Source organism: Nesoenas mayeri, assembly GCF_963082525.1.
Source record: "Nesoenas mayeri genome assembly, chromosome: 1".
Taxonomy (NCBI): Eukaryota; Metazoa; Chordata; class Aves; order Columbiformes; family Columbidae; genus Nesoenas; species Nesoenas mayeri.
The window spans coordinates 115,541,807-115,684,159 of NC_137541.1; the positions used below are offsets into that span (position 1 = coordinate 115,541,807).

Genomic DNA, 142,353 nt, shown 5'->3' on the forward strand with positions numbered 1-142,353 from the left:
GGCTGTGTAGGCTGAATTTTCTAGGATTTAGAGCTTGGAGGAGGAATGCATCAAGCAGACAAGCCACGGGCAGGGCCTGGGAGAGGTATTGCCAGGCTTGAGTGTAAAGGCTGATATGTTGGAAAGAAAAATCGCAAACATTTCCCAGCAACTGGAATCATGGTCCATCTCCAAGAAGGGCTTCACATCTGGGAAGAAACTGCCTGCGGGTAATTGGGTTTGCTAGAGTTGCCTCTCTAATTAATAAGTGATTTGACTTGGAGATTGGAAATAATAGTTGAAATGATGGCATAAGCACAAGGGCATTGGGGCTGCTGCTGCTGTACTATTAAGAAAGGACTTTCCTGCATAGTCTAATGACAGTATATGGCGGTTTGAGGAATGTGAAGTTGTTTGCCCAGGAGACCAACAATGTGATAATATTGGCATATAACCTTCTAGTATTTGAGTAATTAGTTGCTTAGCTACTTTGGATAGGTCATTATTTTGCAAACTGGAAACATTTGCAAGTGGTGATATTTTCCTCAGTATGGTGAAAGAGCTAAACCTATTCTGGCAGTGTTCAACTCCTAGAAATATATATGCATAAATTGTTTCTAATGAGACCATCTGCCTTTTATAGCCCCTTTGGAACTAAATAGTACCCAAAGACCACTCTGTCTTTTAGATATCCATGGTCAGAAAGATTGCTCCTGGCAATAAAAGTATATAGGTTTTTGCAGGTTGAGAAGCTTTTTGATTCCTACATCTGAAGACGTGTGTTTCTGTGTATGGGTGTGAGTGCACCCATGATACTGCTTTTATTTGTTAAAATTATTAGGAATCACTGGCCCAAATGTCTTAAGAGATAGCATCTCAAAACTCCTCTGCTAAATTAGTATTTTGAAGATAACAGAAAGCCTGATCTTTTGCTTACAGTGCTGGGAGGAAGGTTGCAAAGCTTCTTCACCCTGTGAGTATCTTCCTGTGTTTGCAAATTAATAGCATTATTCTAAAGGAATACCCTCAATTTAAAATCACAGCTGAGTTGCTCAGACTCAGCGTCTCACGCTGAAGCGCTCACATTTTGACTCTGGTATGAAAACGGTGCGACGTGCAGGGCACTGTGTAGTCGCAGCTCCTGCTGGGCCCAGCCCATTGCCCGGCCAGTGGGGGACACAGGAGGGCTCAGCATCTCTCAGTCTCCAAGCAGCTGTCGTCCCGGCGCCCACATCAGGCCTAGGGAACAAGTTTCTTCTTTTACTTCTGTTTACAACCATACACCAACTACTACAAAAATAATACAGTAACCTGTAATTCAGCACTTGCTTCCTCTTTGCCTTCTTTTGGCTGGAGACAACTGAGTGAGAATAGAGGAGTCAGGTGCCTCTCTTCACAGCTAGCTTTTAGTCAAATTCCCTTTCAAGTCCTTCTGCGGCAACACAGACCTTTAAAAAGCCTCCCCTGAATGTTTATTTGTTGTTTTGCTCTGTGACCACATGCATGTGTTGGCATTAGTCTGAGGCTTCGTAAAGCCATACTCTGTGTGGTTTCTCTTTAAATACTCCCTGCGGTTTCTGCCTGAGGAGATGGCTGTAGGTATGTGCTGGCTCTGCCTGCACAGGGGAGAGCAAACCCGCCCCAACGCGTTACAGCAGTGCCGAGGGCCACAAACCTCCGTGCGACAGGGCCATGCACAGCTCTGTCACCTGAGTACATTAAAATACACATTTTTGTCTGCAGCATTAGCTCTGCTTTCCCTGTCTGGTCCCCAGCTGACTGCGGCTAGGCACACTGGGAGTGCTGGGTATACCAGGCACGCTGGTGAGCAAGAGATTTTTGCTCATAGAATCACAGAATGTCCTGAGTTGGAAGGGACCCACAAGGATCATCGAGTCCAACTCCTGTCCTTGCACAGATCAACCCCATAGTTCACACCATGTGTCTGAGGGTGTTGTCCAGTCTCTTCTCGAACACTGTCAGGCTTGGGGCCGTGACACCTCCCTGGGGAGCCTGTAAAGGTCAGTAAAAGGTCTGGTGAAGAAGGAGGTGCACTGGGCCTTCGTGAGTGAAAAGGGAGAGGAGGAGGTTGGGCACATGGGCTGTGTAGCGGGGGGCACAGTGTTCTGCTGCTGAGGACCCTGGCTGCTGAGCCATTAGGTCACCTGGGGACTGGCAGTCTTGAGGTAACTCCACAAACCTCACCTTCAGAGCAAACATGCAGCCTGGGCAAGCCCACGGCTGGGCACACTTGGCTTGGAGGGAGCAGCCACAGGCAAAGCTGGCCAGGAAACCCACACCCTGCCCCAGGGAGGGCAGCAGCGAGGGCAAAAGGAGCCAGAAAACCTAGTGTAGGCACAGCCTTGATCCTGTTTCTGGATTAGCTCAACTAAAGGACAGCGCACAGGAGGGGTTTTTTTCAGGGTGTACCAGGTAGGTGACCAGCCCTGAGGCAGTCAGATGTTTCCATGATACTCTGCCTTGAATTAAATATTATCTGCCAGGTCATGTTAATTAACATTCCATCTGTCATAACACAGCAGGGTAGTGAGCTGAGGGGGGGAGGATAAACACTTTCTTATTCACTACCTGCTGCTAATTAGTGGAGAAATTAAATAATAAAAAATAAAAAAAAAGGTTGCGCTCCTGCACTCTTTTTAAGGGTTGGTGAACCAGTGCTTTGTGGCAACACAGCTTCTTCAGGTGAATCTAGGGTCTCAACTATAGCCAAGATAAATCCCGAACTTTAGTCAGCAAACCTAGTGCATATTCTCTTCTTGATGACAGTGTGACAGTAGCCATGCTGTGTACAGGTTGGGACAAATGCACACCGAGGAGGCTTAGGGTTGGAGTTTTTTCAGCCATCATCTCTGCACCCCAGGAAAAAAAAATCTCTCCCTTTGAAATCTCACTTGCCCTATTTCCTCTTAGAGGAAAGTTTTTTTCTGGGAAGTTTGATAAAACTCCTTTGGTGTTTTTAGAGCTTTGAAATGTATCTGAACTTTCCTTTAGAGAACTTCTTCTTTTTTTTTTTTCCTTTTCTTCTTCCTCGGCTCAAACACACTGCAAAATTGCTTGGCCTTGTTGTATACCTGTCTGAGGTAGGTTAACTAGCATAATAAAAATATCGACCAGTTAGTGGTTTGTCCTATTTTTTTTAAATGTGATGAAATCCATTTTCTCAGGTCAAGCATCCAGTAAACACCGCAGTATTTGTTATTTTAACTTACTCTAAATATTTGTATGCACATTGTAAGAGATAACATAACATGTAGGAGTTCTTGGAAGGTGGACAGCTGTGCACCTAGGGCATCCACCGCCACTGCCATTCCCGTTGTAATAGAGCATTAGTGTGATCCTGCCTCACACAGGCACATTCACACCAAACTAACCTGTCATGGATAGCTTGATGGCTGCTGAAGCTACTTGCTTTGCTCTTTGCCAGGGCTGTTTCTGTAGTTTTATCTAGCCAGCTTTACTGCTACATCTGCATTCACCAGTACAGAACAGCAGTACTCCCCTACCTACAAAGTACCCCGATGCAGATTCTGTGTGACTTAGCACTAAGAGGACAGCTCAGCCTCTGCTAGTCTTTGTTCCTGAGATAATGGGATTTTCAAGATATGGGGAGTGAGGGGAGAGTTTACTTGTTTTTTTGAATAAAATGGCCTAACTTGTTTTTGGTATTGTTTCCAGTGAAACCCACTTTAAAGTGGAACTTTGTGTTTTTTTCTTGATGAGCTTGTTTGTTTGCAAATACAGAGTCTCTATCAGCAGGTCAGGTCTTCTTCAAGTATGTGTCTTAGCGGGGTTAAAGGCCATCCATATACAAAAGTTACCATCTGGTATGTAACACACAGCCCTGGAGATCAGAGGGGGACTTTCCTTGCAGCTTTTATCAGAGCTCCAAGGTGCCTTCCTCTGGACTGGGCCACAGCTCTGAACTGTAGTAACGTCATTACACGTCATTGTGCATTTCAGTAAAAACAAGCAAAATTTCACATCTTGGTCAAGAAAAGACAGCAGCCGTTACAGTAAACCAACACGAGCAAATTGCTTCTATTGCTTTGAGAGTGGTGTGGCCAGCGTCACTGTTACGCACATGAATGAAATGTTACGTGCAGGCAAGGATGTTCAACCACAGGCAGGAAAAATAAAAGTTCAAAAGAAAATGCAGGACGTAGGCAGAGCAGGGTCCTGTCTCTCCCTTCCTGTACAGAACCGGAAAATGGAAGATGGACAGAAGGTGAGGAACAGGGGTGAACCTATGGGAAGTCCAAAAGTGTGCCAGGTTTAGCCCCTTTCATTGTAATAGTAATCTGCTGCTGTCACAGATCCCCTGCAGAGAGAGGGGGAGGCGACAAGACAAATGGCTACATTCATTTACATAGGTTTGGGCGCTGAAGGGCAGAATCCAAATTTGCAGAGTATTTGCTGTCTTGTGGTATTTCGCAGAGTAGAAGCACCAGTATGATTTTTTTCTCCTTAACATCTCCAACATGAGGTGGGCTCAACAGAACATACTTGCCAGAGTCTGACTCACATCAGAGGTGGATGAAGTGGTCACATTTTAGGGAATATTTCTTTTTTGTCATACTGTGTACCTTGTCTGTAATTAGTCTGAAAGTCTAAGACATGTACACAAATGCTCTTAAGTAGCTGGTTGGTTCTGGACATATGCTTCTGGATGTGGTTGTGACACAGGCCCAGCATTCCACCTGTGAGCAAGCTCTGTGTGTGTCCTTGCCGAGTCAGTCTCACAACACGCAACAGAACACTGACAGGTTCTGTGGCCAGCAGGACCAGGGCAGTGATTATCCCCCTGTACATGGTGCTGGTGAGGCCGCACCTCGATTCCTGTGTTCAGTTTTGGGCCCCTCACTACAAGAAAGACACTGAGGTGCTGAAGAGAGTTCAGAGGAGGGTGACAAGGCTGGTGAGGAGCCTGGAGCACAAGTCTGATGAGGAGCAGCTGAGGGAACTGGGGCTGTTCAGCCTAGAGAAAAGGAGACTGAGGGGAGACCTGTCTACACTGTCTACAACTACCTGAAAGGAGGTTGTAGCATGGAGGGTGTTGGTCTCTTCTCCCAAGTAACAAGTGATAGGACAAGAGGAAATGACCTCAAGTTACACCAGGGGAGGTACAAATTGGATATTAGGAAACATTTCTTCACAGAAAGGGTTGTCAGGCATTGGAACAGGCTGCCCAGGGAAATGGGTGAGTCACCATTCCTGGAGGTGTTTAAAAGATGTGTAGATGACATGCTTAGGGACATGGTTTAGTGGTAAACTTCACAGTGTTAGGTTTGCAGTTGGACTCAATGTTCTTGAAGGTCTTTTCCAATCTAAATGATCCTCTGCTTCTATGAATTTTGGCTCTCAGATGCGTCAAGATACTAACCCACTGGGCTGTGTTCAACACCTCTCTTACCAAGACCTATATTTCAGGCAGCAAGCGAAGCAAAATGTTTTGACACAGAATGCACGTAGAGTTCAACTTTGCTTGTCAGCCGATCATGGCTACCTTAAACAATACAGTCACAGTCCCACTAGCAGCATTAACGGGAAAACATTCTTGCAATCACCTTTCTGAAGGTTACACTGATAATCTTCCATCTTCTACCCAGCCGTAGGTAAACTGTGAGAGGGTGGGGGGTCTATGTGTGCTATGTGTATCTGCACATGGGGACAGGGCTTCCCTTTAGTTTTTCTTCCTCAAGTATCCTCTTTCTGACATGAAGGACGTGATCAGCAGCTTTTCCAGAGAAAAGCTGTACGTATTTCTGGTGTTATAATGCAGTCAGGTGGGAAAGTGTCCTCACCCCCACCTGCCAATGCAGACAGCACTCACAGATTGCTAGAGACAGCAATCGCTCCAATAAACCCTGGTGTTAAAATGTTACATAAAACACAGCAATTGGTGGGATCCTCTCTTTGTGTTCTCCTTCTGCCTTTTCTTCCTGGTCTTTCAGCTCTATCTCCCTAGTGCTGCTCCAGCCCTTTCTGGTTTTATTTTATTCTCTTTGCACAAAGTTTGTTGTATTTTAGGACTTATCCCTGTTCTCCAAACTATTTTTGCCAGTTCCACCTCAGTCTCTTCCCTGTCTGACTCACTGCTGGGAATCCTCTCTTGGATCATTCCTCCTTCTCTCGTCCTCACAGCATCACTCCTCCCCTGCTAGAGGTCGGAGCACTCTTCTTGATTCCTGGCTATAAAAAAAAAGGAACATCTTGGAAATCCAGTGCCTGGGGGCAGCTTGGTGGTTGCTCCTTCGAGAAGCAGAGCAAACAGGCTTCCCTGGCTTTTGCAGGGCTGAGCTGAAGTTCCCATCACCTGAGAGGTTCCTACACTGGAAGAAGTGTCTTTAGCGCATCCGCTTGGTCCCTTTACGTTGTCCTTTGGAAGCTGGGCATCTGCCAAAAGGGACTGCTCACTGAGTGGGAGCTGGCGTGCTATCGACCCCTGCATGCTTGGGTGCAGCTTCCCCCCAGAGCCGACCACCTTCAGAGGCAAAACTCTGTTTCTTGCCCCTGCCTCCTGACGTTGCTCACACAGAAAGTTGTTCTCCTCGTCTTGTTAATTCCACTTCTTTTAATAATTCGTTTTCATCTGACCAGATCCCAGGCTCTCGCTTTCTCCTGGGACTTTGCGAGCAGCAAGGAGCCTGTAAACCCCACCGCTTGAAAATACCCGTGCTTGCACATCTGCCCTCAGCTCCCGTCGCTGCTCGGGAACCGCGGGTTCGGCTGGCGGGCTCGGGCTGCCTGTCAGCAGAGGCACCGGGTGAAGCTGTGTCTTTAAGAGCTGCATCCTTTCCCAATGCCATGCCTTTGGGGTTGTGCTCTCCCTCCCCCAGACCTTCGATTCCCTCTCTGCAGGATGTCAGCTGTCCTCCTTGTCTCCTCCCTTCAGTGGGATGGCTTCCTCTGCTCTTACTGTGATAAGAGTTTGTTTTCTTCTCCAGCATACCCTGGGCTACTGCCGCTCTCTGCATTTTTCTGCTTTGATACCTGCATTTATGTTCTGATTTCTCTCTCTCTCCCGGGGCCATACCACTTTTCTTTTCTCACTCAAAGCAGCTCTGCTGTAAAGACAGGTATAACTAATAGCACTGGGCTTCGTCAATGAAGTAGAGTTCAATTTACCCTTTGCCGAGATCGTACGGAATCAGGCACAGGCAAGAAATGTCGCGCTAAGATTTATGTGGGACTGTTTGTCTAAATGGGTTCCCTACTTCCTTATTTCCACGGAGCGAGGAAGCTGCCGACATCTGCTCTGTGCCTGATACTGCGTCCGATTCCACCAGTAGAAACTTTTCCCAAGAGACAGGAGCAGGTAATTTCCCAGGCTGGTGGGGGTTTTTGTATCAAGGGCTCCATTTCCACCAGGGAGATGGATAGTTGCCGAGTGGGGGTTTGCTCTGTAGCTCCGGGCTGCTCGCAGCCCACATGAGCCGTGGAAATCCTTTGCTCCAGGCAGCTTGTCACCACCTGTTCTCCGAAAGAGAGACATGCAGCTTCAGCTCAGCCCTCTCAGAGGCTGCCCGCGGTGCGCACAAGGCAGGGGAGCTCTGGCTTTGTTCAGGCTCCATGCATTTCAGCACACCCCGTCCTCTCCAGAGGGAAACCCCACTGTTGCTTCCATTGCTGCTGTTATGCAGGTCTGATATGAGATGTGATGCTTCTCTTGCCCGAGCTGTGGCAGCTCTGTCTCCTGCAGGCTGGCATGCAGCTACGGGAGAACAAGGAGCAGGTCCAGGGAAAGCTGCCTGGGTTTGAAGCTGAAGAAAGACTCCAGCAAGCCGCAGATCCACAGGGACTCTTCTATACTCAGGCTTCAACTAGAGAGAAATTCAGTTTTATGCCTAAAAGTTATGTGTTTTATGGCTTTTGAAATGTGCGCTAAAGCTCTTATGTGTCACATGCAGCTCCCTGCATGGCTGTGCAAGTGTCCCGGGATTTTACTGTGCAGAGATGGAAGGGGACGCTGAAACTAATGGAAAATAGGCCGACTTTATACTAGCCCTGTAACAAAATAAATTGAGGGGAATGTGTTAACTTTTGTTTTATTTAACTTTGCCAACTTTCAAGTCAGCTCTCGAGCACCCAGAAGGTTTTAGAAAATGTTTAATCTAGCTCAGACAATTTCCTGAACTCCCTAACTGGACCACCCCACTTTCTGAAACGCTGCCAAAAGACTTTAGCTACTTGCGGGCTCCAGTGTGCTGCTCTTTCACAACTTCTTGCCGTCCTCTCACCCCCACCCTCAAGCCGTTGTGTGCGCCTTAATATAGTCCAGAAAGAGGAACCTCCTAGACCTCACTGTCAATGCCTGATGAAGCAAGCCCTGCCAATAGCCACCGATGTGCGTGGCAAACGACTCACCCTGGTGCACCTTGAGGTTGCACATGGTGTGAGCATAAGCAGGCAGGTGCCTGTGCTATCCTGCCTGCTCCAGGTGTGCCTTGCCCACCCTCCCAGCTCCTCTTGCTCGTGGCATGAGCCCCTGAGCTCTGCGTCTGTCCTTAGAGATCCCAGGCACACTCCCTGTCATGGGCATACAGGACTGTGGTGTAGTCATTCTTCACCCTGGCTCATACACCTCATTTTTTGCCTCGATGCCCCATCCAGCAACCACTGCTGGTGTTCAGCAAAAATGAGCAGGGGCTTTAACTCAGGGTCACAGGACAAGTACAATGGTGAGCGTCACCTCTCCCCACTCACCTCCCTCACCACTGCACACTATCTATGCAGCTGTCACAGGGCAGGGAGCAAGGAAGAGCATGCAAGGCACGGAAAGATGCTATGCTGATACCAGACCCCTCAAAGATGCAGCCTTCAGACCTTAAAGATTATATCCTTTTTCAGCAGCACCCGAGTATAGCACAGTTTTAACAGAGCTGCAGCTCACTGGGGTTTTAGTCACTCTCTCACTGAGCGATGCTTGCTGTTTGGGGGCTTATCATCGTGTGATAAAAGTTTCCTCCTGAAATAGTTTCCTGCTTTTCTCCTTTGCTTCCCTCTGTTGTTCACCCACACCATTGGCTTAGAATAGGGCAGAGAGCTCCCTGGAGATCTCCACCACCTACTCATCACCCTGATGTCCTTCCTCCCCTGCCCGCTTGCCCTGTCCCCTCTTGGTCACAGAGGAGGTAGGAGGACAGGAAGAACTGGCTGTGCTTTTCCAGGGATTTCTTGAGGGATTTCTCTCCCCAGATCTGACTAGCCCATCTTTAGGACTTTTACTGGAAGAGATGTCATTCAGCCACCAACCCAAATCAAATAAGTTGAGGGGAAGAGGATAAAGACAGCAGTAAGAAAAGTGATAAATTAAACTGCTAGGGTCACAAATCTGTCTGCAACTTCTTCCTGGCTAAAACTGACAAGAGTTCATCAGAAGCCATCCAAAGCTCATGGGGTCAGAGCTAGCCTTGCAGCACAGACCTGCTGTGGAATGCTCAGTCCCAGCATGTGCAAGAAGGGGGGTGGCATCCTCAACTCCCCAGGCAAGGCTGGGCAGTGCTGAATCCTGCAGAGCACAGGGCTTTCCTCTCCTATCCCCTGGGAAGCAGCTCTGCTGCCGGGGAGACAAGGAGGGAAGTAGGGAACAGCGATTTTCTCAAGGCAAACTTTTGGCAGGGGCAAGGGCTTTCCTGGGGCAGAGCCATCCAGAACTGGCAGAGCTGGGTTTCACATACTCAAGATGGCTGTTTTTTCTTGGGTCTTGTAGGTGTCATGCAGGTCTTAAGGAGGTTAAACCTCCTGCTTTCCACTTGCTGGAAGTCTCTGCTCCAAGCGTGATGGCATGCAGGGTCTTCCACAGCTTCAAAGCCAAAGAGTTTTTGCTCAGATATAATTTCCCTCTCCTTTCCAGAATTATTGCAGGAGGGAGAGAATTAGCAGGTATGCAAATCACAGTGGGTGGGGGAGGGAGAGCTATGCTAAAAAATTAATAAATGCCATGGTGGTTTTGCTGTTCAAGCTCTCCCGTGCCTTTTTAGGAAAACTAATGTGTTTGCAGGGCGAATGCAAGCCTGATAAAAAGAGGGAACCAACCTTCCTCCTCCTGGCTCCTGCGCTGGGTCCAGGAGGAGCTCCTGCAGCCAGCACACACATGCATGTGCACACACTGCGCAGAACTGCAGCGTCTCCCCACATCAGATGCTTGGGGCTGCTGCATGCTGTGGAGAGGAGACAGCAGGTGATGGCAGGGGCACAGCAAAGGCTCTCTGTTAAGCCAGCGTCTGAGTGAGTGATGGAAGGGAGTCCCCAGTGTGTCCATCCCTACAGGGACTGACTGTGGTCCCTGACACGCTGAGTTGCATCGGGACATCATGCCATGCTGCAGCTGCACCACGCACCTGCTCCTCTCATCTCATTGTCATCTGTCAGTGGCCAGCGCCAGGCACCAGCCTGGGGTGAGCAGGCAGCTGAATCCTTCCTTCACCCTGGTGTCTCCCCAGACACCCTATCCCAGCTCACAGCCCCCTGCCCAGCCCTGATTTAAACAGGAAGCAGCACATCTGCAGCCCCACCTCACCTAGCCCAAAAGAGCACATGCTGTTGGGGGGGCGGGGGGTGGCTAAATGCAAGTTAGCCTGATTTAGGTAAGCCCCTTAGTGCCCATCTCAATTTCTAAATGAATCTGCTTTAAATTACATTGATTTGTGATTCACATATCTTTATTCGATCAGTCAGCAGTGCTGCAAAACCTTCAGGCGCTTAAGGTGTTTCTAATCTCCCCATCCTGTTGGAGGGAGGCACCCCTTGCAAAATGCTTGGGTTTAACCCCTGAATCCACTGGCCACTCAGCCAGGACCTGCCAGAAGCATCTCCTGTCCTCTTAATGGGGCCATCTCTTTTCCTGGCTCCTGTACATCATGGTGGCCCAGTGTGATCATTGCTTAGATGATCTGGCATCTCTGGGGTTCCCTGCTCTCATGCCAGGACACTTAACGTGAAACTGGGGTGAGGATATTTTGGACACTGGTTGTGACAGTACATATCTCTGAGAGTTTACATTTTAACATTTGTACCAGGAAATCAGCTCACTCAGTGTCACAGGGTTAGACAAATACCTGATAAAGAAATAAACCTGTCAAATAAATTTACTTTACAAAAAGACTGAGCCCTACAGAAGTCTCTGTTGTGTATTTAAAAAATGCCTTACGCCTTCACAAACAGACTGCCTGGATACCGCATTCCTCTGAACTTTGGAGCCGCCGGCAGCAGAAGAGGGACCGTCCTTGGGGCTTCTTTGCTGTGATGGCACCAGCTGCTGAGCAGACCCGCTCTTTCCTCCTCCTCCTCCTCCTCCTCCTCCTCCTCCTCCTCCTCCTCCTCCAGTGCTGGCTGGGTGAGGGATGGGGCTGTCTCACCTTGTTCTGCCTCCAATGCAACGCCGAGGGCTCCACCAAGCACCCAGAGTTACCACAGGTGAAATTAAGGCAAACACTGTGTGGGAAAGACTATAACATTGTTAGAAACTTAGCCAGATGTTTGAAGCCCTGGCAAGTCAAACATGGGCTGAGCACAAGTCTGTCATTTCCAGCTGAAGTTTAGCTGTAGAAATAAGCCCGGGAAGGGGTTTTCTGCATTTCTCCAGCCTGCGCTTCCCCTGACACGGCTTCTGCTGCGCTCACAAAAAAGCCCAAGCCTGCTTGGGCAGCAGCGGGTTGCTTTCCTCCTGAAAGCACTTGTTTACTATTAAATAACCTTGAAAACAGAGACGCTGCGTTGTGTCCACAGAGACACGAGCTGGTCTGAGCCACTGGTTTCTCCAGAATAACACACCCTCCTTCTCTAATGTTTCCAACAGCAAGAGCTGTTGCTTGCGGCTACTCAGGACCTTGATTCCCAAACTAACAAGGCACCTTTTTGCTGCAGCATATTTGCATCTCTTTGTTGACTTTGCTAATCAAGCTCACTCCTGAGCCTTTGAAAACAGTGGTAATCAAAGACACGCTGGCTCTTTGGGCATGGCAGCCATTTCAGGCAAGGTAACCCCTTGGGGACCAGGCACTTTTGGTCACTAGTCTGTTAACAGCTGCTTGGAAAGCTGGTGGGTGGGCTAAGCATCCAGGCTCCGGAGGGAGGCACAGGTTCACCCATCTTTCTGAACCAAGGTAAAGCCACACTGCCACCAAAAGGGCAACACTTCGTTGCCCATCCCTGACCCCTTGTCCTGCTCCTACGGCCAGGCAGCACTGCCTCCTCCCCTTGCAGGGGGCTGGGATGCTCACCCATCCTGCACTCCCCCACCCCGAGAGTCTCCTGTGTCTGGCATCTGCTGGGTGACTACAACCAGCTCATGGGGGTGCAGGGGACATTCCCAAAGGGATCCACCCCATCCAGCAGCAGTGACCCCTGAGACAGGCCCTGCTCTATCACGTAGCTATCACAATCACTGCCCTGCTGAGCTGACCCTGCGGTCAGAAGCCCCAAGTCCCCAAGTGCTCGCAGCAGCCAGCAGGTATCACAGGCAGGCTGCCTGCACTGGCGAAGCCCAGTCAGCTAGGGCAGCTGAGCAGCTAAAAAGCCACCCTCATGACATGGACCTAGGGGCCAGGAGGATGAACTCCGCTCTGCACTCAACTCCCATCCCATGCTTAACCTTGCCCAGGGGCTGGGCCAACTCAGAAAAGGAGATTTATTTTGTGTAGACTGGCGTATTACAAAGATACTTAAAACTGGTATTTCCCCATAGGTGTCACGAAGCAAGGGAGGTAAGATATCCAGCTTCAAACTATTTGTTTCAGTTGCTTCAGTGCTTATGCCAGCAGTTTCTGATTCTCAGCAAGGGAGCCCAAGCCTGGTCTCACCGAGCGTTCAGACACCAAACACACATTAGACTCTTCTGATGGTGAAGGAACTTCTCCTAAAAAAGCACCCACAGACCACTGACTTAACACATGGCGGTCACAGCCCAGGTTTCCTTCGCTCCCAGCACTGGGCTCTGTGATTAACAGCGGGGATTTGAGAGCAGCCAGGCCAGGCTGTTAGAGAAGAGTCCCTTCGGCGCATATTGGCTCCAGTGCTAGATTTGCATACAGTATTTGCCAAGGGTTATTAGTGTTGATCAGCTGTTAAATAATCTGCCCTTTTCATTTCAGAAGGCCTGTCAGGACTTGCCTTCGTGTAGGCTTTACTTAAACAGGAGTTTTATGGCATATTGGAAAAGGGTTTTCATTAGGGAGCCTTTTCCTTGAAATTTCGACAGCTACAAATACTAAACACCGTCTCTGACATCAGGAGCATCTGCCACATGTGTTGCCTAACCCTCTACATCCTAAGAGCGTGGAAATGGCTGCAGGCTCTCAGCAGTGGAAATCATGATACAGTGCCACTGGCACCTCTCAGTGTGCCAGGAAAGGACCCGAGAGAGGAGATGGACAGATCCCACATCAGGAAACGAAATTATTCCCTGTTGGAGAAGGGCACTGGGAGGTTGCTGTACACAGGTTTTATAAACAGCCTCACGCTGCTCTGCACCTGCAGGGGTGTACTCTTTGGGGTGACTTGTGCCTGCCTTTCACTAGCCTCAGTTTTAGCTGTGTCCCTGCAGGGCCATACACCCTTTGCAGTTAGCGACAGGACCTCCTGAGGCTGGGGGCACGGACCTGCATTCAAAAGGGGTGGCTTGTGACTCATAGGGAAACAGCAGGATGGGGAAGAACCGCATTTGGCCTCATGGTTAGGCAATGCTGTCAAGGGCCTCTGAAAAGTCAAGCCAGGAAAAAAAACCTGGACTGAGGGGAACTTCACAACAACCAGCTGGTTCCCACACATGTAATTATGCTCACTACCCTATAAATTGTTAAAAGAGCCAAAAACAAATGAAAAATATGGATGCAGCAAGGATCTGAAGAGGGTTTTGATATGCTTATCAGCAGTCTTCAGTAGCCTGACAGAAAGAAGTCATACTACTTCGTGGGGCAGGACTGTCTCCATGACCAGCAAGCAAACCAAAACACCCACCTACAGGTCAGACCCACACCCTGCATCTCCCCTTCCTCCTGCCTGCAGATTTTGAGCAGCTATTGATCTCTGGGTGGCTTTTCCCCTCAGTTGCTTCAGCACAGGGGTGCACCATCCCCACTGCACCGGTGGAGAAGGACGCTGCCGACCACCTGCCACCAGCCCCAGTGTCCCTGCCGTGGGGCCACTGTGACACCAGCGAGTGCTGGAGCTTTGGCCTCCTTCTCCCCAGGGCTGAGCCAGGGAAAGAAACACGAGCAACTATGAAAACCAAACCATTTGACCGTAACGCACCATAAAACACGGGATCAGCTGTCTGCCCCTCGCCCACCTCGCTGGTACAGTGACTTGGTTGTGCCTTGCTGGTACTGCCTGCGTTATGGTCATTAGGCAGCAAAGCCAGCAGTTAGAATTGATTAATTGATTTGAACATTAAATAGGTATTCCTTCTCAATTATTGGCAGGTTTGTTAATGGATTGCTGTTTAAACGATTCTGATATTTTAAATTAAGTGTTATTTTATAGATGCACATTTACTTAAAAAAAAAAAAAAAAAGAGCACCCCTTGCATCTATTAACATATTAAAGAGAAAATAAAACATCCAGGCTGATATAATGCACAATGTGGCATTACTCTGGGTGCTTCCTCAGCTAGGGAAATCTTATTTGTTTAATAATAAGTTGGTCATGAATATGCAAATCTGCATCAGTGCGGTACCTCACTGCTGTCACTATTAATGAGTTGCAAATTAATGTGACAACAAAAGGAAAATCTATTTAGTGACAGATTTGTGGTTCATACCTGGCTCAAGAGAGCAACCATCTACAGTCACATCGGTCTGCTGGAGCAAAATGTGCACATGGTGTGGACAAGGTTTGCTTCAGGGCTGGCAAACCAGGAACAGGCAGCACGCTGCCTTCACCCCCAAGGGAAGAAGGCAGCATTGCTCCTAATGATCCATCACACTTAACTTGCAGGAAAATACGATCTTTTCACTCTGCAATCACAGTGAACCCATGCAAAGCACACTAACGGGGGAAATGCAGAACTAACAAGACTGATGTAGGTGGGAAGACAGCGTGGACATCTAGACACGGTACTTAAAGACAACTTCATCTTCTTCAGATCTACTTGGGGATTTTTTTTTCTCCTGACAACATTACAAGCTCACAAAGTGAAAGTTGCTGGATTCTCGTCACTTTCTTCTCCTGCCCCTCCTTCCAGCAGAAATGCAATAGTGAATAAGCACTTTGAGAAAAGACCTAATACATGTCTTCACAACTGTGGCATTCAACTCTTCTGGCTTGTGTAGTGGTACCAAGCCCTCTCCTACCAACACAGGACCCATACTGAAATGAAAATACGACGTTCTGCAAACAATTTTAAACAGATATCATGCTATTTTTTCAGTTAGCTTGTATCTGTACAAGTTTAAAGTAGCAATGTGTGCCTTTTTCCTGTACGAACTGAAGAAATGATGCTGAATGTTTACCAGCAGCCCTGCAGAGCCTGGGAATGGCAGATGCCTGCATTTACCACTCCCTAACACCTTGTTCATATTAATGCACAAATGATGGGTCTCATCTATAGTTTTGTTACTTAGCACAGAAATGAAGGGAGGAGTCAGCTCCAAACTCTTTGATTCATGGCGTGAGCACTGCCCCTGGGAGCAGTTTTTAAGACAATTTCCATTCTGCTCCTGTGATCCTAAAAACTAGAAGCTGGGTTGGGCTTCCAGTGGGTATCTAGGCTCTCCCTTTAGAAGATTGCTCCCCAAAGAGCACAAACAAGGACCAAATGCCTCTGTGCCTTGCTTGCCACCCACTGTATCAGTGTCTTTGGCACAAGTGTCCAGCCAGACCACCAGAGCAAAAGGGGGAGAAAACAGCAAAGCAGAAGAAACGAGAAGAATGTCCACAGGGAGAAATAACTTAGATGGGAAACTCTCAGTGCTGATCCCACTATGCAGACTCCAGTCTTCTTGGGTAAGGCAAGAAGGCAAAGGAGAAGTTCAATATTTTGCTGTCCTCAGCAGCATCACTTATCTTGGGGGAAACCTCCCAACACTGCCTATGCTGTGGCTTCCCCTCCCACTCCATCGCCCTGTCAGGCAGCCAGCCCCGAGCCCGGTATTTCCTGGGATTTCCCAGCCAGCACCAAGTAAAATTTGACAAAGGAAACTCCCTTCAGTGAGGCTCACCTGCCAGCTCCAGCTGAAGATGGGGTTTTCCCCTATTGCACCAGTGGCTCTCCAATACCTCCACGAGGCAGCAGAATCTCCCAGCCAAGCAAATCCAAGTGATAAGCAGGGGAAATTCGAGGAAACACCTTGGCTTGGGCCCCAACAGCATCAACACCACATTTTCACCTTGCAGAAAGCAGGACACGGGATTGGCAGGGTTTTACCATCCCCAAAGGCTGCGTTTCTGTTTCCTCGTTTTTTATTAACCTGGAGCAATGCCAGCGGTATGAAGCAAGTGTCTTTGGTCCAAGGAGGATGCACAGGAAAGTGTTTTAAAAGAGAGCAGCAAGAGTCCAGAAGCTGAAATGCTGAACATCGGCCCCCTCCCAGCCCTGCCCTGCCATGCTGGTTGGAGCCAGCTCAGTCCCCGGCTCTATGCCATGCAAAATTTGGCCCTTCCCCGTGCTGTCAAGGCAGCCGGTGTTTCCACTCCCCTGCCTACATTTACTGTCACAGAGTTCACTCCCTGCAGGCATGCTGCCATTGCTCCTCTCCCCAAGGTAACTGTTCCCTTGGCTCACCTACTGCACAACCACACGCACTTGCAGCCCAGAAAGGTGATCGTCTCTTGGGCTGCACCAAAAGCAGCGTGGCCAGCAGGTTGAGGGAGGTGATTCTGTCCCTCTGCTCTGCTCTGGTGAGATCCCACCTGGAATCCTGTGTCCAGCTCTGGAGCCTCAGTACGGGAAAGACATGAACCTGTTGGAGAGGAGGCCACAAAAATGATCAGAGGCTGGAACAGCTCTGCTGTGAGGACAGGCTGAGAGTGTTGTGGTTGTTCAGCCTGGAGAAGAGAAGGCTCCAGAGAGACCTTATTGTGGCCTTTCAGAACTTAAAAGGGTCCTATAAGAAAGATGAGGACAGACTTTTTAGAAGGGTCTGTTGTGATAGGACGAGGGGTAATGGCTTTAAATTAGAAGAGAGGAGATTCAGGATAGACATGAGGAAGACATTTTTTTACAATGAGGGTGGTGAAACACTGGCACAGGTTGCCCAGAGAGGTGGTAGATGCCCCATCCCTGGAGACATTCCAGGCCAGGCTGGACGGGGCTCTGGAGCAACTTGATCTAGTTGAAGATGTCCCTGCTCATGGCAGGGGGTTGGACTAGATGAGCTTTGAAGGTTCTTTCCAACCCAAACTATTCTATGATAAAACTACACGTGCAGCCAGCCCATCCCATAACAGCCTAGCCAGGCTCATGCACCCAGCAGCACAGGATGCTGCCCTCCTCCTTCACTGAAACCTCCGTGCTCTCTCAAGGACCCTCACACAGCAAAGTCTCTTTAAAAATTACATCCTAGAAGATAAAATTATTGCATTATGTTAAGGGACAGGACTGTGATCAGGTGTTCCCCGCCACAGCCCTATTTTTAGAGCGCAGACGACGGGCCCTGGGGCAGGCACATGCTTGCATTACAACAGCATGAGGCTGTTACTGTATTTCAGCACGGATGCCAGCGCCAGCATGGAGAAGGCCCAACTGTACTCAGTGGAGATAGTGGAAAGCTGACTAAGCGCAGACATTTGGGGAGCACATGCTCAGGATCATTGAGGAGCTGGCCAAAAGTGGAAGCTGCATCAATCTGCTGTTTGCCTGCAGGGCACTGCAAAAAGTGAGGTCTCTGCCATGCACCCCTAGACATGGTATGAAGCTGATTTATGCTCAGCTCAAACCATCCAAGCATTACGCAGCTGATCAGATAAACGCGTCTGTAACAATTGCTTTTAACGTCCTCCCTTACCTTCATTTTTCTGGCCCTCCTCTGCTTCCCCAGAAAATCAGGATGTAAAAGCAGCCAGCACTGGAGAGTAGGGATGTCTGTGTCTCAGTTCCTTGCAGAGCTGAAGGTTGGCTTAAAGGAAACCCAGGGTGTGGTTGTAAGCTGTACAGGAGACACCATCATCATCCTTATCCAAAGTCTGGGCAGAGATGTCGGTGGTTGTATTAGGACTAAAAATTCCCTGTCCTGTGTGGAAATAGGACTTTCAGCTGCCAGCAGCAGCCATCGGACCCCTCTTTCATCTCTTGGCTCAACTACAAAACCACCTTGACTCCCTGCAGCACTCCCACAGTAAACCACACAGTACAAGCGTTTGGCAACACACCGCAAGAGGCATCACCTCTGCATCTTTCCCTCTGGGGCACCTTCATGAACAAGGCATCCTTCTCCCTTACCTTCAGGACCAGGGTAATTCACACCGTCTCTTCAGCTCCCCCAAGAGCAAAGACTTAGCCTGCAGTACACTGACCATTAATCAAAACCTCTGAGTTTTGCTGCTCCACAGAGAAACTTTTTCCAGGTGTTTTCCTCAGATGTACGAAGTGCTCTGCTCAAGACCCTTTTGGTGGGTGTCCTGGCCCTCATAAGAGCAGCACGATTTAAATGTCTCAGCTGAAGCGTTTGGCTATCACAGGCCACACTACTGTTAAAAACAGCCCCAAAGCAAAACTCAGAGCACAGCAAGAACTTCTTTCCACAAAGGGCAGACCCAAACCCGTAAGAGAGGGCTTGCCCAAGCCCAGGGAGCTCAGCCTCCTAAGGTGCAAGTTCTCAAGCTGTGTAAAAGTCACATTCTGTTCGATCTCCCTTTAGATCCGTCCAAAAGGTGCTCACAGCTTTAAGGCTATACATTAGAACTAAAGCATTTAGCTTAGTAGTATTTTCTTCCCCTCTGCAGATAGAAGAATTGAGTCAATTCAACTTAAAATGATGACAAAGAAGGGAAAATAATTGAACCTATTCACAATTCTCTAACCAAAAGGCGATGCAGAAAGTATTGTGAATACCGCTTCTAAACCTCTGTCCCACAAAAGGTGCCTGCCTGATGTTTTCTTGTAACCTTGAATTTAGAAAGCTGAGGCAGATTGTACCTCAGATTTCATCAGCTGCTCGCCAGCACCTGTGCCAGCGCTGCTCCGCTTCAGGAACCGCTTGCGGAGCCTCCTTTCAATAAACATTAACGAGTCGGAGCTCATTTTGCAACCAGGCACGGAATCATTGGGAGTCACTTTAGCCTCTTCATTTCTCAACAGTTTTATTGCCTTTAAGAAAATTTTTGTAAAATATAAATACAAAGGCAGGAGATTTACTTACAAAGTTAAAACACAGATCTCAAACATAAACACACAATTCAGAAAATTTAGTTTATGTACAGTTTCAAGCAACTTCAACATATGTTAGTTTTTCAATATTTTACAAGGTACAGAAAAAATAGTTCAAAGTCTTCTTTAAATAAAGAGCATAAAATGTTTAAACATATATAAACAATCCGGTTTGATGTGTGAAAACTAAATTTCACAGCTTTTAAATTAGGATATAAAAGTTCTTACAATTAGTTGATGCGTATGGATATGGTTTAATTTATATTACAAACTACTGAATTATATTCAATAGTGCTTACCTGGCCAAAGCAGGTAATTCTGTAAACAAAAAACCAAAAATAATATCACCAAGTGCCTTACCGAATTCTATCTCCCAAACAAGCCACATGACTTTGATCACATCACCTAGAAAAAGTATGTTCTGTGTAATCAGTGCTTTGTATGAAACAAAGTCAATGTGTGGGTGTGTTCTTTAAAAAAAAAAACGTGTTCCGAGTAATAACAAACTTATCCCAAAGCCTGTGTGCATTTAAAGAAACGTTATATAACAATTTTGTAAAAACTGATTGAAGTTAAAAAAAAATTCTTCCAAAATCCGTCCAACTGGAATTCAGATCTCTTATATAAAGGAAAGATATTTTTATATTTAATAGTGTCCTTTCTTTACAGAAACAATTGCATTTGAACACATATACATAAAGAAGTAACTGTATAGAGCACTGTACATTAAACGGCCTGATGGTTCACCAGAGGATGTCAAAGGGAGGGTCCTCGTGCGGATGCAACCAGTGAAGCGAGGAGCCGAGCAAAGTCTTGAGTTCGCTTGTAAACTCTACCAAGTCCAACAGCTCTTTGCTCTCCGGGTTAAAAGCTTCAAGGTCCGTAGCACAAGAGAACAACTGGCTGAGGGAAGTCTGTTTGTAGAACTCTGCCTCCGTGATGGTGACAACTTCCAGATTGGGGAAGTTGCAGCGGAAGATGCGAGATGACATTTTTAGCCTCTTCACCACGTCTGAGAGCAGAAGCCAGTTTCGCGGTCTGTGGAAGCGAAAGACAAAGAAGCTCCAATAACCAACATTAAGCCACAGGCTTCTCGATTCTTCACCGTATCGCTATGTGACAAACCCTCCCCAACCGTACCCACACAAACAATCCCCCTGAACTCGAGGCCATAGCCTCGGGGGGAAATGTAACAGGTATTTATTCATCAAAGGGCTGCCCACAGCTTTGGGGAAGGAGGGGGACCAGGCGTGCAGGGGCACTGGTGCCTCTAAACCCCAGGCTCCTGAGCACACACATGGGTCAGCAGCCATCCCGAAAGCTGCCCACACAGGTCAAGGTTCACCTGGCTGAGCCCAACTCCCATTTAGCAAGTTAGGAGATGGTTTAGAGTTATAATCAGAAATTTCAGCACCTCTGACTTCCAGAGATGCCAATATTAAGTACAAGTCAACAGAGGGGGTTTTGTCAGATTAAGAATACAGTTTTTAATTCAACCTTTGTACTCGTCCACTTCGAACAACTTAAGTTATATACATAACTCAAATTAAAAAAATGCTAAAACCCACGCTCCTGCGTGATGAATATTTAAAACAATTTTTCCCATGGCTGTCATCAAAACTGGTTCAAATGACAAACAGCAGCTGTTTATGAAGCTAATTTATATCTTCAGTATAACGGATGATAAAATTTTCCAGGTCTTTGTTTATTATTAAGTATCATAGTATCTTCTGCAATATGTTTCTTCGTTCAATATGATTCAGGGCTTTATCCAGTTTTGCTGCAAAGTCTAGAACAGCCGTAACAGTGTCATTCTTGAATCCACAGAAGTGTGTCCGCTCAGCAAAACAGAAAAGCCCATTAAATAAAATTAGGAACACCTTACAAACGTCATAACCAAATTCAAGTGCTAGAAGCACTTGTATTTTTGTATGTTATACCAAGATGCCTGGCCTGGGGTGAAGGGAAAGAATCTGTGTTCAGAGATTGTTTGTTCAGCTCAGCAGTATGGCACTCAAAACACAGCCCTGACAAGTCAGCCTTTCCCCGCCTCATCTCCTATTAGCTCATTTCTAAAAAGCCCAGCAGTTATGGAATTGCTCTCTCATTTACGTTAAATAAATGCAAACACATTTCCCCACAGACACAAACTGCTGCCATCTCAAGCAGATCATCTCAGCTATTTTTACCCCAAACCCTGTGTTTTTCTTACCCCTGAGAGAGACACACTTGAATGTTGTAACATGGCAAGGGAGGCTCATCCGAAAATTCAAATTCAAAGACATCGCTAAAGCCATCTTCATCTTCATCACCTGGGCCAGGAGGATTTGCCAAGATATCAAATCCAGATTCATCTTTTGGATCTAAATAAAAACGAATAAAGGTGCCAAGTCAGCATTGAAGAGACTGTTGCAGGTCTTGCTTTTTCTTCCAATAACGTGATCTGTAAATAAAATCAGTTTGCTTCCTTCCTAGCTTCCTCTACCATAAAAACAAAACAGCCCCCACCCGCACGTGCTGCGTGTTTTGAAAGTCTCCGCATACAAAGAAATAAAGGGTAACATTTGCTCACCGCACACAGAGCTGCCATAGAAATCCCAGTACAAACCAGGGTCATCAACACTTCGACCTTGCAGGTCAGTTAAATACTCTGGAGAGGAAAAAACAACAACAAAAACATACTGATGAGAACAAAAAGCTGGCAAGTTTAGCAGACCATGTGTCATACAGTCTAACTGTGTATCCTCCATACCTTCCGTCAAAAAACCCCCACACCTGATGCTCATGCTACTAACAACAGCATATACACACCATTCTCACTAATATCCCCGGAATTTGCTTTTCTCCTGCATCCTTTCTCCCATCACATCAGTTTATGACCCATCACATCAAATAATCACCCAAGGTCTAACAGGGACAGACCCAACCTTAAGCTTGATAAACCAAGAGCAGTATTTTATTTTTGTGAAAGACAGCATGTACCACACTTTTTAGCCTGCACAGTTATTGTGGACACCAACTTGGGTGCAAAACAGGGTCCCCAAAGAAACTGATGGAAAAGGTTTTTCCATAGAGATACGTTCAGAAGATGTTAATTCTTTTCTACTGAGACTCAAGATGTTAAGAAGTCCAAGATACTGGACTTGACTGGAGTCCTGATACACCTATGCACTTTCTACACTGCACCATTTAAACAGGTAAGTGGATAAGCACTTAAACTCATTGACTATGAACATTGCAAACATTTTCAGAGATCAGTTATTAGGTAATGCAAGTGTCTTTATCCAAAAGTAACAGGAAAAAAAACCCACAACATAAAACCATGTTAGAACATGGAGACATTTAAAGACAAGAGCCTTTAATATAGGTTGGTTTACAGCATTTCGGATACAAAATGAGGTGGAAGTTGCAAAAAGACGAGTACTAGAAGGATAAAAAGCAAGACGACGGGAAAACATGTTTATATTTAACAAACAGCTATTCAATCTAGCAAGTTTATTATTTTCATTTCAAAAGAAAAGTGAAGGCACTGACACAGCCTGCTAACCCCCTACCTATCAAATCTGATAGAGGCATAACCCTTATGACTTAATAAGAGTTTCAACTAGGACCCCCTACGTATGGCTACGCTTCCCACCTGCAGCCGCTGGGTTTTTGCAGGCAGAGAGGGAGCTGCTGCACCCTCACTCTCCTCAGCATGGAGCCATCCCCGCTGGGCAGCAGGGACTTTGGGGGGCCAGGGAACGTGTACCCCCTCCATTCCCGGCAGTACATCCAGCAGAGCCCCAAGCAACACAGCCACGCACCTGTGAGGAAGGTCTCCATGAGCTCACTGTGGGTCATCTTCACGATGGTCCTCCCCGAGTAGGTCGCAAGCGTTGGATCAGCACCATAAGACAGTAACAGGCGGACGATTTCCAAGTGATCGTTTTCGACCGCATCATGGATTGGTCTAGGGAAATAAAAAAGATCACGGCGTTACACTTTGACTCGATAGTATTATGCAAATGTATCTGACAAGAAACTTCTGACTTCAGATCAAAGTTATTTATAGAAAATAACACTGTTAATACAGCTGCCAATCATCTCATCGTTGGTTTTACTTGCACACCATCCCCCTCCCCTCTTGTCTTTGAATTCACAGTCAGACTGCTCACAGCAGATATTTCTGTTACGTCTATTCACTGCTGTACATATTTTGAGGGCCAGTAAAATAATTACGCCGCTGTAACAGAAGGCAGGAGTTTGCATGGAGCCTCACAAACATCATTTTCCTACAAGTCACTCTACCGTTCCAAATCTCTGCCAATTTAACAGCGTGTTGTGGAGTAAAGGCTCATTCAGCCCGTCTCTGAGCTAGTGCGGAAATCAGTTACCCAAAGCTCCTAAATTATGTACACAGAAATAAGTTACGAAAATTCACTGGGAATTAAACTTCTGCACTATATCCTCTTTAAATAGCACTTGTGAATATATTTAGAGCACAATTCAACCCTTCTACTCACAGGACAGAAACACATGTTATTTTAAGTTTAGTCCACCCAGAAGTTAACGCATTCTACGTGGCATGAGCAATCTATACAAGCTCAGATATACATTTTGTGAGCCTACAGAAGGATTATTCATTAATACGCATGCCTGTAATTCCAGGTTTAGAATTCCTTATCACTAATTATAAATTGCATTAACTTTTGCCTTTAAAATTGATTATATGAAATGAAGAGTAGACTGGAAGTAGAACATATTACCCTTCAGACTAATGAAGATGTGTTAAAGTCCCATCTCTTCCCTAGACAGCAATGAAGAGGAAACTGAAAGGGGAGTCCAATATATGACCAGTGGCCATGGCAGTTCAACTCAGCTCTGCACTCCTCCTCCTTTACACTGTCAACATCGCTACCCCCCAACAAGGCTTTCAAACTCTCAAACAGATGTATTAAAAGGCAAGAGATGTAAAGAAGGACTTTTACTAGGATCACATACTGCTTTCTTGGAAGGCTTTCAAAACGATGTGACAAGGAGAAGTCACCTGGAAGCACAGACAAGCAAAACCCTCAGCTCCCTCTACCAGTCGGCCAAACAATTCTTGGTTAATGACTAGGGATTAAATTCCCTCCGGCAAGGAGGCCACCACATCCCACCACTCCTCATGCCACACACAGCAATGTCCCCTCTATGTCACCACTGCTTTGGTATGGGCTGCCATCCATGTGAGCTCTGGGCGGGAGAGGCAGATCAGACCAGCCCCATCTATCACACAGCACTGCCAGTAGGAGGGGGACTGATCTACCTCAAAAAGAAGTATGTCCCAAGCGTGTTTACTCCAAGTACTTTCCAGTAGGCTGTGACATAGAGCGAAGAGCGCGTCACACGTGAAGCACTCTCGCCCACATCTAGCTGGAAAGCCGTATGCAGTTTTGGTTTTGACATCTGCACGCTATATCAACATGAGGAGGTGCGCTTGGAAGTTTTGTGGCTCGTTCCCTATGGAGAGAGGGCTCATCCCACAATGCCTGCCTCCTGCACACCCCAGGCCACCCACACAGCGAACAAGCAGGTGACCCCCGAGCTGCCGAGCACAGTCCCCAACGCAGCTCGTGCCACCCCCCAGACCCACAGCACCAGAGAGCGAAATGCGTTGCGCTGGTTTGACTGAAAGCGAGGTAATTTTCCTCATGCGGTTAGAAACATTTGGGTTTTGTCATCGAAACGTTTCTTTTTCGGTCATTGTTTGGATTTAGTGAGAGAAAAATAAGGTAACACCCTGGAACAGGCCTAATGTTTTTAATTGCTGTTGTGTGGGAGCCAAGGCCTTTTAGAGCTTTCTGCCCACATGTGTGAGGCATCAAGGAAAGGGGGCTTAGGTGGGGCTTGACTGACATCCAGACTGATCAATAAGAGTATTCCATCCCATTTTTAAGGAGAGTTGCGATCATCCAGTGAGGGACAGAGACCTGTTCAGGTTCTGCTCTGTTTTGGCTGAGTTCTGTTCAGGAGTTTCTTTGGTTCAGCCTTTTGTCAGCCTGTGGTTTTTGCAGAGGCCTCTGGGCCTTTCTGCCTTTATATCTTTTCTCTCTCCAGGATCAGCTGTTTGGGACCAGGTGCTGCTTCCTGGTGGCTTGGTGTGAACAGAGTTCATGAGGAATTGCATTTAGTATCTTTTATTTTATATTCTATTTCCATTCTATATATTGTAGTAGTAGTATACTATTTCGTTATTTTATTAAACTGTGTTTATCTCAATCCACAAGTTTCCCCCTTCACTTTCAATTCTCTCCCCCGTTTGGGGGCTGGAGGAGGGAGAGTGAGCGAGCGACTATCGTGGTTATATAGTTAGCTCGGGTTAAACCACCACACACATGCACGCCTTCAAAGCTTGATATGCCACTTTGCAAAGCCACTTTTGAATGTAAAGAACAGATAGGTTCATGAGGATCACTTGCAAAGGGTCAGGATATCCCTTCTCAGTTTCTCAAGGAAGTCTTTAACATAACACTGAAACTATATGACACCCTTGAGATAGAGGGTGCTGGAGAATCCAGCGTTCCTGTGGTTCCCTGCAAGCCTCAGCCTCCCACCTCCACCTACTGACTCTGCTTCTGCAGAGGGACGGCCACAGCATCGTGTCCCTGCACAGCACATCCCGGATCCAGCCAGCGCTAAACATGTGAGGCGATACACCGCGAGAGGTAACAAATAACAGGGGTGCTGACACAGAGGCTGAAAAAGTATCGGGTGTTTCTGGCTGTCAGCAAGCATCTGAGGCCCAAGCTGTCGGGTCAAGACACTCTGAGCATCTACAGTGGAAAGGTCAGCCTTGCTGCAAACCCTCCTGTCCCCCACTGGGCACGAAGCATCCCTGGCTGAAAAGTCTGGCAACAGGCACCGGGAATAGATGAGAGTTACAGCTGCCGCCAAATGCTGGGGACACTTTTTCTCCCCCCGCTCTCTCACTTTAATGTAGTCTTACTTTTAAACTGGTTTGCATTTTATTTTAGAATTAGGATTTTCTGGTTGGGGAGGGAGGAGGGTGCAGAGTGTTGTGAGTTCGTGAGGGTTTTTGTTTGGTTTCTTGTGCGTGTTTTTGTTTTGTTTTGGGATTTGGGTTGGTTTTGTGTTGTGTTTTTTGTTTGGTTTTGTTTGCTTGTTTGTTTTAACTGATTTACCTGAGTGGCTTTTGAAGCCGTAACGAATTCAATATGATCCCTTAATTTACGAAAAACAGCACCTAAATCACCTCCCAGTGTTTCAGTCAATTTAATGACACCCTGATGAGATTATTAAAGGGTGCCTGGGCATTTCCCAAAAGGAAAAATTGTAGCGCATGGGCTGTAACCCCGGAATTGGACCCCCTCTCCCTCTCTATGGGTCACCCAGCTCGGTGTGGTGGTGCAGGCAGACCCATCTTTGTCGCCTGTTGCCTGAGCTCCGGGACCGAGAGAGGACTTCAGAGAGGGAAGGGGAAGGAAAGGCGCAGTAAAGCTCCGCAGAAGGAGGAAGAACAATAAATAGAAGGAAGCAAAGGAAGGAAGGAAAGAAAACACTGGGCAGTGTGTGTGTGTGGGGAATGGAGATTCCCCATAGATAAGGCAGGGGAAAAAAACGCAATAACAGAACACTGACAGATTCTTTTACTGGCTAGCACAGCTTCTTGGCAAGCTCACAAGCAGGACTATGAAAAGGCACAGCTACTCCTTTGCTTCTCCCACCAGGGCCGGCAGAGGAAAGAGTGTTTTTCAGTGTTGGCAGAGCTGAACCATCCTCTTTGTAGGATGCAAAAGTAACTACTGGATTCAGCAACATTTTCAGATGTGAAAAAAAGATCCCTGGGAGTCCTCTCCTGGGCTGCTTTGCCCATATAATCTTTTCCGCCCTGAGCATTGTGGAAATAAACACTCTCTATCCCTAATGGTACAGTTAACAGTAGCAGAGCTCGTTTCTAAAACAAACCCTTCGAAAGGCCCCAGAAGGATCTGGGGACATTCGAGATCTGCAATATCCTACCGGAGACACACATCTCAACCCTCTCTCGTGTACTGTCGAATTCTTCCTACTATTTTTACCGCTACTAGAGTTAGGAAAACATTTCACTGGGGGCTTATCATTCCACCACCAAAATTATAAACTATTTAGACCAGCCAGGGTTTGCTCTCAGCCTTTCAGGCACCATCAGAATCTTCCTCACTGCAATAAGAGGTCTCGTAACTCACCGAGCAATACCGTATCTTGGCGTTTTATTTTTATTTCCATCTACTCTATTACGCAACGCTGCCCCACGGAAGAGGCAAGACACAAGTTGCGGGAGGGCAGCTACACCGGCTGCCTCTCCTTTAATGCAATTAGCTGCTGGAGGGTATCACTGTGCCAAGACCAGCTGAAAGGAGGCAGGGAGAGAGCCATCTTGGCATGGTCCTCCCAGGGAAAAAATAAAAAAGGCTGAGCTCATCAGCAGCCAGCGAGAAGGATAAAGCAAAACTGGCTGCGGAGAGCGAATCTAGCGAGCGGGCTCTGAAGCAACGAAGAGGCCTCGCTAACAGGCAGGAGATGCCTGTATTTTTGGCATGCGGCTTTGTTCTTAAAGCAGCGCTGGTTCAACTAGGGCATGATGTGGAGGCAAGAGGAGAACAAGGATGAGGACAAATACAGCAGCAGCCATCCTTGCAAACAGCAGGCACTGGTCATCAAACCCTCTCTTGTTGAGCTACTGCACTTACTGGGGTCCTGTCAGGGAAGGAAAGCACTCACCTCTTAAGCACAGTCTATTATTATTTATAGGTAAGACGATTAAGAGCCTTTAGTGACTGTGGCACCTCTGAGACGGGTCTTAAAGATCTCACCCATTTCTACGATAATCTTTGATTAGCCACTAATTCAAGCAGCAGAGTACTTGTGTATTCACAGTCTGCAGGCGCTGCATTTGGAGAGCCACCACCATCAGCATAGTTTCAGGGGAAAAACATATCAGACCCCCGCACTTAGCCCGGCCAGATGTGCTGCAAATAGGACAGCCAGAGGGACACTGTGCACCGCAGGCATGCAGGCAGAGCCCCAGCACTGAGCTGAGGGTAAAGGGAAGAACTCCACCATACCTACACCCTTCAAATACCATCCTCTGCTTGTCCTGCCACCACAGTCTGGTGCTCAGTTTGGTTTTGGCCTCGCGAAGATTTCTGATAGTAATCAGGAACCAGAGGCTGAAAGCCGATCTTATTGACTGAACTCAGATGACAGATGGGCTGCAGGTACATAAAAGCCACCATCAAACCAAGAGGCTCAGGTCTTTGCCTCACTTTCAAAACTTACACATGGATGCAAAACCACCACATCGATGGGAGCACCTGCAGCACTTCAGACAGGACTTACGAGACACACCGACTTCGCAGAACTTCCTATAGCCTTCATGTTCATATGGACATTTCGTGCACACTGAAGCCATACCTTCACTTGTCACAACTTTTCAAAGACCGCCCTTCAAAAAGCTGACCACAGAGGTGGCAGGCAGCAAGTAATGCAAACTGAAGCTTCAGGCAGCTGGCATCCAAGTGTCACCCCAGGCTGCCACATGAACAAACGCAGCGAATGCAGGTACATCGCAGCCCATGCAGTTACATCACTCCGCGATGTGGATTTACTATAACTGGCTAAACAGAACTAAACACATCCACTGCTACTGTCCAGAGACTTCAGAGCTTTCAGCACAACCAAAAATCTCTTTGGCTAGTGGGTTTCTGGGGTGGTGGAGGGGGCAATAAGGCATATTCAACTAATTAAAAAAGCAGGGGAGGGGGAGAAGCTTCTGATGGTGGGTTTGTTTGGTTTTTTTTGCTTTTAAGACTTTTAATATTTTTTCAAAGGGGTGAAGGTGTCCAGGAATTTGTATGTAAAAAGCAACACAGTTGAGGAAGACTGACACTTCTTTCCTCCTAAAACTTAAAGGAGAAAAATTTACTGAGGCTTTAAGAGAGAAAAGGGATTTATCTTATGCATGTAATGATTTGCTCTACAGAAACAGAGAAGTCTGGCCCTATCAAAAAGCTCTCAGTCCTGACCAAATCAGGGCAGCTAGACCGTCTCCCATTTCTACACTAGATGCACCTTGGATTCACGCTGTCTGTTGAGCAGATTTTCAAACATAAAATAAGTCTGCCATCACAAAAGAAAGGGAACCAATAGCAGAGTTCTAAAATTACCATTTAGGATCAGATCATTATTATGTTAATTTCTGAAATGCATTTTCCCAAAAACAACTTTTCAGGGTACGGAAGCCAAGTTTCTTTCTTGAAAAATCAGCTTCATCTGTGAATAGAAATCAAAGGTGGACTCGGAACTGGCATGTGATTAAGACTGGTCAGAAACTTCCTGGGGTTAATTTTCTATAAAGGTTATTCCAGCAAGTAAGACAAAAAAAATTTAAGATTCTTTCAATGGCAACTTGCCACTGCCGCATGGTTCACATATTAAGGCTGGAGGCAGCAGAAAACACGAGGCTGTTTTGCAGCCTAGAGAGCTGAGAATTCTTACAAAGTGGGGAGGGAGACGGAATCTGACAATCCAGCCAGAGTTTCAGTGTTTCTCCAGAGATGTTCCCTTTGGGCCACGATGGGCCGGTAACGACTGACCATCACGAACTTCTAATGGACCATCCCAACCAGCCTTCTTGGGACTTTTGTTTTCCTGACTCCCCCCTTCCCAAGTTAATAAATAAAGAGCTTAGAAACAAAAGAGGCAGACTCTTAGTTATGCTAATTTTACCTCCTCGGCTATTTGGATGGTGATAATGAGTGTGATACACCATTTAAGATAACAAGCCGCAGGAGCTTCACAGAATACGAAGTGACCTGTCCCCAAAATGCATAGACTGGATAATGTTCTGCATATGCTGAGGACAAGTTACCCCAAGGTCAGCCCCGCAGAGGCGGTCAAAGAGGTACTTTAGGAGATGCACAAGCAGCTTAAAAAACGGGAAGAGCAGCATTTCTGTCTCCACAAAGCAAAAAAGAAAAGCTCACCATCTATTCTGCAAGCACAGAAACTAAACACCCCTACTACACCGTGAAACTAAAAAAGGCTAATTCGGGATTGAAAAAAAAAATCCAAAATATAAAATGAGGAGATAGTTAAACAGTTCAGCAAAACAACATTCTTATATAGCATATATAGCACTCGCACACCCAACTGCCACAAACACCTGAAGTGCTCTTAAAAGTAACCCTGCCAACAAGGCAAAGGCCACTCTTTCAGCACAACTCAAAGGACATGGAGCGCACAATGAGCAGGGCTGCACCTCAAGTTTCTATCACTCCTTCCTGTCCTGCAGCTTGAAATTTCACAAACTCTTAAAACAAAAACCAAACCAAACCAACCAAACAAAAAAACCCCGAAAAACTTATTAAAACTCCCAGAAGAAAAAAAAATAGTGTTGGTGACCCCTTCCAGTGCTGGGGTGGGGGTGCTGCTAACCTGGTTCCATCCTGAGCGCTGCAGTTGACGTCAGCCCCGTACTCGAGGAGATGCCGCACGATGCTCAGCCAGCCCCTGGCGCAGGCTTCGTGCAGGGCACAGTAACCCGCGTTGTCACGATGATTCACATCACACACCTTGCTTTCCAAGCAATACAGAACCACTTCCTGGAAAAAGGAGGAAAAAAAGAAACGTCTGAGTTATTTCTTGCTGCGGAGATTTCTTTTCTTGAAGGAAAAGGGAGGAAAAAAGGCAAAAGCACGAAATCTCTACAATATGCCTTAGTTACCCTCTTTGAGATAAGTCAGTCAGGGGGGCCACTGAAAGTCGTGTTTCTACAGGAGACACAGCGGAGACCACAGCTTCCCACAAGCAGAGTAGCTTGTGCGAAGCAGCACGGAGAGCCCCGCATTCTGCAGAGAGCTCCCTGCAGTCCCCAAAGTCAGGAATCATCGCAGAGGGGGAATGTGCAAATTCCACCGACAAAACTCAGAGCTTTACGCTTCTCAAAACTTACACACATAAAGCTAGCAGGAAGGTTTTTACTCTTACATCTGCATTTTTTAGCAGAAAATTCCACAAGCACAACAGCAGCACAGCCGATGTCAGTTTGATTTTGAAAAGAAAAAGCGCATGACCCGAAACAAAACACATTTAAGACACACAAAGGACAGTTTGCTATCAGCAAACAAACAAAAAAAAAAGCCCAACTCTATCAGGATTGGGGAAATCCCATTTTCACCCACCCTGGTTTTCTGCATGCAGAAGTAAAGCCAGGCGCCAGGTTCCAATAATGAGCCCAGCACCGTGGGAAGCCATGTGAATTTAACACAATTCATCTTGCAGTCAAATATACCACGGTCGAGAGGCTAGGCCAGACTCAGCTCTACGCTGTCGGGTGGCCTTGAAACAATGACTGCTCCATCACTCAACCAAAAATTTAGGATGCTGTGAGTCTTCCTCGATTTGTCCCAGAAGCAAAAGAGAAAAAAAACCAACAACAACGACAACAACAAAAAAAAAAAAACCAAAACACATTTCTAAGTGATGCTGCATGTATAAAATAGCCTCTGCATTCCCAGATTAGCGGCAAGCCATTAAATTTGCATTCGCTCCTCTCGAAAGCGGAGCAACATCCTTGCAAAGTGGGATGCAGCATGAAGGGGGCGAGTGTTTGCTTTGCCAAAAGAAGAGAATAAAACAACTGCCGAGTGCGACGCATTTATTCTTCCCGTTTCAAAATCTACCGGAAAGCCCATAATAATCTGTGTTCTGGGTACACCTGACCTGAGAGCTGGTATCCAGGATACAGCACGAAGCTGCTCTTTTAGCAGGCCCTCACTAAGCAGGCTAAAGCAGGGAGGTAATGAGGTGCCTGTCCCAGGTACCAGAGCATCCCCCTCACCAGCCGCTGGGACAGAGCGGTCCACCCCCTACTCCCAATGCACCCACCAGTTTAACCTGGGATCCCCACACTCCCGCCTCTCACCAAACAGGGGCTCTTAAAGGATAAAAGTCCGTCTAGAAACGATGCTCTTTACCCCACACTCGCTCAAGCACATGAGAAAGGGCTGTACAAAATTATACCCCAGAGGTACGAATTTTCCTTCAAAACCAGACCACCATGCCAGCAAATTAGCAGATGGATATAGGTAGCAGAAGCGGCTGCCGTGTTCAGCTCCACTTTTAGCATGCAGTTACCGTTTAAAATAGATTCTGCAACTCAAAATAAAAGACCTTTCATCTATTTTTGTCAGAAGGAAAGGCTCATCCTAGGGTGGAATACCTACTACTGGACAAAAAGGCTCATTTTGTTGGGCAATTCTGTGTTAAGAGGCTATAAGAAGAATGTCATTAACCACAAAATGTAACCATAAAGACCATAAAACCCTACATCGTTAATTAATTAAATGCCTCATTAACTTTTTTTTAACATGATTTATTCAATTTACAAAAAAATTAGCCATCACTGCCTAATACAGGAACATGTGGTGCCACAAACACACTTTTGGTTTCACAAGCATCCTTTGCTAACATTAGAAAACGGCTGTGAAAGTGCCATGGGGCAATTTAATGTCTGTTCAGGCGCTCTATTTAAACCAGCAGTCTGAAAATCACTCGCAGTAGTTAATCCAAAGAGTCCAAGCGAGCACGTCAACAGCCAAGATCTGTGCCGCTGCCGCGCAGCCGGCAGGTTGTTAGCCACGTTGCAAACAGCCATGTTAAAAGGTGCATCCTCATCTCCAAAGCGGTGCCCTTCGCTTTAGTCTCTGCAGCCCACGCTCTGAGGTGGCTCCTGCTCCTTTCCCAAGGGAAGGGGGCAGCATCCCCCCACGCATCTCCCATGCCCTGGGCATGCACGCTGCCAACAAGAAGCACTACTCCCCTCCATCCAACCCCAAAACATGGCCCTTAGTCAAGGCGCTATAACCTGAACCCAAAGGCTTCCCTGCAGCGCCGTGCCAAACCCCAGAAGTGATGCCAGTTCCCAGGCAGAGTGCGGGAGCCCCACGGGAGCTATGCAAGAGCAGGAGGATGCTCAGGAGCTCTTGCAGCAGTGCCACCCAGGGCCAGACCCTCATGTGAGGTATCCTCAGGGCAAACTCTCTCCCCCTGCCTGGATAATCCATGTCTTCATGCATCCCTACTACATACCACTCGTACCTCTAATTTCAGTGCCTTTCCAGGCAGGATTGAATCCCAAATTCACCAAAGAACTTTCCAAGTCCAGACGCACACCAAAAAGCAACAAGAGGCACAAAGACAGCCAGTGTTTCCTCTCCCATCAAATTCATTACGCAAGCCTTTTGTAATTTTTTTCCCAAAAAGACTTTACGCTCCCTATAATTCCCCTTTCACAAAAAGTAAATTACAGTTTTAAGGCTACTATTATCTCAAGTCATTTGTTTCAAATGGGGAAAACAGAATGGATTCAAGAGCGGCTGTACACTGTGATGGGTTGCTAACATCCTGATGAAGCACGGCCTGGCCAGCAAAGAAAAAAGGCAAAGCTTCCCACCAGCTTCAGCAGGGTTTTGCTCAGACCGTATGGATTTCCAAAACCAAACCCCATTTGCCACACTATCTTTAAGTAGCCTTGTTGACTGCAGCCCTGCAATTTATCTGACTATTCACAAGGCGCGTTTGTCCTTCCATATCTCACTCTCACGTCAGCTTTTACACGAAAAATCATAACTGCTTGTGTCCTTCTTCCCGCAACTGTCTGGGGCACATCCATACTGTGCAACTGAGAGTGAGGCAGAGGCACCTGAGCATGTGGGCTCTCCACAGGTCCAGGAACAATATGTACAGCTCACCAGCACCTTTGCAAGCCAAAGGTGCCGGTGCTACCTCTGGGTTTGGGGTGGGATCTCTGCATGGGCGCCAGGCATCCTTGCTGAAAGGCAGGCAGGCTGCCAAGGGCAGGCACAAGCTCACTCAGTCTCAGAGCAGAGCTGCTGGTGCTGCTCTGCCCCAAAACAGCATCCCTGCTGCCATCAGGCCTCGGTGGTGCCTTGTGGTGCCAGCTACTTCCAGCTCCGAGTCCTGCACCAGCACTTGGCATCCCTCTGCAAACCACAGCCCTAGCGGCACAGACTCATTTGCCTCCTCTGCCGCTGGGCTGGCGAGGGGCCACAAGGCTGCCCACTGCCACCACAGCAGCTGTGAGAAGCCCCCACATGCCTGTGAGCATCCAGCACTCCCACTTCAGCATCGGCCCCCGACCATCACATTGCAGCCACCAAAGGTTGCTGACCCGCTAACGGGGACGGCGGAAAACAGATGTGTGCAGCTGTCACAGGTCACAAACCAGCAAATTAGCCTGAGCCACTGAGCTTTTCTTTCTTTTCTTTTTTAAATAGAGGAATTTGTAACTTCTTGACCACTCTAGTTTTTCTGGAGACAAAGGAAATTCAGCTTTCTTATAACTGCAGTACTCTGGTCGCTAGCAAGAAAAACACCACAGCTACAGAACTTCCACAGCTAACGAAACTACCACAGCTCACCCCAGGCCAAATGAAGCCCCAAATGGGTGGTGCAGCCACCCACTGCTCTGGTCTTTGAAAGACACAGCTGATGCCAGATGCTGACAGTGGCTCAGGCACACAGACCAGGCTCTCCCCCCTGTCCCACACTCTGCCAACAACAGGACCTGCTGCTGCACTGTCAATGCCGGCAAAACAATCAAGTCAAACGAATGGAATATACAAGCCTATTAAAAACATGGTGTTCACTTGAACTTTTGGGTGAATTCAAGTCAGAAAATCAAAATCCCAGATTAGTTGATGATGGGAAGGCATGGTGAACACACAAGGTTAACCCATGGCCCCAGGACCCCCACCTTGGTGAGCACAGGCATCCCCGGGTTTCTGCAACTAGCCTGCTAGTGGCCAACACTGCAGATAGCTCCTGCTATCAGCAAAGCAAACAGAGAGCCCCCGGCCCCTGCCTGAGCAAGACCTCAGTCCATCACTAAGTTTTGGAGCTCCTCCCATTGAGCTGTGCTCAGTGGAGCGTTCCAGGTGCACAAGGCAAAGTGCACAAGCATCCCACGGCAGCCTGCTATGTGTGAGCGGTACTCGCCCTAACAGATGCTGCTGTGCAGGAAGAAAATACACTCCGATAGCTTGGAGCACATGCTACAACACATTTTGATTTTGGATCCATGGGAAATTTTAGGTCCATAGGAAATTAAATAATTTAAATGATGGAGATTACCATAGCAACACTGCAACAAACACTTCTCCTGACTAGAGCTGAAGTGCCCTGGGTTAGAAGAAGCCTCTGTCTAGGGTAAACAAAACCCTTCCAACAAACCCTGTCTTTCAGAGCTGGAGAAGGCCTCAGTCCATACAAAGGTGTCCAGCTATGCAAACAGCATTTCGAAGTTTCCACAAATCCCTGAGGCTGGGTAGGTCCCACCAGGACCTGGGCTGATGCCACCTTCCAGGGAGGGCTTCAAGCCCAGCTCTGAGGTGCAAGGTCCTCTCTCCACCAAGGCAAACCCCGCAGCTGTGTCAAAAGCAACAATCACTCCCTGCGATGAAACACTTCTTTGTGAGACGTGAAGTTGAGCAACAATGATTCTCACACCTACATGCCCCTATTTCTCCAATAAAAGCATGCTTCAAAACAGCAGAGCTAGAGGACTCATTGGTTTCTGATTTTTGTAGCAACAGGGGTGCTGTTTCATTAGACAATATTGTTCCAGCTACACTGAGCATCTCCAGTCTCCAAGCATAAAGCATGCAGAGTGCTCCTACGATGCATCTGATCATGCATGAGGACACTCCAAGCGCTACATCCTGTGTCACATCCTAGATAATCCTTGGAGAGAAGAACAAAAAATAAAACCCTTCTCCTAAACTACATACTCTTCACAAATAACAAAAGCAAAAATTGCACAGCTCATTAAAGATCACTATAAAGACTACTTTAAAAAAACAAACAAACAAAAAAAACCACCCGGTCTGTTTGCAGATGGCTTATATTTAAACAGAAGCAAGGGTTCCCAATAAAACTTCACCCTTTGCTCATTCACACAGGATGCCGCGCACGCTACATCCCTGCCAACCATGGGGACCCATTCCCGCAGGGACCTGCCTCCAGACCCACGCACCGGGAAAGGGAATGCAGCAGGGAAAGGGGGCTCACAAATTTCAACCACCAACGTCAAAGCTGCCACTTGGCAAATTCTCCAACTCTCAAACTGGAAAGAGGGTTTTAACCTCACCCAGGGCAGTGAGAGACCCTTACCTCATAGCCCAGGCGCGCCGCTCGCTGTAGCAGTGTTTCCCCCGCGTTCTTATTGACAATAAGCCTCCGGGCTTCGGGTGGCATGGGCCGGCTCGGGGTGGTGTCCTGAGGGGGGCTTGCAATCGGCAGCTGCGAGGGCTGCGAGGCGGGAAGCAACGCGGGAGTCTGCTGCAGGCGATCGTACACCTTCTGCTCGTACGCCTTGGCTGGTGAGGAGTCGCAGTCTGAAGCAGGCTCTGGTCGCTTCCTGACTTTTCTTGCTACCGTGACCTGTCAAAACCATTATTGTGAGGGGGTTTTTATCCTCATTTTTACAATACAGCCACAGGATTATATTTTGCCGACAAAGAATTATACTTTCCTCCTGATATTACATTTTTTAAGAAAGACCTGTTACAGCTTTTAAATGCAAGATGTCTAACCCCCTGCGATAGTGCCTTTAAGTCGGGTTAAGAGAAGCAAATACAAAATGTGCAAAGCATCCACAGATGAATTTGAATGCAATCCCCGCTACCCTGCATGCATGACAGCGCATCAGTTTTAAGCAGGCTGGTGCTGCCTTCTGAGAAGCTGGTGGACAATTAAGTCTAAATAAAGATACCTTATCTTCAGCATTTTCGATATCTGTGGTGTCATCCCCTGTCAGAGATGACCTCCTTCTCCTCTCCTGCAGTGCCAAGTGTTTTGTTTTACACTGACGTTTCCCTGATGGCTTCTCACACTCGCTGTATTTCTGCAGCAGAGATGCATGTTGGAAATCCTCCTCTTCGTCTGTGTACAGCCCATCTGTCTTCCGGCTTTCTTTAATTTTCTGCTGTTTGGCAGCCAACCTCGAGGCTGGAGTACAGCTTGGCTGAGCCTGCCTTTTGCTGTTTGCATTGGTGGATGAAAGGCTCTTCATGTGCGGAGACACTGGGAATACGGGCAAGCCTAAATGGGAAGGAAAGGCATTACACGTTGCATGGTGTGTTAAAAGGAAAACACATTGCTAGCACTTAACACAAGCTCCTCGACTGCTTAAGAGATCTACCAATTACATTCTCAAATCATTAATATTTTAAGCGTTCCGCGTTCGAATCGTAAACAGCATCTTGCCAGTTATAACGTTACGTTAACAGTTGTAACGCTGATCAAAAAAAAGTCTCTAAATGAGATGCCCGGTGCCAGGTGCCAGGGCAGGGCGAAGGCCGTGGGGTGCTGAGCCGCGCCGTGCCAGTGCAGGGCTGCTGCAGGCGGAGCGGAAAGCCGCTGCCGCACCACCTCGCCAGGTCAAAAAAACCTCGCCTCCTTACCTGGAACTGCTTTATCTGACAGGGAACCAACTCCTCCAGCAGCCTGGGCCCGGCCGGGCTCGCCCGCCTTTGGCTCTGTGTAGTGGCAGGGCAGATACAGGGAGGGTCAGGGAGGAGGGGAAGGCAAGAGAGGCCAGGGCATGGATGAGGACTTTGTGGGACACCACAGTCCCACAGGTGAGTTTAGCCCTAAGATGGCAATAAGATGGGGAACAACGCCTTAGCGGTGTTTCTGCTTGAAAAGCAAACCAAGAGAGGAAAGGCTATTCAAGCAGCCGTCCCTACAGAAGCCCTGTGCAAACCCTCTATCAAAAAGTGCAAGGGTTTTGCAGGAAAAGCTATCAGCTGTGTTTTTGCCGAGGACTGTGACCCAAAGTGACTCTTTCTGTGAGATGAGAAAGCCCTAGGACATCGGGCAACTAAGACCAGTGCTCTGCCCCCCACTGCAGCATAGTGGCAAGGCCGGGTTTTCTCCCCGGGTTAGCTGTAACAAGCTGGATCCCACGATCTGGGCCACTTGCAAAAAGCACGGCTATTTTTTTTTCCAAGAGCGCGAGCAGGTTTACAACAAAACAAGGACAGGAAAGTTGACTTTTTATAGTCTGAATTTCCCTTGGGAAGAGAGTTGAGGTGACATCAGAACCAACTCCTCTGCAGAAAAATGAATTAAAGGTTGCTGGAAAGGAAGGGACACTTTAGCGAAACAATGCCACGCCACTGAGGGAAGGTACGGAAAAATCCCCACGCACTTGAAAGAGGCTCCTTTGCTCCGAGAAGTCTCTGAAGTGATGCTACTTTCAGAACAGAAGCTATGACGGGAGCAATAAGGCTGAATGCTGCTCAGAGAGATCATTATTTAAAGAAACTCGATCCAGAGACAGTCGGTAAAAAAGAAAATAAAATCTAGAATCCTCTTGGTGGGCAGCTTCACACTTTTGTCTTCCTTTAAATAGATCTGTGAAAGTAAGTTGCAGAAGGCTTTCTAGATTAAAGATGAAAACAGAAATCCCTCAGTTCTTTCGAGCTGCTTCCTAGAAAAAAGATGCATACCATGGCTTGCCAAGCAGATGTCAGGGAATTTACGGGACACACGATGTGCAGATTGTTCAGCAAAAATCCAGTAAGTTTTTTTAGGCATTGCAATCCTGAAGAAAGCTGCCTAGTCGTAGGCTGAGCCTACGGATGCAAGGCTGTCTTTCCAACTCTGCAGACAGTATGAAGCAAAGAGCGTTTAATTCTCGTGTTCCCAACTAACCTAATTGGAGTAGCACATGAAAGCCTTATTCCAATACGTAAGTCTTATCATTATCTCCTTAAACAATTACTAAAAAAATTGCGAAGATGGAAAGCAGCAGCGATGAGGTTACGAAGGAAGTAAGAAACTGCTGCACGTAGAAAAACAAGAATAGAAAGAAAAAAAGCCCCACAAGTCTGGTGAAGGACAGAAATACCTAAAGGATGGAGGAAAAAAACACAGGAAGAGGAGCCTGTCTCAAAGAACTGCAGGCTTTCCCATGCAGGGATGCTGAAGCAATAAAAGCAGCTCAATCACCACAAAAAATGGGTACTCCAGCCTGCAAGCTCCACGTGAACTCTGTGCTCCACTTCGACCCTCCACAGCAGTGACAGCAGGCACCAGGCTAAACGGGTGCTGCAGCTAAGACATGGAGAGTAGCAACGCTATGCCCAGGAGTTTCAGGATCAATAACATCGCAAGAGGTCAGTGCTATCCAGAAAAAGCCGAGCATCAGCCTGCAAAACACAAGACACACTGGCAGAAAAAAGGCAAGCGGTTAATCCTGGAATCCCACCCCATCTTTCTGACAACTACGTATGTGAAGGGAGAAGCCATAAGAGTGGGCAGGAATATCCCCAAATATCCATGAAAAAAACCTACTTAACCAAAAACCAAAAACAAAACCCCAGGCCTCCAACTGATGTGGGTTGTGGCACGTCTGACTCAGAGCAGGACCTGCCTCCCTTCCCGCAGGAGCGGGCTGCAGAAACGTTCCGCACAGAAAAGCAGCTGCCGCCGCGTCACCTGAACGCAGGCTTGTTCGGCTCCCGCCCCGGCAGCTGCCTCCTCCTGCCTGCCAAGCCAGCGGCCGACGCGCTGCCTGCAACCCGCGGTGGCTCCGAGGGGCAGGCAGCGGCTTTCCCACTGGGAGAGATCCTCCCGGCTCCTCTCTTCGTCAGCTTTTGTTTCCGTGCTGATTAAGAGGACCGCCAGGTTTTCTCCTTGTGCCGCCTGAGCGACTGCAAGTCCCTGGGGGACCATCGGAAGAGCCGGCTACCACGCCGCCGGCAGTGCCGGGAGGTGATTGCTGAGCCGGGACCCCAGCAGAGACCGCGGCTCCTGCCTCAGCCATGGGCCTGGGCGAGTGGCACGGTGCCCTGAGGTTGCAGGCATCTCCACATTCACGGACTTGCTGCACCCCAGAGAGCTGGCATGAGCAACGTCACCTTGTGAGAGGGATGAGGCAGGGCCCTGAAATTGTTTTGGGCAAGCCACATCCTGGCTTTCGTGGTTCTGACCTGCAAGTGAGGCTGCAAGGAGGCAGCAGCTGGAAGAGTCACTGGGGTGACACTTCCAGCAGCCACTGCTTGGTCACCAGAGGACAGAGGGGTGACAGGCCAGTGGTGGCTTGCAGTGCAACACATGACTCCTCCTATGCTAAAATCCCAGCTTGAACACAACTGGAGAAACCAGCCCAGAAGTCAGCACCCATCATCTTCCCAGAGATTTGCAGGCACAGGTGGCAAACCATCCTGCTGTTAGACTACGGCTTCAAGGGTCCAGGGGCAGACCTCGACCTTCTTGGGATACAACCAGCTTTCCAGCAGCAGACTGACACATTCACAGGCAGTGCTTGGGTACCGAGAACAGCTGTTCCCAGGCCCAGAGAAAAAAAAAAGCTGCCAGCAACAGGGTATGTTCTCATATTCACATCTGCTTGTTTAGGAAAAGTTTGAAGACTAGTCCTGGGCAAGAAAGACAAGCTGCAAGTTTCCATCCCCCTGTGACTGCCATACCGAGGATGCTCTGTCACACCAAACAGGAAAAATGTCTTTGTCCTAGTGCGAGATTTACAGGTTTACACTTCAACGGGGCTGGAGGAGCAGGAGCAAAGTGATCTGAACAATCTCCAGTGCCTTTGCACAATGAACAGCAAGGCACATTTTAGTCAGGTTTACGGTATTATAGCGGTTTCAAAACCCAAGAGGTTTTTCATAGCCATGGGGCGACTGAATCTGAATGCCTTTGGGAGCGGTGCATAAATCAGTAGCCACTTCTTTTTCTTTTCCAAGGTCATGTGCTAGAGAAGCCTGTCGCTGCCATGGGAGGCATTGCAGGGGAAAGCCAGAGCATCCTTACACAATGTGGTTTCTTGTTAGCGACCCTCTTTTAATCTCTACAAGGTTTCTCTTTCTGAAAGTATAAAGGGGAGCAGGTGATGGGCAGGGATGTTTGAGCTGATACCATGCACACCAAGCAGCACATGAAGCAAGGGAGGAAGAGTCAAAGCTCCTTTTAAACTAAGTTTTGATCTCCTACTCCACAGATCCTTTTGGAGAATCTTCCCCAACAATAAGCATCAAAGTTTGGGGTTTTCTGCCCTCAGATAAAGGGGGAAAGACTGGTGAGGAGCTTTAGGACAGAAGGAAAGCTGATACTTTTGCCTGTGACCATTTTGGAAATGCTACCCAGGAAAACTCTCACCGGTACAGGACAACCTGGACTGAGTCCTTTCCATGTCATGGGACAAGAAGATCCACTCCCCTCATTCTTCTTCTCTCCTTTGAGGGGTTCTCAGCTAAACTACAGGTTAGGCCAGCTGGAGGGTGAATGTCTATCAGTCCGATGAAGCTTCCAGGTCTGTGAAGGAGGAAGGAGCCCAAATGTCCAACTCAGAGCTCCCTCTCCCAGAAACAGCCAGTCCAGGCAGAGGACTTGGAAGAGTAAGAGGAGGAGAGGAAGGAAGGAAACAGAAGTATTTGCAACCTTTTACCTGAAAAGCTGAACGAGGAGATCAGGGCTGCCTACTGTGCCCAGAGGAGATGGGACGCATGACGAGATGCAGGGGATGTACAAGGGGGATCAGCCATGCGGGCTGCGTGCTGCTGTTCCCCAACTGTCCTCCAACCAAGCTACGTCAGAAAATGTCACAGGGAAGGGGAAAAGCAGCAGAGCAGACAACACGCCTGGGGGCTGAGGACAGTGGGGACAGAAGAATGCCCCGTCCATCTGAAGGAAAATTTGGCAGATTTACTCCATGGGTTCTTCCCCAGGATAGGGACTGAGTAGAAAAGAGGGAGAGGGAGGGAAAAGGAGGAAGCAGAGTGAGGGGGAAAGAAGCAGCCAGAAACAAGTCAAGGAAAGCTGATGTGCTTTGAGGAAGTGATCCCTTAGAAAACAGACACTGGGAAGAGCTCTGCCAATGGGGTGGGGAGCAGAGCACAAGGGTTTATAGGACATGCCCGTGGCGAAGCAGCAAGGCATGATCTTTGAGAGGAGGATGAGCCTTGCTCTTGCGCATATGCCCTGGGAAAGACAGGGAAACCCAGAAGTGCTGAGGGTGCTGGAGGCGTTGGGTTCCCAAGATCAAGAGCTGCTAGCTGCACTGATGCCGTTTCAGAGGGTCACAGCCCCTCAAATGCTATGTGTGGTTAAACACTCTTATGCCAACTAGCAGTCTCTTTGCTCCCTCCCTCGCCCAGAAGCATGCCTGCGTTGTATGCCCCCCCAGCTCTCCTCTAGAGACATTAACTTCATCTTCACGTTATCCATGAAAGAGTATTTAAAGCCAAAACACACACACACACATGCACAAACACAAAGTTACACACACATACACGAACACGTTTTCTTGTCTGCCAAATACAAGCTACAGTGCAATTCTTAAAGAGGTGTCAGTCCTTATACAAATGGACATCTACAGAAATATAATTAAAAAAAAAAAATTAAAAAAAAGCTCTAGACAATTCCTTAACATCGGTGGCAGCATGCGTCACTGTAAATGCTAAAGCCGGCTGTTTTCCCTAGTAGTCTCTGCATACCTTGTTCATTGTCACTTGTTTTGAGGGACTCTTCAGACCAACTTCTATTGCTTTTGGCCTCTGACCTTTTCTTGGTGTGCCTTTCTTCTGTGAAGTCTTTGACCTTTGCAGTGGCCTCTGGCTGAACAGCCTCAGCTAAATCTTTCCTGCTTTGCCGGCCCAACTTGCCGGACGGGGATCTCTCTGGTGACACCTGCTGCTCCCATAGTTCCCTAAGATGCTGCAGGTGACGCTGCTTTTTGGGATGGAGCCCTGTTAATTCAATGCACACCTTCAGGTTGGTCACCTCATTACAATTGGGCTCTTCTAAGTGGTTAGAGGAATTGTTTGTCATTTCCCTCTCAGGCCAGTCATCTAATGGAAAAATAACTAAAAATTAATCAAAAAGCCCCCTCAACTTAAAACAAAAGCTACATTTCACTTTCGGGGCATATAGTCTCAGCTTTACCACCACATTTTAAAGGTTTGCTCATTAAGGGTTACATGCACTACAGTAACTTGCACTGCTGTGGCTACAGTGTCCAACGACTAGTGCTTTACCCTTATATGCCAAGATTTTTATATATACATATATATATACACATATATATACATACATATATATACATATATATAATTTTAAGTGAAATGACAGTGCTCACATTAGTAACTATCAAGTTCAAAAATGGAAACACATTAAGGCAAAGGGACGTTCCTTTCACAAGACATTCCTTGAGAGAGACCAAAGCAAAATGCTGTCTTACCTTTGGAGTTCTTCTTCTTTTTTGCTTTTGATACAAGTTCATCCTGCAGTTCATCCACAAAGTTTTCATTTTGGCTGCCATCATTTTGCACTCTCTCACCAGAGTGTTTACGCTTCCTGTCCAGACGTGGACATGGATGTTGGCCAATATCGTCTGTTGGCTGGTCTTCTGCTTTTTCATATATAGAATGTCTCTCTAAATAACATTGCTCATTTGAGAGATTTTTTTCCTCAGGAGATTCAAGAAAGTGACCTTGGTTGTTTTCTGTACTAGTAAAGTTACCTAAAAATAAAAAACAAACAAACACCACAAGGCCTAATAAATACAAAACAATTCATTGTGAGAAAGTTATGCTCTCTGGTCTCTTCAATGTCATCTTCACCATGACTTATGGTTTATGAGGCATGCAAATAAACAGAAAATCTTACTTCAGAACAAGTCTCTGGCCAGCCTAAGGCAGCAGTTTTCTCCTAGCACAGCACCCCCCAAAAGCACAGTATTTTGTGGGTTTTTTACACCAATTTAAGAAGAACATTCACAATACTTACAGCCATAGAAACATCACAATATGCTTTTTTTTAAATAAAGAAACATCTTTTGATATCAAAAGCACAGACCCTTTTTAGAGAGCAACCTCACTCCCCAAAATCATGGTAGGTAGTAATCCAGGCTTCACTTTGCAATGACTTTCTTTGCAGAAATACCTTATGATGATAATAAAATATTAGTCTTTCACTAATTCCTATCCTTCCCTAACTTCTCACATCGAATTGCAGAGTCTGACTTAGAAGCGTTTGTCCCTCCTTCTGTAGATATAAATGGGATACGGAGCACGCACACACATACACGGTAATACCACTAAGAATAGCTGTGATATTTTGCAAAAGGCACTACTTGAATCCAAGGTTATAAAAAGGCTTCCTCACTTTAAGTAACCAGCCAGTCACTCTACCTCACATGATCTCTGTCACCCCCTTTCAAAAGAGGCCTCGCTTTTTTCAGGGAGTATTTCCAGGAGCAGTGACTGGTTGAGCTTTGAAAAGCTTACTAGAAACTAGTCCGACAAACTACCCACAAACACACCCATGTTGTTATGCTTGCCCTAACTTCAGGTCCCTCTCTCTAATAATGTTCTCTCTAAATTTAGAGACAGCTTAAGTAATTTTAAAGGGATGCTTGACTTAAAATGGCACTTTATCATCGTATTGAACAGGGTTTTTTTTTCTGGGGTTTAACTAAACTAGCTGAGACATCAGCTTCTTATTTACAATTCTCACAAATAAGTTGTTTTCCCAGGCGTTTTAGCCCTCCTGACTGACCAATATACTCTTTCTGCACATCTGCCGCTTGTTTGGCAAACTGGCTCTATGCTCCCTCTTACTTCCCCACGGCTTCCTCTTTCTCCTCCTTGCCCTTCCTCCTTCTCCCACTTCCCTTCCTGCAAACACATCTGCTGGTTTCCTACCTGGACTCCATTCCCCTTTCCTCCCCATCCTTACTCAAGTCTCCTCCCACCTACAGCCCGGCCATCAACTTCTGCTCTTCCTCCTCACCAGGGCAGACATTGCTCCCTTGCAGGCCCCTCTCCCCTCACGTCCCCTCCAAGACCCACCACACCAGCATCCAGACACTGGCAGCCCCCAGGGGCAGCCCAGGTGCACCCCACCTTATCCTGGGAGCACCTTCCTACCTCTGCCAACACCTCTGGTTTCATTACCATTCTTGACACACCTCTTGTCAGCAATGGAAGGCTGAAGGCAGGGGGGAAAACCTCTCTGATGAGATTTTTCTTCACCGCAACTTAGATATGGCCCCAAGAAGTACCTAGGGCTCTGGACATACATGCAAGCACCAGAAGACACCACATCATCATTTTTACGCTGCTTGGGAAGCTGCCTGCAGGGCTGCTTTATAAAACAGCAGAAGATGTTTGGCCAAGAAAATCAAATCAAAAGCTGACTTCTTCCAGGCAAGCGGGATGCTCGGGCCATTCTGTTATTTGGCAGTGCTCCTCTCCACGAGGCCGGCTGGCCAACACCTGCTCCCTTCAAGACTTTAAAACACAGTTTGTCACACGCCTTTTGGCCAGCAATGATCACATATTCCAGAAAACAGGTATCTCAGCTTACAACAACTGTGTCTCTAATTGCCAGTGTCCCCCAAACCAGAACAAATCTGGCAACACTCCGAGCTTGCACATCTGGCATGAAGATGCTGCCCAACAGCTGTACCCTATAACCGTAATGACAGCACTGGCAGTCCTGTTTCACACAGAACAAAAGATACTGGACCAGCCACGTTTTAAATATCACTTCAGAAATGCTTCTATCGGATTTCATTTTACATTTTTAATGCAATCTGCTATTTTTCCCCCTTACATAAGGAAACATTATACTTATACGCTCGTTTTCCCCAAAGAGATCAGGTAAGGGCTCTCTCCACCACACTCCCACTGTTTACAGCCTTCATGTCTCCAGCCATCCCAGCAACTACACACCATGGAGTGACTGAAGAGTTGCTAGATTGGGACAAGCTTTCCTGCTCCTTAGACTGTCTGGCCTGAGAAAAGGCAGGCACATCCTGACCAATTCCCGGAGAAGCTTTCGCGGGGTCAGAGGAAGTAGCAGGCTGTAGAGAGGGGGGATGATGGTCTTAATTCTTTGGGGCTTGCAGGAAACAGTAAACTAATTCCAGCCTGCCACCACCGAAAGCGACCCGCCGCAGATTAATCCTGTCTCTATCTGCAAGTGAACTTGGCACAGGGATGCCGAGCGCCACTCGCTCAGATCATCTGCGTGGAAAAATAAAAAGGAAGGGAGAGACATTTGCTGTAACCTCACTAACAGCTCATCACCATCAGCGTTTCTCTGGGGATCGCGTGCCGAGGAGAACTGCACACAGCTTAGCCAAAAAGTTTATCCAAAAACCCCTCGCTGCCAACAGCTCTGTGACACCTTTGCCTCCGCTCTCCGGTCACATCTGAGAGGGACCCTCAGGCGACCAGAGCCACGTATCCTCGGCCGCCGAGCCAGAAATCCCTCTCGAGGACTGCCTGCTGCACACGCGCCTCTGAAATCCGTCCCGCTAGATGCGGTTAAGACCATTAGGGGAGCGACATCTCCGCACGTTAATCCGGGTTGTGTAATAATCCTGCATCGACAGGGGAGGACAGCGCCGGCAAAGCCGGGCAGCCACGTCCTCGCCTATCTGCTCTGCCACCGATGCTCCCCGCCTCTTCACCGCAAAAGAACAAAGGTCAGTCGCCGTTCGGGACACAGGCTCTCTACACGGCTTGCACGGACACATCGCACGCCCAGAGGTTTCTCCCCTTGGCACAGTGGCAACTGACTCGCAGAGCGTAAGCTCTATTAATATTTTACCACCAGATTTCACTCTGTCCTCAAACTGTTTTGCAAGCAACCTGGATCAGACACAATGTCTCCCCAAATTAAGATATAAATGTCAACAGGAGGCACAGCAACATAAGCATTATCGTGCACACCGCACAAGGACAAGGTGAATTGATTTGCTTTTGTTCTCCCCTCCACCATGTATCTACAACATCCTTTCCTCCGCCCAAGGAAGAAAACAACAAAATACTTGGAGTTTTTGTATCATCATTATTCAAATAGTGACGAGGTAGCCAGAAACACAGGATAAATGCTGAGTTCTCATAGCAACACACCTCTATGAGTAAGGAGATTAAACTCCTAGACGTGTTCCTTCCTCAAGCCTCCAGCATTTGCCAGTCTCATATCAGCTGTGAGAACCAGCACCAACAACCCAAACCATTTCTCACTGTCCTAGCCAACTAGAAACAAGGAAGAACAAGCTTCTTCCCATATGATCTCCTTAGTGCATGAATTACAATCTCACAAGAAACAGTTACATGTATGCACAAACATGCTGCCCCAAAAAAACTTTCCTTCATTTTTCCATCTTCCTGTTGCTGTCAGCTGCTTGAGAGCAGGTCCTCCCATACGATGCAAACAAGGAAACACATCTGAGTGTTTAAGCTGCAATTCTTTTGTTCAAATAACATGGCAGCTAAAAACAGCCTTTCCTCTTCCCTGGAGCAACCTCTCACTGTGCTCACTTATGCAAGTCACCCTTTACTCATCCGAGGACACTAATGACTATCCAAATGCTAAAACCCAGTATTCAGCATAGAGATCACAACAAGATATTCCGTAAGTCACCTTCTGCATCCAATTCTGAGTATCCCATGGGGCAGAAGGAACACAGCCGACTTCATTTTTCCCTCCAACTACCCCTTCCTTGGGAGCCTTCCACATTCGTTTCCTTGTGCACAAGCCCACTGTGCTGCACGGACAAGCAACCACCATTCTCCGGGCACAGACTTTTGGTTTTTTCTTTCTTTTTTTCTTTTTGCACTATGTCCCATCACAGGAAGGTAATAACTGACCAGGGCAAAGGACATGTTTACTGTCTCCATCTTTAATTTGTTCAGGTACACACACAGCCCAGGGAGGAAAGCAGCAGACGACCATGCAAAGAAACACCGGCACCTCACGCTAAGGCTGAACATGGGCTCTCAAGTCTCCAGCACATTACACCATATACTTTCACACATAGAAACCACTTCAACTTTTTCCCCATGACCTCATGCCTTAAGATCACATTTTTAACATATGAGGTTTTATTTTTCCCAGCTAAGGTTTAAACGGGCAGTCTCTTCCTCCTATAAAATTAGATAAACAGGTAACTATGTTCCTCAAACAAGAAATTCACAGCTTGTAGAATTTATTCAATCTTTCACACTTCGGTATGATTTTTCAATACCACTAGAAGAGCTTTGTTACAAACCGACATGCAATCATCACATGTCTGTATTGATGCTCGTGTCCATGCCAATAGCTCAAATCACCTGATCTCTGAACAATCCTATGACTCATGACATATGCATCCCATAATTTATCATGTTTGTGCTATGGAAATGCACCGGAGCAGCATCGCCTCAGCAACATTTACAAGTCACCTTGGCAACAAAGCAGCTTCGTGGCTGCTCTCAGAACACCTGGCAAAACCTAAACAAGATGGGAGAGAATTAAAGCACTTCTACTTTACTCCTTAGCTTTAACTGCTCATTAATTAGCTAACACAGCTACCTCCCTTAAATCAGGCCTTAAAATAAATAAATTAATTAATTTAATTAATTTTTTTAAAAAAAACACAAAACACCATCACCACCTTTTTTTTGCTTTTCCAGAAGGCACGATGAAGCTTAAGAAGGTTCTCGGTATAGGAAAGCCATACATGAGCAAGTCGGAGGAAAAGTTCGAGGAATCTGGTATTTTGCCTTCATTTGCTCAAAATAAAGTCCATACACACGCTATAGAAGTAGGAAAATTAGCAAGTCCAAGGGCAAGCTAAAAAAAGCGAGTTTCCATCCCATCCCATCCCATCCCTCTGTAAGCATGTGTGATTTAGCCTTTTGTTGTTGCTGCTGTCATCACACTGGTAGATTTAGAGGATCCAGGGGGACGAACAGCTGCTACGGCCCCATCAGCTCCTGCACCCCCGGCAGGCAGGGCTGTAGCTGCACCGAGGCGGCAGCGGAGGAGCCTTACAAGCCAGATCCGTGCCACAATCACGGTTTCGCTTGTGGTTTTCCTCTTCCCCACTGACACCAAGCAGGTGAAGCACTCACAGCAGGGGTCGTGCCTAACAGCTCGCCGGTTTTGCTCCTAAATTCCCCGCTCACACACTTAAAAGCAAACTGCTTCGCTTGTAGTCAGGGCTGGATGAATGCTACGTGAAACGAGGTGAAGCATCTTTTCAGCAGCAAGATCTCGTGCAGGAGGCAGAAAGGAAAACGGAAGAGGTTGCAACCCAGCAGCTTAGTTCCCGTTCGAGAGTTTTACAGCCAAACGCAACAACAGCGTGGCTAGAAATTGCGGGGAAAGGGAAGGCAAAAGATAAGTAGCCCTAGCTCTCGCTGGTGAAAAACAAAGGGGAAGAGCAGGCAAAGCACATCACCCCTTTGCCAGTTGCTCGGCGAGAGATGCATCAAGACCACTGGCAGCTCAAGCCCCGCCAGAGCCCAAGCCACTACACCAGAAGCATTCAAGAAGCGTAAAACTTGGTTTCCTGATTTATCAGCTGCTATCCCGAGGGGCAGGAGGTGAACCACCACGATAAAAAACTTTTACTGAGATCTGAATCTTTACGGGTAAGTATTTGCTGTTGTACAGGCATGCATACAGGAGAGGAGCTCCCTCAGCAGAACGGATCTGCACTTTTAGGAGTTTAGACATTCAGCCAAACTCTGAAATAGCCTGTCAAGTCAGAGCTAATTAGAAGAGGAGAGGAACAAACTAATATAAGACGGAACATACTTTCCCTGCTTCCAACAGTTATTTTAACAGCCTTCAAGACATTTTAGCCAGCAGATTCAAGTGCCAGAGACCTCACTAAATGATGAATTTAAGGACACACCATATCATCAGCCTTTTGCAAGGATGGGAGGGTGGATGTTTCACCAACCAACAATGCTCTCATGCTCTTCCTCCCCATAGTGATCCATCCCTCCAGCAGCATTCCCCCACCCCAAAGTAGGCTCTGCCTCCCACCCCTGTGCCCATCCCTGACCCCACAGACCACCATCCCCCTCTCACCCCAGACTCATCTTGCCCTGCTGCCAGAACAAGCTGCCAGGACCCTGCTGCTGTTCTTTACACTTCCCAGCACACCCAGAGTGGGATTTAACAGAGGGCATCACCAGGGCACCCTGAGCCCTCTGAGGAGCAAAGGGGGGCTGTAAAGGGGAGAGCTGGGGCAGCAGCCTGCCGAGCTTTCGCCTTTAGCAGGGGGACGGAAAGGCAGCAGTGCCTTCCTCTCTGAAGCCACCTCAATACAGGCTGGAGAAGGGAAAGCGTGGCTCATCTTCCAGGGGCTCAGTCTGCCTCTCCCCACCCCGGCACACTCTCCACTTCCACAATTAAAACTTTCCTTTGCTATTTTGCCAGGCCGATTTTTGTTGAGGCTGCTGTTGCAGTGACAGCAATAACACAGTAACTTGATTTAGGTGAGGAACCAAGCAAGTACGATTGACCAGCATGCTCTCTGCCAAAAGCATTAACCAAAGACCAGAACAATAATTCAAAGTTATTAAATTGCCTGAATGAAATTTTCTACTAGCCCTACTCATGAATCTCAACCTACAGAAGAGCACACTTAACCACCGAGTTACACAGTGCACACGCACACACACAATGCAGTCTGCAGTCTGTTTCCTCTTGTTTTGCAATACTTTGGGCATAGATTTTTTTTTCTGAGTTGTTAAAAACAAAGTAGCAGCAGGAAGAACTGATCCATTCCTTAATTATATAGGTAAAATTTTAAAAAAAATCGGGAAAATGGATCGAAGCCAGATGCTTACCATGAGTTTAAAACAAAACAAAAAAAACTTGCGTACAGTCAAAAATCATAACTGATACAATTTCTTTTTTAAGTTTGTCTTGCTTTCAGGACAGTGCTGCTAGCACACACTTTCCACAGTCCTCCTATATCTTGCAGCAACCTAGAGGGAATAGCCAGCCCTGCTGGCCCCATGGGGATTTTCATATCCCCCCGCTTGCCGGCAATGACCTGTGCCAGCCAGCCACACAAACCAATGCTCCCCGGCCACTGCAGCAATAAGTCACCCAAGCAAACTAATTTCTCATAGTTTGGAGTTTTATATCCAGCCTTTATAGATAAGACAGCCTGGCAGATGATGCCCTTTCCTGCTCCCCATCACCCTCCCGTCCTCCATCCCTGCTTTGCTCGGAAGCTGCACTATTGGCATTTCCCAGCGCTACAGCACCCTCGGGAAGCTGCACTCCTTGTTGCCTCTCACTCTTCCCCCATCTCCTTTCTGCTTTTGAAACAGAACCTCAGACCTTTGCTTTCACTGGTTGATGTGGTACTTCATCAATTAAACGGACAATCTCTTTAGGACAGTAACTTTGGTGACAGTTAACTATCTCCTGAAAAGTGAGTACAACCATAACCGGTAACTTCCAGACTCCAAAACAAGCATGGAGAGCACCAGCCATGGTAGTTCCATACCCGCAGAGGCCAAGGTCAGTGACTTTAACCAGCATCACCGCGAGAACACAAAGATTACACTGCCTGCACAGCTTTACTGCAGGCTGCCGTGGCACAGAGACACGTACACGCTTCAAAAAGCCATCTAAATTCGCTTACATCTGTCATTGTCATTTTGGTCGGCAATGGCATCTTCCAGAGCGACAGACTTTGGCTTCTTTTCACCGTTTCCTTTCAAGTTTTCCCAGTCTGCCTGGCTGAATCTGCAGACCTCTGAGTCTTTGGTAGCTGTTTGGCCTTCTCTCTCTTTCATCTCCAACTCTGAGAAGCGCATCATTGCACGCTAGAAAGAGAATTGATATGAAAAAAAAAAGTCTTGGAATAAAAGCTACTTCATTTACCTTACCTTATATGAAAGCATTTCCAAAGGAAAATCAGCTCAAAACCAAGGTTTCAGATAGACAGCTAGGGTAGGAGTTTAATACACCTGACTTGCAAAACAGTGTTCTAGCATCTATATGCAAATAGCCACACAATTCTTTCATACATAAGCGTATATATGTAAGGTATGTATATAAATGTATGTTGCATATATAACAGAAACATTCCATTTTGGAGGTAAAAAGAGACAAAAACAAAAAGGGGGGAAAAAAGAAAAAACAAAAAAAAACCCACAAAAAACAAACAATACAAAACCATACAATGAATAGAGACGACCATGGCCCACAAACTTCCCTTTGTGTATTTGAAAATGAAATTTAACTCAAAGGTTTATGTAAGAGTCTAGTAATAAAAATTTGAAGAACTGACCTCACAGTAAGCAGCAGGTAGACATAAAATACTGTCCTCTTGTAATCCTTCCATCTATGTAATTAAAATGGGCACTCAATGGATCATTTAGATAATTTCATCCATTTTTATAAGCATAAACCAATTCTTTTCTAACAATGCAAAACAATTTGGCTTAACTCATCCCTTCATTAAAAGTAAAATACCTTAAGGATATTTCAATACAATATCTGTCTGTCATCCCTCAGCATCAACCTCAATACCACTCCTACTCTTTTCTACGTGTTCGCTTAGCACAAACGTTGCCTGAGACCCGCTAACGCATGGCTGCGACTCCTCTCCATCAAACTGCACATTTGGTATATTAATCGCCACTTCTGGGTGCGCTTTGCTCGCTGGCACTGCAGGTCAGCTGAGAAATCACAGCCATCGCTAGTGCCAAGGTAACATGCATGCCTGTCCGACTCCCCTCCGAAACTGCACAAACATTTCACAGGTACATTAACATTCTTATCAGATCTTAGTAAAAGCCCTTTAAAGCTTACTAGCATGTACATATGTAAAAACCATACATACTATTCTTTACATCACTTCGCTCTCAGTAACAAACTTACTTTGCTATTTAAAACCACTTCTGGTGAGTACACCCTAACAAAAAAATTTCTGATTTCCCCACCTGCGCTGCTTCTCTCAACTTTTTAAACTTGACTGCGACTTTCAACAGAGAAATAACAACAAAAAGCGCGGCGGTCATTGGACCGCGCGGACTCACCTGCAACGCCCGCTGCTCCCGGCTGAGCTGGCTGGAGTCTGCGTACAATTCGGTCGTCACACACTTGAACCGGTCACCTACATAACCGGCAGAGTTTGCAATCCTCTTGGCCAACTTAGACGGCTTGGGTTTCAATACTTTGCCATCAGCAGATTCCGCATCCTCAGCTCCGTCTTTGGTATAGGTCTGGTTGGCATCGATGCTCGGCGGCGCGGTCCCCATGCAGAATGGCTTCGCGTCCTCCTGCACCTTGCCAAAAGCCAGAGCCGGAGCATCACTCTCGTGAGCACTTTCCAAGAAAGCAGGCGAAGGTTGGACTGCCACTCTCTCTTTAGGCTGGCTCACAGATAAATCTTCTTTCCTTAAGCCAAACACTGATGGACTCTGGGCTTGCTTGAAATTATAGGTTTCATGAAGATCATTATTTCTTCCAAACTCCTCTCTCATTACAATAAAATCTCTGTGCTGCGACGCCTGCTCTATCTTGTGCTTTGTAGGGTCATTAGCCTGATTACTGCTTTCCGTAGCAAAGCCAGCTTTCGTTATGTTTGCTTCACTTTTAGCCTCTTGCTCGTCTCGCAGAAGATCTGGGAAGAGGTGTTTGTCACTTTTGGCTGAGTTTTTACCGTGGCCGGAGCTCTGGTGCAATTTCATGGTCTTGTCGCCGGGTACTTCAAAATGCATCTTCCCGCTGCTTTCCAGGAGCTCCGGAAATCTGCCTCGCAGAGCCGGGTCCTCGTACCGGACCCTCTCGTGAGACCGCGACCTCCTTTCTGCCTTCTCCTCCTTATTGATCTCCAAAGCCGAATGCTGAAGGAGCATGGGGTGCACCATGCCCACCCCCAGCGCGTCCTGGTAGGTTAGGAACTCCCCCCGCCCCGCCGGCAGGCTGTAGGGGAGGCCAGGTTTGGGAGCCAGGTGACCAGGGTAGAGGCTCCCGTTGGGCAGCAAGACCGGGTGAGGATACACGTGTCCTTTCCCGTGGAGGGAGAGAGGGCTGATGGCTATCCCCTCCGGCACCGGGTACGGGAGGTAACTCCTGGGGTAGGGCAGAGGCGGGGAGCGAAATGCCTCGTTGGGTGGCAAGAAGATGGGGCCGGATGCCAGGGCGGTCTCGCTCGCCTTGAAGTTGGCTTCCTGGCCACAGGATTTGGCCACCTTATTGCTGTGTTTCGCAGGGGTGGCAACGGGCTGTCCAACGTGCTGTATGACTGAGGCGGTGCTCTCCGCAGAGCTCCTGGCCGTCTTGGCGCAGTCCACGTTGGCGTTGGGAGCCGGCGACGCCGATGCTGGTCGCCCTCCTGCCGACACTGTTCCGGAAACGCTCCCGACAACCGTTTCCGTGCCACCCATTCTGGGGCAGGAGGAGCTCCGTTGCTGCGGAATCACCCAGTCCAGCGCCTTGTTTTTCAGCTGGACGCTCTTCCCGCTCTCCTCACCGGGGCTGGGACCAGGAACGATCCACGAGGAGGGCGCCGTGCTGATAATTTCAGGCCTGTATATGGGGCACCCATTCCCAGGAGAAATGGTTTCTTTCTGAACGATGTCGCTGCCGGACAAGTGCGTCCCCCCTCCCGCCCTGCCGTGCACCAGCACCGTCGGCGTCATTTTCTTGCTGTGGTCTGACTTGCTGGTGGTTTCTGCATCAACAACTTTTGCCGACAAGTCCAGCGGTTTGTCAGTGACATCTTTGGTCGGGGTCTGTTTTTCCAGGAGCGGGGGAGACCTGCCATCTTTCCGGTCGTGGCCAACTTTCCGCGTGTGGGGGGTGGCTGGTTGAGGTGCCTCCCCAGCATCGCTGCCTTTGGGAAGCTTCCCGTTGGGGAGACGGGAGGGTGGAAATTCGCCACCGACGTTCACGTAGGGCTTAGGGAGGGTAACGGCGGAGGAGGGAGAGGTGGTGATCCTGGGGAAGTGTTTGTGGAAATCGGCATAGGAGTCCCCTACCTGGGCGGGCAGGGGGAGGCGGGGGGACGGCCGGGGCGAGTGCGGCAACAGGAGCGCGGGGTCTGTTGGCATGTTGGTGGGGGCCGGCTTGGCAGCGGGGACCCGGGGCTGCTTGCTGCTCTGGATGTGTGGGTAAGCGTGTGCATCGACAGGGGTGCCAGGGCTGACTCCCATCTTCCACGGCAAGCTCTTATCCGGACAGTGCACCAAAGGCGGGATCGCTGGTGAAGCCGAAGCAGTCGAGAGCCTCATGGGCGATGCCAGCGATGAAGGGATGTGGGGGGCAACATAGTGGGAGGGAGGCAGGTATAAAAAACGTTCACCGTTTGTACATACAGGTGAGTAAGCCAGGTGCTGCGGTAAGCTGTAGGTGGACTGCTGAGGTAGCAATGCCTTGTACATGTTCAATGAATACTTATTTGGTGAGTCAAGGAAAGGATATATGGTGGGTGTCGCACCCTCCATATAGGGGTTTACCCAGGGGAGCCTTAGGTAACTAGCACCATTGACAGCAAGAGGACTCTGCTTGTCACCCGCAGCTCGGTCCAAACCCAGCGTCTCTCCCGTCGGAACAGAGGTTTTTTGTATTCCAGGTGGTGTTTTGTATATACCGCTGAAGCCATTGGGGGCTTTTCCAGAAACAGGCGTGTTTTCTACCACGTCAGGGGGATTAGACTTAAACTGTATCTCTGGATTTCTTTCAGGAGTAAATCCAAGCCCAGCTATTGAACTCGTAGCATCCCGTGATTTTTCCGAGCCAAGTCCGCACAAGCTGGAATAGACAATGCTACTGGGGACTCTGAGTCCTTCTCGCATGAGTCCAGACCTGTCCATACTCAGAGCTGCGAGACTGTCAATGCGATGTGCTGTAGTTGCATCCACCTTTACAGAACAAGAAGTATGTTACTTTCACATTTCGCTACAACAACTACCTCTCAAACTACAGACATGTCAGCATTTAGAAGGAAAACAATGCCAATGCAAACACCTTGTTTGTTGGGAAAACTTGGAGGCTGATCACACTGGAGAATATTAGAATGGGAACCTGCAGAGCAATATGTATCACCACTAACATCAATACAAATCTCTTCACACCCAAAATCCATCGGTTAGAAGCAAAGGCATGAGGATGTTCAAGCAGCCAGAAGCGGCCTGGAGACGATGCCCAGTGGCATCGCTCCCATGTGGCAACCAGCTCCTGAGCCCCAGGTCCGCCAAAGCAAGAGCATGTGAGCTGGTGACACCAAGAACAGGGAGAATAGAGAACCTCTCCTCCTCCAGGACCTCTCTCTCCACCACAGCTCTGCTCCGGGGCTCATCACCACCACACGATTCACAGGCCCAGGCATCTGAGGATGCAGCATGAAGGAAAGTCCACTGCCACATTTCTTCCCCACTCACCACTCCCCACGTATGCTCACAGAAGGAGAAAACCACCAACTTTGCTGCAGCGTTGATGTACTTAACACTTACATGAACTATTATTTAACGTTAGACATGCGGGTGCGCTGCATGACATTATTCATAACAGACCAGAAGTAAAAATACAATGTCATACAACAACAAAACTCAAGGAAGTCAGCATCAAGAGATTAATGAGATAAATAAACAAAATCCCACTTCACTGTTTCACAGAAACAACTGGTACATGCCTAAGCCCGCCTAGAGGTGCAAGAGAAAGTTATTTTAATAACTTCTCCAAATCGATCATGTAATAACACCTGGGGGTGGGAAGGACAGGCACAGATTCAGCTGCAGCATGAAGCTGTAAACTTCTTACCACACTGTGATTCAGGTGATTTTCTTCCCTCAGCTCCAGTCTGCTTTTCGGTGCATCGCCATCGTTAACGGGAATTTTCCTATTAAGAAACAAAAGCTTACTGAAAACATCCTGCACATCCCAGATCAGTACAAGATTATATCACCTCCATATTTTGATTCTCCTAGAAAAGACCCACATACCATATTTATAATGCTGTGTACTAATGCACAGCCCCTACCTTAGAAAGCAAGGACCATTTGAAAACAGGTATAAAGGGTTTTGACAACAAGAACACACCAAGCACACCTCAGAACAGCCTCTTCCAACATAAGTAATTTTTGTCAAAGCCTTGCCCTTTTCTTTTTCCAAGGAGAGAATATCCTATTTTAAACATACTCTGTTCATGTACCATCCATAAACGCTGCTGAAGAGAAAATTAGAACACACACGCTAATATCATACGAATGTCAGCTGTTCCATGCTAAAGATGCTGCACATCTGTGCCATACCAGTGTTGCAGCACTGGGACTTGTTATCACAGAAAGCACTGATAAAGAATATACCTTAGTGCCAAATTTCAAATCCCAGGGATAAAAATCGCTGATGTGCAGCAGAAGGAAAGTTTCAGCATTATCCAAAAGAACCCCTTTCAATCAAAGTGCTTAAAGGCACATCATCACCTCCAAGCAGAAATGTAATTTTAATGTATTTGTTTATTCATTTTTCAAAGATTCACCTTTCTGCAAGTAGCAGGTAAAAATATTATGCCTAAATAACTGAGAGGAAGGCAGACTGAGACGGTTGGCCATTTTCCTCCACTTTATGCTTGCAAATAGTTTTCCCTGCAAGACCAAAAACTTTCCCAGCTTCTCAGAGGCTTTTCACACAACAGTGAGAACACAGGCTCAAAGATAAGACAGGAAAACACTAAAACCACTCAAAATTGGCACAGAGAACCACAGGCATACCTGCAGCTTCTGTTCAGTGACATTTTGCTTTTTAAAAAGCTGCAGTTTAAGGGAAGAGGACAATGGCCAGTGCCTGCATCACTTCATTGAAAATTACTAAAGAGTGTAATTTTCATCATTGAATTAATTACATTCAACAGGAAAAAATGTGGGGAGGAAGAGAAGTTGACTTGTGGGAGACAGAAAGGCTGCTGTTCCTATTTCATAGGACAATCCATTGGTCCAAAGGCAGGGAATGCCAAGTCACAGGCAGGAGCTCCTCTGCCGTACAGAATCACCGCAAGAACGCGTGCACTATTTGGTTTAATTCCCCTTCACAAATACGAATAATAAATTAATTGTAAAAGCGCATTTAAAGGCTGCTTTGGGGAGTAATCTCTTTAAAGGGCGTCCCCACTTCACTGACCCAGGTTGCCTGTTAAATAGTAAATCAGCGGCTGCTCTACCGCTCTCAGGCACGTCTTGTTTCTCCCCCCGCCCCCCTCCAAGCCAGGCTGATCTCAATGCAAGGCAGCAGCTACCTACTCTGGCATTAGGGAAGCGAGCGAACTCTGAGACCTCACGCTGCAGAATTACAGTGTGGTTTAACTTGCCAGAAGCTTAAATATTTACCTGTCTTCATTAATTCCACACATGCGGACCCTTTCATTGCTCATCCAGCTATGAACGTTGCCATACAGGGGAGTTGCAGAAAGCATGACGTCTTCTTAAAAATTGACGCTTTTCTTCACAGTTTTATATTCTATTAAAAAAAAATAAAAAAGAAAACAACAAAAAAAAGTTGAGCAGATTTGTCTAGGAGGAAGTGCAAACATCACGGCGGAGCAGCCAGCCTCCCTCCGGGTAATTAATAATGAATGCAGGATTGGTGCGGGGAGTGAGCTGCCTACGTTAACCGCTAAGGGAGATACCCTGCAATAAAGGAGCAAATTGAGGGCATTTATAGGTCAGAGGAGATGGATCTTTTCCCCAGTACACATCCAGAAAATTAAGAATCATTCCAGGCTATCCACAAATAAAAGTTTCTCCACTGCATTTCATTTGAACAAGAAATGACTCAGCCAGCCAAGTCTACACCAATCCCCAAACCTTCATCTCACGTACACTGAACCAAGGAGGGAGACCCCATGGGTTGGGGGAACGTGCAAAACTACCCACAGGTGCTCACAAAAACCTAAAGCATTAGGAACGCACAGGATCAGGAACAGGAGCAAGAACAGCCACATACTGTGCGTATTAGCTACACTGATTGCTGATAAAGCTTTCACACGAGGACTTAAAACCGAGGAGACGCTGCTACAGAAGGGATCTAAATAAAAAACTCCCCTTTAGCATCTGCACATGACTAACTTGGAGAAAGGGGTTAAAAATAGTAAGTGGGTTGGCGAGCTCCCCACCCCTTGATTTGATTAAGCACCGAGCCCTGGTGGCTTCTGCATCAGGGCTGCTGCTGCTGCTGCGAGCGCTTTCAGTAATTCAATGATGCCTGTTCACTCCAGGGAAAGAAATCATTAGCGGGCTCGCTGGAGAAGTATTAGCAGTCCAAGAGGATCGGCACTGTGTGCAGCCGGAGTGGCAGGTGAAAGGTAACCACATTTTTGCATCCAGTGGTGGATGGGGAACGGGTTTTCCTCCCCTCTACCTTGCCTAACGCCACCTCCACTCGCATTAAATTCTAGTTTGCTGCATGAGCGAAGCGTCAGGACAAGCTGCGTTTTATTAACAGGATTATCGCGGTGCATGATTTATTCCAGTGCAAGATTTTAATTGCTCTTTGGAGGTTGAGTCGTTTCTTTTGACTGAGCTTCAGCCTGCATCCTGCTGCTAAATGCTGGGTTAATAAGTAGGGGGAGCCTTTAATGCACAGGATATCCCTCAGCTCTTCCTCTCTCACAAAAATAGAAGCCTTTAAGCAGGAGGCATGATACTCCTTTTACACACACACACACACACAAGCCAGTAACGGGCGATTGACCACTGGGAGTTTAATGCCTAACGTCTCCCAAAGCATCCATGCTTCCCCAGCAAACTCATTTCCTTTGTCAGGCTACAAAATATGCAAATGATCACTTTGGCATTTAATGGGGAAGAAGCCCAGATCGGGCCTTCAACACAATACTTCATACACGTTCAGAGAGGTTTAAGCACTGAAACGGCAGGAAACCCTTGTTCCCCAACACTTTTTTCTCCCCTCAAAGAGGCCTTTTGTGGAAAACTCCACGTCTGGAACAAATGCATATTAATGAAACGGCGTGTTGACCCTCCTCTCTCCAGAACGGTTAGCTTTCCCTAATGAAGTCCACAAAAAATCGCTGCGAGGAAACAACAATCCGCAGAGAATAGATACCACGCTATCATTCAAAAGGAGTTATTTCGCTGGAAAGACGGTTTCTGGACAGATTTACTGTTTTCCAGATGTGCCGCTCGTAATGTTTTCAATAGAGGCAGCAGCAGCACGGAGAGAGTGATTTAGGGTTCTACATAAGGTTAGTAGCCGCCCCGTGCGCTGCCTCATCCGTGAGGGACGGATGCTGGCTTGGAGGAGATGGGCCTTGGCAGTGCATGGCCCCGCTCCCCGCTTTCCTTCGGGGGCACACGAGGCCAACCCATCCCGCTCCTCACCCCTCCGAGGGGCCGCCTGCACCCGTCTGGTTTCTCCAGTGGAAGTGTATCATTAAGATAAGGTGCGGTGCCCAAATTAGAGCCCGTCAATCCCCTGACATGTGCAGATAGCAAAACACTGAAGTTGCAAGGGAGGCCAAGAGCTTACCCAGCCGCAGCGGGTAATCTGGAGGCCCCACGTCCCACCGTCACCGCCAGAGCAGGGCAAAGCCTGCAGGGTGCAGGATGTGGGGAGGCGGTGGGATGCCCCAGGGCCCACCCAAGCGGGTCAGAGCCCATACTCCCAACAGCTGCCAGCTGCCAACTGCCATCCCCTTCCCCAAAAGCTGCCGCCCTTGGGCTCTCAGTGCCCCGGAGGCACGTGTGTGTGCAGTTATAATCGCCGCCCTGATGAACTTCTTGTGAACTGTTTAAAAGTGGAGGTCTGCTGAACGAGCAGCGGCGCCACTGCCAGCCATAATTTCATTGCAACAAGCAGCAAGACTTTTAACTCTTCGCACGCCCCTTCCTCCCCTTCTTTCTCTTCCCGCAAGCAGCCACCCGTCGGGGCCAGCAGCTCTCAGGGGACGCCAGCGGCTCGGGCAAACGCCGGCAGCTCCGCAAGCCCTCAGCGCTGCGGGAATAGTGCGGGGGGAGGACCGGGGATGCAGGGGGAGAGAGCACCGTTCCTATTTATGCCCAGCTTCCGCGGGGGCGGGCACAGCCAGCTCCGTTATGCAACCCCGACGACGGGCTGAGCGCCCCAGCGCACAGAGGAAACCGAGGACACGTCTCCCCCTCCCTCCCCGTCACCCGCGGGCCACCACGCACCCCCCCCCCCCGCCACTATCAGCACGCCCCAGGGCGCCGCAGCTCCCCCCCCCTTCCCCGGCCGCCCCCGCTGCGCGGCGCGGCGTGGCGCGGAGCGGGGCTCGGCCGCCGGAGAGCGCACGGCATTTCCTCCGGGAGGTGTCTGGCCGATAAAGCCATTTGCAGCTAAATATAGACGGTGATGCACGGAGGAGGGAGGGAGGGAGTGGGAGAGGGGGAGAGCGAGACGCGCAACGCACACGCGGTTCCGCAGCGATGCCGCCGTGTGAAACCAGTTGTGAAAAAGCCCCTGCAAGCACTAACCTGCCTCCCGGCGTGGTGCCGAGCGGGGCCCCGGCGAGCCGCGCCGGGAACACTCGCTGCCCCGCGCTGCCCGCGCCCCGCAGGCAGGCAGAGACACACACCGCGCTGTTTTGGGCAGCTGATTGAAAAGGGAAACGTTTGGGTCTCCCTCGCAACGTCAACAGACTTTTGGCAGCCATTGACGCCAGCAGCAGCAAAGTTTTGTTAACACGCTCCTGGCGTGGAAACGAGAAAAACCCGATGCCCGCGGGAAGGCGGGGGGGGGGGGGGAAGGAGGAAGACGCCGTTTCTCCGTGCCTCCGGGGAAAAGACAAGGGGAGGGCAGAGCCGCCCAGGCCGAGGCAGCCTCCTCTCGCCCCCCGGCCCTGGGGTGCCCGGCAGCGAGTGTGAGAGGTGAAAGTCGGCTGTGAGGCTGGAGGGGAGGGGGTGTGGAGTGGCGGAAGCCCGGCGGGGCCGGCGGCTGCAGCGAGCCAGGAAGCGGGGCAGGAGGAGAATTGCAACGGCGCACGAGTTCCCTTTTGGCGCCTTTACTCTTTTCCACCTCCGAGCTCCGCCTGGCAGCCCGCCAGTTTCCACTGCACAAGCCACAGAGCCAGCAACAGCGCAACGCCAGCCGGCGGGGAGGGCTGCACGGGGTGAAAAAAAAAGAAGTCTGCGAGCGCCGGTGGCAGCGCCGGAGCGGCAGGCGCTTCGGCAAACAACCCGGCCTCTCGGAAATTAAAAGCGATGCAATAAATTACTCGGCTCTGAACCCCCCACCTCCGTCGGCGCCCGGTTCCAGGCCACTGAAAGGATCATTTCTAGATTTGCGAAAATCCCTGCGAGAGGAGTGAAAAGCAATCGGGGACTCGTAGCGATCTCCTTCGATTAGCCCTCTACCTGTTCATCTGGAGCTTGATTTAAAGGGCAGCGTTTGTACGGTATTTATAAGCTTAAATACGGGCAGCTGCTTATGAATGTGTTTAGGTACCTCGTTTATCTTGTACCTCCGACTTACGTATTTACGAGTTATAAAAACAACGACCTGTACCACGGGTAGAAAGGAGACTTTAGAGACACTATTGCTGCACGGTTTACAGTGCGCCCTATAAAGCTCTGGCAGCAGCCAGCGATCTAATATTAGACAAGTGTTTAAAGAACAGGGGTGGTTGCAATTAAAAAAAAAAAAACACCACGGTAGGTTATTTTTTGCAATCTCCAAACGGCATCACCGCTAGTGACACGTTTTGTAAACCAGAGGGGGAAGCTCCAGACTAAGTAGCCGCCGCACGGATCCGCGGATTAGAGAAGAAGTTTGACCTTTACCCGGGACGTGTGGCATTTCATTTAACCATAAAGCTAAGCACAATGCGCCAGCGAGATCGCTAAACCGATTTAAAATACATATTGAGTCATGCACGACAGTAATGCATTTCGGTTTAGGCAGCGTGCAGGCAGCGCAAAGGGGTCGGAGTCTATTTTAAGGCTCCTGTCGCAGCCGCCCCCCCCGTCCCCGTCGTCCTCCGTGTCCCGTCCCCCCCGGCGGCTCCTACACCGTCACGTGTCGGACGGCGACCAGGACTTTCTACCGTGTAAACACGGTGCGGCGGAGCCGTCCGAGGACAACCGGGGACGCCGAGCCAGCACCGGCGCCTTCGGGGCATCCTCCCCGCCGCCGGGCACGGACGCCGCGCTGTGCCTTGCTCCGGCCCGGCGGACAAACGTCCGTCCCCCCCTCCTCTCTCCTCCTCCGCCCGCAGCGGGGCTCCAGCGGGGCGGCCCCCTCCGGCACAGCCAGCCCGAGGGAGAGGCGGCCCCGGCCCCCGCGCCCCCCCGCGCCGTCTGTCACGCCTTGGACCCCGCACAGACAGTCGCTGCGCCGTAGCGGCAGCGGCGCTTTCCCCCTTTCCCATATGCTGCGAGGCGAATTACTGCAACGCTCTCAGCGCTGGCCAAAAAGGGAAAAAAAAAAAAAGTTTTCAATTAATGATAAGTCTAGGAACTGGGGAAGGGGGCGGGGGAGGAGGCCTATAAGGGAAAGTTAAAATGGCTGGCGATCCTTCAAATAACGCTGGCCGCCTTACCTCGGAGCCCAAACGGCACGCCTGCCGCGGAGCCCCGGGGGAAGACCCAGACCCCCAGAGACACGCCTCTGTGGGGCAGCCCGGGAGGCCAAGGCTGCCTCGGCGATGCCCATACCTGAAGGTTATGGGACGTTCGCAGGGCAGGAGCCTTCGCTCCCATTCCCACCCCGCGCCCCCCGGTTTAAAGGCATCGAGGACGTGCGATAGCGAGACTGAAAAGGCTCCCCCACACACACCTGGGGGAGGTGAGGAGACTGGTACCCAACTTTGAGGCATCGTTGCGTGAAGGATTTCCCGGGGATTCGCGGGAAACACCGACACCCTCCGCCGCCCCGGCAGCCCAGCACCACCGCTACCGGCGCCCGCCCCGGCGCGGGCGATGCCTCCGCTCCCCAGCACAAGCCGCGGCGGCAGGCGGGCAGGCTGCTCTCTGCGGGGGGGCGGGCAGGGGTTTCCTCCCCCACACACCGCGGCGGGCAGCACGGCAGTTCAGCCTGCCGCCGCTCTGGTCATGCCATGAACAACGCTGCCGGAGGAGGAGGAGGTGGCGGAGGGAGCCGCAAACCGGCTCCGCTGCAGAAATCCCCGGGCCCCCGCGCAAACGGGGCCCCCCGGCGAGAGCCCGGCCTCCCTCCCTCGCCCACCCGCCGCGGCATCTCCCTACCCAGGCCGTCCGCGCCATTTTAGAGACACACACTCCCACACACAGACACTCGCGCACACACACACGCACGGGAGCGAGGTTTCCGCTGCTGCTGCCAGAGACAACAGGCAGCAGCCGAGCCCGGGCTGGGAAGGAGGAGCAGCGGCAGCAGCGAGAGAGGGACACACACACACACACACCCCCACGCACCGCGGGCCGGGCAGAAATGTGCATTTCAGGTAATTTAAGGCCGCATTCCCGGCGTGGGGAAGGGAAAGCAGAGCCCAGGCCTGCGCGCCCCCACCCCATTAACCCGCCGCGCACTCGGCATCCCGGGAGCCCTTCATTGTTGCCTTTATTCCGTGTGGCTTTTGCTTTTCAGCAGGGGAATATAAAGAAAAGAGAGAGGGGAGGAAAAGAAAAAAAAGAAAAATACCACCAAGCCAGCCCCTTCCCCCCCCCGCCCGTCCCCCATTGTTCGGCCGCGGAAGGCTGGGCGAGCCCAGCGCCACGGGCTCGCCATTCACCGGGCTCCTCTGAGCCTCGCCGTCCCCCTCTCCCCCCCGATATCCCCAGAAATTTAAGGGGTTGGGGGGGACACGACCCAGACACACATTAAATACGAAAGTCCCAGCGCTCCTGCGAGAGAGAGTTGGGCGAAAGGCTGCGCTCACTTCCGCAACGTTATCCTTGCAGAAATACCGAAGCACGGCCCCCGTTTCCTTCCCTCAGCCCCCGCCGCACCCCCGAGGGAGGGGGGTGATTAATGGGACATACGCCCTTGGTTTCCCTCCGGCCACCCCGGCGCACCGCTCCCCGGCGCGGAGCCGCCGCGGCACGCAGGGCGGGGGCGGCCCCCCTACGCATCCGTCGGGGACGTTGGGAGATATTGATCACGGACGACTTCATTTTGCATAATTGCGGCTGACAGGGCCTGTGGTTCCCTCATTTACGGAGCAACAGCTTCGAGGGGGCTGATGGATGGGGAGCGGCTCCGTCCGCTCCCCCCAACTCACCCTCCCCCCGCGGCATCCCCGCCGGGAGACGGCGGCTCCGCGCTTCATGCAGCAAATCGCCAGCGCACAACACCTAAATATCAAACTTAGGTGTCTCCGTCTCTCGTTTTCCCTAGCGCGGCCGGCCTGCAAACCTCCCGCTCCCCGCAGGGCTTTGTCTGCATAGCCGCGGCGGGGCCGGCTCCAGCCCCCGGTGCATGGAGACCTTCGGCGGCCGCATCTAAGAAAAAGTGCTTGGGAAGTTGGGGCTTTTTCCTCCCTTTCCCCCCCCACCCCCACCCCAACAACAAACAAATAAGCAGCTCGGTTTCTGTTAAACAATGCATAAAAATTAGCCTCGCCCCAAAGTTTATGTTGCATTTACGGCGCTAACGTTTCTCCTTGATGGGAAAGGCTTTCCTGAGCAGTTCTGGAAAACACTGGCGAGCCTTCGGTTTCGAAAGCGGCATTACAAGCGTCTCGGAAAACGTCTCCGTAACTCTGCGTCCCAGCATCACATCACCTTCTCCAAACCTTTAGAAGAAACGCACGTCCAGGGCGGGCACAGTCAGCACTGCGCACCACCCGTCTCACCGTCCGGGAAACAGTGGGGGCAAAAAAAAAAAAAAGAAAAAAAAAAAACAACACACCAAGGCTCGGCTTTTTCGTGGAAAATTAATAAAAAAGGGGGGGCGGGGGGAATAAAGTTGCCGGTGGCGGTGATTCCCAGCCAGAGAGGAGGACAGCGCTGAGGCCGCCGTCGGCCCTGCCTTCCCATCCCGGCGCTCCGCACCGAAACAAAGCAGCGAATCAACTGCCGTGCAGATGGGCGGCTATGAATTTTTTTGCTGCTTAGAGCTTTAATTACTCGTTCTTGATCCGTGGGACTACGACACGACACCGCCAAGGTTAAAATGCCCTGAACAGCTCTGAGCAGATGTGAACGAGTTGGCAGACGCGCAAATGAGGTCTGCCTCTAAGCATGATAACAAGTGACTAATACATTGCATATCGCTGAAAGAAAATTATTTTTCTCTAATTTGCATTAGCTTTTTTCTTTCTTTCTTTCTTTTTTTTTTTTACGCCAGTGACATTCTCTCCTCAGAGGCAGCAGCATAATCCTGAAAATTTTACTCCGTGACTTTAAAAGATTTGGAGGGAGGCAGAGATTGCCAGTGTTTTGGCTATGCAGGCTTGTTTATCTTTCCGCCTTTGCTCCACTGTGAAACTAGTTTCACAAGCAGTATTCTTGCGGAAAAATTGTACATGTCATATAAAACACCGTTTTATAGGAATTGATGCTAAAATTGTTGAATACTGGCGCACTTTCGCCACTAATAGCAGAGCGTAATCCATAAAGGACCAAGGGGACAGTCAAGGCCGAAAGAGAAAGAAAAAATATAATAGATTCACTGGAGAGAGAAATACATAAAGGCAACCCATCAAGGAAAATTGCAAAAAGGGAGGGTAGGGGAGAAAATAAGCATCTCCCCCTTCTACCTGCCTTCCACCCCAGAGCCACCTTATCAAAAAGACAATAGTACATGGAGGTCACTTGCTATAAAAAACATAGCGATTCTCGTAGGTAGCAAAACTATGTCAGGTACAAATATAGGCTGGAACCCAGTTCTCCAAGTTCCCTCGACTTTCCAGAGGCTCTTCTGAAAGGGATGGGATATCACTTTGGGTACCGGAGCAAACATCAAGAACAGGCAGCATTTTATATCCCACACTCAAAACGCAAACCAAGGGGCTTGGATGCAGAGGCTTTGATGAGAAATAGCCACTTGGGGTATTTACACGGGAGGAGTTTTTCAATGAGGACCTGTTCCAGGGGTGCCTGTACATCCAGGTTGCCAGTAGCTGCCATCTCAAGACACAACAACAACTCCTCCACCACCAACACGTGCTCGGAAGGCAAAACCCGCACAGCCAGCCACCGTGCCGTGCCCTACCCGAGGCCAGAACCGGCTCGAAGCAGGGCTGCCCTCACCTCCCGAGGGGCTGTCGGGACGCCTTGCCCGCCGCTCCTGCAGAGTCACCTGGGGCTGGCGCAAATCTGCCGCCGTGAGGGATTTCCCAGTGCTGAAGCCGGCGGGGTCGGGCGCGGAGCCGACCGCTCCTCCCGCAGCCTCCCTGCGCTTATAAATCAAACGGAGGAGGAGAGAAACAGGGGGGGTGGTTTCTGCCCGCCTAGCCGCGTTTGCTCATGCGACGCCCCCGCGGCAGGGAAGCAAGGCTCGCCGCCCTGCCGCCGCCCGGAATGCCCGCCGGGCCCCGCAGTGCCGTGCCGGGCCCCGCAGCGGCGGGCGGTGCCTCCGGGAGCAGCGGGGCGGCCCCTGAGCTGCTCCGGCCGCAGCGAGAGCTTTTGTGTGCGAGTGCCGGCGAGGCGCGGACTCTTCGCGCTTCAACAGCTGTCACATTATTTGCACTGGCTGTAAACAGCCTTCGCCTTCCCCCCCTCGCCACAGAGTTAAATCCAGACTAACAATCCCCAGTTCGAGATCAAACCAACAACAGCAGCATTGTGTCTTGCCTTCATTGCTTTACCATCAACTACTGCAGCTGGTTTACTCGAAACAAGGAACACCCTCTACCCGCCTCCCCCGCCCCGGGGCCAGAAACGTGCTTGTTCCCGGCGGTTGGTCAGGCGGTGCCTCGCTGCTCCGGGGGAATTCTGCCGGCCGGGGGATGGGTTGCTCCGCTAACCCGATGCCAGCGGGGTCCCGAGCCCTGAGGGGCTCTCCCCCACCAAGGGGAGAGGGGCTTGCAGCCCGCACTCTCGCCCGACGAAATGCCTTATCCGAAGCTGAGCTCCGCTCTCCGTTTGGCTTTTGGAAAGGGCGAGGGGGAACCCCGCAGTAGCGGGGAAAGCCGCGCCTGCAACTGCGCAGCGCCCCACGACACACGACGAGCTCGCCCCCGCGGCGCGTCCCCGGGAAGGCCGGGCTCCCCACCCCCGCCCTGCTGCCTCGCACCGGGCCGGCGGCAGCAGCGCCCGACCTGTTACCGCAGCAAAGCTCCCGCCGGGGGGCCCCTCCGCCGCGGCCGGTCGCCCCCGCCGGCCTTGCCCCGGGCGATGACCCCGCCGGTCGCAGCCCGCGGCAGCGCCGGCCTCGCTGCACAGCCGGCCGGCAGAGACGCGTTTCCACTTTCAGCCTTTTCCCTCGTATGGAAGGGAAAAAAAAAGAAAAAAAAAAAGAAAAGAAAAACCTCAATAACCGAAAACACGAGTCCAACTTTGCTTGCGATACAACCACCTGGCAACAAAGGAGTGTGCTGCGCACTCTCAGCGGGCCTTTTGTTGGGCACAGCTGGAATTTGAGTGTAAATCCCCCGTACCTCCTTTCCTGCCCTTAGTCATTCTTCTATCAGCATCGAAGTTACAGGAGAGGTGAAATATACTGAACAGAAGCGAGGGAAAAATAAATCAACTCGAGGAAAGCTTTCCTTGCTCAGTTTGACTCCCAGCACTACCCAAGTTGTGCATCTCTAAGGGAAAACCACGTCACAGCAACTTTCTGAAATTTGTGTACCACACGAACTCTTGAAGAGGACACAGGAGCTGGAAGTGCACTTTCTAGGTGCTTATATGTGGTTTGGGAGCTGGCACTAGCAACGGAAAATAGCTCATTTTATCGGGTGCACACCTCCGTCTTGGCCTGACTCCTGCCAAAGGGCAGTGCTCCGCAGGCAGGTAAGGCGCTTCGCACCAATGTGACACCTTCCAATTGACTTCCGAATCGGATTCACCGACAAATGATGCCAGTACGTACTCACAGGTCAGGATCATCGACTATTCATTGCCTATACGTAGCTAGAAATCTGCTGGCCTGGTAAAAACCACTGCTAACAAAACAATGTCAGCAAAGGCTGCAACACACTCTTGTGAGAGACTGGCGATTCGTGCCTACTGAGGCTCTTTCAGCACAAAGGCTTTTAGAGGAAGAAGAGAGAGAAGGGGGAAAAAAAGGAGGGAGGGCTCTCGTGTTTCAGGGCTGCTGTCCCTTGGGAACCAAGAACCAAGTGTAGCTTCAATCAAATGCTGACTTCTCCTCCGGGAGCTCAGTAGGAAACCTGATCTCACTAGCTCATGCCTGCCTCCGTGCATATAGGCTGGGTTTTCTTTCATACCAGCAATTTGTATAAAGAGGAGAGCCAATACAGTTTATTGCAAACGAGATCTCACAGTAACGGATCTAGAGAGATATTTCTGTAGCTAAAATAAGACAACCTTCAGCCGCCTGCTCAGGGCAGGCCGCACTGCAGCCGCCCCCGGCTCCATACACACGTCTCCGCCGTGGGCGCCCCTGGCGCAGCACGGCACGGCACCGCCTCCCACGCATCTCCCCGAGCCCTGCATCCTCCCCAGCTGGCAGCAGCCGCCTTGGGTTGGGTTTTTGTGCAATGCCAGGTTACACTTCCATTAAAACATTTACCCTGGGAGATCACTTCCTGCTTGGAAGTATTGTTCCAGCTTCTCCTGCTGTTCGCAACTTTAGCCAGAGTGATTTCCTTGCCCACCGCTGTGTAGAGACCCTGGGAAGCATCCATCCCTACCCGCTGGCCCTGGTCTGCCCTGGCACTGCAAAGCATGGCACAGCACAGGAGGTCTGCCGGGTTAAAGCAGGCAAGTCCTACAGGAGCAGCTCAGCATAACTTTGCACCGGGTTGCTTAATTCTGCACGGGGCTTTGCTAATCTGCTTTGTGCTTGACTACTGAAACGGGAGAAAAGGAAAACACCGCACGGAGAGCACTACCAGGCCAGAGCAAGGTGAGCCCGAGAGGACCGCATCCTGCGGGAAGGGGTTCCCTCAATGCCCAGCTCAGCCTCCTCCTGCTGCGGGCAAGCCAGAGAGGCTTAGAGCACAACCCAGCACACGGGGCGTGGGAGCAAAGGGGATTGCCTGAGGATCAGGGATCCCTGTAGGATCTCTCCATAGCCAGAAGCTTTCACATGGAGAAAGTTTGGCTCAGGGAAGGAATTTACACTTGGAAAGTAGAGGAGCTCTGCCTATCCCTTCTCATGCTATTAGCAAGTTCTCTGTGAATTTCAAGGAGAGCTGAGAATACGCCCCTCCAGCTTTTGATTTCACTTGTCTCTCCCTACCTGCCACCATGAGCAAATGCCATACTAAAGCTGCGGCTAAATGAGCCCCACAACGCTCTCCCACCCCCTCCAGGAGACCCCTGGCTGCAATGCTGCCCCGCTCCTGGAGAGCAGCAGGGAAACATAGCAGCAGGTGAGGGACGGGCAGCCTCGTGGCTCCCAGTCCATGCAAGCACAAGGACAGCCACCAGGCTGCCCCAGGCACAGGATCTGCTGCCTGTGCAAGTACAGGCATACTTCTCTCTATCAACTGTGCCAGGCACCAGCTACTCCAATACTCCTGTAGAGGAGATATGACTGTTGTAACTGAGTATACAGGCCCAAATGTTTTGTAATATGCAAATACGGAGGCCCCTAGGTGAGGTATGCCTGAGCGTTAAACGAACACCTGGGGAAAGAGCAAGAACTACTCCAACTGAAAATGAAAAACAAACCACGCACTGAGAATAACAGGCTGGCTGGCAGCACTGGCATACTGCAACCCACCACAGGCTGTCTGGAGGTGCACAGGGAACGACCCTGCGCAGAGCTGCGCCGGTGCAGCTCCCGGCCGTGGCAGATTGCTTTGAGAGCAGCAGGAGCAATGGAAAGGCGAGCGCATTTGGCTGGGAGCGCTCTCACCCCTCTTGGCCGCGGAGCAGGCGGAGGAAGCACAATGCCAGGCTTTCCCGTGCCGGCTCAGCCGCCGAGCGCAGCCTTGAGCCTCCCCCTTTCCCCAGTGTTCTATTGAACACACTCAGCTCTTTATACGAGCCATTCCCAGTGTGGCTGGTGGATTCTGCGCTTTCCACTTTAATTGTCTTATCCAAATAAAGCTTTGTTTTCCTTAGCACGACAATCCCAACATTCAGGCAGAGATTTTCATTGGACAGAGGAGATATTTTATTCTCTGATTGTTTAGAGAGTCGGGGCTTACACGGAACAGCCCAGGCTTGTGTGCCTCCGCTCACAATAGGGTCTTTGCAGTGCTCGTCTCCGTCATGTAGATTCATTTTCCAAAGTGATTGGGATGAGAATAATTTTTCTCACAACTTCATAGCTTTCCAAGTCTAGCCTAGACTTTAACAAGTCTTTTAGTTTGCACCTAGACAATAAATTTAGTTTAATTTAGCTTCCGGTCTTTAATTTTAGCAGGTCTTCTTTTTGCATGCAAATCAATATGGCAATTACCATCTAAAAGCTCGCCCAGCCCCAGGTCAATGTAAATTGATCATTGTCCGCCTTCTACAAAATAACACCGGGAGTCTGTGGTGCATAATGAGATTATACTGGAAACTGTCTTTCAGATCACAAATTATATTTCATGCTGTCAGGATCTTCTCCAAGCGGACTTCCTTGCATGTCTAATCACACGGCACGGAATCTATTAGCTCACAAGGCAGGTTTGGGGTGAGATGAGCACCTATATGCACAGGGAAGGAGTCTCAAATAATTCAAATGCTTTAGGAAAACAGGCGGGCAAGTACTGAAGCATGCTCTCACTCACTAACTTTCCCAGCAGTGGAAGAGTGGAAAGGGAAAAAAATCTCCACTCGGCCAAGAACTGCTGTCCAGCAAACAAGGAAAAATTAATTCCCTGCTGGAAAGCAGCAGAACTTTCCTAAATCCACATTTGCAGCGAGTTCTTGGCCGCCTCCTTTCCGTCTCCACCTTGCCTGCTCGGCTATTTCAAGGCATGCAGGCTCAACGCTCCAGAGAAACCCCCACGAAAGACATGCTCCCCCGACAGTCTCAGGACCTGAGCGCGTCGAGTCGGAGGGAAAGGTCGCTTGGGAGCAGCGACTGCCATAAGCCCGTTCCCAGAAAGGACAGGAGGATTAACGGGAGCTGCTCAGGGCCACGGGAACTCCCCCTGCCTGCAGCCCAGGCCTCCCGCATGCAAACACACGGCCAGAGCTGCCCGCCAGTTAAACGGGGTTAGCCTGGCTCTCCCCAGCCAGCCAGCTCGCCTCTGGCACTCAGGGAACTGCAAAACCAAGAAGAAGAGGGGAACACGCCCGATCTGGCCATCAATTATTTCTAAAGCGACACCAGCCTATAAGCTCGGCTTCATGTTGCTCTTTCTAAGCCCACACTAAAATGTGATCTATTGCGGTGTTTGGGGGAAAGATAGCGTATCGCATATTACCTGTGCAACCCAACTATGCTGCCGAGTCCCAGCAACAGCCCACACCTCTGTCAAGACGCGCAGAAATCAGAGCCCGCTTCTCCTCCATGCCAAGCACCAATTTACTCCAAGCCACGTTTACTCTCAGGGCAACAGGGCAACGTGGCTGCTAGAGCTACAACCTGAGCCAGGGCAGGCGTTTTGCCTGTCTTTGCAGGGGCCACTCACCGATCAAAGTTGAGAGACCTTTTAAAGGACAGCCACAGATTGCTAAAACTACTTTGGTATGCACAGCATTCATTATTTTGGGCTGTGGTGGTCTGGGTCCATTTTCTCCGCAAACGGAGATCCGAAAGCATGTCAACAACTTTGTGTGGTCTCACAGCTGCACAGATCCACAAAGTCTGCTTGCATGGACTGTACAGGAACCCCAGGAGCTCAGTTGCCTTGCCTCTGGCATCCCTGTTAGGTGGACCCTGGCTTCTTCATCAACCTTAAAAAAACCTCAATTATCATGGGATGGGAGAACAGGAGGAAAAAGGGACAATAATTTCAAACTGCCTGTGAAGCTGTAGCTCTTGGCACATCCTGGTAAGGGCAGATATGATACAGTGCGTGACACGGAGCCTGGATTGTCCACCAGCACAGGAATAAAGCCAAGGCACCAGTATTGTTTCAAGACCCAGTCCATATTTGGGCATTCAGTTCACACATCCTAAGTATTGCTTTAAATATTAGAATAGAGGCATTTGCCAATGTGGTTCATAATGCACTCAAATGAGAGAAGTCATTTCTGTTCTGTCTCAGATTACTAGCTTGGTCTTGCTGGTCTTTTTTTTGAGGGGGGGGAAGAGAGGGAAACCCTGCTGAGTCTGTTTGCACTGGTCTCTATTAGATATGCAACAAATCTGCCATTTCCGGCGTTGCTTCTATCTAATTAGAGATGTATTTAGATGTGACGTGTAAATAAGCGCTGAGCTGCCTGCTGCCCTGGCTGCGCGGACTGCTCGGGAGCATTTCCAATAAGGCTGTAGCGCCCGGAACCGGGGCTCAAACAAAGAGGAATGGGAATGGTCTGCGCTGCAGGCGAATCCAACAAAACCAGCTTTTATCTATCGCTCTAAAGCCTTAACTGCTTTTAATCTGTACCGCCCAGGCTTGCACGCCACGATCAGCGCAGCATCTCATCCACCGAGGACATCTCAGTACAAAAGCAAGCACACACGCACGCAGGAGCTGCAAATAACCCCCGGCCCACCCGAGCCTTAATGCAGACCCCGCTCTCCACCAGCCCTTGCACTCCACGAGGTGTGCGTACCCCCATGGGCTTCCAAACACCCCGAGGCAGGTACGCCCGGCTTCTCCGTGCACAGACACGAGCGGGAGGCTGCCACACGCTGTGAACACGCATGCAGCCCCGTGGGGCGAAGGGCACCGAGCTGCAGGAGAAGTTGACGGGACCTGAAAGCGGCCGCGGAAACTCGCTCCCCTCGTGGGGTCGGGAACCTCCGCCGCGGGGTTTCCACTGCAACCCGCGGGAAGGAGGGGGCGGGGGAGGCGGAGGGCCGCCGGGAACCCCCCCGCTGCCGGGGCTCGGACACCCTCGGGGCCCCGCCACCCCCAAGCCCATGGGGCTGCGGAGGCTTCCCTGGCGCCACGACCGCCCGACCCTGGCTCCAAGCGTTCCTCGGAGTTTCCAGGGAGAGGAAACTCCTGGGAACGAAATAATCTGGCGTTCGCCTCGTGAACTCTTTTCCTGTTGTGGGAAACAGCTTTTATAAAGCCATTAGATGAAGGGGGCAGCGCCGGAGGCCCGAGGTGCGCTGCCCCGTCCTCCCCGCAACCTCTGCTGCTCTCGCACCCTTCCAGGCCAGAGTAGTCAGCCGCGATCCTCTCTTGGTTTTAAGGGTTAACAACCATAGCCACCAAAAAAAAAAAAAAAAAAATCGCTGTGACCTTTTCCTCTCCGACTCCCCCACTCTCCCTTTCAGGCTCCGGTTCCTGAGCTCGCAGGGAGCCTGAGCGGCTGTCTAGACCGATCTATCACAGACGGACAAACAATACCAGGAGAAGCCCCTGCCCGGTCCCTCAGCCTCCGCCACTCACCTTAGAAATGGCGAAGAACAGAAAAGTGACCGTGATACAATCCTCCCCGGTATATTTATAGCCTTCCACACAGCCCACCTTCATGCCTGACAAATGAGATTTTGTCTGCTCTCTCAGCGTACGCTCCAATAAACACACGCACACTTTTTGTGTGTGTGTGTGCCTGTTTGTTTTTGGTAACATTCCGGGCTCGTCCCTCCGGCCTCGGGGTGGGCGAGGGCCCTCCACGCCCATGTGAGGAGGCAGGTTTGATAACCGGGACGGGAGGGGCGGGGGGAGCAAGAGGGACCCGGCCACTAGTCCACAGGCAACCTCCCAACCTGGAAACTTCAATGTCCGTATTCATTACGCCCCTTCGCACCCAGCCCCCGCACCCGAAGTGCTCCCTGATCCCTGCCAGCCCTCTGGGTTGCGTATTAAAGGGGTATATACGGGGCGAGGAGCCGGAGGTCCAACGCTGCAAAAGGCTGGGGAATAACTAATGAGCTGTGCAGCCCATTGATCCGATGCATACTTCCTAATTAACTCTGAGTCACCTATTTGTGACAGCAATTCAAAGAACTGCACTAGGGATAAACTGCAGCCCCGGCGCGCGAAAGCAACCGGGCGGGAGGGGGGGAGAGGCGACGCGGAGGGGGGGGAGATGGAAAAGGAATTTGTTCCTAATCCTCCTAAAAGCAATTAGAGTGAGCGCTGCGCTGGCTACCTCTCGGGGAAAAAAAAAAAAAAAAAAAGAAACACACACACAAAAAAACACAACACACCCAGCGGCTCCGACAGCAGAACCGAAAGGAAATGAATCGGTGTGTCGCAAGCGCGACGGCTCCGGGCTCTAGACAGATAGGCAAGTACCAGCGTCTCAGGGACGAAATTAGGTGACAGCGGCGGCCGGAGGAAGCGGTACGCCGGGCTCGGCGGGCACAAAGCTGCGGGAAAAGCGCGGGCGGGGAGGGCGCAGCGCAGGCGGCGGCGAACCAGGCGCGGCGGAACCAGCGGGGGTGCGGACGCTGCCCCGGGGGGGAGACCCCGCACCGCCTGCCCGCTCTCGCCCCCAGCTTTGTTCCTAAGCGGCCCTGGAGGGGCACGGCTCTCCCCGGCCACCCCCTGCGGTAGAGCCACGGGGAGGGGGCGGGGGAAAAAGAAAAAAAAAAGTTAATAGAAACCTTTGGAAAATCCGGGCTTTGCTACGGGGCTACGTAGTGCGGGCTGGGCTCATACAGCACCCGTCCCCCCCCGCCTTTTAATACAAACACGAATACAAAAGCTGCAGGCCCCAAAGAGCAGATGAAAGCAATGAACGGAGTTTCTGGAAAAGATTCATTAGTGGGAATTAATGCTTCGAGGAGCTCCGAGGCGATACCATTAAAGCCAGTCATCACACTTTGTCAGTTTTACACCGCTCACTACCGCCAGGGCTGTTTCTTTTTTTTTTTTTTTGTCGAGGGGAGGGGGGGCGTGCTCTTCGCCTCCCCCTCCGCAATCACCAAACCCGGGATCCGACAGACATCGCATAAACGAGAGGAAAAAAAAAGACAAAAAAACACCACACACACACATCGAGAAAGAAAGAGGAACGCGAACGCTCCGCAGCCCTCGCCCCCGGACTCGCTCCACGAACATCAAATGCATGCCTCATATGCTGCGCAGAGCCGCCCCACTTGGCCCTGGCTCCACAAAGCAGCCTCCGCTGCCTCCCTGCCTGGCCGTTCCCCTCCGGCCGGCCCTTTGATGGCAAGCCCCGAGCCTGCCTCGCTCTCCAACTCCAAACTACATTTTAGGGCTGACTAAACTTCCGTGTCGCGCCGGACCTCACGCCAGCACAGCTCCGCGCACGGGAAAACCCCGGACCGCCCTGCCCCACGTGCGCGGCGGCGCCCGCCCCGCCGGGGCGGAGGGAAGCGGGGGGGAGCGGCGCCCCGGGCTCTCCCGGCGAGGGAAAGGCAGCCCGCAGCGGGCTCCCCCCGCCGCCCACCTGCCCGCCGTCCCCTCCGCTCGGCGGGGAGCGCGGAGCACAGCCCACCCGCCGCGGCAGGCGTCCTCGCTCCGCGGGTCGGCAGCGCCGCTCCTCGCTCGCCCCGTCCCGCGGAAGCCCGCACCGCCGCTGCCCCGGTGCTTTCCCGATCGCAATATGCGGGACGACGGGACCACCATCACTACTCCTCACAGGCGCACTGGAACCAACAGCACGACCGGCAGCTTCCCCCGCCCGCCTCCACTACCCCAAACAAGCATCTTTACAAGCAACTGCCTCCAAACTTCCCCTATACCACCGCAGCCCAGGAGACGCACAGGGAGACCCCTCTGCCCCGCCGCCTGCCCGCCACCCCTGCTCGAGTCCCGATGCCCCGTGCCGTAACTTTCGGCGGAGGCGCCGCCGCGCCGCCGTTCCAGCAGCGGGGCGAGTGGAGCCCCGCGGCCACCCCGTCACCATGGGACCTGGAGGCGGCGGCGGCGGCGCTTCCGCACGGGAGCTGTTCGCGGAGCGGAGCACTGACCTTCCCGCCGCGCCGCGAGTCCCCGCACCGTCGCCGCGCCCTGGTGCTCTCACGCGAAGGGCAGCCCCGTCGGGGATGGGGGGTGAGAAAAGTTTCCCGATCCCAGTCCCTCTCTCCGTAGGTGCGTGTGCCGCGTCTTGCCCCGACGCGGAATGGTGCGGGAAGGCAGGGAGCTGCAGGGCGCGGGGAGAAGGAGCGCGGCCGCCGCCTGCGCCGACGGGGCAGGTGCCCGCGGGAAGGGCTTTGCTTCTCGGCTCGTCTGGGCTCAGCGGCGGGAGCGAGAGCGGCAGCCCGCGATGCTCATTCCGGCTGCCGGCTCTGGTTTGGCAGCGCCATGTTGCTGGCTTGCTCCGGGCGAAGTTCCTGCGCTGGCGAGCGCGGCGTTCCCCACATCTCGCCCGCGCCGCCGTCTCCCGTGCCCTGGCCGCCGCGGCTTTGTGTGTGTGTGGCTGGGGATTTAATTCTCCTCCTCCTCTTCTCCTCCTCTCTCTCTCTTTTTCTTCCTCTTCCCCCCCCCGCTCCCCTCTTTAGTCCGCCGGGAAAGCCGCTCTTCCTCACCTTGCCGCTGGGAGACCGGGCTCCGTCTGCTGCACGCTGCGCTCCCTTCGCATCCCCCCTCCCTCTCTCCCTCCTCCTCCTCCTCCTCCAGCCACCGCCTCCCCTCCCTTCCCCTCCCCCCGGGCAAGCGCTGCACCGAGGGAGCCGCCGTCAGCAGCAGCGGCGGCAGCAGCAGCGCCGCCACCGCTTTTTCCCTGTGCAAGTTTCCCCCTTCCCTGGCTGCGTTTCCCTATCCAGGCTGGGCTCGCCCGAGCGCTCGCCCGCTGCCCCCCCTTGCCCTGACTAATTGATTTACCCACCCCTGCCGCACTGCCGGCCCCTCGCCTCGCCCGCTCCCCGCGGCTGGCACAGGTCGCTGCCAAGCTGCGGCGCCTCGGGGGGACTCAGCGCTCCCCGGCCGACAAGGAGAGGAAAGCCGCCCCCCCGCCCCGCCGATACTCCCCTCGCGCGCTACCCAGAAGGCCAGTGGAGAACCGCAATTACCATAAAGCTCCGCTCACTCCGCTCCGCCAAGCTGTCAAAACCCCGGCGGCAGCGGCGGCGGCGCTGCCAGACATCTCAGAGGCTCCGCGGCAGGTCGCGCCGCGCTGCCGCCCCCCGCTATCCCCTGGCCCCTCCGCTGGACGCCCCCGGTCCTCCCACCTCAGTTCCCCTAATGCGCCCCGCCGCACCGCGGCGCCCAGAATCCCCCTTCGGCGGTGCTGCCCGCGCCCCCAGCCAGACCGCCGGTTCCGGGTTTCCCCCGTAGCGCAAGGGCATTCCCATCGCCCCAGGACCCGTCGACGGCTGGCAGCCGTCCTAACCCCCCACACAGGTCACCGCGCGCACGGACCCGATCGCTCGCAGCCTCCCACCCGTGGAGGGGGTTCCCCAGGGCCCGGGGCCTTTCTCTGATCCCACCCGCCGCCCCCAACTTCGTGGGGTCCGCGGAACGGACGCGCTGATTTGTGCCTTCCCCGCGGTTCCCTTCTCCAAGCTGTGAATCGGGATGGAAAAAAAACCACTCGTTTGTCAACGTCTGCATTGCGCGGGGACGGGGGGGGCGGGGGGGGCTTATTAAAGCGCGTTTTCGCCTGATCCGGCTTTGGCAGCCCTTTACGTGTTTTTTTACCGCGTGTGAGCGGTGTGGCAATCCGGGGTGGGGTGGCGACTGAAGTGCCGTTTCCTTCGCTGGCATTTCTACGGCTGCTTTAAGATTTCTGCCCGGATCGAGGAGCCCTTTAATCTCCGGGTTGGTAGTTATCGGCTGCATCTATTTACTTTGGCAAGGCAACTTTTGGCTCGGCGAGCTCGACTCGTAAATTTCACGTTCACAACGCCCAGCCCCGCCGATACTCCTTAGTTTGCTCCCGTGGAGCCCGTGATGTGGAGGATCCCGGGGCGGCCCCAGCGGGCCCGCAGACCCATTGCTCCCCCGCACCACCGGGCGCCTTCCCGGGGAAGCGGGAGTTTTGCCACCTCAGCGCCGCCGGCGCCGCATCGAGCCCTTCTCGCCGCCGCTCCGTGTGGGAGCGACCGCCAGCCAAACGCCAGGCGATTAATGCGGACAGTTCCTCCCTCGGGGGATTTTTAATCGCCACGTCCAAGACGCTGCACGAAAAGGCAGCGGAGCCGGGGGCTTTCTTTCCTCGCCGAGAGCGCACAAGCAGGGCGATGAGCATTCAGCACCAGAACAGGACGGCCGGGGCTGCCTGCCTGCTCTCCGCTGCTGGTGCTTATCTCCGAAGATGGGAAAGCAGGAGTTCCCGAAAGTCGTCTCTACCAAAGCGCCCCTTCCCAACAAAAAACCGCCCATAAGTTTTTAATCGAGAATCTAAGCCACGTCTTGAAAAAATGTGGGGATTGCCAGCTGCTCGGGAAGGAGGACACAGCGCACACATATACGCAGCCGGGTCACGGCCAGCGGGTTGGTATTTCATGAAAGTGCCATCACGGGCTTTGGGTGTTCGCTATGTCGCTCTTCAAAAACTCGCTCGTCTCAAAGCAGAAGTGAAATATCCATCGTCTGAAAACCGAAACTCCAGCTCGGCTTCCTCGCAGTGAAGCCCGGGGAACCACGAAGCACGGCGGCCGGACTACGGTCCTGGGGCGCCGGCCGGGTGTATTCAAGGCGCGGCAGACAACGCATCTGAAAAGGCTCCCACACGTTTTTTTAATCTCTGATAACAACCAGAAGGACACCTGGCCTATTATGCTGTAAAGCTATTTTTTATAAAGATGTTTTAGAGCTAGACATTAAAAGTTATTAGACTGAACACACGTGAGTTACAGACACACAGCTGGAGGAAAGGCCTCTCTTTTTTTTTTTTTTTTTTCTCCTTTTCCTACGGAAAACCTCATTAAAATTGCTCCTTTCGGTAGAAAATCAGAACTAGCCCATCTCCCGGTGAGGTGGCCGCAGCCGCGGCTTCAGGACTGCATGGATCTGGGCTTTGTCTCTTCCTGCACGACTGGATCCACGGTGCCATCGGCCCCACTTACATCACAAAAGTCGCCCGCTTCCCTTCCCCCGGGCTGCAAACTTCGGATCACATGTGTGCGCCTACAGCATAGGGCTGGGTGGTTGGGGCTGTTGTGTTTTGTTTTGTTTTAACTAAGGACTTCGAGTTATCGGGGTACACTCGCTCCACTTTTCTTTTTAACCGCAGTTGAACTTTCTTTGTGAACGCAGTTTCCTCCGTGGTGGGGAAAAACAGACCCGCGCTTGTTCGCCTCTGTGCCTTTTTTGTTCCCCGGGTCCCCGAGCTTTGCAGCGGGAGGCTGGCGGCTCCCGGAGAAGACATTGGGGCTTCAGTTCGCTCCTCTCGCGGCCTGGCTCGGCCCGGCTGCGCGCCGCCTTCCCCTGCCGCAGGTGCGGCGAGCACCGCCGAGCTAACCCCGGAAAATCCAAGAGCATGCTCTTGCTTTGCGGATTACTGGGCCGCCTCCCCCTCTCCCACACGCCCCGGAGGGAGCTGACCCCCGGGTCAGGCCGCTGCACACTGCTCTCTCTCCGGGAGCGGCGGGAGGGGGCTCCGCGCACAGATGCTCGGGGCTCAGCCCTGCTGCTGCTGCCGCTGCGGAGCCAGGCGAGGATGCGCTCGCTAAAACGGCTGCTCCGATAATTCTAAGCACTTAACCTCCTCGTAAAGACAAATCCATTGTTAATGGTAGAATGGGCTTCTCGCAGGAGGCTTCCAAGTGGGATGGCTTTACGCCGGCTCTCATTTACCTCCAGCGCCGGCTCTAATTGGAAGCCTCCCCCCTCTCCCCGCCTCCGGTTCACACACCTCCGAAAGTTGGAGGTTAAAGCCCAGGAGCGACGAGGCCGACCCCCTCTGCCCCCCGTTCCCCTACCCACCAAACGGCAACCAGAGCACACGGGTCTTCCCGGGCAGAGGAAATACGAAAGAGGGGAGATGGGCGCTGCGAAGGTAAAATGAATTAATGCAAGCGAGGTGCTCAGACAGCCTGGTGATGAGTGCTAGGAAAAGCCTATAAATAACAGATCACTGTCCTAAGCTCTGAATTGCCCTGCTTGAGTGTGTCTTAAATCAGACCTTTATCATTTCTTATTGTAAGGCTGTTTTTAATGGAAGTGTAGAAATCTGAATAACAAAACAAGACAAGCCTCAATTGGCGTTATACAGGGTCTGCAGCGCTTTCAGACCTGACACGATGCCAGCATATGGTTATACCGCCATGCAAACTCCTCGTGCAATCAAAGGGGTTTTGCATAGCACAAGTACTATAATTTTACTCCGTAGTTCAGGGCCACTCTGTTGACAGGAGATCCATTATTTTCTCTCCTTCTCCCCAGAAGGGCCAGAGACGCTCTCGGTTCACGGACTAAGCGCCGCTATCTTCCTTACAAAGGCGAATGACAAATCTCTCCAGTTGCGTTTGCTTGCTCCGCACCCTTTCCCCACTCGACGAAAGAGCGGGGATGCTCGTGGTCCTCCAGGACCCGTTTGCCGTCCGGAACGGACAGCCCAGGAGGGACAGGCAGATAATCACACGCACGACTCGGCCAGCCCCCAGCTGGAAAGCTCGGCCTGCCGACGGCCGCCTGTAGCAGCGGCCGGGCGAAGCGCTCACCGGGCCCAGGCAGAGCTCGGCGCAACGCCGAGTCCACCGGGGCGGCCGCGGAAGACGGGCTGGAGGTACGGGCCGTGCTCTGGGCGGAGGATGAGGGGCGGCAGCCCCGCTGCAAGCTGCCCCCTCCACTTGCATACCTCGGCCATTTTGTCGGCTTGCGGCGCGCCTGTCACCCCCCGCCCCGCCTCGGCACTGTCTGCTTGGGCAAAAGGCTACTCCGGGGACCCTGCCGGTGGTGGCGCGGATGAGCCGGCCGGGCAGGAGGTGAAACCAGGGCCGCCGGCAGCCCCGGCCGCTGCTCCTGCCAGCGGGGAGATGCAGCCGCCAGGCAAGGCCCTGCAGGGGAGGGGGCGTGCGCCGCACAAGTCTAAAGAGAGGAGTAAAAATAGCCCCGGCGAGCCTGTCGCTCTCCTCGCCTCCCCCTGCTCGGCTGGGGGCAGCGGACGGCTCGGCGGGGAGGACGCCAGTGGAGGACAGAAGCCGCAGACAAAAAACCGGCCGCGGCCGGAGAGCGGTGCGGCTGAGGTTTAGTCTTCGCCTTTGAATGCACGGGAGCCGGGCGCTACACCCCTCTTTCCCGGTGGGGTTTCTCAGCCCCGGGGGGCGCGGTCTGCGACCCGTCGCCGTCCCTCGGTGGCCTGGGAGGAGCGGCAGCGAGCGGCGGCTCGGCAGAGGCACGGTTGTTACCATGCTCTTGAGTTTATAATACGGTGGCCGGGGAACCGCCATGGTTTGAAGGTGTGTTTGTGCAGACTACAGCTTGTATGTTAATAATTGGATACAGTCGATGAATCACCTCCGTCCTCCTGTTTTTGTTTTTGTGTTGTGTTTTGTTTCGGAGGGGGTGGGGAGAGAAAACGAGGAGACGATGCCGTGCCTCGGCGCTGAATACCAGTTCCGCGCCCGGGTTCATAAACACTGGGGTTATTCACTCCGCCCCAGAGGTGACAGCGGAGGCCTCTGCCGGTCTCCGCGTCCGCGCCCCGCGGCGCGGCCCCCAAGCTCGCTGATGTGCGGAGCGGGATTTGCGCCACGGCTGGAAGCCCGGCAGCGGCGGGTGGCTCGTCGGGGTGCATACATATGAAATGAGAGCCTGCAACATCAAAGCGGCAGCGGAGAGGGGGCAGGGAGGGGCTCTCGGTGTATACACGTGTGTACTTTTCCAGAGAAAAGCCCCTATTTTTTTCAAATCGGATTTTTTTTTCTTCACTCCCATGGCAGACACGCGGAGAGATTCTTTAGTTCTGTACTTAACACTTCACAGTGTTTTTAGCAATTAAGGCGAGAGGGGGGTGGGTATAAAGATAAGCCACTTTTTCGCCCTGCAAGTGTGAAAGATAAGATAACAGTAAGCTGGGGCAAAACGTCTGCTTACAACCTCCCCCCAGCGATTCTCATCGGTCACCTCTTATCGCATAAAAATGTTCATTTCGAAAGCAGCTTCAAAAAAACAAGGGAAAATAAAAGTAGTTTTCGTTCAGAAATACCATATAAAACCCCGTCCTCACTTCATCCGGCTATGTCGTGTCCCCCCGCCGCCCCAGTACCAAATCCAGGACAGCAGTTGCTTCCTAGCGCGCCTCTCGGAAGCCAAATCACGCAGGTAATCAGAGGACTGAAAGCCGCCAGGCGCCGAGATTAGCAGCACACCCCGCTCCGCGGAGCTCCCCGGCCGTGCCCGGCCTACACCGCAGTCTCAGGCGGAGGACGCAGCCCGCCTTACTGGCCTCTCGCTGCTTGTAAAACGAGCAGGGAGCTCCGCTGGGCAGAGCCCCACGCAGGCACCACACGCGGCAGTGGGTGAGACAGCGAAACCCGGGCTGGCTTTTCCAGGTAGTTTCACCGCAGCACCCCCGATGGCATTGCCCACAGCCAAGCTGCAGGATCCGCCGTCGGCGGCCGCGCTCGGCGTCGAGTGGCTTCGGCTTCCTCCCCGTCCTCCCCCCAGCTCCTCTGGCCGCTTCCTATTCCACGGACGCCCCTGCGCCCCACCGCCCGGCAGGCACAGGCGGAGGCCGCGGGCGGGCACGGCTCCCGGCGCACACGGCGGCGGCCCTGCCCTCAGCGGCACCGGGCAAGGCCCCTCCGCACCCGCTACGGAGCCCGCAGGCAGGATATGGGCACCGCTCCTCCTCAGCCGCCGGGCCGCAGGGCTCAGCGCGCCCACGACCGCCGCCACGGTGCTACGCGCTGCCTTCCTATCCCCGGGGGCCTTCCCCTGGGCTCAGAGTTTCCCCATGCCGTCCTTGAGCCGTTGCCACCTGCGATAAGCCGAGATGCCGAGTAGAAAAGGCTTCCCGATACCTCCTCGAGGGCAAGGCACGGCCACGCCATGTCCTCACTGCCCTGGGAAACCTCCGCTCAGGCCTCCACGCGAAGAGGTGGACTCTGTATGGCGCGGACCTGCGTGCGTCCCTTCGTTCCCCGGCAAAGCCAGATCCAGGACCCTGCACGGGAGCCGGGATGGTGGGGACCCCCTGTAGTCCCAACGTGCTCGGGGCTGGAATGGACCCGGGGTGGCTCAGCGGGGAGCCGAGACAGTGGGGAGGACTTCCCCGGGCTCGCCACATCCCCCGTCTCCTCCCGCCGCCCTTTCTCAGAAAACAGTCGGTGCCGTGCTCTCGAAGTGAGTGGGTCAGCAGCTGATGACAAGGGGAAAAAAGAGAGAGAACGAGCGAAAAAAAAAAAAAAAATCACCCTCCCAAGCCCTAGCCTAGCGCGATTACTCATCCCCAGAGTTCCCCTAAGTCAGAGAAACTTGGCGAAGTCCCAAGGCCGAGCCGTTAGCACGGTCTGAGGCTTCCCGGGCACCTTCCGCCGCGGGGCCGGGGCCGAGGGCGCGGGGCACGGTGGGGGCGGAAGACCGGGGCTGGGGCTAGCGGGGAATGCACATCCCCATCCCCGGCGCTCTTCGCGCTCGACTTATTGTGGAGCGTTTTATCTTCACAGTCACATCGGCAGCTAACGAAGCTCGGCGGCTGCAGCCCACACGACTTTGGTTCTCTGCATTTATCCTTCAATAAAAGCCGATTCCTTTATTAGAAACAGGAGACGTGTCTCCTACCGCCCCTATCAAATCCCAACTGGCAAGGCGCAGCCGACACCTCCCCCTCAGCCCCCCCCCGCCCGAGAGGGGCAGGCGGAACCACCCCGCGGCGTACGGACCCCCCACCGTGAGCATCCCGCTCTCCCCCTCTCCAGCCCCTCCACGAACAGGGTCAGCTCTCACTCCCTTCCACCGGGGCAGGCAAGACCCCCTCCCTCGGGCAGAAGCAGCCGAGGCCAGCCGGCCTCTCACCGTCCCGTGCCCCCCGCCCCAAACGCCCCGCGCCGGCACGGGGAGCCGCCTCCCCCTACCACCAAATCAATCGCCCCCAGCAGGCGCACCCACACGACTTTCGTTCCCTTGCATTTATCGTTCAATAAAAGTCGTTTCCTTTATTAGAAACAGAGGAGACGCTTCTCCCACCGCCCTCACCTCAATGCCCCCTCCGCGGGCGCAGCCAGCGGCCCCCCTTCCACATCGCCCCCCGCCGAGCGCAGCCCGCCCCACCCCCCCCCGCTCCCAGCCACCGCCGCCCCCTAAAAATAACAATAACAGTAATAACAATAATAACAGCCGCCGTCCCCAGCAGTCGCAGCAGCCAGCACCCCCCCTTCGCTGAGCCCAGCCACCCCCTCCCCTTCTCTCTCAAATCCCACAACGCTAGGCGCAGCCAACCCCCCCCCACCCGCCCGCCTTTCCCCAGGCGCAGCCAACGACCCAGCAAATCCCCTCGCCAGGCACGGCTCGGCCCCCGCCCGCCTCGCAGCCCCCCCGCCCGGGCACCGCGCAGGTCTCTGCGGCGGCTGCTTGTGTGACTCCGACCGGAGCTGCCGCCGCGGCCACTACCGGGCGGGGAAGGTTTCCCCGGGCGCCTCCGGGAGAGCCGGTGCTCGGAGGATGCCAGCCTACTGTGTCGTGCCGCTGGGTGCCGTGCCCCGCCGTTCCGTGCCACTCCGCGTCGCGGCTGCGGGGAGAGCGCTCGGCGGAGATCTCCCCGCTGAGGAGAGGCCGGGACGGAGTGCGCTCTGTATCGCATTAAATTAATCGCCCGGCTCTGGAGGAGGCAGGTGATTCTGCCAAACACAATGAGGGGTTTGAGCGCTCCGGAATAAAGCGCCGTTCATGGGGCTGTAGCCGGCAGTGCCCGGCTCCGCCGCGGGATCGCTGTGTCCCGGGGGATCCCGCGGGGCTCCCCACAGCCGTCCCCAGTGCGAGGAGCTCCGGCTCGTTGCACCCCACCCTCGCCCTCGGCATGGAGTAAGGGAGGGCGCGGAGGGAAGCTGCGAGCTGCCTCCCCGACACCGAGGGAGCAGTAGCCCCCAGAGACGGGGGGAAGGGCTGCACCCCCCACCGCGTGCCCCTCTGGGGACGGCCCCCTGGAATGAGAAGACAGAGCATCAGCCGCCCGCGGGGAAGCAGGAGCCGAGCGGCGGGGATCGCGAAGCCCGCAGGGCAGGGCAACGCCGCGGGGCCCCCGGGCGGCCCCCGGGCGGGCGGCGCTGCCCGGGTTCAGGCGGTGGCAGGCGTTGTTTTCCTCGGAGAGCGGAGGAGGAAATCTCCGGGTTTTTAATGAGGGGGTGCAGGAGGGCTGAGCGCTGGGATTACACGGCGCGGAGACAGAGCTGCGGGCTGTGTGTGCGCGCAGGGCTGGTAGTCTCCGCCCGTCTGCCTGCTAATCGCACGTTTTCCGCTGTTAAAAAGAAACAGAGACGCTGTGACCGAGCCCAGTGCTGTCTCTGTGACTGTGACATGAAAAGATGGCGCTCTCTCCCCTCCCCCAGCTTCTCCCTCGGCTTACACTTCCTCCCCAACAGCTTTTGCCTTCCAGTTTTTTAAAGCCCTGTTTTCTGCCTTCCTTCCCCTCCTCTCTCCCGGCCGGATACCACCAGCTTCCCAGCCGATCGGGGGGTTCCTCGCTTGCGACGATTTTTTTTTTTTTTTTTAAATCTCTACCTCGCTATTTTCGCCTCTCCCTTTTCTCGGAAACCTCGATCTCCCTTCTCTTTATGTCTCGCTCCTTTGTGAACTTCTGCGGCTAATGGGAGGCAGTTCGCGGGAGGCAGGGGGGGGGAGAGATGAGAAAAAAGGAGGAGGGGGTTACCCAGCCGCTTCTTCCCCCTTCCATCTATTTCCTTCCTCTCCCCTGAGGCAGCAGGGGTAGGAAAGCGAGTCGGATCGAGGTGTGCGCCTGTTGAGGGCGCAGGATCCGGGAGGAGTGTGGCCGCGTCGGCGACCTGGTCGCGCTGTGGCTGCCCCCGCCGCCGAGGGAGCGCCCGCCTAGGGAGGCCCTGGGAGAGCCGTGCTGGAGCGGCTGCAGGCATCCCCGGCGGAGGAATCTACCTGTCTAGAAATGTTTTACGATGCTGCGTGCACTAAGGTGGTGCAAGCTCCCGGAACGGGTCGCGGGACTGGCCGCGGCCCCTCTCCGAGGCAGGAGGGCTCTTCTGCCGCCTTCCACCTCTCTCCTAGCGTTCATCACCAGACCACTCCAAGTGCTAAGTTGTTGGGTTTTTTCTTTTTTTTCTTTTTTTTTTTTTTTTAAGCCTGCAAATTAAATTCAGCGCCGCTCTCTCCTATTTTCGTGTCTATTATGTTAATTGCACTTAGTGCTGGGGCGCTGCTCGCCAGGGATGCATGAAGGCCTCGGAGATTAACCGCAGGCTCTTATTCGGACTTTTTTCTCAGCAGCGAGTTGCGAGGCGCTGCCGAGGAGTTCGCACGATTCTGTGTCCTTTCGGGGCGTGCTGCTGCCGGCCGGCCGCTCTGAAACCGGGGCCAGCGACTCAGAGTGGCAGGGGCTCCCTGTCCGCCTGCAGATCTATTTGCGTAAGGATTTGCATTGCGGGAGGACAGGTATTTTTCCTCCCCGTGGATGGTAAAAATGCAAAATTAGCGCCACTGTTTCCAGGCAGAGACGCCACGATTACGTGATCTCGCTGAACCTGTCCGTTTTGCTTTCTGGAGCAGGGAAACCGGACACTTTTATCAATGACTCCTGGAGCCGTTCTCCCGAGTGCCCGCCGTGTTTATCGCCATCTAACCCCAGGCAGCTCTCGAGTGCCGTGTCGCAGCCCCTGCCCTTGGATATCCGTGTGGCCAGCTGCACCCCGCAGAATTACTCGGCCTCGCTAGAATTAGTAGGCATGTATGGCCTTCCTAGACTCGTCCTTTCTCCAGCACCTACTTCATCTTTTCGTTATCAGGGGACAGAGTGCGGAGTGACTGAGCCTAATACGTTGTCCACTTGTTCATTTCAGGAGCATTGATTTCTGGTTCCAAGGCACTCTGTTCTAGCACTGGCTACAGCTGCAGGGCATTTCGCAGCTGGTCCTTCGCCTAGACAAATATCAGCGAGAATGTGAGCGTTATTAGCCACATAAATAAATCATTAACGTGCACACAAATGTTATTTTAGCATAACTTCCAAGGAGAAAATATCCCGGCGGGGCGGCGCATTGCGTTGGACCGGCCTCCGCGCAGCCTCGCCGGCAGCGGCGGGCCGCGGGTCGGCACCCCTGCGGCGCGGAGCCGGGAAGGAGAGTCACAGCTCTCCCGCTCCCGATTGAACATTAACAGGGCCGGCCCGCCGTGGCACGGCCGCGGGGCCTTGCCTCGCAGACCTTTGTCTGCTCTCCTGAGGCCGGGCGGGGACGGCGGGCGCTTTTCTCCCCAAACGCGACGGCACTAATGAGATTACCGCCCGGCTGGCCGCAGCTGATGTTTCGAAGCGCCGAGCCCGCGGGCACAGCCCAGCCCAGCCGGTGCGCCTCGTTAACACGGAGCCCACGGCAGAAACGACGTTTGCTTTTGGCCTCCCGCGAAGGGCTACCGGCTCCCCCCGTGCCCGTGCCCGGGCGGCGAGGAGCGGGAAGCAGCAGCCGCCGCCTGGGCCGCGCTCGCCCTGCCCCGCGGAATCCCACGGGTGCCAGTAAAGCCCTGCCTGGGAGCCCTGCCAAGGCGGTCTCGCTTTGATATTCCGCACCACGGCCGCTCCTCCGCTTGCTCCTAATCACGCAAATGCGAGCTTGCTCCGGCACTCTCCGTAATAAACACTGAGCGTATTTCGCCGGGCTCCCAACGTAAATATTGTACCGGAGGAGCGGGGCTGCTGTGCTGGAAAGCTGAAATCTTCCACTTTTTCGCACTTAGCAACCGTCTGAAGCGTTGTGCCCTCCCTCCCCGAAGCAGGCTCGGTGTGATTTACTTTCTGGTTGCGATGCAGATATTCACTTGTCAGTTCAAGGGCAGGACAGAAACTGTGCAAGCGGAGTCTTGTGAACGGAAATCTCCCATTTACGAGATTCTGCTCCACCACCAAAAGCCGCCCTCCCGCATCTTTGTTCTGCATACAGTTGTTTTTACCTCCCCCCCTCCGCCCCAGCGACATCTCCATCCGACCCTTCTTCCCACGTCTCACTCTTCAGATGGATTCCCAGTCTTTTCCCGACTGACCCTGAGGGAGGCGGAGGGGAGGGGGGAAAGGGAGGGAGACCTGGAGAGGTTGATGATGACTGACAAGGCAAATGATAAGAGCCGAAGCGACAGCAAAAGCAAACAGAAGTGGTCTCTGCTCTCTCGCAGGGCCCAGCCCCGTCCGCAGCCCGGCGAGTCGTGCCCGTGCCGTGAAAGAAAGCTTGGCCTCTGCAGGCAGCCCGGCTTCTCTGGGGCGAGATAAACACATTTCGGTCACGTGGCGAGCCTATACGGTGCCACACTCCTATTTGCCTTCCTCGCTCGCTTTTCACAATAACATGTCATCCGACAGCCAGCTTTGAGGCTAACCTCACCTCCCTGGCTCCCGGCCAGCCGGCCCCGGCCCGGCCATGCAGGGAGAAGCCGCCGCTGCCCCGGGAAGGCTGCACCCCAGCCTGGGGCTGGCTGCAGCCGATCGGGAGCAGGAGCCGGAGCTGACCGCGTCCCCGGGACAGGGCGCGAAGGCAAAAACGGTGTCCCCGCTGAGCTGCGGATGGGGTTTCGCCCGGGGACCGCAGGTGTGGGGGAGGTGTCGCGTTCGGGGTGGGGGGAGCCCCGCATAGCCGGGAGCGACAAGCCGGGCGCGGAGTGGACTTCGAGCACAGGTGGGAGGCCCGGGCATTCCCTCCCTCGGAGCAGCAGCGGCGAGCCCTGTCGCCCCGAGCACCGCGGCCGCCTGCGACGGCCCCGTCTGGTTACGGGAACAATGAGCCACCGCGGGCGCGCCCGGTGCCTTCCCACTGCCGGGGCCGGCCGGGGGCAGTGCCGCGGGGCCAGCGGTGCAGGCGCCGGGGGAGGCGTGAGGGGGGAGCGGGAGGTTGGAGCCGGCCAAGTGCCTCCCCGCCCGGCGGAGCGAGTGTGCCAGTTAATCCCTTTATCCCCACTCGCTGGTGGCGGTGCGAGCCGCCGGGCCGCGAGCCACCCGCCACCCGCCCGGGGAGGCGACGTGCTGGCTCCGCGGCGCAGATGTCGCCGGGTGGGAGCAGGGAGCCGATCCCCACCAGCACCACCTTCACAACAGCAGCGAAGGGGACGGGGGGGGCGGCCTCCCAGGGACCTGGGCACCGCTCGGCCTCGCAGCGGGGAGAGGTCGGTTCTCGCCCTTCGGAATCCCCGAGAGCTCCCTGCCGTCGGGCACCGGAGCTGTGCCACATCACCCCGCCCAGCGCCCCGCGGCCTCCGTAGCCCCGCTCCCGGGCCAGGCCTCGCTATCTCCACGCATCAGCATGGTCTGCAGCCTCCCCTCTTCCCGGCTCTCCCAGGCGAGGCGAGGAGCAGCTCCCGGTGTGGCGCCCAGGTTGGCCAGCCGCCCCTCGGCTGTCCGTGCTCCGAAATCCGGCAATTATGCAAATACACGGGATGCTCTCTGCTTTGATCTGAACTTCTTCGGAATGATCCCTTCTCATTACGGAGCATGAAAATGCCTCTCGGACGTGTAAAGTGAACTACAGAGCCCCTTTCATCCCCTTTTGTTACCCGCACTGGGCTCGTCTCTCCAGCCCCGCATTCCCCAAACGCCGGGAAATTGGAAGGAAAGGGGCTCCCGGGGGAGGCGGCGGGACGTGGGAGCAGCGCGGGCCGCTGGTTGTCATGGCGAGGCCAAGCGTCTTTCCAAGTTATGTGCGACTAATGGGTTTGTGCCCCGCTCGGCTCCGGGTTCACCTTTCTCCCCACTGCTCGGCTCCCCGCCGACCTCCCTGCCCGCGCCCCGGGAGGCAGCGGCTCCCCCCGCCCCGGCCGCCCCGCCGAGCAGCTCGTCCAGCCCCAATGCCTCGTCCCTCTGATTCACTGCCTGCATATCAAACACCGCGGGGTTTAGAAGCGGAGGCGGATGGGGGAGTGAGGACTCCCGCTGACTGGAGCCCAGTCCCTGAGCGACTTTAAACTCCACCTTTTGTTGCGCTCCTTACCACCTCTTGTTTCAGTTTTGATAGCTGAGACTAACGAGGCACTGAATGTATCATAGGTTTAGTACGTTTGCGCAACCGTGGATATGATTTTTAAGACTCCCGAGAGCCATGACTGAATTTTTTGTTATCTTCTTACTTTTTTTTTTTTCCTTCTTCCCTTCGAAGAAATATTAACAAAGTTTGTGCTGTCTTGAAAACTACTCCTCTAGTGTAAGAAAAACATTCTGACCATTTGCTGGAGGCCATTTTATGAAACCTCAATGAACTTAATAGCTTGTATAATTTCAGGAATACCAGGTGTCTCCTTAATTCCTTTTTCCCTTTCCCTGTCATTCATTCAGACAAGCCAGGAGCTCTACAGGCCAAGCACTCGTTTGACAGACAATAGATTCCCACGTACCTGAGGGGCCTGCACTAGAAAACGGATGGACTTCCCTGCTCTGCTCATGTATGGTGAGGAGAGATAGCCTGAAACCTATCTGTGAGACTGAGGAATGCACATGAAGAAGGGCGTGGAGTAAGGGGGCTACCCTAAGTACGTAGGTTGCTTATTTTGTTTTGCTGGAATGCGCAATTTCATCTGGAAAAGTATTGGTAGATGCAGCGTTAATGAAATTGTGCTGCTGCAAAACAAAGCTGAGCAAACAGAAGAAGGCAACTTATTTGAACTGTTTTTAAAATGTTGTCATGTTTATCAACAGCTGCTTGACTCTGATGCCTAACAATCTCTTGGAAAGGAAGTTTTATTAATGAAAAAAGAAAAGACAATCCCCCTACCTGCTTAAAATTAAATTATTACAGCTTATAATGCATTCATTCAAGACCTCCAGTAATATGGGGGCTCAGGGCACTTGAAATACCTAATTCATACATGTTTTTAAACCAAGAACGGACCGTTGTGATCAGCTGGTCTGACCCGCTACATATCATGGGCCAATGAATTTCAGCCAGACATTCTTGTATCCGACTCATAAATTCTGGCCGAGCTTTTAGCCTGGCATCCAATCTTGCTCTGAAGACGTTCAAGTAACAGAAACCCACTGCTTGCCTCAGTTGTTCCAGTGGCTATGTCCCCTCACTGGTTTTAAAAAAATGCACCTATTTCTGCTCAGAATTCATAGAGCTTCATTTTCCAACATAGGATCTCATTATGCCTTTGTCTGCCACATTAAAGAGATCTCTACTATCAGAAATCTCCCCATAGAGACACTTAGGGCACTTAAAGACTATGATCAAACCAAGTCATAGCCTCCTCTTGGATAAATTAATAGATGGGATTTCTTTAGTCTTTTGCAATAAGATGCCATTCCCACACCCCGAATCACTCTTGTGGCTCTTTTCTGATCCCGTATTAATTTGCCAATGCACTTTTAACATGCAAACACCACAACAGAGCCGGACACAGTATTCCAGCAATGGTCTCATTCACGTCAGAAGTGTTAATGGCATCATTAAGTTCACTTGTTTAAAACCCTATGCAGATTACCTTTATAGATAGCCTCAGCAATATGGACTTTATTAAAACCCCATTTAAAAAGTCGACTGTTTTCACGCAGACTAGTGTTGTTCATCAAATTCACAACACTGAGCATCGCTCGACCAAACTGCAAAGCTAGCTTAGTTTTTCTGTCTGGGACTTTTTCAGTTCTTCATCAGCCCTACCAAGCCTTCAGTAGGACTTCATTTTTTTTTTCTTCTTTTGTCTGTAAGAAGGAACTGCTGCTTATTCTCACAGTGGCACTGGCCCTGGCTGTGCACTAACAGAGAAGCTTATATACAGAGCTCCACTACACCATTCCCTCTTTTTCCTTTTCCTCTCCTGCAATGCAGAAACCCCAGTTAAGTTCCAGCAAGACTAGGAGTAATTCAGTCGTTTCAGTGGCCATGGTGGGGCTCAATTTTGCGGCACTCCTCTCCAGACAGTTCACAGCTTCTATGAGGGGTCCTTTAACCATGGAACATGGTCTGCTTCATGCTTGGGGTTGGGTTTCTCCTTCATGGGCACACATGAATGTCTGCTCCAAAGGACAGACAGTAAGCAAGGCAGAGCTGTCCCACTAGATACCAGATGAAACACGTCCTCTGATAAAGAAAGAGGAGCTGTCCTTCCTCTGGCCATCCTGCTGATGCCCATCCGATTTTCAATCTATCTCAGCTTCTGAGACAGCCTTGCTGTGCAAAGGCAGTGTGGAACTGCAGGATCTCGGAGGACTAAGCTCCATGTGTCACAGAAGCATTAACTACACTGCTCCACTATCTTCCCAATCTCCGATCTTACCGAGCTACACCAGGAAACGCCACATACAGTGAGTGCCATTGTACTATGCGCTACAAACGTGGACTCTGTTCTGCATGAAACATGGTCTGAGTTGTAGCCGAGATGCCCTGGATTATTTGGGTGAGACTGGCACCTGGTAGTCTCAGCTGTAGCTAGGTCTGCATTGTGCTGGGTCTTGTATAACGAGCGTGAAACAGTCTGCAGCCCAAAGATCTCTTTTCGTATCATTTGTACCCTCAAAAGCAGAAAATCATGTAGGACAGACATGGTCTTGGAAATGGCTTGGCCTCAGCTTCATACATGGTCTCTGTACTTCCCAACAAGACTCATATTTGAGCAACAGTCCTTTATTTATTTTCCTACCAATTATAGGTCTGTTTCCATCATCCCTGTTGGAGATTCATGTTAATTGTGATGTCATGGTCATGCATCAGACCAAAGGTGCTTTTCCCACAAAAGGCAATCAGACTGGCCCACAGTGTCTTCTAGTTCACTCAGTTCCACAGACTGTTCCTGCTGACATCTCTGCCCTGACAGGGGTCATGGTATGTGCTGGAGATGAGGTGAGCGTAGTGGGCCTGCATTGTGGTCATCTTTTAGTGGGAAAGCAGCTACGACCTGCCAAGAAAAGCTGTTCCCCATATATTAGTGGTTCTCCGTCTGCATAGAAGTGATTAGGGGACTCATACACTACTTATTCTGCTACTGCCTCCAGGGACATGGCGCCAGTACAGTGTAAAGCCTCTGTAGTTATGCTTTAGCCCTGGGGTGAACTATGATGAAGCTCACACTGTTTTAGAGGACCTTGAAGCTGCTGCTGCAACACCCAGAGAGGCCCAGCCTGCATAAACCAACACCAAGACAAGAGCAGCACAGGATTAAGGGTTAAATTGCTTTTGTGTATATGCCCTGCCTCCTGGTCTATGCCACACAGTTGCACCACAACCACCCCTTTAAGCTTTAATTATCCACAATGAAATTATTTTTCCCATGACACATGGCACAGCCTTCACGTCCTACTAGTAGCAGCCCTCCCTTCGTTTATACTTTCCACGTGCCCTCGTTTTACTATGAGTCAGACACACTTGCCCTCTCTTCCTATGACTTACACTTTCCTGCCTCAGAGGACACATATATCAGAAGATACATCTGATGGCCCAGTTTATGGATGTCTTCTCGTACAATTGGCATCACCCCTTTCCAAAACCACTGCTAGATAGCCATCGAGTTCAAATCAAATTCTCTGTTAGCTCCAACCATGAAAAAGCAAGCATAGGGAAGTCACCTTTGTTGTAACAAAACACCCTTGAATTGTATGTAATTTTAGTAAGCAGCATATTATCCTCACTTGCCGTACCAAAATGCAATTTATAATTTAAAAAAGCAATAACAATTCAAACCATCAGACTTGCACAGCTTTGAGGGACTGCTTACCGCAGGATGGGATTGCTTCTCTTCTTTCTAATTTATCTGCAAGTGCACATCACCCAGCAGCTCGTGACAACCTGCTCTTTCTTCCTTCCAGGCTGCTGCAGCCAACAGTATTCGGGTCTGAGTGGCTGTTTTGGGGTCTGCTCTCCTCTAACCCTCCGAGGGGTTTGTCATTAGTTTTCATGGAGAGCAGAACAAGGCTGTATGTGGAAAACCAATATTGACATTTCCTTGTTTAAATATCATACATCAGAGGGGGGTCACGGGAGCCAAGGCCACCAGAAAGGGTTCCCCCACAAGCTATTATTTCCTTTTAAAAAGCACCAGGGACCCAGCAGTCTCTGCTGGGCCTCACACCCCCACGTCTGCTCTTCTCTGTGAGGTGGCTGACTGCTGCCGCTGCCACTTAGCAAATACAGATGTTCAGGTCTTTTTCTTTCACTGTGGGTCTCACTCATTGCTGCGCAGAGCCCTGGTACTAAATGAATGCCTCATTTAAGCCCTTTTTTTCAAGGCTATACAAAATACACTGTTCACGCTCACCTCAGTCTTCACTTGCAAAAATCTACAGCAGTTTCCTATAAAATGGCATTCAAACTTATTTTAAAAATTAATTGAACCAATACATCAACAACTTTCATGTTTTCAGAGCCTGCACAGCCCTCGCCTGGGAAATGAGAACTGCGGGAGGGTAATTTTGCATTTAAATCAATGGAGCTCTCTTTCCTGACAAGGGTGCCTCCACACTTTGTAAAACCAAGCAGTCCTACCGGGGTTCAGAAGAAGAGAGCCCATTAGGTGTCCTGCACCTACAGCACACCCCATCTCCCTAACGGGGGCTTCCTCAGGGGCTGTGGGGGTGTAACCCCCATATTGCACCACCCAGTGCAATGCCACCTTTGGGTACTTCCATGACCCTGTACCCCGGTTCCATTCTCCTCCCAATCATCCAAGCAACACCCTGCCTGCCCTGCCTTATGCCCCACATTTTCCCACATGAGAGTGCTTCACTTGGAGAGCGTGCAGGTTCTCAAGGTGAGATTGGATGCTGAGCGAGGAAAAAGGGTGTTTGGGGACTGCTTGGAAAAAGGACCAGGGAAAGTGACAGAAGACATGCCCTATTCCAGGGCCAGAACAGCTACGAGATTTCTCTTTTAATCTAAACCCCTGAATGGATTTGCTGCCAAAAGAAAGATAATCCACATTATGTAGAAACAAAATTATATTCACATGAACACACGCACACAAATGCACACTGTTCTCTTCTAACTGCAGGACACAGGCTTTGGGAGCAGTGGCCTCAGAGAGCCGCAGCAAAGGAGACCAAGGCTGAAGCCAGGAGCTTCCCTGCCTCACTGTACCACCAGCATGGCTCTCCTGATCAGCTGCCATTGTAGTTTTTACAGTCTTGCTTCCCTTTTTTGGGCGGGCAGACACAATCTGCCTCCTGTGCATACAGAGTGCCCAGCACACTAGAGCTGCTGACAGGTAATACAATACTTGCGAAGCTGGCAAGATAAAATACCACTAAAATTTAATGTGTGTCCATCCCTCCATTTATCTCTACATGTCCTGAGCCTTACCCTAGTCCAAAACTTCTCCCCACTGTTTTGTGTTTAGATCATAGCCACAGTACATTAGACGATGCAAGGAAGAGTCATACCCTGAAGAGCTTACAAATCTAAACGGAGCCCAGACAGGCAGCATAAACAGAGGCTATAAGTATATGAAGAAATTGTTTAGGTGGTCATGTAGAGGTCTTTAGGAGATCTTGACAACAGGACTATTAAAACGTTTTTCCCCTTCTCAGGAGTGTTCTGGAGGTGGTGAGATGCTAGGAAGTGGTGAAAAACAAAGACATTGTGACTCGACAAACTGTTACTGAGTGAACATCAAATGTATAAGCCCAGCTGCAAGAAGGGCTGCAGGTTGGTGGGGATGGGGTGCCTGCAGCCTGCTGTTGGTGGCAGGAAAGGGATGGGGCTATTCAGCGAGACTGGATGCGCCTGTGCTCCAAACTGAAGCAGCTTTCATATGCTTCGCTGTCCCTGCTGACTGCTCCAAACCATTGGGGTTTACCCGTTCTGCTTTAATAGTGCTCTTAATTGCTTTGTTTCTGAGGCTTAGCCATTGCTGGATAAGAGCCCTTCCAAGGAGATTTTTAAAATGCCTTCGGGACAGCGAGGGACAGCAGCAGGAGGACTATCTGAACCACTTTGGTCTGAGACATTGGGACTTAGATCCATCCAGGCGTTAATTCAGTGAAAGCCAGACAGGATCAGGCTGAAACTGGCATTATGCGCTGTTGGAAGCAAATACAATTCACATAGTTTTAAGCACATGCAAAACATTTTCTATGGGGACCTGGTGTGCTTTATAAGAGCGCTTGAGGGACCAGGTGACTTTTAGTGTGGTGGATTTCAGTAGTGTAACCAAGGTTTAACATCATGGCCATAGCTCTCCCTGAGGTAGGGATGACAGCAAAGACCAAGCCAACAAGTTGGAAAGGGTTTTTTTTCCTTTTCCATTGCCACTGTCTTTTTTTCCAGCTTCTTGTTATGTATACTGCTTGAAGAGAAAAGCACAGTATCTTATCATCATGACACAAGCCTGTGTTTATCTCTCCCTGCTAAAACGCTGGCAAGAACAGCTCTGTGCAGAACCTATAGGGAGGTATGGAGACCTCGGGGCCATTTTTGCCTACTGCTTTTCAGGTTGCTGAAAAGTTTTGGTCCTACCTCCAGTCAGTGAACAATGAGGCCCAGGGCTAGAAACAGCGGTCACGTATAACACCTATGCAATATCTCTCCTGTAACAAGGCAAGGACCCGTCAAATACACCTAAACCCCATCAGGCCCCTGGGAAATGGGTTCCAGCACTGATTTGCCACAAACCTTGCCCCAAATACAGAAGCACCACCTTGTCTCAAGCCAACCTGAAATAGTTATGTAGACACACACATATCTGCTACTGTCTCACTCTTGCAATCTTCCTTCAGGTGCTTCCTTGCTGTGCAAGGGGGTGTCCCCAGGCCGTCACTCACATGTACCTAAAGGACTATTTACCAGCCACAGCTTATATTCAGGTTTCCCCAGACAAGAGTTGTTAGTCTGACATCTTCGTGCACACATACACAGGAATCTTTCTGAACGCTGTGTGCATGGTGTTTTTCTCTCCCGCCCCCTGGCCGACCTAGGCTCGGCCTGGCCAGACATATGCCACCCCACACCTGGTCTGCATGCTCTGCCCAGGGTCTGTCTCCATCTCCTGCTCCTTGCACAGCTCTGACACCAGCTGTGTCCACAGCACCAGAGCAACTGCTTGAGGTTGCAACAAGGGCACATGAGTCACTTTCCTTCTAGCCAGCCCTGTCTGCTGTGCTCTTGCTCCCAGTTCTTAAGCAGCACTCAGGGGCCAGGTTACAGATTTTTGCCCCTCTCTGGCTTTTGGGCTTAGCAGCACTGCTTTGTACTTGGCACCCATGCTGTCAGCTCCACTGCACAGGCTGGTGGCTTGCTGCTTTTTTCCTTCACTTGGCCTGCCATCTCTTATGTATTAAAGCTTCCCCTGGGCCAAGGCGAGGACACATAGAGGGAGCAGGTAGGCTCAGTGGACACAGGGGAATTTTTCCAGGGTACTGGTGACAAGCATGAAAGTAGCTGGCTTGCTCTACAAATCCAGGGCAGTTGGGAGCAGGGGTTCGCAAGCAGGGAGGTGCCACTTGTATAAACTGGGGTAAGGGCCACCACCAGGTTGGGGGCAAATCACCTTGGCTGGCTCCAGTCAGGCTCCTGTGGGACTGGGGCATGGCTCACTGCAGGGCCAGACATTGCTTTCAGCCCCATACTGTGTCTCCTGGAGGGCCTGCACACTGGTCACAGAGACATGTCTCATCTCCACAGACCTAGAGAGCTGTCCCCGTGGGACACCTGAGGCAGCCCTGCCCCACTGCTGCCACCCCAGGCCCCAGCCCCAACAGCACAGCCCTGCATGCCTCCCGTTGGGCTGTGAGGTGGTGCTGGCCCCCGGCAGCGGGTGTTCCCCGGACTTCGGGATGTAGCCTAGATCAGCCCGAGTCACAATACTGGCAGTGCACATCACCCTGTCACGAGGAGAGCTCACGATGTCCAACCTGGCTGAGAGTAGGGGTGGGCTCCAGAAAACACTGAGTGTGTGCTTGGACTGCATAAAAGGTATTTATTTTGATTGTCCCTTGGCTATAACTTCCAGTGTTCCCCTTTGTTTTACAGCTGCTCAAGTTTACTTGCAGAATTAAGATAGATTTGGGGGGGGAGGGGGAGGAAGGGGGTAGGAAGCCTTTGTTCTCCGGAGTGTGCTTGTCTTACTTTTGCATCATGTGGCCTGAGCGGCACCCCCTCCCAACCGTATTTACTCTATCTCGAGTGAGTCCTTTGAAGGAGAGGGCAGAGTCGTCGTTAACCCTGTGCGTGCCTGCTGGGCCCTCCGCCGGCAGAGCCCGCCTTCGGCGGGGCCACAGCGCGTCCTGAATCCCACAGCCGTGGGCGTCGCTTTGACAGTGTGTCCCCCACACAAAAAGCCCCACAGCGCCCATCCCGCGGCCGGTCTCCGCACCAGCCGTGCGCACAGGGAGCCGGCAGCGGTGGGCCTCTCAGAGAGAGCCCGGGGATACCCCCTTGATCACTAGCAGGCTAGCCTGCTTAACACGAGGTTGGTTGGAGATGCCTATAAACTCGAAACAGCTGCCGGGCTTTGCTCTGGCCTGCCTGCTAAAATACGCCGATCTCCTTTTAATCTGTTTCATATTCACAAATTAAGCACTTAGCCTAGGTAATAAATCATGAGGCAGTTTACGAGGCGAGCAGGAGACAAACAAGTGGAAAGGGAAAACAATCGCCTAAAAGTGCATTCAATGTAAACGGCAAGACGCGCTGGGAAAACCCAGCCCGGGCTCCCCTGGGCGGCAGCAGCACCCTGCAGCCCCGGCCGAGCCTCGCCGGCGGCGAGGGGGGTCGAGCCGACCCCGGCTGAGCGGGCAGCGCCCAGACTTGCCCGCTCCGCGGAGCTCCAGTCGCAGCCCAGGCTCCCGCCTTTGTCTCCCCGGCTACCGGCCGCCCGTACCGGCTCCACCTGGGAGAGACTCCCGCGGCAGCCTGCCTGGAAATAATGACTCGGGCTGGCGATAACCTCGTCTCGCACACACACACACACCGGCTTGGCCTCGGCTGGGCCGGAGGGGGTGAGGAAAGGCATGCCGGAAAAAATAAAGTGAGGGCTCCCCTCACGCCCCAGCTGCTCGCAGAGCCCGCGGGGGACGTGGCGCTCCGCGGTGTCCCGAGCGAAAGAAACCCGGAGAGGTGCTAGGGGCCCCGGAGCCCACATGCCTGTCCGCTTCGCTCCGGTGCCGCCGGGCACGGGGCAGGGGGGCAGCTGGAAAGTAACGCTTTGCTTACGAGAGTTGCTTCCGGGCCCCCTTTCCGGCACGGCCGGTGGAGGGGAGCACCCCGGCTGGCGAGGGAACCATACCTTGGACCACTGTCACGCTCACCACGCGAAAGGGCGGCGCGGGTAGGACGGGGCTCCGGAGGGCAGGACTTATCCTGAGCCCCTCGGCTCCTGCGGCGGGAAAGGGGAACGGGGAGGCAGTCAAGCCTGCAACAGTGCCGGTCGGGCGCTGGTGGTGGGGGACCGGGGCGGTGCTGCCCACGGCGGCAGCCCGGGACGCTTCGGTGCTTTCCCCGGAGGCTCTTCCCGGGACGGCCGCCAGCCGCCCCGGGGGACGCAGGCGGAGGCCCCAAGACAAAAGACCCGGCGCTAAGACCCCTCCTGGCAAAGGCACAGCCTGACGAAAGTATTTCAGTAGAGACTTTTCTTCCTTCCCCGCTGCTCCCCCGGCGGGGCTCTACGCTGGGCCGGTGGCTCTGCGCCGTGCCGAGCCTTGGCAGCGGGGCTGCAGCCGGCTGCAGGAGGAGGTGCGCACAGAGGACGGTGTGCGGGGCAGGGGGGAAGAAGGTCGCCAGCATCCCCTGGGAGAGGTGAGGGGGGGAGCGGTGATTTAAAGGGACTGCCGCGAAAGGGAGCGACACAGACCTGCGGCTGTCCGCCGAGTGCAATCTGCCGAGCTGCGGGTGCGAAGAGCGCTGTCAGGGGCTATTTATCTCTCGCTGGAGCGGAGGCTTCGGTCCCCGCATCGCCCGCCGGTAACAATGGCAGCGGCCGGCGGCTCTCCACGCGTCTGGGAGGCGGAATGGATGGCGGAAGATGCCGCCGCGCTCCGTTCAGACGGGCTCGTTCATGCATCCCTCTTGGCCAGAGCCTCTCTTTACTGCCGCTCCGCCGAGAGCTCTAGCCCGCTCCCCCCCCCGCCTCCACCCACCCCACCCCCGCCCGCCCTTCCCCAATTTTCCATTTTCAGGACTTTGGCGCGGAGCCAGAAATGTCAGGAGGGGATGAAACTTGACACAGAGATCTCAACCCAGAGCGATTTCCTTCCAACCCCCCCGCCTCCGTCCCCAGCCCCTAACTTAACTTGAAGATAGTTTGGCCATATTTCAGTTTGAAAAGAAGGGGAAATTGCAGGTCACTGGTGCATGGTCGGGCCGGGTGCATTTTTTTAATTTAAAACGGTAGACACCGAGGCCTGAAAAGCATCTGCAGCCCGTGCACTTAAACTGCTCCTCCCGGCCGCGGCGCGGTTAACCCCTGTGTGCCTCGGCCGCCAGCTTTCCCTGCCCGGCGGGACTTCGGCCCCGTCCGGGCAGCGAGCCCAGTGCAGAGCCACGGAGAGGGGCCAGGGCAGCAGACCCGAGCGCCGCACCACCCCGGCTCACCCCAGCTTCTCCACCGCACTTCGGGGCTGAGTCGCACCCGCCGGCAGGATGAGGCCCCAGGCACGAAAGGGCGGCCAAGCAACAAGCTACTCGTTGAAGGGAGCTTCCCCCCTGGCCCTCCCCGCTCCCGCCGTCTTGGCCCGGGGCAGCGCTTCCCGCGGAGTCCCCGCAGCACCGGCAGGACAGTGCCGGAGACCCGGGCACGGGGAGGGATGATCGGCTGCTCCCTCCGCCCCCATCCCGGCCCCTCGGTCCGGGACCCCGGGTGGGCTGCCTTCGACCCTGGCCGGCTGGGCGTCCTGATAAGGGCGAGCAATGGGCGGGAAAGGGACGGAGTCAAGGTGCGGGAGGGAAAGGTCCCGAAACGAGGAGCGCAGGGAGTGAAGCCCGAGCTAACTCCGGGAAGGATGCCTCAGCACTTTCTCTATTATGCATTTCCAGCACAAGGAAAGCTAATTCCTCCGCTGAGGGCCTCAATCAGGCATTTATTTGACACTCATGATGCATGAACGGCTAAACACTAGTCTAAGCGGAGGATCAGCCGCTAGTTTATAGCTTGCGAGGTTTTTTTGATGCAGGTGAATTATGTTGATCTCTGAATGCCTCGTATTCCTGGGGGGAGAGAGAAAGAAAACAAGAAGAGGGGGGAGCGTTGGGGCTATGAACTTCTTCAAGCTCTTCTTCCGCACACCCAGGAAACTCTGGCCAGGAGTTTTGGCTGATACCCTCCCTCCCCCACCTCGGCCCTCTCTCGACCCCCAGTCTCCCCCCTGCTGTCTCTCTCCCACGCCCTTCCGCGGTGCGTGCTGGCCCAGTCGAGCGCCTCAGGCATCCCGGCCGAGCCGGGCCGCGCTGCGGGGCCCCTCCACGCCGCGCCGGGGAAACGCTCCCCCGGGGGCCGGAGGCGTAACATGGAGCGGGGAGAGTCACGGAGACAACATGGAGGGGGGAGAATGGAAGGAGGAGGAGGAGAGAAACCATATGGAGCAGGAGGGAGGGAGGCGACGCCGAGAGAGCGAGCCGGGAGAGCAAGGGAAGGAGCGGGGAGCCGAGCGGTCCGGGGCGCTAGAGAGGGTGAGGTGACCCCTGCGGGCCCTGAGGCGCTGGGGACACGGAGGCGGGGGGCGGGCGGCCTTGTCGACCACGCTCCCGAGGGGTTGCGCTTTCTCTCCATCTCTCCCGCGCTTTCCCGGGCTGGGCCTTTAATTCCCCCCCGTGGATAATTTGTTTTTACATTTTTTTCCCCTCCTGCTGGCCTCTTTCCAACTGTTGTTCTAGGACCGAAAAAAAATAACAATTAAGTAGGAGTCATGTCTTGTGACTTGCACAATCTCTTCTAACGCCTGAGTTCAATTTTACACAACATTTAATACAAATATTAAAAATCAATATATCAAGGTGGTTGTTAATGAAATGTTACAGTGAGTGTGTGTCACCAGATAGAATTTCGGTGGGAAACGTGTCTGAGTTAGCAAAAGCTGAATGCTATTGTGTTCTTCATCGTCCTGCTAAAAAACAAAAGATAAAGGTGTTCATTAAATCGTATCAAATCGAATGAAACTCTATTGACGGGTCCCTCCAGCAGAACAGAAGTCTGAAAAGCAGGTGATGGAAAATGAATCTCAATGCTTCTCTTGACAACGGAACAGGAATCGGAACGCATTAAAAATAAATCAGAGCGCTGCTGTAGGTCACAACACAAGGATTAGACTACTGGAATAATGGGACGGGAGACATAAAGGCAGAGACTACCCTGCAGGTACATCCTGGCACTAGAAAGGGAAGCCAGATTTTGTAAGCGATAGGTCACACCAGGTCTGTGAGAGACAGTCTTTGCCCCACTCAGGCTGCTTCCTCATCAGCCCTTCCCTGGCTCTCGGGACTGCAGCGCTCCCCAGCTCCTCGGCATTCTGCCAACTTGGCATTTTGCAGGCTGGTGGCTTTGCCTGTCGTCCCCTCCCGACTCTTTCCACCTCTCCCTTTCCTCCACCCTAGTCGATCCGTTCACCCCCTGGCTGAGCTGCCTTCCGTTAGTCCGGCCTCTCGCACTATTCAGCTGCTCCCTGTGAACCCTCTCAGCCCTCGCAGGAGTTCTTGGGAGATGTCTGCAGAGCGTTCTGCCAAAAAGCTGGCAGCTGCCCGGGCGGCGAGAGGCTGGAGCGCCGCTGACAGCCGCCGCCACCCAGCCCGGCGCCCGTCCCGGTCGCAACCCCCGTTGTCTCTGCGACCAGCTGCGAGCTCTGCGCTAGGAAGGCGGCGGTGGGGGGAACGGGACCGGGGGCGCTCTGCCGTCTGCCGCGGTGTGGCCTAGAGATGATGGTCACGATGAATCAACAGTGGGAGCCTAGGCCGCGGATCCGTGGGAACTTGGGGTGTTCGGCTCGTCCCCGCGCCTCCTTCCGGCGTACCAGAGCCCCAGCCCGGGCCGTGCTCCAGGGGCAGCCGAGGGCAGCGATGAAAGGTGCTCGCCTGCCCCAGCAGCGCTGGAAAGGGCTGTGACCGCTGGGGTGTGGGTTGCCGGCCTCTCTTCGAGCTCTCGCCTCTCCTGCCCCGGCTCCTTTCGCCCCCTCTCCTGAGGGCAATCTGGGCCAGTCTCTCCCGCCCTCGGCGGGCGGCAGGGCTTCTCTAGCCCGGTTTGTCGGGGTGTGTTGAAGAGATGGCTGTGCCTGCCAAGCCCTCCTCGGGCAGGGGGCTGCCTCTTGCCCCACGTGGGCCTGCAGCGGACGACCCTGCAAAGAGGAAGGGACCGGGAGGAGGGATGGCGAACGTATAAACAGAGAGGCAGCAAGACGCAAGGCGGCCAGTCGGTGGCCAGTGCCGCTGGGGAGACCACGGGATCAGCGCTGCCCTACCGCCTGCAGAGCCGGCAGTGACCGAGAAGGCGGCGGGAGGCAGTGGGGAGGCTGATGCGCGGCAGCCGGGAGTTCTCGGCAGCGAGCCCGGAACGCGCAGCGAGAGCGGGAGCGCGGCGCCCCCGCGGTGCGGCCAGCGGGGCCGGCACCACTGAGCCCTGCAGACCCAGCGGTGGAGCGGGAGCCCCGCGGGCACCGCTGGAAACCGTCCGTGAGACGCCGTCCCGCCGCTTCGCAATGGGGCGGCTCCGCACTCCCTCCCTGCCTGTTTCCCTGGGGCCGACAGTGCCGCACGGCAGCGGTTACGCGTGCAGCAGCGCCGGAGCGTGATAAACAAGGGCGGCCGGCTGCCCGCCTGCCAGCCTGGCGGCAACGCACCCGGCCCCGCAGGGCAACAGCATGCCCCAGCCCCGCCTTCCAGCCCGCTCTTGTCCCGGGGCTGCGGGAAACCAGCACACAGCCCCGGAGCCGTAGAGGGGGGCGAGGTGGGAGAGCGAGGTGTGGGGGAACGGACGTGCTCGCCACGGCGGCTCCGTGAGCGGCTGCATGCTCGATCCGCGGACCGTGCCGCGGGTTCCTCTCGCCGGGAGCGCAACTTCTGCTCCGACCTGAAGCCGCAGCTCCTCTGTTTGTTTATTTCCCCGGCCGCGGTGGCCGGCTGCCAAGCACGCCGACCTTGCCTATTAAAAACCCATTTTTCTTGCCCTGCGCAGAGCAGCACTTCGCTCGCTGCGCTCCGTTGTTCCGTTAAAATAAAGCGCTGCAAAGTCTGATAGGGGGTGCTTGGGGGGCAGTGGAGCTGTGCCCGCCTCACGCGGCCTGGGGCCGGTGCTGTCTCCCGGGGCGTCTTCCGGCGCAGCCCGATCCCGCTCCCGCCGCTGCCGTGCCCCGGGATCCCGGCGGGGCGGGGTGACCGCCCTGGCTCCCTGGCCAAGCCATTTCCTGCTCTCCGGAGCCGCGGCCCCTCGCCGGCGGCCAAGCGGTAGCTGGATCTGGTTGGGGGACGGCGGGCAGCGGGGCCGGGCAGAGAATCGGCGGCGGCGGGATGGAAAAATCAACACACGACGGCGGTGGCGGAGAACAGGGCCTGATCCCATTAGCCGCGCCGAGCCGGAGCCGGGCTGAACCCGAACAGCGGGGTCACCGCTGCCCTCGGCACCCCGAGCCACCGGACGGAGCGGCGGGAGGACTATGCCCCCCCACCCTGGTGGCCCCCTGTGGCCCCCTCGCCCTTATCGGTGGTGTCAGCCGAGGAGGGCGGCAGAGGCGACGTCGCTGCCCACCCTGGGAGGCGGGAGCCCGACGGCTTTGTGCCGCTGGGCTCAGGGAGTCGTTCCGCTTCGCCGCTTTGTTCGGAGGCAGTGTTGCCTGCCGGGACGCGCTCCGGTCAGCCAGACCCGGGCGGGCCCCGGCCCGCAGCTCCCTCACCCTTGGCACTGCCTCTCTGCTCCGAGCCTCCTCCGACACCCCGAGAGCGGCCTCTCTCCCCTTCTTCTCTAGAATGATCTAAAAGTCGTCCGAAGCAAGCAGCTTTTAGAGCAGATACAACAATAAAGTATATTGAAATAAGTCTGCGGTTGGTGAGTTTCCAGCAATACTTAATGGCACTCGCGGTAAACAGTCCCTCTCTGTGCTAGCGGGGAAAATCATCCAGACACAAGCACATTCCACCCTCTTTAGGGCTCCCTGGCTGTTATTATAGTTATTGCATTACTCTGGTGTAAGCCTTTTGTAACTAAGCTTCTATAAAGCCCCGCTTACAAGCACCCTGATTAGAATTTTCCTTGCCAGTAACCAAAGGCCACCCGCTTTCCAGTGCTATACAGAGGGAGCCGTCAACAGCCACCCCTCTGAATGTACGCTTTGTTCCTGGCAACAAGGAAACGAGTGGGCTTCTATTGGGGAGAATGCAACCCTTCTTTTAAATATCACACAGCGAGAGCTGGTGGGGCACCGGGCTCTGGAGGGGCCGCGATGGAGGGAGAGAGACGCGGTGGGGTCACGGGAGCGCGGAGTGGCCGAGCCCTAATGCTACCCACGAAGCGGCTGCCGCCAGCCGACGGCCGGAGAATCGTGTTTCTGGTCGCGGCTCTAGTGCAGGCTGGGACGGAGCCGGGGCCTGACTGGAGAAGAAAAGGAGGACGCCAGATAATTGTTTCCCAGCGGCACACATTGCCCTTGGACCCTGAAGTCCAGCTCCCCAGGTATGGGCCAGGCAGTGGTTCCCAGGCCCAGGGACGCGGGTGCAGGGGACAGGCGCGACCCTGCCAGGGGGGCCGGCCGGCACATCAGCATTCCCTCTCCCCCTCTTCCCGCCGCCCCTTCAGAGACCCTCGTTGCTCTGGGAAAGCAAACGCCGGGCGGGTTAGGACATCGCCGTTTCTGCAAATACGGCTTGGCTGCTCCCGTCTCCAGGGGCGAGGAATCCCCCGGCGGCGGGGAAGGACCCAAACTTCCCCGGGTCGCTCCCCCCGGGCAGCTGGAGCGCGACCCGCCGCGCCAGCAGCAAGGAGGCAGCGAGTAGGCAGCCCGGCGGCCTCCCCGCGGCGAGCCCGGCTATTGTGAACACCCGAGAGCCCGTCTCGCCGGGTGTAAGCAATTACCGTGATATGTCCAACATGTATGTTAGTGACATTACTAAGGAGGTGAGAGCTTGGCGCTCAGAGGGCCGAAATGCTGGGCTTTCGCTTTCATTCAGGATGTGTGTAACACAGAGACTCTTCTCAGCTTGCCTGATTTTTAGCTTCCTCTAAACCTCTCTTTTCTTCTTCTTTTTTTTTTTTCTTCTTTTTTTTTTTTTCCTTTGCTCGGAGTGCAGCAATGAGAGACCAAGAGGAAACACGCTGCTGCTGTGCAAAATGTGGACCATGTGTGGGAACTATTTACTCAGAGTGCAACTGCAGGCACCAGGCGAGGGGCTGGCAGAGCCGGGGGGGCGGCAGAGACTCTCTCGCTTTTTTTTCCCCTCGTCTTCCCTAAAGCCAAACCACGTCGCTGTGTGTGTAACGGTGCGTTTTACTGACTTCTCGCTGGGCGCGTGTTTTTGTTTTGTTTTTTCCAGTCCAAGGCTCTCGCGATCTTCTTTTGTGCTCACACACCTCAAGCCTCTGCGGGTAAAGGGTTAAATCTTCGGAGACCTGCACGGAAGCAGCTGAGTTTCAACAGAAAGAAAAAATAAGGAAAAAAAAAAAAGAAAAAAAAGCAGAGGGGAGAAGAAAGGAGTGGGAGCATAAGGAAGCAGGCAAGGAGGGCTGCACGGTCCCCTGATCATCCCTTTGGCTGCTGTAGAATAATAAAAATAATTAATAACAATAATAATCCCCAGGCTTTCTTTTCTATTTGGTGTATCAGGAAGTGCCTCTGGCCTTGAAGCTCCCTATTACCTCTCTTGCTTCCCCCCTCCTGTCCTTTCCCTTGGAAGTGAGAAGAAAAAGGTCTGCAGCTGACAAATATTATCCATCCTTTTCATCGATCGGAGCATATACAGATGTGATAGCTTGATGTACACTGCAAACCGGCTGATCCATCGCTTTCTCCCTCACTCTCTGGCTCTGGTTCGGCCCCCTCCTCCTCCTCCCCCTTTGTTCTCTCCCCCCCCTCCCCACGCCTTTCCCTCTCTTTAAATAGATTTCAAGGCGCTGCCTGTTGGAGAGCAGCTCTCCAGAGAGAGCGAGCTATTGCTTCCCTGCCGATAGCCTCCCCCCTTCTCGGGTTTCCAAACAGAAAACAATCCCCGGCCCGAGGAACCTGTGCTGGGGCTGCAGGAAGGAGTTAAACCGGCCGCGAAGAGCGAGATAAGGAGGCAGCTCCCTTTACCATCCCTTTCGAGTCCTGTGTGGGAAGAAAAAAAAAAAAGGCAAATAGGGGCTCCCCGTCATGCACAATCACGTGGGTAAGGGGCAGTTTGTCCTGGGTCAGGGCCGAACCTGGTTCCTGGCCCCGGCGGGAGCAGCCCCGAGTCCGCGCGGCTCGAAGCGGACGGGCGGGCGGCTGGGAGGCGGCTGGCGGCGCGGAGCGAAAGGGTTAAACCTCCCCTCCACCGCCCTCCTCTCTCGCCAGAGAATAAGCGCTCGCACGAAGCGTTTCTGGGGAGGCAGGCTGCGAGCAGGCCTTTCGCCGTGGATCCATGGCTACCTCGCTGTCTGTCACTGAAATGACGACCCTCCCCTGGTTCCCCGTGCGGTGAGCACGGACTGTGAACAGGCACTTGCCATCAGTTTTACGAAAGGTTAACCAAGGTCCCCGGCTTTTGCAGACGGGAGGCATTACGAAACCGCCTTTGTATCTGCATGCACTTACATTAGAAACAAAAAGAGGCGATGAGGAGGCGAGGGAGAGAGAGCAGCCCTCCCCGAGCAGGGAGCGAGCCGGGGCGGCGGGCTGGGGGCTCTCCCTGGGCAGATGTGGCTACCCCGACGGGCATCTCCCTCCGCGGCGGCACCGCGCCGCTCGGCAGACAGCGCTCCTGCCGAACTGCTGCGGTGGCCCTTGCCGCCAGCCACCCCCCAGCCCTTCCCGGTACCCGCCCGGTGCTGGAGAGAGCCAGCCGGCGGCGGGGCTGCCGAGGCGAAAATGGAGTGGGAGGACGGAAAAGTGCTACCCGGAGAGCTGTTGTGACAGATGCTAAGCTTTGCCCTACGCGTGCTAGTGAGAGAAGGAGTTAAAAGCAAGCTGCTTTTTCGATCGAGCTGCTTCCCCGAGCGTCGGAAGGAGCGGCTTGCTAGAAAGCCGTCCATCAGCAACCAGTCCAACCTGCCCGTGATAATATGCGATCAACACCAAATCACCCCCGCCAGGCACGATCCATCATCGCTACGATGCAATGGGCCCTTGTATGGATGTGTCTACACGGGGGGCGGGCGGGGAGAAAAGGGGAGGGAGCGGAAAAGAAAGAGGGAGAGCGTGTGTGGATGTGTGTGCAGGGAGGGCGCAACATCCACCGGAATGGGAATCGCCGTCTCCCCTGGCTCTCGGCGAGCGGAGCTGCCCGAGCCAGCGGAGCCGAAAGTTGCTGGGCCGGGGCTGAGCGGGGAGCCTGGCATACGGCCCCGCCACCGCCTCCGACTGACATCAGCTTCGCTTCGCCTCGCCTCGCCTCCCCGCCCCCCCCCCCCCCGCCTCGCTCCTCCTGGGCAAGCTTGACTGGCGTAAAATTAATAATTAATAGGGTGAAATTGATTAAAGGGCTGGGCGCGCGATGGGGGCGCTCGGAGAGTCCTTGCCCTTCCTCTTCCCGGCCGCTTCGCATCCGCCTCCCCGCCGGCAGCGGCCCGGGAGCGGGGACTGGCCGCCGCCGCCGAGCCAGGGGAGCTCCGGGGTAGCCCAGCCCGAGCAGGAAGGAAAAGGGCGGCGGGGACCGGAGAGGGAGGAGGAAGGAGGCGGCTGCAGCAGCAAACCCCGCTGCGTGGCTGACTGCAACCGAGATCGGCCGCGTTAGCAGCGGCGGCGGCGGCAGGCGTAGGCTGGCCCCAGGGCTGGCTCGGCTCGGCGCAGCTGGGTGTGTGTGTGTATGTGTGCGTGCGTGTGTGTGTACAAAGCCGGGTCCCGGGAGCTGCCCGAGGGCGGTACTTGGCACCACAAGGCCAGCCTCTCTCCTTCCCCCCCCCCCCTTTTTCCCCTACCGCGATCAGTCTCTGCCACGGAGGGAGTGGGGAACCGCAGGGGACGCGGCCGGGCCAGCGCGCGCCTCAGCCTTCAGCCCCGCGGAGGTGGGAAAGGGTTAAACGTCGGAGGGTGACGGGGGGGGGAAGACGGGGGATGGGGAGCGAGGGGAGGGGGGGCTGCCGAGCACAGCGCTGAGCGCAGGGAAACCACAGCGCACCTGGGCTCGGCTCGGGAGCCGGAACGAGCCGCCGCCTCCTCCTCCTCCCTCTTTCCCTCCCGCCCTTCCTCCAGCTCGGTGCCTGCCTGGCCCGTATCGCGGCTCTATCTCTGCAGCAGCGGGAGCTCAGCTCCTCTGTTCCTATCAGCTGCTCCCTCTAACCTCAGTGACCCAGATAAGCGCGGCGGCCTCCCCCCCACCTCCGCCCGCCAGCTTGCCGGGGGCCCCGGCCTGGCTTCCCACCAGTCCTCCCTGTCCACCGCACCGCCTCCCGCTGCCGCCCCGCGGGGCCGCCTCCCGGCTGCCCCCGGGCCCAACGGGCTCCTCCCAGCCCCACGGCCTCGGCCCCGACCTCAGCGGGGGCAGCAAACCCGGCCCCGCGCCCGCCCCCTCGCTGGGCTCTTCCCCCTCGGCTGGGGCAGCGCTGCTCCCCACCCTCCGTGCCCCTCTCGAATGGCTTGGGGTCATTGTTTGCCTGCGCTGCGCCAGCTCGCCGTCAAAATAATAATTAAAGGCAAAACAAACACCCCGATCCGGTCTTTCCTGGACACACGAGTCGGAGCCACCGCAGCCCAAGTGTTTTTATTCCCGGGCTGGAAATAGCCCTGGCTCCGCCCTGGACAATCGCCTGTCAGAGGCCTCTTCTCTCCCCCCCCCGGAGGCCTTTCCCTGCCCTGCTTTATTTACTTTTGAAGTGTCTGGATTGATGGAACACTGCGGACGGCACTTTCTTCCCCTAGCTCCCTCCTGCACCGGGGCTTCGCCGGAGCCTCTTACCGCACCCGGCGCTCCGCGCCAGCTCTGCATGACCCAAGATAACCCGGCCCCGGGGAGGCCGGGACGAGCGGGGGAGGGTGCTTAACCAAACCAAACAGATCGATCCGTCCCCAGCCGGAGCTGCGGCAGCCTGGGGACGTGTGGGGGGGCACCCCTCACAGCAGCACCCGGGCGGTCGGGGGAGGAGGGAGAGGGAGCCTCGGTCCCAGCCGCCCCGGAGTGGCCCGTCTCCCCGCTCGCCCGCCGAGGAGGGGGCGTAGAAGGGAGATCTCGGCCGGTCCCGTAACGACACAAGGGATAAACACCAAAGTTATCACCAGCCGTGACCAAAATAAATGTCTGTGATAAAAAAGCACTGACAGGATGATCCATTACGCGGGTGTCACTGCCTACAACGAGGTTCAATCAGATACGCCGGTTGCCGTGGACAACAGGGGAAGCGGCGGTACCGGGCTGACGACTTTTCTGGAGAGGCAGGTGGTGGTTGCCATTAGGGAGGTGACACGCCACGATCTGCACGAGGGTGGCCCGGCGTCGCGGGAAGGGACAGACCGCAGCGGTCCCCCCGCCACTTTTCCCCTCGACCGCCGCTCGCCCCGCGGCCCCTCCAACCGGCTGCCCGCCCGGGAGGCGATCCTGAATCACCGACACATGTTCGTGGAGAGGAGCGTTCTCCGCACAGACGGCCCCCGAAACATGCCCTATGCGCCCGAGGGAACACAGACCCCCATTGGGTACCTTCCCGGTTCGTGCCCCCCTCCCCCAATGCGGGGCCAGCACTGTTCGGCTCCCCGCAGCTGCCCGCTCCCTGGACGCCCGCATCTCTCCGCAGCTCGGCAGGGGATATCAATGAGCGTTTGTTCGGTGCGGCACGGCCGCTTTCGGAGCGATGCCCTGTTATTAGAAGGGAAAGGGGAGGGAGGGAAGCAAGAAAGGCTCTCTGCGGGCTCGGTGCTGCCCGTCCTCGCCTCTGGCGGAGTCGCCTTCAGGTGCCGGAGAGCGGGCAGCGGGGGCCGGGCTGGCTGGCAGCGCTGCCGGGCAGAGCCGTACTCCAGGGAGTCGGGCTAATCGCATGACAGGTCAACTCGGCGGGACGCCCGGACCCCGGGCGGTGCGATTAATGAAGGCTCAGCAGCAGCTGGGACGGATTGCAGGCCGATGCCCCTTGTGTCACATTCCTCCGGATCGGGCCGGACCGGGACTAGCCCCTCTCTGGGGAGGGGGCAGAAGCGGCGAGGACAAGCTCCCCTAGCCAGTCGGGGGAGCAGCCCCTCTCCCGTGGGCACCCTCCGGGCCAAGCAGACTTTGAGAACGGCCGTGCCCGAGGTGAGGAACGGTGGGGCACAAGGGACGGTGCACCCTCGGCCGGCGGGAGGAGCGATGCCGGGGCCACCCCCGCCGGTGCCCCGGTGCGTGACACGCCAGTCCCCTGCCTCTTTGGGGTAAGAAACTTCCTGGCTGCTAGCGACGGGTGGCTGCGCCGCCGCAACGCATCCTCCGGTTCCAAGCTTCCCCCCCACCGACCGTAAACGCATCCCCCCCCGCTGCCGCCCCCTTCCCGTCACGATTTAATGCTTTTCATGTTCTTCGGCAACTGCGTTTCCGCAGAGAAACCCCGGCGCGCTCCCAGCTCGGCAGCTCAGCTGTATTGTGGCGAGCTCAGGCACAGCCGGAGTGAATCCATTACGCCTCGATCCTACAATACAGGTTTATGCGGATACCCTCTGATTTACATTTAAAACAGCACACAGGCATTGTCTGCTAGCCTGAAAAGAAAACACAGCCCCGTAACTTCAAATGACCTTCAAAGCAATGCAATTAACTCTCGTAATTATCAGTACACGCCTTTTAGAAAAGGACACAAGTGCTTGCGTCGGTACTGTTCCACCTGGTTAAGCAGCCTCGTCCTACTAGGGAATGACCCCCACCCCCATCTCTCTTTGCAGTCCCCAAATCTGGGAGTCCCTCCGCCGTTTCTACATTTCGAAATCTCCTTCATCCTCCCCTTCCCCCGCCCGCCGCCTGGGCTAAGGGACAGCTTGCTCAGCGCGACGAGGCTTTGTCACACCGCCACACACACCACCACGGCGCTGGCTGGTGCCGGCGGCGTGTTTGCTTTCCCGGCTCCCACAAAGCTCTCCTCTCCCGCCGGCCCCCGGACCGCAAGCCACGCAGAGCCGAAATTTAGGTTAATAGGATGGGCTTTGATCCGTGGTCCCCTTCGCCCTCCCCTCACCCCGAACGACATCGATCCGCTGCATTTACTCCCGCGCCGACCGGCGCTCCCGCAATCACGCTCTGCGCGACCGGAGAGAATAAATAAATATCCCCGAAATACCCAGCCGGTGGCGGCCCCCGGCCCTGCCTCCTCCGGCCCCGCGGCCGCGGAGGTGCGCACGAGTGGCCGGTCCCCGGCGTCTGAATGTGCAGTGTCATGATGGCTCCCACGGCCCGCGGGAGCACCGGGGGCGGCGGGGACGCGGGCAGCTCGGGGCGGGGGTAGGGGGCTGCTGGCCCCGCAGGAACATCTTCCCCCCCTTCCCCTTCTCTTTTGCACACACACACACACGCACGCACACACAAAATAAATAAATAACGAGGCGGCTGGAGCCATCTGGGGTTGGATGGCTTCTCATCTCATTACAGAGCATTAGGAGAAACAGGCAAATATACAGCTATTAAAATTAATCGCCTCGCGCTGTCAGCTGAACATAATGGAAATTATTTATAGGCTGCCTACGATGCCTTTCTCGTCACGGAGGCTTGGTGCGGAGAGGCGCACTCGCGGCTCCCAGCACGGCACGGAGAGGCGTGCGGGGCCGTACGGGGGGGGAGGGGGGGCGGGCTCGGTTTGGCCCCGGCCAGCGAAATTTGGGAGCTCGGGGCGGCGAGGGTGGGGGAAAGGAAGACAAGCGTCAGAAGCGCCGCGTTTAACGATTTAGGGTGGCTGGTTTTCAGGTGACTGGAGAAGCAGCGAAGGCGCACACAGGGCAAACCGCGATGCTGAGGGCCCTCACGGGCTGCGCTGGCGGAGCGTCCCGGGGGCGGTGGGATGAAAGGTCGGGGGCAGCAGGAGGGCTCCTGCAGAAAGAGAGCCGCTCGGGAAACGGCGCTGAGTCCTAAGCAGGCACCGTGCGATGCGGCGAGGGCATGCCGCGGGAGGGGGCGATGCGCTTCCCGAGCGATCTGTCTGCAGATCTCCGCCACCAGATGAAATGTTAATTACCAGCCCTTCCGCTTCTGCCTCTGAAGCTGGCTTTCGGAGCTGTTTGCTTCTGCTCCGAGGGAGACGGGGGTCTCTTCCTCTTGGGGGAAAACAAAAAACAAAAGACCAAACCCAAAAGCTATACCCAGTCTGCTATGCCAAGCATAGATGGCCTGTTTTCCCGACTGATAGGTCGTTTGGTAAGCGAGAAGACGCTGCTCGTGCATTTCTCCTCTCCGTCCGGGGTTGTTTCGTCCAAGAGAGCCGTTCCCGGCTCGACCCACTGCGGTGCTCCGCTGACGTGACGACTGAAAGCCTCCGCAGGGCCCGGAGGAGGCAAAGTACGGCTGCCACAGGCTGCAGGAACGCTTGAGCAGCCCGGGTAGCACAGGTTGGGATGGGGGTAAGGTGCAAGAAAGCCCTGGCGAGAGGCTGGAAGCCTTGTTCCGCCAGGCTATAGAGGTTAATAAATACACCCGTCCCCTCTCCCCAGCCCGCCTGAGGCTAAGACTCGCAGCTCAGCGGGTAATTGACAGTCTCAATCCAAAATTGAAACATGTGTTAACAACAACGCCACGCATCCTAGGAGCTACCCGGGAGATCGCCACCTCACGGTCTTTATATATTATTTGAATCCACCGGAGGAAAGTATCACGAGGTTTTCAGAGCACGTTTCACCCCTACCTGTAAATCAGCTCTTATCACTGATGGCTGCTCAGACAGACCCAGCCTCTGCTTTACAGCGCCGGAGGAGGAGAGCCATTGCTCCCTCGCAGCGCTGTTTCCGTGCCGCCTCCAGGCGAAACCTGCCGGCACCCATCCGCTTCCCGAGGGACTTCCCACCCGCCAGGGGTGAGCGTAGCAGCGAGGCAGCGCCGGCTCGCGTGTCCGGGAGCGGGTGAGGACGGGCGGATCCGTCACCCGCACGGCGCGGGGCTGCGCGGATCCTCGGCGCTCCGGCACGGCGCTGGCGGCGGGGACGTGGCTCCCGGGGGAGAGCGGCAGCACTACGGCCCGGCCCGCATCCAACCCCCCCAGGCAGTCATCTCCCTACCAGGGCAAGCAGCCCACCCCTCCCCGGGTGAAAGTTACACAGCCACAAGCGGGAACGGGCGCCCGCGCCGGCGCAGCGTCTTTCCCATGGACCCGTGTTTCTGGGTCCCAGCGGAGCAGCAGCAGTCCTCCGCGCTGAGCTGAGGGCCTTTCTCCCAGCAGTATTCCAACAGCTGCAGTAGGGTTGCCTACTCCATGTAGAGCAGGGAAGCTGGGGATCCCTAGCTCCACCCTGAAACCCCTTTAACGAAAACTGCTTCAAGGGCCTATGCTGTCCCCGGGAGGAGGGATCGGGCCAGGGCAGGGAAAGAGCAAAATTGTGCAAAGCAGTTGGACGTGCAGAGGCAAGACAACACTGGCAGGGTTCCCCAGGAAAGGCAGGTCTCCAGGGCCTCCCACCACCGGCTCCATCCCTTCCTCCCACCGTTGCCATCGTCCCCTTTTTACACTTGTAGCCTGTGCGAGGACCATCCTGCCTCCTCCACCGCGGAGGCGACCGCAGATCCCCCTGCCCCGGCAGTCACACCCCGCTCAGGACGGCAGCTGACTGTGAGCCCTGCGTGGAGGTCACGACCAGCGGAACAGGCAGATGGAAAATCCCAGTTCCTGCCGCACGTAAACAAGGTGGGGACGGGCAGAGCGGCCCTCGGCGCTGCGCGGGAGGGTAAGGGCGTGGGACCTCTCCTCCGTGGCCCGCTTCCCGCCCAGACACGGCTCTTGCCCCGGGAGCTCCCTCCCACGGCGGGCGCCGGCCGCGCTGCGGTGTGCGGAGGAGGATGGGCTCGGGAGCTCCGTCCGGCGAAGGGACGGGGCTGACAGTGGGGGTGGCCTCCGCGGGCGCTCCTGGGAGCCGCCCGGGTAGAGCGCCGGCACGGCAGCAGGGCAGAGTTTCTGCCCGCGTCCTCAGCCCCGCGGCGCGCCCCCCCCCCCCCCGCGCCGCTCGGCAGCTCTCGCCCACGCGTGAACTCGCACGCACGCTGAGTCACACGGGCACGCCGCCTCTCGACACAGTGTCACGCACACGCTGCGTGTGGCACACATGGCCTCTTCGCGCGCGCTCTGTGTCACACACACATTTGTTCCCACGCACACTCGCTGCCTCTCTCGCACGGGCACTGCCTTCCCCGGGGAAGCCTGCCAGCTCTCACATTCGCCACCTCTCTTCCCCCCGGACACAGGCCGAGGAGGTCGCACTCAGCCACATATTCCCTTCTCTTACACCCGGACTTTGCCACACAGCCACACGCACTCCCACTGACCCGCACTCGCGATCGCACACGCTCAGGGTTTCCCACGCAGGCACACGCGCGCTGCCTCCCTCACAGCACGCTCCCGATCCCCCATGCGCATCGTCTCGCAGGCACTCGTCGCCGCAGACTTCCACACACGGAGCCGCACGCCGTCCTCGGCTGTTCTCCGAGCACGTCGCCACTCGTACATGCCTCCCCCTCCCGAACCGCCGGCGCTCACGCCCGGGGCAGCGAGCGGCCCTGCGGGGGCGGCCCCAGGGCCATACCCGGGAGGCCGCGTATGTTCGCTTGCGGGAAACCCGAGGACCTTCCCTGCGGCCCCTTTGGCAGCGCTACGCCGCCACTGCCGGGCCAGCTGCGCGGCCCTGGTCCGGAACAGCTTGTGTTTGCTCCCAGCAGACGGCCAGGCGGGCGGCGGTAGGAAGGGTCAGCCGGTACTGCGCCGCGCAGCACTGGGCAGGGGGCACCACGGGGAGCGGAGCCCGAGGGTCGCGGGGCAGCGGCGAGGACTCCGCAGGCGACCGGGCAACCCCCGTCCCGGGGACACCTCCGCCCCGCTCTCGCTTCGCTGATACGCTTTATTCCCCCACCTCGCCCCATCTCGCCGTCCCAGACTAATGCTGCGGCTGCGCTCCGACCCGCGGGCGGGTGGCCCCGGCGGAGGCAGCGCCGTGCGCTCGGCGGCTGCGATGTGCGTGCTGCCAGAGCCAGCCGGGGAAAGGCCAACGGCGCCCGAGGCGCGGGCAGAGGTAGCGGCTGATCTCTTGGCAGATCTGAGAGCGATTTGGCCGCCACAGCCGGGAGGCCGGCCCGGATTATTCATCACGAGCGGACGAACACAATCCGTGCCCCCCACCCCCTCCTCCGGCTCTGGATATTTTGTCCCGGCCGTACAAACAATATTCAACTTGTATCCTCTTCCGTGAAGGCACCGGGAAGCCGGAGACTGCCAGGAACAGGCTCCCGTGCAGCGCACGGCAGCGGGATCCTGTTTCCCTCGCAGCCGGCGAAGAGCGGCAGCTCCGCGGGAAGCGAGCGCTTTCCGCCCCCGCCCGGCGCACGGCGGCGGCCTCTGGGCCCTGCCAGGAGTCATCGGGGGGGGGCTGGCCGCCGTCCGGGCTCCCGGCCCCCGCCCGCAGGCGAGGGCCCCCGGCGTGCAGCCGCTGCTTTGCAAACCGCACGATCGCAGCTCTCGGAGGGCGGCACGGCTCTGGCAGTCGGCGCTGCCTTTCTGTGCCAAGCCGCGGGCACAGCGGGGCTCGGCGGCCTCGGGCGCAGCGCTCCGCTCGCCAGCAAAAGCCGAAATAAAAGCCAGCCCCGCAAACATCCCCGCGGTTTGCCGGGCGCCGGTTTCCCCTTTTGCTCCCCGCAGCCGCCGGGGAAGAGCAGGCCTCTCCCCAGCGGCAGCCACAGGCGGAGCGGGGCGGGGAGGCGAGCTCCCCCCGGGCCCCCTCGCCGACCCCACTCCAGCGGGGCCTCCCAGCGTGGCGGCGGGCGGCAGCCGGCCTTCCCTCGCCCCCTGTTGGAAACCACCGCGCACTGCGGGGCCGTGGCGGTGGGGGTCCGCTATCCCCCCCCGCCTCCGACCGGGCCACGGCCTCCGGGCGCAGGAAACTTCCTCGCCGCGCTCAGAGGCGAGCAGCGCGGACGGCACGGGCCGACCGGGGCCCGTGGACCCCGGTTGTCTTTCCCTTTCCTTTCTTCTCTGTTTCCCCTTTCCATGTCTTCCCTTCACGTTTCCCTTTCCCCTTCCCCGCGCCCCCCCCGGCACCCACCGCGAGAGCTACTCAGCCGAGCGCATGTTGCTCTTAAATCAAGCCTGGATATTTAAAGCTTAACTCCTAGTTTATTTTCGTCCTAGACCGAAGACGCTCGCTACTTATTCGGGAAGCTATTTAAATACCTTCCTCGACCTCCCTTCAGGGTTATGAACGCTGCTGGAGAATTTCGGCTATTCGGTATTCGGTACCGTCGCCCCAGCTCACCAGGACGCGCCGCGGGAGCCGGGAAGCATTGCCGAGAGGGAGGGAGAATGCGTTTTGGGGCGCTGAAGACTTCTTTTCAGCCAGGGAATCGCTGTACTTGACACTCACTTCGTGGTTTGTTACTGCAGGAGGAATCTGTTTATAGTCAAACCATGTTACATTGGGACGTATCGATTTTCCAGCAGTACTCCCCACCGATTTAATTGTTTTTAAGAATGTCAATTGCAGCTCTCATGTTCCGTGAATTCATCAGTGTTCAAATAATAAACCTCATCATCGTTCTAGATCATACGGCAGTCTGCTCCTTACTTGCTGCGTGTGCCCCTCCGCGCCGCCCAGCCCCCGACACTGACCGGACTTTACCGTGGCTCAGGGTGTATAAAACTTCAAGGAGAGCTCTAGCTGTCCGCTCCCACCTCTCTCCGGTTCACAGCCCCTCAACTCCATCTCTTAAGTTTTACTGTCTTAAAATGAATGCGCTGAAGAAATACACCCCTAAATTAGTCACGGTTCCTGGTTTCGGGTTCTACAGCTCAAAATCCCCATTGCAGCGCAGAGCAGACAAAAACACACACAAAAAAACAACCGACCAACCAACTAAAAAAAAATAGCCACACTGAGAAGTATTCGAGTCTTTAAAAAACAATTGGGAAGAAAAACAAGCTGAAACTGCGGACAAGGCACTCCGCGCTGCTGCTGCTCGTGGCTCCGCTAATCCGTGCAGGAGAGAGCAAATTGATGCCTTGATTGCTGTCTTGCCCTCTGACTCCCCACCCTGGCGGCACGCATACGCGTGGGCAGCCGCGAGGGATCCCACCACCCCCCGACCAAGGTCACCGGGCTCCAAGCCGCGCTGCGGTTGCCCAAGGGATACGGAGGGTGGGGGGAGGGACATGCGGTGTGACCCTCCCGTGGCAGGGACGGCTGCCGAGGCCCAGCGTGGGGACTGTCCCGGGAAGGAGAGCACAACCCGCGGTACCCACGGGAGGCGAGGGTCGCAGCCAGTCCCCACGGGAGGGGACGAGTGTCGCCGAGTACAGCTTAGCGCAGTTACTTCGCGGCTTTTCCTCCGCTGCTGCTTCTGCGGCTGCTCGCGAACCACTTTTCCCCCTCACAACATGCCCCGAGGACAAACTCAACCCCCACGGCGGTTTCCCTCCGCGGCAACCTTTAAGCGTGCTTCTTCCCTAATGTACTCGGTGCGTTAGTTCCCAGAAATACGGCGAAGCGCCTTAATGGCAAGCGGTTAAAACTGCTACGAAGTTGCTATCTCTTGGGGTGGCGGCGTGGGGGGTGTTGTTGCATGGGTGGGAAATTAGGTGGGAGATGCGAGGCCGGCTGGGACCCACGCGGCCGCCGTGTTTAGAGGGATCGGGACTTAGCGGTCGACTCTGGGGGGTGACGCAGCTTCTCCCCGCCATGAGTTTGGGATCCTCTAGGACGTTTAAGGTGGCAGCAGCGACCGCCCCGAAGACAAGCGCTACCCTGCAAACTCAGGGAGGACCTCCAACGCCCCCCCCGCCCCGTCCCCACAGACTAATAAAATGTGTGGACAGCGCTGCCCATTATTCCCCTCCCCCCAAGTTTCCAAGCAGCCGAAATCATCACCAGCACGTAGTGCTAGGGGAAATCCCAAGCTCTGACCCTTCGCTCCGCTCAGGAACCACAGGACCTGATCCCGATCCCGCCTTAGCACGGCATCCTCCGTCTCTTCCTCCGGGGGAAGGGCAGGGAAAGCCTTGCTCCCGGCTCCGCACGGTGAAGCCCGCCGGGAGGGCTGCGGAACCAGGCGCAAGTTGCGCCCCCGCGGTGTGCCAGACGCGGGAAAGGGAGGTACCGGGATGCACAGGGGCATTCCGCACCTCGCACCCCCCGGAGCCGGAGAGTGGCGTCAAGGGAAAGTCGCGACAGGCCGCACGACGAGCATCCTTCGGCTTGCTTGCTCTGCCGTATCCCGCGGGCAGCCCTGGGCTGCTGTTTATTTTGTTATCAAATCAATTAAGCCGCCGCTCTCGTATAAAAAGGGGGAGGGAGAGGAGGAGGGGGCTTGGAGTAAAACTGTGGCCACTCCTTTGACAACGTCTCACCAAAGCAAAGAGCTCCTCCTGTTGGAGAAATGTTTTCCTGCCGGATGGGAAACCCGCCGCAGCACGCAAGCGATTTCATTTTCTTACTTTATGTCGTGTTCTGTGGCTTAATGTTATACTATGTTACTGGTTTAGTTTACTTTATCTGTCGGTGACCTCTGCACCAGCAACCAGACCAAACACCTGGTTCAAATGCTCTTGTGTGGTCTACTTCTCTTTCACAATTACGTCTAGTCCCTGGTACAATTTGGGTACCCAGTCAAACGCCCCAAAATGAGCAACGCTTCGTGTGCTGTACATAGGAGCCTAGCCTCGGTAACATCAATGGTGCTCTGACAATACTCGACACCTTGTAAATGACATTTAGCAGATGCAGAATTTCTTGGATTGATCCAAACTCTCTTACAATCTGCGGGAGTCAGTGTGCTGGTCACTGGAAAGATTCATGTACAGTTCTCTCTCGAGTCAGCTCTTAGGCAGAAATTACCTTTCTAACCTGTGCACTAAGTTCATGTCTGGGGTTACCTTAAAGTTTTTTTAAACTTATGTTTTCTCTTCAATGAGCTAAGCTGGACTGAGTAGCCAGTATAATCACAACTGGTATCTATTGGGGAAACCTTGGTAGAAAAGCCAAGCATTTGATGAGCAAAGAGATTCTCTTGAAGCCTTGTGATTTGCTGGGAAGCACTCCTCTGAATGTAGCATCTGGCTGGAACCATTGATCTGGCTGCCAGAGGAGAGCACCCAGCCAGCCGGCCCTGCAAAGAGCAAGGCTGCCAGACTTCAAGCAGTGGCTTTTGCTCCTTTCTGTTTAAATGAGCTCTACTCTTTACCTCTCTAGTTGCTGTCAGTGATTTCAGAACGTACCCTACTAAATAGTGATATATAATAAAATATTTGATTATTTTATAGTAGTGCAAAGAAGATCATAATCTCCCCAGTCACAGAATGGTATGGGTGGAAGAAAAGGTACTTAGCAATTTCCTTGTCTCCTAGCTGATATGATCTCACCAAAGCGATTAAGCCCTGTAACCGGGCTACATTAAACCCAAGGTATATTGCAAGATGGACCCTGGTTTCTTTTCCTACCCTGCCTTTCCCCAAGATATAGGACTGCCTGCCCAAACAACCTCACCCCTTCTTTCACTCATTCGCTTCCTGGGAGACACAGACACTGAGTTCCTTGGGGATCCTTTCTGCTTGGGCATGCCACTGGGAGAAGGAAGAGTTGCATGGAGGGTGCAGAGCTCCTGTAGTTCCCAGCTACTCAGACAGGGAAGGCATCCTGCAGCTCTGGGACCATAGTGCAGGGAGTTTGGGGCAGGTGGAAGGGAGGTGGAGGTGCAGTCAGGCTAGGTTAGGCTACAAGGCAGCTCCCAGTGGGTGTAAGACAGGTATTGCTCATGCCTGTATCACATCAACTGGCACTGAGTTGTCAGGGGTCATGCACAGTTTGAACTGTGGTACCACTGGAATAGTAACGCTCATTACAGATATTGACATCAGGAGAAAAATGGTGCTTTTGCTCTCTCCCTGTGTTGTAAGTAATCTGAAAAAAAAGTTTGGTGCACTGGATATGTGTCTTCTGGGAGATGCTTTTAGAAATAGGCACTGATTATGGAAGTCTTCATTCCTGGAGCACTCAGCTACACCCTGTATGCAAAAGCGGGTGCACTTACAATCAGCAGCTACTTAAAAAAAATTCCTAGCTTAATTTTGGTTGGCCAGAGATGGATAAAAATGCTAAGACATACAGGCAAGGTGCAGTAGTGTTGGAGGATGGTGAAAACTGTGACCAGAGGGTGCACTTTAAGACATTTTCTACTGCTTCTGCACAATGAGTTTACCCATTTTAGAATAATTTACTTTGTCACATTTGCTAGGTACAGTTGATTTCTGTTGTTTAATCAACAACTGCACTCTCAGGCCATCTGCTTCTCCTACTCAATCCTGCAGCAGTCTGGAGCTTTGTGAGGTGCTATGGCCATGTGCACAGTGCACAGTGGCCTGTGCACAGTGTAATGGCAAAGAAAGCACTCATATTCACACCAAGATGTGGAGAGAAATGGGAGGGGGAAAAACTTAGTGAAGCCAATAGTTGTGACCCTAACGTGTTAACAATACAACAATTTGGAAAGAATGACAGCAAAGTATAATTTTGTTATGTTTTCACAGTCACTCCTTACCTTCTCTCTGAATTTACTCGGAAAAGTGTCTCACCTATACAAGGCACTACCAGAGCCATATAAATAATCAGTGAAATGTCCAGTGTAGTTTTCAGCCAGCTCTGACTATCTGCGAGCATGATTTCACCTTCTCCACTTGATGTCAGCCACATTCACCACCCACAACCCACATGCCTCTTCCCTCTGTCCCCACACAAGCTGTATAACCATAAGCTCAAACCCTGCAGTGTGGTTTGCAAGAGGAGCAATTGTGTGGATCAGTGTGTCTTGTGAAGAAGCTGAAGTTCAGGGTATATGATTTTAGCAGCTGGTAGAAGGGTTCTATGTCAGCAGATCATGGTTGATGCCAATCATTAGTTTTCTTGTAAGAAGGAATTGATTATAGGAGAGTTCATGGTTTTGCGAAGTTCTCGCCTGCTCCCTTCTGCCAGCGTGTGAGTTCAGTGGTGCAATGAGGAAGTACAGTGTTGCACTTCGTTTTCTTGGCAGGAGGGGTCTGTGCACAGGGTTCAGGTTGAAGGTTTCGAGTGTGAAGGAAGGGAGGAAACCTGTGGGTTCTAGAAGTTGGGGGGGGTGATGTGCTGAAGGTGAAGCTGTAGTTAAGGGCTTCAAAACATGAGCGAAGGCTTGGCTAAGGACTTCGTGGCTTTCTGATATTTTTGTTGGTGGGAAGTGCCATGAGCAACTTTAATGGATTTTTAACAATATTTTTTATTTGGTGGGATTTCTGTGCAAACACTGACAGATGGCATGGGTAGCTCATGTATTTTCGTGTCTGTTCCTCCCGTAGTGTCTTGCAAAGCCCTAAGTCTTCACATATCACCCCTCTTTCTGTATGATCTCTTTATTTGACTCCCCTTCTCTGTCTCCTTTTCCAGACGGTGTCCTGGATTTAATCTATACTCTGTTGTTCCTAGAGTGCAGACTAACCCTTCTGTTTTCTGACTCATTGATCAGCTCTTTCACTACTCATTTATACAGAATCACTGGAAATAGCCACATGAGTTGATATATATGGGCACCAATTAAAAAATAAAGGTGGCAAGGGAGCACATAAACAGAAAGGGGATATGTATAGGACAGTAAGGAGGGGCAGCATCAGGAGGAGTGGTAAAGATATTGAAATGTAGGTGGGGGCTTGTCTATAATGTGCTCTGTGGGTCTGCAGGACTGATAAGCTCCAAGGAGGAGGGAGATGTAAGAAAACTGGCTCTGTAGCCAGAATGGATCTGAGCTGGGAGAAATGGAGGAACTGCGTGCTGACAAAGCCTGGGCAGCTCTCTCCTCTGAACATCTCTCCTCTAGACTTTCCCTCCTCTTCTACGGTGTCTCACACAACCCTACTGCTGCAGCTGAGCTGCATCCCCTCTGCCCCTGCCAGCTGAACTGACCGTGGCACAGCTGCCCAAAATGCTGGGGGGAGAGACTAAGGGAGCACAACCAGGGCTGGGTTCCCAGAGGGTTAAAAGCCCAGCAGCTTGTACCTTTGTGGAGACAGCCCTTGGAAAGAGCCCCTTGCTCTTGCCTCAGCCTTGTGGTGTAGTCAGGGCTGGGGCACACCGGCACAGAGATGCAGCTCCCTTGGCAGGGGCTGAGTGCAGAAGAGTGGAAGGTGACATGAGGGAGACATCCGTAAGGAGAGCTGCTCAAGCGCTGTTGATGTGGTATAGTACCTCAGGGCACCAGTCCAGGCTTAGTCTTTTTGTCTACTGCAGAGATAGGCTGGAGCACTTGGGGCTTAGCAGGGCTTAACCACTTACACACATCCAGTGCACAGCCATTTGCTTGTCACATCATGTGCGCACACAGACATGCATATCCCACTCATCTCACACCCCTGTTACCTTGAAAATCCATGTGTATAATTTCTGTTTTCAGGTGAGCAGTGCACAAGGCAGAAGGCTTTTAATCCTGCATTAATCGCAAACCCAACCACTCCTGTTGGCTAAATTCAGCGTTACTTGGATCCGACACCCGGAACAAGAGGAATGATTTGTGGTGCCTGAAATTTCCAAGGTACAAAGAAACAGAAGCCTTGAGATGCCATCAGATGTTTAATCTGTAAAGTTTGGTATTTGCAGTTATTTAGAAATAAATGTGAAAGAAAATGAACATCATTTAGAAATGACTAAATATGCCAGAAAACAATGTGCTAACCCCTCCCTGCCTTATGCAAGAGCTAGTCTCTAAAACCTGGAAATTAAACTTAATCAGAAAAGTTTGATACAGTGGGATTGCATTCCTATTTTGGCTGAAAATTCCAAATAATCTTAAACTATGGCCTTGGTAGTGAAATCCTCTCTTTTATTAGATTGAGAACAGTTTATTTTAGCCAGTATGCATACCAGCTTCCATTGATATGAATCCCTGCCATAAGAAATAATTGACATACCTTTGAAATGCCATGGAAAGTGTTTGGTCACCTGTGAGAGCAGAGAAGCTATTTCTAACAGAGAACATAACTGAGAGTAGGACACGGAAAAGGAAAGACAATATTTAAACCAGGCTGTGAATCTAACCAACTACAGAGGCACGGGGAGCAAGATTTGGCCCTTGCTTTGCACTGTCATACGCACCTCTGCAACAGTCACCTTGCCTTTTTCCGTGCTGCATGCCAGAAGAGGAACTGATCCAAGCTTTAGAGCAACAGGCTGTACTTATCAGTATCACAAGGTGGCTGGTTTGTTTATACAACTCCTGATGGAGGTGATGGATTAGCCACTCTTTTTCACCCTACTGACACTAAAAACATTTCTGGCCTCACCTTAAAGGAAGAAACCGTGTATTTGCCTCCATCTTCAGTGTTTTGAACCACATGGCCAGAGCCAGACAAAACACAGGTGTAAGACCAATTACAATAATGTAAGCATTTATGACAAATCATTCCACTAACCTTTTTTCCTCTCTCTGTGCAGCTTAATGTGCTCTTGAGCAGGGGTGTCAAACTCATTTTCACCGGGGTCCACATCAGCCTCGCGGTTGCCTTCCAAGGGCCGAACGTAATTTTAGGACTGTATCAATGTAACTACTCCTACATTGATCAGCGAGGCTGATGTGGACCCTGGTGAAAATGAGTTTGACACCCCTGCTCTAGACCTTACCTTGTATGGGACAGCTAAGAAGGCTAGCAGGGCTTAGTTAAGCATTGTTTCATATGCCAGATGCAAAAAAATGGGAAATTTCACCAGGTTTTAGAATATTTGACTTTTATTTGTCAGTGATTCTTACTGAAGACAAACTTTAATAGTATTTATGTCTAAAAATACTTTAAAATCTGCTTCTTGGGGAAGAATAGAGACTCCAGGCACCTGACCACAAAAGTGAATTTCTGTCAGTGACACAGCCTATGCATATTTAGGGGACCCTGCTTTGCCCTCTCCTTGACAGGATAGTGGGTTGCCATGGGGTTCATCTGCTCATGTCACTGTCATCTGTCATGACATATTCATATAGGACCCAGCTGCTGAAGCTTACACTAAGAAGGAAAAAAAAGGTAAAAATAGTTGGTTGATGTTTATGTGGTTTCTTAGGCTACACCTGCACAGTCCTTTTCAGGGCTCGCTGTTTGAAGAATCATTAACCTTACATATATATGCTGTCCTATATCTTAAGTAATATGCCCTTCTACTGTTAACCTTTAAATAATGCAAGTGCAGAAAAAGCCTTGTCACTACTGAGCACCTCCCAGTAAACTTTGCCAGCAGTTTAATGTCAATACTAAAAGCATCATAACATTTTAGTAAACCGTTTTCTGAGGTGAGATTGATTCTTTTAGATTTGCTGTGAGATCTTTTCAACTCAAGAGTTTTAGAAATGTTCATGTTCGGAGCCGGCAGTCTGGAGATGATGAAGTTTTTTGTACCAAGGCTGAGCTTGTTCTGGATCTGCTGCAAACTACCCAAGGCAAAACTGAGTCCCATCACATGTATCTGCCTCAGACTCACTCCCTGCAACAGAGGCATTTGGAAGGTACTGGCCATGCAGCTGTTGTGGTTGACCCTGAGTCCTCCAGTGCTGGGGGAGGAAATGATACCCTGGTTCTGCCCCAGCTCCCTGTGGTGAAGCAGTCTAGGGCTCAGACTCCAGCAAGGTGCAGTGAGGAAGTTGGTACTGTACTGTGTATAAGAGTCATCCTGGAGAAGAGAGGGGAGCACAGACTGGGTAGACAATATGGCAGTGCCTGATTCCCTCTGAAGTCATCTCCCAAAAGCATTTGGGCTAAATGATGCCAGATCATTGCGGTAACAGCGATAACAAAGCAATGCTCATTGATTTGAGTATCCCCAAGACAGTGCTGGGTCTTAAAAATTATCATCAGCCTGGCTGATACAGCTACAGGGAAAATGAAGTGTGCACCCACCTTCTCTCATTTAAGAGATTGATTAAACTGAAATGGGTAGCTATGGAAAAGGTAGAAGATGTTCCCTGTATGTATGATAGATAAGAGAAACCGCATGGGCAGCTTCAGGAAAGTGTCAGCAAGCAGTAAACATAACACCACTTGTAGAAGGACTGGGAAAATAATCAGAGCAATTGCTCTGGGGTTAAAGTGCTTTCTGAAAAAATGTTGAAGCTGTAGGCAAAGAAATTGTCTCCTCTTGCTTGATTCCTTCTGGATTCTAGGAATCAAGATTTTGCAAATAAACGGGGATGCACCAAAGACATAATTTGCTGTTTCTGGTTTCTAATACAAATGAATGCTATATTTTAGCTATGCTGCCCATCAAAACAGGCAATTATGCATTGAAAAAGATGCAAAAATATAAATGCATTTTCAAGGAATGAAAACTGTCCGTGTTCCTTTTTGATAACTCCCATGTTGTGTTTTCTATGATACCTCAGTCTTGGTTCTGTGAGAAAAGAGCAGAGGAAAAATCTTACTGGTCACTGACATAGCAAAATTCCCTTATTACTGCCCTTTGAGGATCAGGCTTGCAAATGCTGAGCCTCTGTCTCTTTTAGAGTAGTGGCCTCGGGGTACTGTTACCTCCGGGTCACTCTGAGCCAGTGTAAGCTCCTGTGCATGCAGGGTTCTGGCTGTGGCTGGCCCTGCTCAGCTCTGCCTTGGCTCCCAGTGGAGTCAGCACCGTCAGCAGCACTGGCAGAGGCTCAGCTTGGGTTATGTGCTTAGGCAATATGCTCTGCATATAGCAACATGCTATATGTATATGGTATTTGCTTAGGTGGTAGGTTACTAGTATTGGGAAAGGTTTAAGCGGGGGGAGGGGAAAGGTGCGGTCCCTTAACATAGAGACTCACACAGCAAAGGCTCTGTAAAGCAAAGCCCTATATCCCCAAAACACAATTTCAGATCTATTGTTAGAGAGTAAAAAGGCAGTAATTAGGATTGGAGACCAATTGCGCTCTATTGCCAGGGAAGATAATTCTCAGCACAGATACACAGCTAGCTCTATTTTTATTCTATCATTTCTTTTTTCAGCATGCTGAAAAACTCAGAGAAGAAAAAGTGACAAACAGAATTCAGAGGTGTCCAAGTAAAGTTACTTGTGAGCAAAATGTAATGCATCAGGAGACTATTTACAGTGTCTATTTTAGTAAAAGTCCCCAAACTACAGTTCTTTGGAATTAAAATAAATATTGATTTAATGCATAATATAGGCAACTGGTTTCTGGATTGTACGGTGCTATCATTTATCACGGTAAGTAGTTTTTAATGTAAAAATGAAATATACATGCTACTGCAGCTACTTATGTTTTGTACTGGGTTGTTTGTTTTTAACCATATTGTGTTAGATGGGGAACATGAATTGACTGTCAAAGGGTGATGTCAAATATACCTCTTTTACAACTGCTAGCCTGCATGACTCCATGTATGGACTGTATTAGATCAGACTGTATTGCGCTTGGTGCATGTCCTCAGTGCCTACAAACCCAAGGCAGACCATGGCTGGGCACCAGGGCTTGCTGAAGTCTGGTGGCAGAGCCCGCAGGGGTGACACAGCCATGCAGGAGTCCTGACCCATTCGCTGCTGCACGTTGACCATGCAGCTCCCGCCCAGCATCTGACTGACCACCACGTGAGTTCAGCAATGTGCTCACGTTTTCTTGTGCTTGTTACCACAGCTCATGCATTTGTAGGCTCTTTGGACTTGCCTCAGTGGACCTAGATGTGCTCTCCTTGAAACAAAATGCAGAATAGGGTCACCCTAGACACATACAAACATTGTTCGTGGCCCAGGTGAAAATGCTCAGTGTACAAAAAAGAAGCATCACAGTGTAGAAAAGCTCAGGAAAAGAAATTGACTAGAAATATACTCGTTAGGTGACCTGAAACTTGTGATTGTGTCATCTGAGCTATCCTTTATTTTAAAATATAATAACCCCTTATTCCTGAGCAGAAATAAAGAATATCAAAGTCTGCGTGCTCCACAAGTATATTCTGTACATCCTGACTGCCACCTGTAGCTGCCTATGGTGGAGCAGAGAAGACAAAAGATCTGTTCAGAGGGAGCCTTGGTTTCCTCCAGCATCAGCATCTGGAGGGCACAGCAAGACCAAGCCACAGCAAGACCAAGCCACATCAATACCTGCACTGGGAAGGCTCAATGACATCTTGAGGCAGATGGCAGAGCAGCTTCAGAGAGCTGCACAATCAGCAGGGCATGTACAGAAAACTTTCAAAAACTGCATGTGAGAGACACTGTAGGCAGGTTTAGATAGCTGGGGATACCAAGGAAGTGACAAGCATCTTGAAGGAGTCATCTGTGCCACCCTGAATATTTGGGAAACAAGCTTTCTTCAGTGTTTGGGACAATAACTGCAAAGGCACCTTTACTAACCTCCACAGACCTCTGAGGATTGCCTTGCTTCTCTGGGTTAGAGAAATAACATCAGTCTCTTTTTATTTTTTTTTTTAATTATTTTTTTTAAAATTTTAAGATAAGTGGAACATGTTTCTTCCTTTTCTGAGTGGTATGGAAAGACCATTTTCTCTTCTAATCACCATTTGACAAAAAAATGGAAGAGCAAATGACCTATGTTTTTCCACTGTGATGTTCTTTGCTTCCTTTTATACATTTCTCTCTGAAGAGTGTATGTATCCCCCTGCCCCATATTTCCCAAGCTTTTCCTGGTGATTGTGTGTTATTATGGGGATTAATGCAGGGGAAATGTGAAAGCAGCAAACAAAGCCTGCGAGCTCTGTCAGGTATGAGGGATGGGCTGTTATCCTTCACACTTCCTTGTTGCAAATCCCATTTGGTGGCGTGCAAACCTGCCCTTTGCAAGTGTTTGGATCAGTCAGGGGAGAAAAAAGCCTGTGTCAGGATTGGTTTTAGCAACAGAAGGGACTGATGCTGCTCCCACCCTGGGCAGCCCTCTTCTCCAGCCGGTGAGAGCCTTCCTGGGAGCCCTCACTGCTTCTTGGTCCCACTCAGGGCTTGGCTTTCCTACCCACAGCACCTTCCATACCAGGAAAAGGTCCTGGGCTGGGCACCCTGCCTCCCACCCCTCGGTCCTGCTGCCTGGTGAGGTGGGAGCTGTGAGAGCTCTGGGAGCGCAAGGTCTCAGCAGACGCAGCTGGGCCTGGGCTGAAAACCTGAGTGCTGCAGAGAAGGAAACAGGCAGCTGTCCTCAACTGGGAAAAATCTACCTGTTGAGTCTCATCCTCCCCCTGCCAACATCAGCGGGAACTTGGCCTTTGATTTAGATGAGCCTACTATTTTCTGAGCTTGTTCTATTAAGTTCAGGCTAGTTAGGAGTAGTCTGATCCATCTTAAAACTCTGTCCCTGCTCACAGGCTACACAGGAGCAAGTTTTCCTATCTACAGGCTTGTGATTTACAGCTCTTCAAGGCGACTTAGTACCAATGCTCTTTAGCAATTTTTTTTTTTTTCCCACAAGCCAGTCGCTAAGGGCATTTACTGCTTGCTATTCTCGCCTTACAGTTGGTTGCTGTATCCCAAGGTATTGTCCCTGTTCCAGCACTGGTCTCACCGGTCTATAAACTAGAACCCCCACTCTGCTCACAGATTGTCCACAAACATATCGAATTGTTCCTTGGATCCATTGTACTCACCAGGAAAAAAAAACAGAAAGGAGATTTCCAAAACAGCTGCAGAGCTATTTCCGATACAAAGGCTCTCATGGGCATGGGGTCATGCCAGTGCATTTTATTTTCCTATGAGCACTCTGGGGAATACAAACCTGATGCACTGGTGAATAATGTTATTAGAAAATTATTAATAAAAATAATAATGATAATTATAATAATAGTAATAACAACCCGCAAATAAATAAAAAAGAGACTGCAAATAGCAGCAAAACCGATGAAGAGGCTGATTCATGGACTGAAGTGAAAGCTTTTATGTAGCACTCACCTTTCTGACATAGATAGGACTGGAGAGTAACGCTAGAAACTAAACCTCCTTCCCAGCCAGCACAAACGGTTTAATAGTACGTTACACAGACTTCCTGAAATAGCTGCCCCCTGATTCCTCAGCCGTGCGGGGGAGGAGGAGGGAGGGAGTACATACGGATGGTAAATGCCACCGCAGGCTCCCCTACTCAGGCACCCCCATCGATGCCAATTTTTGATCCAGCAGCACAGGGCGGATTAGCAGCGGAAGATTAATTCCTTCCTGTCATCTCCCCGGGGAGGTTAAATGATCTCAGGAGCAATTTCTCTTGCTGGGAACACTGTAATCCTGAAGCAGACTGCTAACTGCTATGGTTTATGTGGGGCTGTAATGATGGCAAGGAGGTTCCAAGTTTGGAGAAGGGTCATCAGCCAAAGAGATGTTTATTTAATTAAATGGTGATTTCTTGCAACCCTTCTCTTGTGTGAAACCTGTAGCTCAGAGGAACTGTTGGAGCAATTTTTAAAATATCTGAAGGAGAAAAACCGTAATTAATTTAAAAGAGAGTCCTACTGGGTATGAGCAGTTGAACGTGGTCCATGGACTTGGCCTTAGCAATGCATGCTACCCTTGCCCCACTAACCTAGCACAGCTACTTGAAAACGAAACTCTGGTTTAAACTTTTTTGCTCAGTTGCACAGTCTCTCTGCACCCGCAGCTTCCTGTCAGTATGCTCTGTAGCTTGCCACACCAAGCTGCTCTGAGCCTGTTCTCCAGCCCGTGCTAGAAAGTGGCCCAGAGGAGAGCAGAGCAGCTGAGACTTGCAGGCAGCTGCATGTCACCTCTGCTCCTGTTCTCCCATACTCCTGATGCAGGAGCTACCTCACTGCTGGGAAGAAGATATGGGAGCATTCCTGCAGAATCACGGATAATAGTTAAAGTGTCATCATGCTGCTGTCCTGTCCACCCTCAGCCAATGAGGCACCCTTTTCTCCAGGCCACTTTTGCACGGCGAGGAGTATGCTGTCACGTCATTTCTGCAGCACAGTGAGTACACATGGGGCTTCCCTACCCCAGAGCAATCACCTGCAGTCAAAAATTAAATGCAGACCAAGAAGCGAATAGTAAGGAAGAGCTGCAGAGAGATGAGATGAGAAGAAGGCTTCTGGTAATCATGGGTTTGAAAGGGAGTCTCAAACAGAGACAGTTCCTGGCAGCAGGAAACAGAAGATAGCTCTGAGTGGGGAGAGCCTCGTGAGTGACATACAAATGGGAGCATGGGAGCAGCCAGCCCCTGCGGCTGGAGCAGCACTGGGGAGGGGGGATGTGGGAAGGGTGAGCGGAGCCATCAGTGGACTTTGGATATGCCTAATGCTGGAGGAAAGAAAGAACACGGCAAACTGGGGTCTGTGGGTGCTTTTCCTGCGAGATGTATGGATATATGGACCTACAGCACACCAGCCAGTCTAGTACACAGTCCATGTGCCTGCTCTCACCTTGGAGATGGGCACAGCAGAGTGGGCAGAGACATGGGGTGCATCGCATTCAGTGCAGGCACCACCGGCTAAAGGCATTTGCAACCCAGCAAATTCCCTTGATGCAATTGATGCTCAGTAGCTCCTTACTCTCCAACCACCTGTTCCTCTTATTCAATGGCCCAGCTTCAATTTAAACCTGGCCTGTAGGGGTTTAATGTGCACTTGCAAATTACTGGCTATTTAAGACTTGGCCCTATATGGAATTTGTATCACCTTAATTTAAATCAAATGAAGAAAACAGTGGAGACCTCTCTGTAGGTACAGCGTTCAAGTAGATCCCAGGGGTTTATTTTGCCCTGTATGCTTTCAGGTGTAGCTTAAACTCATATACATGCTTCAACCTGCATGTGCCTATTTGTGGAAATGGACTGTTCTTACTGAACTACCTCGCCATCCTGCCTTTGGAGAAATCGTGGCAGGGAACATCAGAACAATAAGGATGGAGGAGGGGGAGGCAGGCAAGGATATTTTGAAGTGAAAAGCAGAATGAGAGATAGGATAGGAATTACAGAGATGAAAAGCAGATCATTAAAACCAGGGGTCTGATCCTGTCCCCTGGTAAGAATTAATAGCAATAGTTATATGTATCTTGTGTGTGGGTATGGAATTGAGCCAGCGTTGCAAAGAATGAATTTGGGGAAGATAACCGGTAGCAAAGACAATAGCTCAAAAGCTCTTTTGCTGACCACATCTTCAGTTCCCCTCACTTTATACATTACCCCAGCAAAGCAGTCAAATATATGCTTAGTTGTAAGCATGTGAGCAGTTTCACTGATTGCAAGGGCACTACTCAGTTCTTTGAAAGGTAAGCGTAAGCTTGAGTGTTCTGCTTGCTTCATCAGGCTTTATAAGAGCTGGGCACACAGCCTCTAAATCAGCACCTTAAACAATACCCCGACACTGAAATGCAGTCACTGAAAATTGGAAGAGAGGGAAATCAAAGACATGCAGGATGGATGCTTTTTAAATAAATTGAGTACGCCAAAGGTGAACTCCCTACGTATTAACAGTTTATTGCAACTGCTAATGTGAGGATTGCTCCTGTAAAGCTGCAAGATTGCTGCTATTCTGTTAACGTAACAAATCACCAGTGGCACCCAGTGGCTAGAAGGGTTAATAAAAAATTTACCTTTGTCTCTCATGTTTCCCCTTGCATAAAAGTTAGCATTTAAATGCAAATACCGCTGTCTTGGTATTACACGTGTTAAATCCAGACATAGCTGTTCTTCGGTGAGCTTTCAGCTGGAAGGTATCTGCTGAGTAATGACTGTCGTTTTTGTTCACAGAGGCATTTAGCCTGCAAGGTAAAATGCTTAGGCTTATAGCAAAGCACGCGGCAGGCTACAAACCCACTGCATTTTGGCACGGTTGTGGGATAGTTAATGCTTATTTATTCTGTGAGAGCACTAAACCTGCACAAATGAAAATTATGCCTCTTGTAAGAGTTCCAGGACTTTCCTCCAGAGAACACTTTCCAAAATTTGCTGACTTTCAGTACTTATGGAATTTCAAGAGCCAAGTGATCCATAGGAAAGTTAAAACCCAGCTAGTAAATGAAACGAGCAATTAACCAAACTGATGAGAGGGAACGCCAGAATTCCGTAGCCATAGTTTCTGGATCTTTAGCCTCTACTTGGTGCATACATAATGAAAAAATGCGTCTTCTAAAAGACAAGTAAAAACGACCTAGTTTAATTTTGAATGATACGTTAATTTGGCTTAAAGTACAAAACTGATCCTGCAGGCTGCAGAAGTGCTTTCAGTAGGATGAATCGTGTGACTTGGATTTGTAGGATTTTATGCATTAAAGGTTGGGGTGCAGGCAGAGGCAGAGGTTTGTTATCCCCATTCACTCCATGGGCTGTGTGGAGGTAAAGCCCCTCACACCGTGTTGTGTTTCTCTGCCACCTTCTCCTCCAGATGGTGTCTTGCAGCAGGTCAGAGCCACCTTGTCCCCACCTGACACTTCTGCTATGGGACTGATGACAATTTCTATCAAAACTCACAGCTCTATCCATGCACCATTTACTACTCCCCTGTCTCCCTGTTTGGAAAAAGCTGGTGTAGCAAGAGAGGGAGAAGATGCTAATCTCATCTCTGCTCCATTTTAGAGACAGAAATCCTGTGTGTGGTAGGAGGATAATGCCAGGAGCCCAAATTATGTGGTTTGCTGTGGCTCCCTGCAGTGCTGCAGGAGCAGAGAGGGGCAGCGAAGAACTTTTGCTGGAGTCTTGAGGAATGGGGGTGCTGAGCAGGAATCATATGCTCATACCCTGCCAAGACCCTCCCATGGTGTGCAAACAAGGGCCATGGTGAGGAATAATGGGCCACAGCCAGAAGGTGGCTGCAGCCTTTTTATTCCCAGCCACCAGAGCAAACTTTTGCAGCTGAGACTGTTGCACCCAGGCCCAGGCAGTCCCGTGGCAGCCAGTTTTCAGAAGTCAACTATCAAATACAAGGTGGAGAGCAATGCTCCCTTCCTCCTGACACCGGACAACTGGTTTCTGCTGGGGTCTCCTTGGTCAGTAACAGCTGGTTTTGCCTGCAGTGTGATGCTGTGGGGCTTCTACAGCTTTGGGAAAGCATGGATTTGGTTTCCCATGCTCGCCATGTAGGACACCTCCAGCAAGCTTTACCTGTGGTATTCAAACTTTGCTGGATGAGGTCTAATAGGGTAGTAAGAGTCTTCATTTCTGTTTCAGCCATATTGTATTCTATCACAAGGATCTAGACCACCAGTCATGCCATTTCCAGGTCCTTTTTATGAAAATAACACTTGTAGCTGCAGGTAATATACTACAGTTTGCAATGGGTTGCAGGGAAGCATTGGTGAACCTGGTGTATGGAGTGGATGGGTACATCATCAGGCAGGAGTTGCGTAGCAGGAAGGCTGTACTGTGGGATTACATTCCTTGCCAAACACTTCACAATCCTCCACTGGGATGTACCAGGGAAGTGCATGCTAGATTTAAAAACTTACATACCTTTCCAAACAGTCTCCTTGAAAAGTTTTTGCGTTATCATCTCTCTTGTCTCTCAGCACATTCTTTAACTGAACTGTGTGGTGTTGCCTTCATTCATCCCTCACCCCCCCTGCTCTTCCCTGCCTTTTCTCAAGGCGAGTGTGATGTGTGTGTGCAGAGTAGCAGAGTGTTCTGCCATGGTTCATTGTTTTTTCTCTTGTTGCTTGTTTGCTTTTCGTTGGTTGCTCTCGTTTCTTTTTTCCCAAAGAAAGAAGCAAGTGGAAATGCAATAGGTGATATAAAATTTGCAAGCCAAAGAGAGCATACTTTCATTCCCATGTGTGCTGCTTAAAAGGAGGCTATTCACTGGCTTTTCTTGCCCATGCAAGAAAAGCTCCTCACCTGATTGGTGAGTATGGAGTTTAACCTGCGTGGGCATATTGGTATAACAGCGTTCAAATGTCCTTTCTGGCATGTCAGCATATCCTACCTCAGCCTCGATCATGTACTTTCTGGCTTTTCATTAGGAAGTCACAGTTCTGTGTGATGTCTTGTTTTTGGAGGTGGCTACAAGAATCTGCCGAGTGTTGACTGATTTCTTAATATAGTAATCAAAGACAGAAGTGCTAAATCACTAATTTTAGAGAGATTTTTTTTTTTTTTTTAACCCCAGGAGTATAAAATCCAAAGAAGACTTAATACAATTATTCCTAGGGGATAGTGTTTATACATATTGTGACCATCTGGGCATACAGCTGGCTAAACGTAGTCTTTACTGCCATCTCCTCCAGGAGGGATCCTTATAAGGGGCAGAAAAGGGCTAAAACATTACAAAAGCTGACCTTCTTTCAGTAAGAGCATCCTCCCTGTTTTGGAAGTGTTGATCGTTTGGCTTCCCCCAGCCACTGAGGCTGCTTTATTGTGTATTTATTACTTGGATGAAGGTTGGAGCCAGAGTTCCTTGGCCCATTTATAAAGCAATTTAAATGAGAAGGCTGCTCTGGGCGGCAGTGCCGGGGACCAGGCCGAGCCGCCGCAGCAGGCGTGCCAGCGGGAACTGCCCTCAGCCTTAGGAGCGGGATTTACGGTTCACGTGCAGTTCAAACGCGGCTCCCGCCAGGGGATTATGTACGCGGCCAGCGCCGGGGCATGCAAGGCAGGCTGCTGGGCTGTCCCGAATCCCGCAGCCAGGGAGGGAGGCTGCTGGCTCCAGGCAACTGCCTGTCTGGGGACTTTGCTACCCAGGATGTACCGCTTCATCTCCCCAGCCCTTGCCTCTCCCTGCTCCATTCCCTGTGGCTGCTGGCCCTCAGGAGCTGCTGCTGCTGCTGCTGCGTGCTGCCCGATCTGGCAGGGCTGACCGGCCCCCTGAAGCCCCAGCAGGGAGGCAGTGATGTTTTTTTAGAAGAGGGCCACGGTTTGGTAGCCAAGCGGCATGAAGGGACTTGCACACTCCTCAAAGATGCTGCTCTCATGGCAGAGACACCCAGGCGATGCCAGCGTTTTGGCTGGCAGCCTCTAACCCTGTAGTTTCACTGCTGCAGTGTACAGCACTGCAGGTGGGTCAGAAGCCCCGATGGGACCAGTGCTAGCCCTCCTCACTGCTGGCACAGCCCCAGGACCCGGCATGGAGATGCTTCATCGCACCTACCCATGCCAAACTGTGCCATGGCCACAACTGGGCTGTGGTATTTCGGCACGGGGCCTTCAGCCCCAGGCGGCTTCTGTGTGAGAAATGGCTGTATTCCAGCAAATTCTACAGCCTGCTGGGCCTCACTGCAAGCTCAACATGGCCCTGAGGGAAGTATAACTTGAGCCATAAACAAGTTAGTAAGGAACAAAAGGATATGTGAGCAGACTATTGGTGGGTCTAAATCATCAGCTGAGACTAATTTACACCACAGAAAGATTGACATATATGTTCAAGCCAGGAAAGCCCAGTCATTAAAAAAAAAAAAAAATCCAATCTGTTCCTGCTTGCAAAAACACCTTTCTTATCAGGGCAATCCTTCAAAATCTAGCAATCAGCAGCAAAGCCCGAATTCACTATCGATCCACTTTCAGCTCTCACATACCTTCTACACCGATATCACACTGCCTTCAAAGCCCCTAGACCTCCTTTTCCCTGGTCTTGCTTCCAGCATCTGCAGCCTGGCATGAACCCCAACCTCTAGGTCACTCTGATCACCACCAACATGGCCATGCAAACAGCCTCCCGGCACATGGGGTTGCAGCGGTACCATCACTGTGTTTTTCCCAGGTAGGAATTCAGGAAATTTCATGGCTTTCAAATGCAATTAAAAGGCACTGGGCTGGCACCTTGTCTGCCATAATATGCAAAAACAGAGAGGGACTAGTTTTTAAAGAAAACATATTAGAAAATATGACCTGCTGCGCCAGGTCAGATCAAAGATCCACCTAACCCATCATGTTTTCTCCAACAGCAGCTGGCCACAGCTGCACAGGGAGGAGTACAAGCACAGGACACACAGACAGTGATCTCACTCTCAGAAATATCCTTCAGCCTCAGCAAACTTTGGCTAAACAACTCCTGCCCTACAGGTATTGTCTTGGCATATCTGACTTTCTGCTCCAGAAGGGAGAGGTGAGGATGAGGGTCAGGGACTGTTACAGAACAAAGAGGTCAGATTTGTCTTAAACAAAGGAGCCCAATGGTCGCCAGCTTCACCTCCACCACAGAGGCTACTGCTAAGGATGCCAGCCCCATGGTGCTTCCAGAGCCCAGTGGGACGTGGTTACACATCGGAGGAGTTCGGCTTTCATGAGCATGCTGCCACACCTACAGTTTTAGGACATTTAGGCCAAGATTGGTTTCAGAAGAACTCCACACCTTGGCTCCATGTGCAGAAGGTGTCTTTTGTATCCTTTTGTAATAAAGCCTGGTTATTATCACCATTTATTAGAGCCCTCTTTCCTCCTTCCTCCTTATTCCTTTTCCCTTCCCTACCTTTCCCTGCCAAACACTATATTAAGAGAGTCATTAGACCCACACAATTAACTCACAAACTTCAAGCCAGGAAATTTGAAAGTTAAGGCTCCAAGACAAAGTTATCTTGGCCACAGGCACATCTGTGATGTTTTCCCATTAACATCTCTGGGATGTGAAGCTCTCCAGAGCAGCCAGAGTGCCTGAGCATCCCTCTGAACTCCTGCATAAGGCAGGCCAGAGGGCAGAAGCCCACAGGTGCTGTTTGCCTTAAGAGCACCCCTACTTCCATCCATTTCTGTTGATAACACAAAAGAAATACAACATTCAAATGAGGGCTACTTTCATTTTACATATAGCGTAACCTTTGAAAACTATGCTACCTCAGAATTTCAGTTTAGAGTATTTATTTTGCTGCTTGTTCATTTGTGCCAGAGAGAGGGAAGGGGGGCAAAAATCCTCTTTATTTCTTGAAGAGAGTTACTGAGGGAGCAGCTGAATGCTACCATGTGGGTCCTACCTGGCAGGCAGTGGCCTAGGGAAGAGTTGCCATCCTCTCACATCCCTCACAGCCCTCCTGTTCATTTGGCAACACCACTCTGCAGCACGGGGTTAGCAGGGCGATGGCAGGCCTGTTTGCAATGAATTCTTCCCATGGAACAAGGCAGAACCCTTTCCCACATTTTTTCTTATTTAAAAGAAGGAAGGAAAAAGCTTCAAACTTAGAGAATATTTACAAATAGTGCTGACAGATCCACCTGTAAAGGTGTGAGGTTTTTTTTTTGTTTTTTTTTTTACTTTCTTCTGGATACATTTATTTTGCTTTCCCTGGGAAGGAAATAGATGTATTTGCATTTTTTTTTTTCCCTTCCCTTCCCTTCCCTTCCCTTCCCTTCCCTTCCCTTCCCTTCCCTTCCCTTCCCTTCCCTTCCCTTCCCTTCCCTTCCCTTCCCTTCCCTTCCCTTCCCTTCCCTTCCCTTCCCTTCCCTTCCCTTCCCTTCCCTTCCCCTGAGGCAGCGAGGACCGGGGAGAGTTACAGAAGTTTCTTGCTTTGTTTTGCTGAGAGAATTGCAATGCCTCCCAGGTAAATTGTCCCATCAACAGTCAAGCTGAGCAGAGAAGTTTGTTATTAACACAAAAATGTGGGGAAAGTAATTTTTCATTTTTCCTGAACCTAGAAGTGGTTGAACAAGATCTCTTCATATTTTTCCTTTTAAACTTTGCTGAAACACAATGTTTAAACACCAGCATAAAAGTGCCATGCTAAAGAAAGTTAAGCATGTTAGAAAAGAATAGCTATAATGGCAACGGCAGCCTGAATGGTCGTGACAAGTAGGATAAATCTTCCAGTCTGTGGATGATTTGTTAAGCATTTTGCAAATATATATACATATTACAGATATATGTTGTGTGTGTGTGTGTTCGTATAATCAATAAAATGTGTGTACGACAGATGGACGGATAAGACAGACAATTACATGATTGTGGGTCTCCTGTTATATTTATGTTCACCCATTAAAGCCACTTGTGAGTTATCCCTTGTCTCCTCGTGCTTGGAGATAAAGGTCATTAATGCCATCAGCTGTCATGTATGCTTCACACCCAGCGCAGCCACAGAGGCAGCAGGCCAGAGATCCTGATGATTCGGCAGCACAGCGCAGCTCAGTCTCCTTCATTTTTGAGGAAGAGGTAAGCTGGAAAAGAAGCTCATTTTTTCCACTGCCCGCTGCAGCAGCCTGGGCTGGGATAGTTGTTAGTTGTGCTATGTGAGGAAGCAGAAAGACATCTGCATGAACCAGAGGGTGACCTTGTGTGGTGGGGCAGGATGGACGCTCGCTCCAGGTGGGTAAAGGCAGGGCTGGGCTGTGCCTGTGGGTTCAGAGCTGTGGCCCCTGGCACTGCACTGCCTGCGAGCCCCCAGCCCAGAGTGAAGCCGGGAGCTGCTGTGCCTCTGCTGCTGGCCTCAGCCCAAAAAATGCTGAGGGCATCTTGTTGGACATAGCTGGAAAGCCCGACTTCTGTGTGCTGTGAGGTGACAGGAGGAGAGCCGGGATGGAGCAGGCACAAGAAAGCCCTGCGATGTGTTGGTCAGCTTCCCGCCACTTGGCAGGGGACCAGCTGCCTCCTTGGAGCCCAGCCAGCTCACCAGGAAGAGGATTTCAGTCCACATCAATTTAGTTGCTTGTATCTGACTTGGAAGTATCTGGAAAGGCTGAGAGAGTTCGAGTTGTTCAGCCTGGAGAAGAGAAGGCTCTGGGAGACTTTCTTGTGGCCTTTTAGTACTTAAAAGATGACCTTTAGTACTTAAAAGAAAGACAGGGACAGACTTTTTAGCAGGGTCTGATGCGATAGGACAAGCAATAATGGTTTAAAATTAAGGAGGGAAGACTCAAGATAGACATGAGAAAGAAATTTTTTACAATGAAGGTGGTGAAACACTGGCACAGGTTGCCCAGAGAGGTGACAGATGCCCCATCCCTGAAGACATTCCAGGCCAGGCTGGATGGGGCTCTGAGCAACCTGATCTAGTTGAAGATGTCCCTGCTCATGGCAGGGGGGTTTGACTAGATGAGCTTTGAAGGTCCCTTCAAACCCAAACTATTCTATGATTCTATGATTCTATGACTGCAATTAGGGATTGGATGTAATGTAACTTAGATAGGTTGTGTTCCTGCCACCCTAGCCTTTCCTGGACTGATCCCTGGGGTCCACTCAGCATGCCGAGGGTCCAGCAGTGATGGGGATGACCCACTGCTGCATCTAGGTCAGGACTGCAGACAATATCCTGGCCTCCACCTACACCAGCCAGCCACATTGCTCCAGCTCGTTTCCCCTACACAGCTCACTGGGAACAGACAGGGTTGAGGGGAAGCCCTCCCTGTCCCCAGGGCCAGCATCACCAGCTCTTTGCCACTAGTCCCCTGACCTTCGCAGCACAGGCCTTTCTAGGCAGGCACAGGGCACTAAGAAAGAGTGAAGCGGGACTAGCAAGCCTCCACAATGCACTGATCTCTTGGGGTCACTCTAAACAGCCCCATCTAATATTTATTTTGACCCCTTTAAGCCATTTCTGGATCTGGCTGAGTCCCTGCCTGACCTCAGATTAAAGGAAGCAGAAATGGGGCACAGAGCCATGTTTTCTGAATTCTAGAGAGGACCTTACTTCTGGAAAAAAATAAAAATCATGAGTCACTTTGTTTCCTATTTGGCAATGGAGAGTGAGGAGGAGAACTCCAGCACTGTGGTAAATAAACTGATGAGGTGGGTCCTGGCCCCCTGCCTCCAACCCAAAGTCTCCGGTGTATCTGTCTTGCTGGAGTGGAAGTCTACACTTGAGATGTAGACTAGACTTCAGATTTCTAATTAATGGGTTTTGAGTTTAAATATCAAACATAAAATATGTGACTTCAGGTTCACATCCAGCTACACCACCAGTGGGAAGAGACGGATTTTGGAACCAGCAGTTGCTTTGCTGGCCGTGGTCTTACAAATCCATGTGCAACAGATGAAACAACATTGGCCGAAGTAATTTTACCTCCCACCTCTCTGCAAGCTCCAACTCAGCTGGGCCCATGGATGTAGCCCCCTGCATCCCATCCCCCAAAGAAAATACAAAGATTGTTCTCTCTGC

General features: G+C 52.3%; 1 protein-coding gene and 1 long non-coding RNA gene across 5 annotated transcripts; one reads left to right on the plus strand and one right to left on the minus strand.

The window, feature by feature from the left end:
* Positions 1 to 19,284: 19,284 nt before the first annotated feature.
* On the minus strand, positions 19,285 to 77,819 carry BCOR (BCL6 corepressor). Of its 4 annotated transcripts, XM_080347964.1 has the most exons (15): positions 77,159 to 77,819; positions 58,516 to 58,645; positions 56,954 to 57,032; positions 53,227 to 56,055; positions 52,476 to 52,529; positions 51,825 to 52,008; positions 43,614 to 43,895; positions 42,871 to 43,224; positions 37,122 to 37,450; positions 36,521 to 36,790; positions 30,764 to 30,930; positions 23,110 to 23,255; positions 21,876 to 21,953; positions 21,516 to 21,666; positions 19,285 to 20,341 (listed from the first exon to the last, which is right to left on the minus strand). In XM_080347964.1, the coding sequence occupies exons 2-15, from the start codon at positions 58,599 to 58,601 to the stop codon at positions 20,047 to 20,049; spliced, it is 5,304 nt and encodes a 1,767-aa protein (XP_080204090.1). In that variant the 5' UTR covers positions 58,602 to 58,645; positions 77,159 to 77,819; the 3' UTR covers positions 19,285 to 20,046. The 4 variants fall into 4 exon arrangements, with proteins under 4 accessions (XP_080204090.1, XP_080204087.1, XP_080204088.1 ...); XM_080347961.1 differs by lacking the exon at positions 52,476 to 52,529; XM_080347962.1 differs by lacking the exons at positions 52,476 to 52,529; positions 77,159 to 77,819 and adding an exon at positions 74,664 to 74,807.
* Positions 77,820 to 89,601: 11,782 nt separating this feature from the next.
* LOC308043481 lies at positions 89,602 to 93,461 on the plus strand. The gene is made up of 3 exons (XR_013922511.1): positions 89,602 to 89,830; positions 91,564 to 91,757; positions 93,378 to 93,461. It is a non-coding gene; the product is annotated as an uncharacterized lncRNA (long non-coding RNA).
* The last annotated feature ends 48,892 nt before the right edge of the window (positions 93,462 to 142,353 follow it).

Coding starts and splice junctions, on each gene's coding strand:
- BCOR (XM_080347964.1), bottom strand. CDS start 58,601: ATGCTTTCTGCAACTCCCCTGTATGGCAACGTTCATAGCTGGATGAGC. Junction 36,791..37,121: donor TCGAAAATGCTGAAGATAAG/GTATCTTTATTT, acceptor TGGTTTTGACAG/GTCACGGTAGCAAGAAAAGT. Junction 20,342..21,515: donor CAAGTGTGTCTCTCTCAGGG/GTAAGAAAAACA, acceptor TCGCTTCCACAG/ACCGCGAAACTGGCTTCTGC.